Consider the following 109,870-nt stretch of genomic DNA (forward strand, 5'->3'; position numbering starts at 1 on the left):
CCAAGGGGACTGAGAGATAAATGGGAAGGAAGTGGGGCTGGAGGGAAGGTAGCTGGGAGTGCAATAGATAGATGGAGGCAGCAATTGATGGTGATAAGTCAGAGATGAGGGTGGAGCAAATAGGTGAGAAGCAAGGTGGACAGGTTTGACAGGTCAAGAGATTGGTGTCGAATTGGAAGGTTGGATCTGAGACAAGGTACGGGAGAGGAAATGAGGAAAGTGATGAAATCTACATTGATCCCATGTGGTTGGAGGTTCCGAAGGCAGAAGATGAGGTGTTTTTCCTACAAGCGTCGGGGATAAAGAGTTTGGCAGTGGAGGAGGCCCAGGACTTGAATGTCCTTGTTGGAATGGGAGGGGGAGTTTTAAGTGTTCAGCCACAGGGCGGTTGGTCGTTTCGTGTCAGTGACCCAGAGCTGTTCCCTGAAACGTTACGCTTGTTGGCATCCAGTGTCCCCAATGTGGATGAGACCATATTGCGAGCAATGGCCATTAACTTATGAATAGATTGCATAAATCTTAGCCTGCCAGAGTTATTTTCTTTCATTAAATTATAGAAAAAATTAATTAAATTGTGTGACTGCATGAAACGGTTTGATGGTCAGATTTGAATCATCACACCCAAATGAGACAATGCCATGAATATCAGTGAACTGCTCTTTTTTGTTAAAAACCACAAGTTCTTGATTTATTTTCACAACTTACTGGTATTCACACCTGCACATTCAATGTCAAACTCTGACATCAGAAATGAAATTACACCAGTAATTTTGACTTACAATATTCGAACAAACAAATTAATAGCACACAGTGAATACCAAGTCTGATTAATATGAAATTAAATTTGACCAAACAAATCTAAAATCAAGATGGGAGATAAGAAATGGAGGAAGGGCAGAAGGCAAGAAATGCAGCATCATAGAAGGTACTCCTCCAGGGAGTGTATTTTACCAACTACCACGGCTAAATCTAAACACTGATATGATCCTCCGGTTTTAATGTAAAACCATAGCCCTATACAGTAGGTACCATTTAAATGAGTAAAAAATGCAAGCCTTGAGCATATCCAGCCTCCAGCCTTACCCCCGCTTCTTGGTGCTTGGACCTTCCTCCAGTTCCGGGGGGTTGTTGAACCCCTGGGCTCCAGCTGCCACTCCTCCATTGAAGAAGCTTTTGGGAAACAGATGCAAAGGCAAGATACAGAACAGAGCACCTTTGCAAATGAAAGCAGCTTACAGAGACATCACATGATTTTTTAGCCATCGACCTCAAGGTTATCTGCCCAGCATACTCACGCAGCACTACTCTGCTTCTGTGCTCCCAGCAGCTGGATTGTGGATCAGTTTAAAGTAGATCCTATATCTCTGACAACATCGGTACACAAGGCAGTGAAGAAAGGTTTCAGCACACTGGCCTTCATCAGTTAGAGAATTGAGTATAGATGTTGGCAAGTTATGTTGCAGTTATACAGGACGTGGATGAAGCTGCACCTGGAATATTATGATCAGTTTTGGTCCCCTTGGTGTTCTGACTTCTGACTTCTTCAATTCTGCGTTTGTGTTGAACTTGATGGGATATCTGAAACTTTTCAGGAGGTGAGCTCAACAAGATTGAAAATTCCAAGTTACTTGGAGTCTATTTTAAACTTACATCAGGACCAGTAGGCAGAGACACGTACAACATGGAAACAGATCTTTCGTCCAACTTGTCCATGCTGACCTGATATCCTAAATTAACCTAGTCCGAGTGGTTGTTGGGTGTAGGGGAGGCAATTGCAGTCCAGCAGAAAACAAAAACAGCCCACCTACTCTCCCACTGCACCCAGTGTCAGAACTGCCAGAAGGTTCAGTCCTGGGAGGTGACCCAAGACAGCGTCACCGGTAGGATCTGATTGCTGGGAGCGCTGGTGCCCGCTCAGGTGCTTCTGCAAGTTGCAGGAAAACATGAATCTCTTTTCCACACTCGGGCCAACTGAAGTGCATCTCCCCAGTGTGGACACACTGATGCTTCAGCAGGGAGGAGGAATTGCTGAAGGACTTCCCTCACTCAGGGCAGCAAAATGGCCTCCTCCCTCCACCCCACCCCCATCCCCGTGTGGACCAGCTGGTGCATCAGCTGTGTGGAGGAGCGGGTAAAGCCCTTCCCATATTCGGGGCAGGAGAACAGCTTATCCCCGGTGTGGACGGACTGGTGCCTCAGCAGGGCTGAGGAATTGCTGAAGGCCTTCCTGCACTTAGGGCAACTGAACGACCTCTCCCCCATGTGGACCCAGCAATGGGCCAGCAGGTCGGAAGAAAGAGCAAAACACTTCCTGAACTTGGGGCAGAAGAAAGGCCACTCTTCAGTGTGGACCCACTGTTGTCTCAGCAGGTGGGAAGAACTGCTGAAGGCCATCTCGCACTTAGGGCCGGAGAACAGCCTTCCCCGGTGTGGAAACAACTGGTGCGTCAGCAGGGCAGAGGAATCACTGAAGGCCTTCCCACACTCAGGGCAGCAGAAGGGCCTTTTCCCCTCTGTGGACCCATTGGAGCTTCAGAACCTTTCAAATTTCACAATATCCTTCTGATAGGAGGGAGACCAGAATTGCACTCAATATTAACCCAAAGTGGTCTAACCAATGTCCTCTACAACCACAACATAACTTCCCAACTCCAATACTCAGTCAGAGGATTCCAAAAGCTTTCAAAACTCACAAAAAACAAACAGGAAAGAATGGAGGACAAACCGAATTTTTGAGAGTCAGCTTGGAAGCATCACTGAGAAATCGGCGGACTGGGTTTATTGGGTACCCATTCTCCTTAATACACTATATACGTATTTCTCTCGTGCTCTTCCTAATTTCTCTGTGCTGCAGTGTGTCATGGCTCGTTGAAATAATGTCCTGACGCAGCTTCGTTTGTGGGTGTTGGGATGATTACTTCTGTGGTTAAGTATTTGGTTTGTGTGTGTTGTTTTTCTGTAGATGCTAGTTTGAAGTTCCCCATTGACTGTTCGCTCTACTGTGACATCTAAGAATGGCACTTTGTTGTTGTTCTCCTCCTCTTCAAACCAGGAGCCCCCCTCAGGCCATAGTCTCACTACTTGGAACACCAATATACAGACCAGTCAAAGGCCTCCACTGAAGACTAAAACACCAAGTCGAAGATTCACGCCACTCCATTTACTCCACCCAAGAATTCCTGAACATCAATGATCCGAAGATAGAAGAGGATGGAATAATGATGTCGGTTGACAAAGCAGCCCGGTTCACATCCATTAACATCAACGTGGCCAAAGAAAACTGAAGAAACTATTCGAAGAACCAAAGACACAAACACAGCACCAACTTCATCAGCAAAGATAGCACTGTCAAGCGCATGGAACTGTGCCTTAACCAAACGCTTCATATTCAGTAACAAGCCCTACAAACAAATCAATGAAACACCCATGAAACCACCAGTATCAGGATTCCTAACAGAAGCAACAATGCAGAGACTCGAACAAACAACCGTTCCAACGACCCAACCCAAACTTTGGGTCAGCTACAGCGATGACACAGTCATCAAAAACTGAAACAAATTAGAGGAAACCTACAACACCATCAACAATCTCCTTACTGGCATAAAATTCACAAAATAGGAGAACAACAGCAAAGTGCCATTTCTCGATATCACAGTAGAGCGAACAGTCAACGGTAATATTCAAAACAGCGTCTACAGGAAGACAACACACGCGAACCAAGAACTTAGCTACAGGAGCAATCATCCCTAAACATAAAAACAATCCTGAATCAGGACACTATTTCAACGAGCCATACACATTGCCACAGCCAGTCACTCCGAAGACCAACAAGTAACTGTACAGCACATTTAAGGAGAATGGGTAGCCAAAAAATCTATTGAAAACTGCTTCCCTGACCGGGAATCGAACCCGGGCCGCGGCGGTGAAAGCGCTGAATGCTAACCACTAGACCACCAGGGAGATGCCGGTACTGGCTGACAGCTATACTATAAATTTCTTCCCTGCCCGGAAATCGAATCTGGGCAGCGGTATATCTAAAAGCATATTGTTAAAGTTTGAACATTGCGAGTGTTGAAATTGTGTGATTCTGAGCGAAATCACAGTTCGAAAAACGGAATGTGGGAACTTCGACGGAGTTTATACGATTTGCACGTCGGAGATATGTCTGCGGGTGCGTGATGGGAGCATAACCCAGGAGGGAAACTATCTGTCCCATTCACTCAATGTCATCTTTAGCAGCTTTCCCGTATGACGGCGCACTGTTCAGCACCTCGTCTTCTGATCTGCTTTCCAAAGATCTTCGACATAATTATTTCACCTTGATATACTGGCCCAATGTGCACAGTTGAGATGGCACACTCGTGGAGGTCTGCGGGGTCTTCTCCTTTTCTATGTATCCTATGTTGAGGAGGGCAATGCTTGTCACTGGTCACTCCGGTGTCAGAGAAAAGTTTAGAAACAAAACGGTTTAATTTTCTGCCAGTAGAGAGGGCCCGGTTCCTGGGGACGGGCAAACAGCAGCAGGAAGACAGAATGAGAAGCAGCTGTCCGGGAAAGTCTTTGCCGCTTGCAATTCTGAGAGCAATGTCAAATGTATTTCACACTGAGCAAGACTCAGCTGGTTCAAGAGGTAGGGCGGGGATGGATGGGGGTTCGATGTGTCGCTCGTTGGTCTCGGGATATGATTCTCCCTTTGGGTCTTTTTCTACACAGACTTGCGAGAGATCCAGGACGAGCCCGCGTTTCATGGCTTGTACCAAAGTGCTTTCAAAAATTTCACAAAAAGTACCTTCGTTAAACGAGATTGGGCTCCTTGGAGTACGGGTGGTGCAGAAAGCAGGGAAGTGAAATGATTGGAAATAGCGTTAAACAGGTTGACGTGAGTGGTGCGATGTTTGAGGAATGTCAGTGATAAAGCTAGATTAGAAAATGCGAACAGCTCTCCTCGGAGAACGGAAGTTTGAAATCTGGCCTGAAGGAACTTTACCAAGTCATGCGGGGTCTAGACAGAGAAAGTAATGTAGTCAAACTGCTCCCACGCCTGAAAGGATCGGCTGGGTTTTAAAGTCTTGAGGAAAAGAACTAAAAGTGACATTAGGAAGAATGCTTTCGTACAGGGAGTGGTTGGGGTCAGAAAATCCCGATCTGACATTTACACAGAGGCATAGACGCAAAAGGGAAATTGGTGGTCATGTTTAAAGTAACAATGTGTAGAATTACATGGAGAAGGCAAGAGAATGATACGAATAGACAGGCACATTTACTTACTGTTTCGAACCAGCAGAGCGAAGGTGGGCCGCATGGCCTCCGTCTGCGCTGTGACACATGTTGTGATTCAGTGTGAAATCACAGTTCGACCAACAGAATGTGGGAATTTAGTAAAAAAGTTTCTATTTGCACAGCCTCCATACGTCTGCGAAACAGCATATTACACGACAGCAGTGGAGGTCTTTGACATCAGGCTCGAACGAGCATGCCGCGTGCCAGACGAAAGGCTGAAGGGACCTGTGGAAAGTGACAGACAGAGTAGCTGCAGAGTGGCACAGCGAGAGTGTGCGGGCCCCTTAAGCCCGAGGTCGATGAATCGAAGCTGCCCTTTGTCATGGAACTTTATTTTGTATCTTGCCTTTGCATCTACTTCCTGAGGGTCTGAATGCCATGTATCATTCCGAAACTCACGCGGTTAAAGTAACATGCTTTTTGGAGGTCTGAGTGATTTTCCCTATTCTTCGTAGGTTTCCTATGAACTAAATCGCAAAACCACTTCTGTGAAATGCCAATGAGTTGATAAAGTTGAAACACATGCCTTGCAGTTTCGTCCATTCCCTGCAGTAATTCGCCACGCCTGTTTGGACGTGAATGACAAGCCGATCAGTCTGTCACAAACGGTATCACCATTCAGACATAGTCCCCCACTATTAGTACGCATTTCACGGGTTGTGAATAACCTCAAAGAGAGACAAGTGACAGAGAGTCACCATGGACTCGATCTGCTGAACGACTTCTGCCTGCGCGAGAATGGTGCTACGTGTTTATGCCGTCCCACTACCTTTATATGGGACAGAGAGGCTGAGGGAGCAACAATGGTTCATTTTTAACCGTCCCTTCCGTGTTGGACTGCCTGCAGTCCCTCAGCTCAGGGCCGTGGGGATGACTCTCAGTGAGTGAAGGTTTCACTCGGATTCTCTTCATCTGGGCCACTTGGGCTCAGATGTTAACTGCTGCGCAGTCGCAGCAAAGAAGGCGATGCCCACTTTTCAATAGACTTTCCGTCAGATTGCTGCGTGAAGACGATTTCTGAACACCAAGAAGGCTGCACAACAATGTGAATTTATCTGGGCGAAGAGTCCTCGGTGTCCATTTCTCTCTGTCCCTCAGCACAGCATCTTTCTATCTCCCCGATAATAGACCTTGGGAGCAAGTTCACAATCAAAGTTGCTGACTTCCCACGCATTAGTGTAACAGATACCTCTCACCCCAAGGAATTGAGAGATAGAGAGCAGAAGAGCGAATGAACTCTTGCCCTCCAACCCCCGCCCCCCAGAACAACGTGCAAGTAGAAACAAATTGGTTTAGTTATCCGCCAGTGGAGATCGTCCACTTCCTGGGGATGAGACAAACATCAGCGCCCCGGGAACAGAATGACAAGCAGAAATTCTGGAAACTCTTTGCTACTTGCAATACTTGGAGCAATGTGGAATCTACTTCATACTGAGCAAGTTTCGGCTGGCTCAGAGTCTCTAGTGTACACTGCTCTCTGAGTTTATATTTGCACATTGACGACATGTCTGCACAACAGCACATGACACTACAGCAGTGAAGATCTTTTAACGTCATTCTCGATCTTGCAAGTCACACGCCAGATGAAAAGCTGAATACTTCTCTGGAAAAGCTGCCGTGCAATGCAGGAGAATGGCACAGCGGGTGCATGCTGGGATGATAACCCAGAAGCGAAACCATTTCCTCCTATTCACTCAATGTCATCTTTAGCAGCTTTCCCGTATAACGGCGCTCTGCTCCCTCCCCTACCTTGCTTCCCAAAACTTCGGGTATCTGAGTTAAATATGTCACATCGATACGCAAGTCAAATTTATACAGTTGCGCTGGCACCCTGGTGGAGCTCTGAGTTGTCTTGTCCTGTTCTCTGTCGCTGTCTTCTGATCTCGTGTGAAACCTCTTCTCTCAGATGGCAATGAACCGGTGAAGTTGAAACACATGACTTGCTGCTTTAGTGCATTTGCTGCAGTAAAGAAACCAACGCCCGTGTAACAAAAGACTCTCTGCAGGATTGCTGTGTCAAGACAAATTCTGAACCCCAAGCAGGCTGCACAAAAATGCACTCATACCAATATTTCCTGAGGGAAGAGTCTCGGTGTCCATTTCTCTCTGTCCGGACAGCACAGCATCTTTCTATCTCTCCGTTAACAGGACCTTTGGAACACGTTCAAAGTTGCCCATTTCCTCCGCATGACTGTAACTGACTTCTCCTGCCTCACTTAATAGTGAGAGAGAGAGAGAGAGCAGAAGAGCGAATGGGCTCTGCCTTCCACCAGCACAGCTTGTAAGTAGAAACAAAATGGTTCAATTATCCACCAGTGGAGACAGCCCGGTCCCTAGGGAACGGGACAAACAGCAGCGTCCAGGGAGCAGGGAGGCAGATTGAGAAGCAGATGTTCTTGAAACTCGTCCCTGCTTGCAATTCTGGGAGCAATGTACAATGTATTTCGTACTGAGCAAGTCTCAGTTGCTTCAGGAGGTGGCTGCACCCATGGCTGGGGGCTCGTTAGTCTGGGATATGATTCTAGCTTTGGGTCTTCTAGTATATGCAGCCGTGTGAGAGTTCCCGGGTTCCAATCCCAGGCGAGCTCTAATTTCTTAAATTGACATGAGCAAAAATGCCCGATCAATTTTCTCAAAAAGCCGCTTCTTAAATAAGATCGGACTGCCTGAATTAGGGACGGCGCGGAGCCGCCATTGCAGAGAACACGGCGAAGGGAAACACGTGTTCAAAGTGAAAACAAGTATTGCAGATTTTTGGCCCGCGCAATCCGAGTCTGAATGAATCCTCCACCTGCATTACGCTCAATTCTGAGTGTGATACTTCAGGAAGCGGGGAAGTGAAGTGATTGCAGACAGCACTGACCAGGTTGAAGTGAATGGTGCCGTCCTGAGGAATGTCAGCAATGAAGGGAGATTGAAAAGTTTGGGGCTGCTCTCTTTGGAGAACAGAGGTCTGATAGCTGGCCTGATTGAGGTTTTCCACATCATGAGGGTTTTAGACAGAGGAAATAATGCAGTGAAAATGATCCCAGGCCTGAAAAGATCGAGAACGATTTGGCAGAGATTTAAAGTCATCAGGAAAATAAATAAAAGTGACATTAGGAAGACCGTTTTCGCACAGGGAGCGGGGCCAGTAAATCCCTGTCTAACAGTGACAAAGAGGCAGATTCAATGGACACAAAAGGAAATTCGGTGGACATGTTCAATGTAACAACGTGCAGATTTACAGAGAACAGGCGACAGAGTGGGACACGCATTTACGTATTGTTTTGAACCAGCAGAGCTAAGGTGGGCTGCATGGCCTCAGTTTGCGCTGTCACGGATTTCGTGATTCTGAGTGAAATCGGAGTTGGACCAACAGAATGGAGGAAATTTGACAACGGATATATTCTGCCCAACAGGATACTCCATCACAGCAATGAAGGTGTTTTGACATCATTCTCGAAGGTGCATGACAGAATGCAGATTCAAAACTGAGGATTCATTTGAATCACTGAGTAATTTGTTTACAGTTATTCAGTTGAGGTGAGTGGAGTTGCGCATTGGGAGCCACTCCAGTTGATCTGTCGAAGCCGTTTTCTCCTGTGTGATAGTCCCACCAGCACTCCAATTTGCTGTGCTTCCAGTCAGTAGATACAGATTACTGTCCCATACTGATACATGGGCTTGTGAAGGTCTGAGTGCTCTTCTCCTGTTCTCTGTCGGCCTCCTATGATCCGAATAATCAAACTTCTCTTCTCCGAGAGTAGGAATAAACTGATGAAGGTGAAACACATCAGTTGCGGTGTGTCCCATGTGCAGGAGGCCCGCAGTAATCCCCACGCTGTCTCACACAGCAGCATCCTCTCGGTGAATTACACTTGGCAAAAAAATCGATTGAACCAAATCAGTGTCCGCCACAGTATTTTAGTGACACCGTTTATAAAATTCAGGCTCACCGTTAATGTGGAGAGGGGGCGTCAGACTGTAGTTTCCGCTCCTTATGTTGAATAAAGATAATTTTAACTGTGTCCAGTGAGAGGAAAGAATTTGCTGTTGGTGGGAAACATTTCTATCTGAACTCGCTGTCACTCTGCTGCAACAGGAGGAGCTGGGACCTCCTGATAGATTGAAATATAAAGATGGGAGGTTATGGATTATACTGTAAAACTGTCGGTATAATGTTATTCACACCGCGCTGTCACCAACTGACCGAAGAGGCTGTGTTTCAATCCCGTGATGAACAGTTTGTGTTTTCCTACTCACATTGGGGGGAGCTGAGCATTTACCCAAACACTGGGCACACCATCTCCCTGAGACAGTGTTCACAAATCAAACTAACAGCTAAGCTTCACGTGTGATCGAAAGTTTCCACAAACGAGACTTAGCTCGGCAAATGTACGGAGGGAACACAATCCTTCCTTGAACGTGAAATGTAAGAAGCCGACTTTTAGTGAGCCTGACGTGATTTGAACACGCAACCTTCTGATCTGGAGTCAGACGCGCTACCGTTGCGCCACAAGCTCACGGGGTATTGATCGCTTCTATTCATACTTAAGGAAAGTGATCGCACTGCAATGATTTTCCGTTATGAGGAACAACGGAGATCAACAGTTCATGTCTCTTCTGTTTCTCCCCCCTCTCTTTTCTGTCTCTCGAAACAATTTCCAACTCTCTCTCAATAAAAATCTGAAAGAATTGCGGATGCTGTATAATCAGAAACAAAAAAAAACAGGAGTTGCATGTGACCCTGCCACAGAACTGATGGTGATTGGGAAAATGCCGGTTTATATGCAGGAGATATTGTGGGAGGAATCCAAGGACAATGAAAATGAAATGTCAAGGCTACATGAGAAAACAAACCAGTAAAGTTGCTGAATGACTTTAGATTAGACTTACAGTGTGGAAACAGGCCCTCCGGCCCAACAAGTCCACACCGACCCGCCGAAGCGCAACCCACCCATACCCCTACATTTACCCCTTACCTGACACTGCGGGCAATTTAGCATGGCCAATTCACCTGAGCCGCACATCTTTGGACTGTGGGAGGAAACGGAGCACCCGGAGGAAACCCACGCAGACACGGGGAGAACGTGCAAACTCCACACAGTCAGTCGCCTGAGTCGGGAATTGAACCCGGGTCTACAGGCGCTGTGAGGCAGCAGTGCTAACCACTGTGCCACCGTGCCGCCCGCCCTATTCGATTAAAAAAGATGACAAGAAATACAGAATATAACTTCAGTGCTAGATTAGAATGTGAAAAACAATAGCCACAAAGCTTTTATAACAGTGAATAATATCAAATATACACCATATGAAGCAACATATGTCTACATTTAAATCAACGGGCCAATCCGTTAGATTCTGCTCCATGCCATGAGTAATTACACTTTTAATTCTGAACATGAGGAAGGTAGCAATCTTTTTCCACAATGCAAATTGTATCCACTGTCTCCCGTCAATAAATATCTCTGAGAACATCGGAGTCAAGACACAGCGCTGTCAGATGAAGGGGAAGCTGAAATAACGCCACACGCTGCTCACGGGCACATTTTACTTTCCCCAACTCAACGCCTCAACCACTGTGGCTCCTGGGAGTGGAAAGGAAACAATCACCAAAACCCAGTCTTAGTTTTGTGAATCATCAGAAAATAAGCAAACCTTCATCCCTTCGGATTTTCTATCCTGGGCTGACAGGGATGGGTTTTGTCACTCTTTTGTCGGATATTGCAAGTGGATGTTTTGCAGAAAAGCACCACAATGCAATCTGATTAATCAGGACCTGGATGTTTTCGGTCTTTGAATGTAAGTGTTGTGCTCCAGAACTTTGTTGTTCACAGTTCATAATATTAATCTTCCCAGTCCCCTGTACCACTTCTCGAAAATGTTTAATTTGCGTCTTGTAATCCTTTCACTGTCTGCTAATTAGTGTTTTACCTAAGTTATCTTGACCTTGCATACCTCAAGCCTCAAGCTACTTTCACGAGAAACCTTCTCCAGTTCAAAAGCCTGCTGTTAGTGATGGCTCTGTTTCTTGTACCGTATCCAATTTCAGATCGATTTTGTTAATGTCCCTTTTATTCCTTCAGATCCACGTTTCGCTCACAGGGCATGAACACAACTGTCACCAAATACATTTACCAATCTACGTTCATTCTATCGATTGTATTAGCATTTTCAACATTTCTCATCAAAATAACTCGAGAGACTTTCATCACCATTTTCTGTGAACAGTTCTACATTAGCTTTGCTGAATGAACCCCAAATGTCTTGAAGTGGCTCCTTATTTTCGGCCCTGATTATTCATCTCTCTACGCACGGAAATGGATCCTTCCCACCCGCTCTGTCCCTCATCAATGTGTGTAATTCAATTCAATCTCCCATCAGCCTCCTCTGTCCTGATCAAATCCAGGGGAACAGGATACGTTGGGGCTATGGCGCGGACAGGACAAGTCCAGTACTCAACTTTCCTGTTAGAGCAATTCCATGAGAAATTTTAGATCATAACTTTGGGCGTGTAGTTGCGGCCGAATACTTAAGGTGCTGGCGTAGAGATCCTTTGGGGCTCCCCTGCCCAGGGTGGTAACCTGCTGGCTATGCTTTCTTCGCTGGCGATTTTAAATGACTTCCTGTTGTTTGCATTATCGCTCAAACTTCACAAAACCCGTCTCCATAAAGTCCCGTTTTCTCATGTCTGGGAATTGATTGCCATGCAGGAAACTCGTGTTCGGAACAAACAGCGTACCAGACTCAAAACGTCAGCTCTGTTTACCTTTCACAGATGATGCACGACCTGTTGGCTTTCTGCAGTATTCTCTGTGTTTATTAGGCACAAGTGCTGCTTTTCATTCAAGAACTTCAATTCCTGTCCTCTGGTAACTGACTCTGGTCAGTGGCAATTGGTTCTTCTGATCATTAATCTGCCCATTCCCACCGCGTCTTCTCCCATTATTACCAACAGCCCCAGGAAATCTCCAGTTAAACTTCTTTGCTCCAAAGCGAACATTCCCAACCTTGGGAATGTCTCCCCACAATGGAAATTCCTCATCTCTGGAAATGAAGCATGGCGTACACTTGGGAAGAGATTTTGGCAAAATATTGTCAGTTAGGAAATGGAAAAATGTTCATGAAGCAAAACAGAAATCCCAGTCTCCAGCTTTGTGAACCTTTAGAAACTCTTTGGGAAGCGGATTCAGATGAGAATGAAAGATGAACCGTCCGACTGAGCAGGGACAGTCCAGACACCGTCCCCTTGTTGAAGAGGCCGGGAGATTGACTCTGATGTTCTCGGGACATGAACTGATCTGAGACATTGAAAGAATTGTCGTTCGTGCACATCAGGAATTCAAACCCATTCTCGCCTCCGAGCCAATGAAGGAACTCGGGAACAGGCAAAACACTGAAAGGCTCGAAGGGCGACGGTCCCAGAGGAAGAAAACTAGTTCCTCGTGACATGGATGTGTCTGCAGAGGGTGGGATCAGACTGTCCCGGGGTCTCTACAATGAATGTCCCAGGCATTATTCAGGAAAAGTTAAAGTGATAGACGACAATTGTAACTCTAGGCGGGGCCGGCTGAATTCTGAATTCATTAACAGCCTACCCTGTCTCTGTGGCGCAATTGGTCAGCGCGTTCGGCTGTTAACCGAAAGATTGGTGGTTCGAACCCACCCAGGGGCGCTTAGTTTTTTCCTCTTCCTTGGCTTCGCGACTGTGTGCACTTTAATGGGATCAGGAAAATGTTATCCAAGCGGAAACCTTCTCCACAATGGGGTTTCTGAATTCTATTATTGTCTAACGTAAGGGACTGCGGATCCTGAGGACCCGAGACAAAAAGTGAAACTCGGCAGGTTTGACGTCACCTGTCGGAGAATACGGAATTCTGAAATGCTGTGTCTGATTCTCTTTCCATAGATGTTGCCTGACCTTCTCCGTTCCTCCTGAAGTTTCTAGATTTGTTTTTAACTGAAAGTTCATTTCATCTTTTGCTATGAAACACCTAGACTCGCCGTGTGCAGATATTTAACCCTTTCGAAGTGAATGGATTCAAACAAACTCTGCGATGATTCACTCTTTCTCAGCTCCGCAGGCAGACAGACCTGGGAAGTGAAGCTGTCAGTGTGGTTCTGTATTCGTGGGCTGAGTGGTTAATGCGATGGACTTGAAATCCATTGCGCTTTCCCCACGCAGCTGTGACCCCTGCCGACTACAAAATGAGAAATGTCGTCGAAAAGAAAGGGAGCTTGCTCCCCGGCTTCTTCTTTAAGATTCAAATCAGTGGAGGGGGAAAACTATTTCACTCACATTGGGAGTGGTGGGAATCTGCAACCCACTGCCTGTTCGGGTGGAACAAGCAGATATCCGCAGAGCGTCTTTTGAGGCTATGAGCCAAGTGTCTGCAAATGAGACGAGAACAGTGAGGGACATGAAATCGTGATCGAAATGAAGCACCAGAGGACAAGGATGCTTCCTTTGCCAGTGAAAGATACTGCTTCACAAAGTTGGGACTGTGGAAGGGAAGCAGTGACGGTGATTATCTTTGGTTGTTGAAGGGCTTTGTTTAATCTTTTGTAGGACATTGCAAGTGGATGTTTTGCAGAATAGCACCACAATGCAATCTGATTAATCAGGACCTGAATGTTTTCAGTCTTTGAATGTCTGTGTTGTACTCCAGAACACTGTCGTTCACAGTTTATAATGCTTATCTTCCCAGTCCCCTGTATCACTTGTCGAAAATGCTTAATTTGCGTCTTGTAATCCTTTCGCTTTCTGCTAATGAGGATAGCGTTTCCGTGTTTTACCTAAGTTCTCTTGACCTTGCATACCTCAAGCCTCAAGCTAATTTCACAAGAAACCTTCTCCAGTTCAAAAGTTAATGATGGCTCTGTTTCTTGTCAGCTGTTTATTGAAAGAGAGTTGGAAATTGTTTCGAGAGACAGGAGGAGATGGGGGAGAAACAGAACAGACATGAACTGTTGATCTCCGTTGTTACTCATAACATAAAATCATTGTAGTGCGATCATTTCCCTTAATCATGAACTAGAGGCTAAGCGCTTTCGGTGAGCTTGTGGCGCAACGGTAGCGCGTCTGATTCCACAGCAGACGGTTGCGTGTTCAAATCACGTCAGGCTCACTGAAGTCATCTTCAAATCAGAAAAGGAGTACGTTCACTCTGGATATCTGTTGAGTCATTTCTTTTTTTCCAGAAACTTTCGATCACACGTGAAGCTTTGCTGTCAGCTTATTTGTGAACACTGTGTCAGGGAGGTGGTGTGCCCAGTGTTTGTTTAAATGCTCAGCTCCCCCAGTGTGAGAAGTCAAACACAAACTGTTCATCACGGGATTTAAACACGCAGCCCCTTCATTCAGTTGGTGACAGCGTGGTGTGAATTAAATTATACCGATACCTTTACAACATAATCTAGAGACTCCCAGCTTGATGTTTCAATGTATCAGGAGATCCCAGCTCCTCCTGTTATAGCAGAGTGACAGCGAGTTCAGATAGAAATGTTTTCCAACAACAACGAATCATTTCCTCTCACTGGACACAGTTAAAGTGATCTTTATTCAACAGCAGGAGCGGAAACCACAGTCTGACGGCCCCTCTCCACATTTGCGGTCAGCCTGAAGTTTATAAACTATGTCAGTAAAACCCAATGGCGGATATCTATTTGGTTCAATCAGCTTTTCGCCAAGTGTAGTTGAGCGGGAGGATGAAGCTGTGTGAAACAGCGTGGGGAATTACTGCAGGGCCTCCTGCGCATAGAACACACCACAACAGATGTGTTTCACCTTCACCAGTTTATTCCCATCTCAGACAAGAGAGGTTTGATGATTCGGATCATAGGAGTCCGACAGAGAACAGGAGAAGAGCACTCAGACCTTCACAAGCCTGTCACCACAGCTGGGTCATCGTGGCCCGTGTATCAGTGTGGGACAGTAATCTGCATCTACTGACTGGAAGCACAGCAAATTGGAGTGCTGGTGGGACTATCACACAGGAGAAAACGGCTTTGACCTATCAGCGGGAGTGGCTCCCAATGCGCAACTCCACTCACCTCAACTGAATAACTGTAAACAAATTATTCAGTGATTCAAAGGAATACTCGGTTTTGAATCTGCATTGTGTCATGTACCTTCGAGAATGATGTCAAAACACCTTCATTGCTGTGATGGAGTAGCCTGTTGGGCAGAATATACCCGTTGTCAAACTTCCCACGTTCTGTTGGTCCAACTCCGATTTCACTCAGAATCACAAAATGTGTGACAGCGCAAACTGAGGCCATGCAACCCACCTTAGATCTTCTGGTTCGACACCATAATAAATAAGTGTCCCTATTTGTATCATTCCGTCACCTTCTCCCTGTAAATCTGCACATTGTTACATTGAACATGCCCACCGAATTCCCTTTTGTGTCCATTGAATCTGCCTCTTTGTCACTGTCAGACAAGGATTTACTGACCCCACTCCCTGTGCGAAAACGGTTGTCCTAATGTCACTTTTACTTATTTTCCTGATGACTTTAAATCTCTGCCAAATCGTTCTCGTTCCTTTCAGGTCTGGGAGCATTTTCATTACATTAGTTCATCTGTCTAGACCCCTCCATGACGTGGAAACTTCAATCAGGCCGGCTTTCAGCCTTCTGTTCTCCAAGGAGAACTGCCCCAACTTTCCAGTCTCCCTTCATTGCTGACATTCCTCGTTCACTTTAACCTGTTCAGTGCTGTCTCCAATCCCTTCACTTCCCCGCTTCCTGAAGTATCACCCTCAGAATTAAGCAGTAATGCAGCTGCAGGATTCACTCAGAGTCGGATTGCGCAGGCGGAAAATCTGCAATCCTTGTGTTCACTTTGAACAAATGTTTCCCTTCGCGTATTCACTGCAATTGGAGCTCTGCCCCATCCCTAATTCAGGCAGTCCGATCTTATTTAACGAAGCGGGTTTTTGAGAAAATTGTCCGGGCATTTGTGCTCAAAGTTTGCCTGGGATTGGCACCCGGGACCTCTGACACAGGCGTGGGAGCATTTTCACAACATTATTTCCGGAGTCTAGATCCTACATGACTAGGAAAACTTTCGTTCTCCGAGGAGAGCTGTCCCAAATTTCCAATCTAACTTCATTGCTGACATTTTTCAAACACGGTACCACTCACGTCAAACTGTTCAACGTGACCGCCAATGATGTCACTTCCCTGGTTTCTGCTCGGTTCGCACTCCAGGCAGCCCAACCTCGTTTGACCAAGGTGCTTTTTGAGAAAATTGACCATTCAGTTTTGGACGAGATAAGAAACGGTGGCTCATCTGAGATTTGAACGCAAGACCCCTCACAAGTCTGCGAAGGAGAAGAATCAAAGGGAAAGTTTGGCATGGAGCTAGAACACTGCTGCAAGCCTGAGACAGAGATGTTGGCCAGGGAACAGGGTGATGCGTTAAAGTGGCAGACAACCGCCAAGTCAGGGCCTTTTTCCTGCGGGCAGAACCGGGATGTTCTGCGAAGCAGTCACCCAGTTTATGCTTCATGCTACATTGGGGAAACGACACTGTGAGCAGCGAATGCAGTGGACTAGGTTGTGGCAAAAGTGCTGCTTCACCTGGGCAGGTATGTTTGAGCCCTTGGATATTCAGGAGGGGGCAGGTAAATGGGCAGGTGTTACACATTCGGCGGTTGCAGGCGAAAGCGACTTGGCACTATGGGAGGTGGGTGTGGGGTGTTGCGAGTGAAGGAAGAGTGGACCCGAAGTGTAACCCCTGGCACAACGGGTGCGTGTTGGGACCATAACCCACTCTCTCCTATTCACTCAATGTCGTCTTTAGCAGCTTTCCCTTATAACTGCGCTCTGTTCTGCACCTCGCCTTCTCATCTGCTTCCGAAAAAAAGCTTGGACATAAATATTTCACAGTGATATACTGGCCCAATGTGCACAGTCGAGTTGATACACTTGTGGAGATCTGCGTGGTCTTCTCCTGTTCTCTGTATCCCATGGTGAGGAGGGTAATGCTTGTCACTGGCCGCTCGGGTGTCATAGAAGAGTTTCAAAACAAAATGTTTGAATTGTCTGCCAGTGGAGAGAGCCCGGTTCCTGGGGACGTGACAAACAGCAGCAGGGAGACTGAATGAGAAGCAGCTGCTCGAGAAACTCTTTGCCGCTCGCAATTCTTAGAGCAATCTCAAATGTATTTCATAGTGAGCACGTCTCAGGTCACTCAAGCGGTGTGGGGCATTTATCGCGCGCCGGCTCGCTGGCTCGTTGGTCTAGGCGTATGATTCTCGCTTAGGGTGCCTTACGGTGATGAGGTGCGAGAGGTCCCGGGTTCAAATCGCGGACGAGCCCGAGGTTTTTCTAAAACTTGACTTGTGCAAAACTGCCTGATTAATTTTCTCAAAAAGCACCTTGGTGAAACGAGGTTGGGCTGTCTGGAGTACGGACAAGGCAGAAAACACGGAAGTGAAATGGTTGGAGATCGTGTTGAACAGGTTGACGTGTGAACCGAAGTGATGTGGAACCGAGAAAAAGGAAGGTAAAATGACTTTATGTCGGACGTTTTTGTGCAGAGAGTGGTTCGGGTCAGATTTACACAGTTGCGCCGGCACCCTTGTGGAGCTCTGAGTTGTCTTGTCCTCTTCTGTCGGTGTGTTCTGACCTCAAGTGTGAAACCTCTTCTCTCAGATGGTAATGAACTGGTGAAGTTGAAACACATGACTTGCTGTTTTTGTCCATTTCCTGCGGTAAAGAAACAGACGCCCGTGTAACAAAATACTTTCTGCAGGATTGCTGTGTCAAGGCAAATTCTGAACACCAAACAGGCTGCACAAGAAGGCACTCGTATCAATTTACCTGAGGGAGGACTCTCCAGTGTCCATTTCTGTCTGTCCCGATAGCACATCACCTTTCCATTTCTCCCATAACAGACCTTTGGAGCAAGTTCAAAGTTGTCCTTTGATGCATTCGTCTCCTACCCCATGTGATAGTGAGAGAGAGCAGAAGAGCGAATGGGCTCTGCCTTCCACCAGCACAGCTTGTAAGTAGAAACAAAATGGTTCAATTATCCGCTAGTGGAGAGAGCCCGGCCCCTGGGGACGGGACAAACAGCAGTGTTCTGGGAACAGGGAGACAGATTGAGAAGCAGATGTTCTTGAAACGCTTTGCTGCTTGAAATTCTGGGAGGAATGTACAATGTATTTCATACTGAGCAAGTCTCAGCTGCTTCTGGAGCTGGCTGCGCCCATGGCATGTGGCTCGTTGGTCTCAGGGTATGAACAGGTTGACGTGAATGGTGCCGTGCCTGAGGAGTGGCAGCAATGAAGGTAGGTTGGAAAGTTGGGACAGATCTCCTTGGACCTGTGGTTCTGTGGAGGAGGATCATAAGACACAGAATATAGAATAAAAGATTATAGTGTCATGTAACATAAATGATATATTGAAGAAATCTAGATTGCTGTAGAGTCTTTCATCTTTTAAAACGGGTTGTAGATTTCGATTCATTAATCTGTAAATCCCAGAACGTTTTAAAAGTCACATTCTCCAGGTAACTTAAGGTTTATAAAAGGAGGTGACACCTCAGGTCAGACAATGCATGAAAGCTGTGAGGGTACGGTCTCTCTGTATCCTAATCTTGAGTGAGACTGGTTCTATTTCCAAATATATAATCCTGCAAACGCAGATTCACCCCAAATACTTCTCTATGTGAGTACATGCATGAGAGAGAGTGGTTGAGTTTGCGTGTGCATGCTGGGTGCAGTGTGTGTATGTGTGTGAGATGGAGTATAAGCATGTGAGATGGTGTGTGCGTGGGTTTGAGTGTGGGGTTATGTTACTGTGTGTCTGAGAGAGAGAGCATGTCTATCAGAGAGGGTCTGCACGAGCGTGTGAGTGTGTAAGAGAGTGTGCTTGTGTGTGTGAGAGTGTATTGTGTAGGTGGGTCTCCTGTAGTGTGACATGAACCCAGGGTCTCGGCTGAGGCCATCCTCATGTGTTCTAAACTTGGCTATCAGCCTCTGCTCGGCCACTAGATCAAAGAGGGCTGAGGCACGAGAAAGGACGGGCGGGGGCACTGGTGGTGGTGGAGAAGGGAGAGAAATGGAGAGGGGACAGAGGTTGGGGAGTAGAGAATGACCGGGGTTCAGAGGGTTGGGGAGAGAATCGGGGTGCAGTGTGAAAAGGGGAGAAAGGGCAGGGGGGCAGTGGGTGGGGAGAAAATGGACAAGGGGCAGAATGTGAAGCGAGAGACAGCACAAATCCCACCTTCCCCAGGACAGATGTCAGTGTCCCACGAACTGGAACCCACTCGTCCCACAGCAGATTTGGGGGAATCATTTCTCAATATAAGCATGGCTAAGGCATATCATCCCTGCAGGCCATTCACACCGACCTTCCCAACAGCATCCCACCCAGACCCACTCATTTACGCTGCAGCTCTGCAGTTCCCCATGGCTATTTTCTGATGAAGGATTTTGCCGAAAACATCGATTCTCCTGCTCCTTTTCCAGCACACAGCCTCGACCCTAATCTCCAGCATCTGCCGTCCTCACTTTCGCCCTGTAAGGGGTGAATGTTATATTCCTAGTCTTTTAAATCTTTTAAAATCTTTTCCCCTCACCCTAAACCTATACCCTGTAGTTTTGGAATACCTCTATCCTGGGGAAAAGACAGAAACATTGAGCAGCCAGACAAAATGCAAAAGGAATAACATGTCAAGGCACAGGGAAAAAACATTTCGACAAAAAATTGCTTTGGTATTTTTCTCTCGTATTCGCAGTTGGACACTTAAAATTTGTCATGATGTGGACTTGCCCGTGATGGACTGGGGTGTACCAAGTTAAAAATCACACAACAGCAGGTTACAGTCCAATCGGCTTGTTTGGAAGCACTAGCTTTCGGAGTGCCGCTCCTTCATCAGGCGGGTGTGGAGTATAAGATCATAAATTCTGTGTCTTACGATCTTACACTCCACAATCACCTGGTGAAGGAGCAGCGCTCTGAAAGCTAGTGCTTCCAAATCAGTCTGTTGGACTATAACCAGGGGTTTTGTGATTTTTAACTTTAAAATCTGTAACAAATTCCTGCATACTGAGCATGCTCCGCGGTGTCAGCAAGCACTGCGCATGACCGCCGGTGTCAGCAAAACACTGCGCGTCTTCCTTGGTGCCCGCAGAAACTGCGCGTCAGCTCCTTTCCATGGACCAATGAAGAACCTTGGAGGACCGGAAAGAGACTGGTCCTCCTGCCAATCAGGGCCGCCCATTGTCGAAATGTGCAGGTTGGACCGTGAGTTCTGAAGCTGCTGCTGCTCCTTCCTCTGTGAACTTTACCCCAGACTGTAACTTCCTTCCTCTGTCTAACTTTTATTAGTACAACAGTCTGTTTATCACCACGTTATCCATTTTTTGTTTCATTCTGGGGTTCAATTGTTAATACGCAGCAACTGAAAGGAAAGAGTGAATTGAGGTGGGCGAGGTGTGTGTGTGCGACAGACTCTGGAAAAGTTGATCCAGGTCTGTGTCGCAATTTGCAAACACATGGCAAATGAAGTGACACAACCTATAGCCTTTGATGTTAAAAAAACGCAGAGAAGAGGCGCATTGTTTAAATGGTGACATGTTGAGATGTGGCGAAAGTGAGATGATGGAGATCAGAGTTGAAAAGTGTGGCGCTGGAAAAGCACAGGAGGTCAGTCAGCAACTGAGGAGGAGGAGAGTCAATGTTTTGGGCACGAACCCTTCATCAGGAATGATGTGTGGATGGACAAAGGGGCCTCAGCATCCTTCTACACCAGTCACTGCCTGTTGTCAGTCAGGAGCAGCAAGCAATCGGCAAGGCCAATGATATATTAGCAAGAGAAGTTGAGTTCACAAGTGGCGATGTCTTCCTGCAGTTAGGTCGGCCATTGAATGTATTCAACGCTGAGTTCACTTGACTTTGAAGAACAAAGAAGTGGGTGGGTATTGGGGAAGGTAAGAAACTGGTTTTAAGACCAGTATTGAAAATGTGTTGCTGGTTAAAGCACAGCAGGTCAGGCAGCACCCAAGGAACAGGAGATTCAACGTTTCGGGCAAAAGCTCTTCATCAGGAATGAGGAAAGTGTGTCCAGCAGGCTAAGATAAAAGGTAGGGAGGAGGGACTTGGAGGAGGGGCGATGGAGATGTGATAGGTAAGAGTTTCTGTGCAGAGGAGATGACCTGGGGGGTGCAGTGAGAGAAGGATTCACTGAAATCCTTGTAGAGGGAGGAAGAGAGCTTCTTCAAGGAAGGCATCCTTGCAAGATGATTCGCAGTAGGTTAAAATCTTCGAGTAAAAAGTGAGGACTGCAGATAGTTACAGTCATAAAGCACATTAAGTCCAACTAGTCCATGCTGACTGTGTTCTGAAACTAAACTAGTCCCACCTGCCAGTGTTTGGCCCAGACTCTCTGAACCTTTCCTATTACAATTGCAACATTTAAGAGGCATTTGGATGGGTATATGAATAGGAAGGGTTTGGAGGGATATCGGCCGGGTGCTGGCAGGTGGGACTAGATTGGGTTGGGATATCTTGTCGGCATGGACGGGTTGGACGGAAGGGTCTGTTTCCATGCTGTACATCTCTATGACTCTATGTACTTATCCAAATGTCTTTTAAACACTGTAACTGTACCTGCATCCACCACCTCCTCTGGACATTGATACCACATGAGAACCATTCTCTGTCTTAAAATAAAAAGGTGCCCCTCATGTCTTTTTAAAATGCCTGCCCATACTCCCAATTTCTTCGTCTCCGCCGCATCTGCTCCCAGGAGGACCAGTTCCAATACAGTAAAACCCAAATAGCCTCCTTCTTCAAAGACCGCAATTTCCCCCCAGATGTGATTGATGATACCCTCCACACCATCTCCTCCACCTCCCCACTCCTCCGCCCTTGAGCCCCGCCCCTCCGATCGCCACCAGGACAGAACCCCACTGGTCCTCACCTACCACCCCACCAACCTACACCGGACTAACCAACCCAACCCCCCGTGGCTCAACACTTCAACTCCTCCTCCCACTCCGCCAAGGACATGCAGGTCCTTGGACTCCTCCATCGCCAGACCATAGCAACACAACGGCTGGAGGAAGAGCACCTCATCTTCTTCCTAGGAACTCTCCAACCACAAGGGATGAACCTAGATTTCTCCAGTTTCCTCATTTTCCCTCCCCCCACCTTGTCCCAGTCAAATCCCTCGAACTCAGCACCGCCTTCCTAACCTGCAATCTTCTTCCTGACATCTCCACCCCCATCCCCTCTCTGGCCTATCACCCTCACCTTGACCTCCTTCCACCTATCGCATTTCCATGGCCCCTCCCCCAAGTCCCTCCTACCTACCTTTTATCTTAGCCTTCTGGACACGCTTTCCTCATTCCTGAAGAAGGGCTCATGCCAGAAACGTCGATTTTCCTGCTCTTTGGATGCTGCCTGACCTGCTGCGCTTTTCCAGCAACACATTTTCAGTTTTGCAAGGAAGTATACAAACAACTGAACAGGAACACGACAGGCAACTACCAGCTGATCAGACCAAAAAATACAACCATGAACTGACAACATTCATCAAGACTTCTGATCCAATCCTTCCAGAAGCTCAGCATCCACAGACTATTTGAATCCGTGGACGTGTCAGTATTCTACACCAGCATTCCTCACGATGATGGCATCTTGGTAACAGCCTCAGTACTCAATACCAACAACTGCCAATCTCTGAGCACTGTCCTACAACTCATCCGCTTCATTCTCAACCACAACATTTTCACCTTTAACAACCAATTCTTTATCCAGACACATGGAACAGCCATGGGGACCAAATTTGCACTCCAGTATGCCAACGCTTTCATGCACAGGTTCGAACAAGGCTTCTTTTCTGCACAGGACCTCCAATCAACACTATACAGCAGATATATTGATGACATTTCTTCCTCTGGACCCATGGTGAGGAGTCACTGAAACAACGATACTGTGATATTAACAAGTTTCATCCCACCATCACACTCGCCACACTATTTAGTATCTGTCTCATTTTTGAACACATGCAGCTCTATCAAGAATGGATGTCTCAGCACTTCTCTATACCGCAAAACCATGGATAACCTGACAGTGCTACACTTCTCTAGTGAAACATATTAAAACAGCCATCCCCTCTGGACAAGCCCTGTTCAGGTGAGGAGGAACGTGACAGACACTTGGAAGTACACAAGCATGCTCTCATAAGAACGGGGTGCAATGTTCAACTCATCAACTGCCAGTTCCAATGTGTCACAGCAAGAAACTGTAATGACTTATTTTAGGAGACAGACACGAGCTGCAACCAAAATGGTACCCTTTGTTGTCCAGTACTTCTCAGGAGCCGAAACACTACGCCACGTTCTTCGCAGCCTGCAACATATTATTGATGAGGATGAGCAGCTCGCCAAGACCTTCCCCACGCCTCCATTTCTCGCATTCAAACAACCACCAAACTTTAAACAAATAGTTGTTCGCAGAAAATCACCTGGCCTTCAGGACAACACGATACAACACTGTCACGGCAGATGATGAAAGACGTATCAGAGTGTTGACACGATTACCACCATTACACATGGGGACACCACCCACCATGAGTGTAGCAGGTACTCATGTGACTTAGCCAGCATTGTTTATCTCATATGCTGCAGGCAACGATGCCCTGAGTCTTGGTATATTGATGAGACCAAGCAGAGGCTACAGCAACAGATGAATGGACACTGCACAACAATCACCAGCCAGGCGTGTTCCCTCCCAGTCGGGGAACATTACAGGAGTCCAGGACATTCAGCCTTGGATCTTCGGGTGACCATCCTTCAAGGTAGACTTCAGGATAGGCAAAAAAGGAAAGTGTGATAGCCAAGTTCAATACCCATGGAGATGGCCTCAACCAGGACGTTGGGTTCATGTCACACTACAGGTGACCCCACTACACTATACATTCTGTCTCTCACTCACTCACTCTCACACACACACACCTTCAAGCCAACACAATCACACAGACTCTCTCATACACATGCACTCTCTCAAATGCTCTCTCTCTCTCTCACATACACCCTCTCACAGACTTAAACTGCATTATACTCTCTCACACACATATAATCACTCGGTTTCTCCTGTGCGCACACACGCACACAAGTTTGTGGGTTGAATTTGTACTTGCAGAATCGCATTTTATTTTGCACAAAAACACATACATGTAAGATTCTGTAATACCACGATAGAAATAGAACCCGTCTGACCTAACATTGCGACACAGACAGACTTTAGCTTAACACCTTCAATGCATTATCTGATTGAGATGACACCTATTGTTAAAAGCTATCTTGAGAATGTTATAGAGATCGCATCGGGAGCAATAGATACAAAAAATTAAATTTAAACTGTTAAACAAACGTAACCGCGTCTACAAACAGGCACTGCCAAACAGCCCTGTCCTGCTCCGCCGAGAGAGTGAGGATTGTTTACTCGTTTATAGCTGCAGAAACAATCATCCCAACACATGCAAACAAATCCGCATCAGGATGCTATTTCAACGAGCTGCTTCATTCTGCAGCACCCAGGAACGACGAAGATCAATAAACAACCGTACAGCGCATTTAAGACGATTGGATAGCCCGTCGACCCGCTGAAAATTGCTTCCCTGACCGGGAATCGAACCCGGGCCGCGGGGGTGAGTGCGCCAAATCCTAACCACTAGACCACCAGGGAGACGTAGATTCATTCCTGTAGCTCTGCTGAAAATTTCCTCTCTGCCCGGGAATCGTACCCGGGCTGCGGCAGTAAGAAGACTTCCACCGATCTCGAGAACATTGGGGAGACTAGAGAGTCAAGTCACATCTCCGCGACTCTCCTGCGCGCCTTTATAGGGAAAAAAGCGCGGAGCGGACCCAGAAGCTGGTGTAGCGCAAGCTTACCTGGGTAGGATTTTTTTCCCTGTAAAGGCGCGCAGGAGAGGGACCCCAGGCACTACATGGGTAGTCCTTTTTAAATCTTCTCCCTCTCATCTTAGAAATATACTCCCAAGTTTTGAACTTCCCTTCCCTTAAGGAAAAGACACTGGTTATTCACCTTATCTTTGTCCCTCATGACTTCATAAACCTCCATAATCTCCACCCTCAACCTTCTACACTCCAGTGAAAGAAAGTCCCAGCCTATGCCGTCTATACATCATTCTGGCAATATCATAGTTAAAAAAGATGAGCTTTAAGAATCGACTGAAAGGGCAGTGAAGATTCAACCAGCTGACAGTGGATCTGAAATCATAAGTAGATCAGACCAGGTTCGGACAGCAGGAAACCAGATAAGCTTTTACAACAAACCACAACGGTTTCATCATTAGACTCTTAATACCAGATTTATATTGAATTCAGATTCCAGCATCTGCCGTGGCAGGTTTTGAACACAGGTCCCCAGAACATTACCTATGTGAATAGTCTGCTGACAATAAAGTCGGCCATCGCCTCCCCTGAACACATTGGCATATTGTGTTTAGAGGCAACAAAGGAGCAAGAGGTGTCAGAAGCTGATAAGTTGTTGATATTACACAAGGGAACATCAGCACTCTCAGTAATGACACATACTGAAGTCAGTGTCCTGTATCAGAGGTAAGGGCTCGGGACGTTTCGGGCAAAAGCCTTTCATCAGGAATACAGGCAGAGTGCCTGAAGGAATACGAGCTAAATGAGAGGAGGGTGGGGGTGAGGAAAAAGGAGCATAGAGCACCCCCATAGGTGAGTGGGGGTGGGGATGAAGGAGTACAGAGGGTGGATGAGGGTGGGATGAAGATGATATGTCAGGGAGGACGAAGGAGTAGAGAGGTGAAACGGAAGATAGGCAGGTAGGACACGTCATGGAAGTTTGGACCTGGGGTGAGATGGGGGAAGGGGAAATGAGGAAACTGTTGAAGTCCAAATTGATGCCCTAGGGTTGAAGTGTTCCAAGGCGGAAGTTGAGGCGTTCTTCCTCCAGGCGTTGGGTGGGTGAGGGAGCGACGGTGAAGGAGGCCCAGGACCTCCATGTCCTCGGCAGAGTGTGAGGGAGAGTTGAAATGTTGGGTCACAGGGCGGTGTGGTTGACTGGTGCGGGTGTCCCAGTGATGCTCCTTCAAGCGCTTTGCCAGGAGGCGTCCAGTCTCCCCAATGTACAGGGGCCCGCATCGGGAGCAACAGATACAATAAATGATATTGGTGGATGTGCAGGTAAAACTTTGATGAATGTGGAAGGCTCCTCTAGGGCCTTGGATGGAGGAGAGGGAGGAGGTGTGGGCCCCGGGTTTGCAATTCCTGCCGTGGCAGGGGAAGATGCCAGTACAGGAGAGTGGATTATTGAGCGGCGTAACCATGACCAGGTAGTCACGAAGGGAATGGTCTTTGCGGAAGGCGGAAAGGGGTGGGGAGGGAAATATATCTCCGGTGGTGGGGTCCGTTTGGAGGTGGCGGAAATGTCGTCGAGTAACTTGGTTTATGTGAAGCTTGGTAGGGTGGAAGATGTGCACATGGTGGGGTTCTATTCTTGTTACGTTGGAGGGGTGGGGTCTGAGGGCGGAGGTGCGGGATGTGGACCAGACACGTTGGAGGGCATCTTTAACCACGTTGGGAGGGAAATTGCGGTCTTGAAAGAAGGAGGCCATCTGGTGTGTTCTGTATTGGAGCTGGTCCTCCTGGAAGCAGATACGGTGGAGGTGGAGGAATTGGGAATACGAGATGGCATTTTTGCAGGAGGTAAGGTGGGAAGAGGTGTAATCCAGGTAGCTATGGGAGTCGGTGGGTTTGTAAAAAATGTCGGTGTCAAGTCGGTCGACATTAATGGAGATGGAGAGGTCCAGGAAGGGGAGGGAGGTGTCAGAGATGGTCCAGGTAAATTTAAGAGAGTGGAACGTGTTGGTAAAGTTGATGAATTGCTCAATCTCCTCGCAAGAGCACGAGGTGGCGCCAATGCAGTCATCAATGAAGCGGAGGAAGACATGGGGAGTGGTGCCGGTATAATTCCGGAAGATGGACTGTTCTACCTAGCCAACAAAGAGACAGGCATAGCTGGGGCCCATACGGGTGCCCATGGCTACCCCTTTGGTCTGGAGGAAGTGGGAGGATTCGAAGGAGAAATTGGTAAGTGTGAGGACCAGTTCAGCCAAATGAATGAGAGTGTCGGTGGAAGGGTACTGTTGGGGACGTCGGGATAGGAAGAAACGGAGGGCTTGGAGGCCCTGGTCATGGGGGATGGAGGTATCGATGGACTGGATACCCATGGTGAAGATGAGGCGTTGGGGGCCGGGGAAACTGAAGTCTTGGAGGAAGTGGAGGGTATGGGTGGTGACTCGAACGTATGTGGAGTGTTCCTGGGCTGGGGGGATAGGACAGTGTCGAAGTAGGTATAGATGAGTTCAGTGGGGCAGGAGCATGCTGAGACAATGGGGCAGCCAGGCTGGTCAGGCTTGTGGATCTTGGAAAGGAGGTAGAACTGGGCAGTGCAGGGTTCCTGGGCTATGAGGTTGGAAGCTGTGGGTGGGAGATCTCCTGAGGTGATGAGGTTCTGTATGGTCTGGCCGATGATGGTTTGGTGATGGGGGGTGGGGTCATAGTCTAGGGGGCAGTAGGAGGAGGTGTCCTCGAGTTGGCCTCTGTCTTCAGCGGTGTAGAGGTCAGTGCACCAGACTACCACTGCACCCCCTTTATCTGCTGGTTTGATGGTGAGGTTGGGATTGGAGCAGGGGGAGTGGAGGGCTGTGCGTTGTGAGGATGAAAGGTTGGAGTGGGGAGGGAGTAGACAGGTTGAGGTGGTTAATGTCCTGGTGGCAGTTGGAAATGAAGAGATCGAGGGTAGGTAATAGGCCAGCACGGGGTATCCAGGTGCCAAAACGTCGATTTTACTGCTCCTCAGATGCTGCCTGAACTGCTGTGCTTTTCCAGCACCACTAATCCAGAATTTGTCTCTTTAAATCCTTCCGAGCTGATCTGTAACTCTCCATCGCCTCATCTGAACCATCTTGCCTCATCAACACAAAAGCCTCCTTCTTCTTTGTAAGAAGAGATGCAATTTCTGTTGTAAACCACGGTTCCCTTACCATATCACTGACTCCCTGCCTGACAGGGACATACCTATCAAGGACATGCAATATCTGTTCCTTAAACCAGCTCCACATTTCCACTGTCTGCACGCCCTGCATTTTGCTACTCCATTCTATGCATCCTAATTCCTGCCTAATCGCATTATAATTGCCCTTGCCCCACCGACAACTCTTGACCTGTGGCATGTACATAAACCTTTTCATCGCTAAAGTAAACGTAACTGAATTATGGTCACTCTCTACAAATTGCTCATCTACCACTATATCAAACACCTGGCCTGGTTCATTACCAAGCACCAGACCCAATGTGGCCTCTTGTCGGTCCTTCGACATACTGTGTCAGGAAACCCTCCTGTACACATTGGACAAAAACAGACCCGTTCAACGTACTAGAGTTATAGCATTTCCAGTCAAAGTTGGGAAAGTTAAAGTCCCCCATAATGGCCACCCTGTTCCATTCACTTCTACCCAGAATAATTTTGCTTATCCTCCCTTCCACCTCCCTGGAACTCTGCGGAAGCCTATAAAAAAAACTCGAAAATGAACCCCAATTATCCAAGAACCTGAAGCCCTCCCTCCTACACCATCCTTGCAGCCACATGTTCAGTTAGACCTATGCACTCTAGTTTTTGACTCCCCCCACCCCAGGTAAAGGACCTTTCATATTTACCCTATCAATGCTCCTCATGATTTTATGAAGTTCTATAAAGTCATCCCTCAGCCTCCAAAGCTCCAGGGAAAATAGCTCGTGTCTGTCCAGCCTTTTCCTTGCCCTCAAACTCTCCAACCCCGGCAGCGTCCTTGTAAATCTTTTCTGAACCCTTTCAGTATTCCTACAGCTTTGTAACCTCTGAACACGACTTTTAAAAATACTTATAATTCTGGTATTACTACAAGGAAATGAAACCAGTTGGGCATGACCTTCCCATAGCAATTTGTCTTGGCTGTCCTTCGTTAACTGGTGCTTTTCTTGTACAAAGAAATTGCGGCATATGATTGTTGCAAACATGTGCAACATTTTCTCACCGTCCCTGATGTCACTTGGACCGAGTAATTGATTACATGCGAGAAGGCAGCTGAGGGTCAACCCCACACTGTAGTAGGTCTGGAATCACATGGTCCCTGGTGCACGCACAGTGTTAAAGAATAGTAGATTTTCCTCCATAAAGGAATAATTTCACATCGATCAATAATGGTTGGTGAAACAGCACAGTTCTGGCAACATCTACAAAGAGATTAGTGTTAATGTTTTGTGTCCAATGGCCCTTCAAAACTGGCTGGATTCAAAACACTAACTGTTTTCTCTCCACAGATGCTGCCAGATCTGCTGCAATGCCCCAGCAATGTGCCTGTTGTTTCCGATGTCCAACATCTGCCGTTCATTGTTTTCATCAATAATGGTTTCCTGGTGGCCAGTACTGAGACAAACTCTCACTTCCAGATCTTTTTATTAGTTGAACATAAATTCCACGAGCTGCCATGATGGGATTTGAATTTTTGTTGTCAGAAGACCTAGATCTCTGGGTTACTCAACCATTATCACTAGATCACAATCTTCACTTCAGTGACAATTTTCTGCTGAATATTTTCCTTTATTCATTCATGGGATGTGGCACGTTATCTCCCAGAAATACCAAGGGCCATTTCAGAGGCAGTTACGAGTTAATCACATTACCGTGGATCAAGATTGACACAATCGCCAAACTGGGTAAGGACTAAAGATTTCCTTCCTTAACAAGATAGGTCCTTATATCAATTGCTAAGATCACCAAAGCAGCGATAAGCGTTATATTCCAGATATATTAATTGATTCCAAAGTGCATCGGGGACATAGCAGCATCAATTTGAATCTCCAGATGTTAAATCCAGTAACAATGCCAAAATGCCACCAACTCCGTCCAATCTCTAATTTCCAACACTGACTGGCCTGTAGTTGCCAGTTGTATCCTTTTCTCCTTTATTCTTAACTATTTAATTCAGCTCATTGAATCAATTCTGCCATTTATTCAGATCACGTTTGCTCTGGTAAACATCAACTCCACTTCCTGCTATTTCCACATAATCCTCAATTTCCTCACTAGTTAAACAAAAACTGACAGCCTTGAATGTACTTAACGACCCAAGCTCAACAACCCTCTGGAGTAACATGTTCCACAGATTTACTGCCCTCAGTAAAAATTCCTATCTGTCTTCAACATGCAATCTCTCATTTGCAGGTTATTCCCTCTGGTGCTATATTCACCCACAAAGGTAAACTTTTCCACATCAAGCCTGTCAAGTCTCCTCAGAATCGTTTATGTGAAAATAAGGTTACCTCTAAATCTTCTCACTTCTAATAAGTATAGGCCCAACCTATTCACTTCTCTTCATATGATATTCTTTTCATCCTAGTCAACCTTCTCTGGACTGCCTCCAAAGCCAGTATATCTTTCCTTGGGTAAAGGACCCACCCAGTGTTCAGTTGTGGCCTGACTGGTGCCTGACATAGGTTCACTATAACCTCCCGACCTTTACACTGTATTTAAAGGTAAACCTCCCATTTGCCTTCCCTATTTTTCACTGAACTTGGAGGAAGAGATGCATGGGTATGGGCTTCCAAATCCCTCTATTCAACAGATTTCTCCATTTAACATTCAGCACTGTTCCTCCTGGCAAAGTGCACAACCTCATTTCCCCAAATTCTATTCCATTTGCCATTTGCTTAACCTGTCTATAAACCTCTGCAGATGTTTCATGTCTTCTCACCACCTGCCTTCCCATCAACCATCTTTTTTGCAATCTTGACAATAGTGCATTCACTTTACTTATCCAAGTAAATAATTGTAAATAATACATATTGTAAATAATTTTGGCCCCAGCACTAATCTCTGTGGCACACTACTGGTTACAATTTGCTATCCTGAACATGCCCCTTATCCCAATTGTATCATTGGTTAGCCAATCCTCTATCCATGCCTCTTTGCTTATTATTTCATGAGATGTGAATATCATTGGCTCTGCCAACAACCCTTCCCAAACTGTCCTTGAAAAAGTGGCGCTGAGCTGCCTCTTAAATTGCTTCACATTATGATGTGGTCTGCAATAATGTTCAGGAGCGAGTTCCAGGTTTTTGATCAATAACAAAGAAGCAATGCGATATATTTCACAGTTGGAATGCTGTGTTCACACTTACCTGCTCTTGGTGGTTGAGGTGATGGCTTGGAAGTGCTTTTGAAGAGCCACTAATTAATCAAGCAAGACTGATAGATTGTGGCCAGAGATTCTGTTTTTTGACTTTCATCATCAATTTACATTCTTTCCAGCCAAGATTTTAGTCTCAAACTGCCACAGAATGCCTCCTGTTTTAGCTTCAATCAACTATAATAATATGACGATTCTTGGGATGATTTTTCACACCTGAGTGCAAAATAAATACAGATAATTTTTTCCAGCTTTGGTGGAACAAAAAAACAGCAAATTAGTGGATAATTACAGTTAGTGCAAACAAAGCTAGCGATCAATAAAGACTAAGCCTGTTCACTTCAATGGCCAAATTACATTTTGAAAACCAAGTACACTCAGACAACATGTCAAAGTGGTTCCTAGGAGGAGAAATGGGGCATTGAAGAGGAGTGAAATGATTACTTTTGGTAACCGCCACCATTGTCCGAAAAACAGGTTGAAAGGATTCTTAAAAGGTAGGCAAAAAAGTGGAGTTGTATAACACTTCAGACACCGCAAAGTGTAAGACCACTTTCTAGTGGAAGAAAAAGACATTTCTTATTTCTAGAAGAACGGGGGAACAAATGGGGAATAAATCTGAATTGGGAACTCTTTCTTATTAAGGATGCTCCTTCACCACAGTCTTGGTTTGCAGCATAAGTTCTTCATCAGGAATGAAGGTTGGTCCAACGGGGCTGAGAGATAATTGGGAAGGGGATGGGGATGGAGGGGAGGTAACTGTGAATGAAATAGGTCGATGGAGGTGCTGATTTATCATGAGAGGTAAGACAGGAGAGTGGAGCGAATAGGTAGGAAGCAAGATGAAAATGTAAGACAGCTCAAGAGGCCAATGCCGAGTTGGAAAGTTGGATCTGGGACAAGGCACGTGGTGTGGGAGTGAGGGTGGGGGGAAATATGGAAACTGGTGAAATCGACATTGATCCCATGTAGTTGGTGGGTCCCAAGGCGGAAGATGAAGTGTTCTTCCTACAAGCGTCAGGTAGCTAGAGCTTTGAGGGGATGCGGCACAGGACTTGCATGCCCTTGACGGAATGGGAGGGAAAGTTAAAATATTCAGCCACAGGGCGGTGGGATCGTTTAGGTTTGGAGTCCTAGAGCTGTTCCCTGAAATGTTCTGCAAGTTGGCATCCAGTCTCCCCAATGTGGCAGAGCAATGGATATATAAATAAATCTTATAAACAAATTGTGTAAATTTTAGCATGCCAGAGTTGTTATCTTCAATGAAGATAACGAAAATATTAATAAAATTGGGTGACTGTTTGAAATTGTTGGTCAGGCTCAACTCATCCCCTTGAAATGAGACAATGCCATTGATAGCGGTGAACTGCTCTTTTTGCTGTAAAATCACAAGTTCTTGATTTATTTTCACAACTTACTGGTATTCACACCTGCACATTCAATGTCACACTCTGACATCAGAAATGAAATTACACCATTAATTTTGACTGACAATATTCAAACAAACAAATTAATAGCACACAGTGAATACCAAGTCGGATAAATATGAAATCAAATTTGACCCAAAAAAAATACAATCAAGATGGGAGATAAGAAATGGGGAAAGGGCAGAAGGCAAGAAATGCAGCATCATAGAATGTGTTCCTCCAGGGAGTGTATTTTACCAACTACAACTGCTAAATATAAACAAACATTCTGACATGATCCTCCAGTTTTAAGGTGAACCAAATCCCCATACAGTAGGTTACATTTAAATAAGTTAATCGATACAAGCCTGGAGCAAATCCAGCCTCCAGTTGGGCACCCCCCACTTTGGAGCTCGGAGATTCCTCCAGGTCCAGGGGGTTGGTGAGTTCCTGGGCTCCAGCTGCCACTGTCACTCCTCTACTGAAGAAGCTTTGGGAAGCAGATGCAAAGGCATGATACAGAACAGAGTACCCTTGCAAAGGAAAGCAACTTTTGGAGACATTGAGCAATAGCATCATATGGTTTTGACCAATCGACCTCTGGGTTATGTGCCCAGCACACTCATGCTGCAGTACTCTGCTTCAGTGCTCCCAGTCGCTGGATTGTGGATCAGTTTAAAGTCGATCCTATATCTCTGATAACATCGCTACACAAGGCAGTGAAGAAAGGTTTAGGCACACTAACCTTCATCAGTTAGGGAATTGAGTATAGATGTTGGCAAGATATAGTGTAGTTGTACAGAATGTTGATGAGGCTGCACCTGGAATATTGTGATCAGTTTTGGTCCCCTCGGTATCGTGTGACTTCTGACATCTTCAACTCTGGGTTTGTGTTGAACTTGATAGGATATTTTGTCCAACTCAGCATGTTTAAACAGTATCGCTCGGAGGGAGTCATTTGAGGAGGTGATTTCAACAAGATTGAAGTATTCAAAGTTACTTGGACTCTCTTTTAAACTTACATGAGGAACAGTAGTCAGAGACACATACAACATGGAAACAGACCCTTCGGTCCAACTTTTCCATGCTGACCTGATATCCTAAATTAATCTAGTCCCATTTGACAGCACCTGACCCATATACCCTGGCAGCTCATTTCATGTATGTACCACCCTCTGCATGAAGAAGTTGTCCCTTTAATATATTTCGCCTCTCACCCTAAACCTATGCCCTCTAGTTTTGGGGTCCTCCATCCCAGGGAAAATACCTTGTCTTTTACCCTGTCCATCCCTCTCATGAATTTGTAACCTCTATTAGGTCACTCCTCTACCTCCGATGCTCCAGTGAAAACAGCCCCAGCCTATTCAGACTCTCCCTGTAGCTAAAACCCTCCAAACCCCAGCAACATTCCGTAAATCGTTTCTCATAGAGAAGTCAACTTTTCAGTCCTGAAGAAGGGTTAATACCCAAAATGCTGACTACTCCACATCCTGGTGCTGCCTGGCTTGCTGTATTCTCCCGACCTCCTGCTTGCCTACTTCAGGTTGCAATATGTAGTGCCTCAGTGGTTACCACTGCAGCCTCACAGCACCAGGGACCCAGGTTTGATTCCAGCCAGTGAGGAGTTTGCACATTCTCCCAGTGTCTGCATGTGTTTTCTCACGGTGGTCCTGTCCAAACAAATGCAGGTCTGAGGTTTGATGAAGGCCTTCCTGCACTTAGAGCAACTGAGCAACCTCTCCCCACTGTGGACCCACCAGTGGGCCAGCAAGTCAGAAGAAAGAGCAAAGCCCATTCTGCATTCGTGGCAGAAGAATGCCTCTCCTCGGTATGGACCCACTGGTGTCTCGGCAGGTGGGAAGAACTGCTGAAAGCCATCTCGCACTCAGGGCATGAGAACAGCCGTCCCGGGTGTGGACCAATTGCTGCGTCCGCATGGCAGAGGAATCACTAAAGGCCTTCCCGCACTCACGGCAGCAGAAGGGCCTCTCCTCTCTGCGGACTCATTGGTGCTTCAGAACCCTTTCAAATTTCACAATATCCTTCTGATAGGAGGGAGACCAGAATTGCACACAATATTCCAAAAGTATTCCACAATATTCCAGTGTCCTGTCCAGCCACAACGTAACTTACCAACTCCAATACTCAAGTCAGAGGATTGCGGAATTTTTAAAACTCACAAAATAAAATAGCAAAAAATGGAAGGACAAACCGAATTTTTGAAGTCAACTTGGAAGCATATTTGAGAAATCGGCGGACTGGGTTTATTAGGTACCTGTTCTCCTTAAATACACTATATACATCTTTGTCTTCTGCTCTTCACAGTTTCTCTGTGCTGCAGTGTGTCGTGGCTCGTTGAAATAATGTCCTGATGCAGCTTAATAGAACATAGAACATAGAAAATTACAGCGCAGTACAGGCCCTTTGGCCCTCGATGTTGCGCCGATCCAAGCCCACCTAACCTACACTAGCCTACTATCCTCCATATGCCTATCCAATGTCCGTTTAAATGCCCATAAAGAGGGAGAGTCCACCACTGCTACTGGCAGGGCATTCCATGAACTCATGACTCGCTGAGTCAAGAAGCTACCCCTAACATCTGTCCTATACCTACCACCCCTTAATTTAAAGCTATGCCCCCTCGTAATAGCTGACTCCTTAGGTGGAAAAAGGTTCTCATTGCCAACCCGATCTAAACCCCTAATCATCTTGTACACCTCTATCAAGTCACCCCTAAACCTTCTTGTCTCCAATGAAAAAAGCCCCAAGTGCCTCAGCGTTTCCTCATACGATCTTCCTACCATACCAGGTAACATCCTGGTAAACCTCCTCTGCACCTGTTCCAGTGCCTCCACACCCTTCCTATAGTATGGCGACCAAAACTGCACACAATACTCCAGACGCGGCCGCACCAGTGTCTTATACAACTGCAACACAACCTCAGGACTCCGGAACTCAATTTCTCTACCAATAAAAGCTAGTACGCCATATGCCTTCTTCACAGCACTTTCAGAGATCTGTGTACATGGCCACCAAGATCCCTCTGCTCATCCACACTACCAAGTATCCAACCATTAGCCCAGTAATCCATCTTCTTGTTACTCTTAACCAAAATTGAACTCCATTTGCCACCTTTCTGCCCAGCTCTGCAGCTTAACTATATCTCATTGTAACCTGCCACATCCTTCCTCACTGTCAACAACTCCACTGACATTCGTATCATCCGCAAACTTGCTCACCCAACCTTCTAGCCCCTCCTCCAGGTCATTTATAAAAATGGCAAACAGCAATGGTCCCAAAACAGATCCTTCCGGAACACCACTAGTAACTGCACTCCAAGATGAACCTTTACCATCAGCTATTACACTCTGTCTTCTTCCAGCCAGCCAATTCCTAATACAAACCTCCAACGCACTCTCAATGCCATACCTCCGTATTTTTTGCAGTAGCCAACCATGGGGAACCTTATCAAACGCCTTACTAAATTCCATATACACCACATCTACCGCTTTACCCTCGTCCACCTCCTTAGTCACCTTCTCAAAGAATTCAATAAGGTTTGTGAGACAAGACCTGCCCTTCACAAAACCATGCTGACTATCCTTGATCACATTATTCCTATCCAGATGTTCATAAATCCTATCCCTTACAATTTTCTCTAAGACTTTGCCCACAACAGAAGTGAGACTCACCGGCTATAGGAACTAGTGTTATCCCTACTCCCCTTCTTGAACAAGGGAACCACCTTTGCTATCCTCCAGTCTTCTGGCACTATTCCGGTAGACAACGAGGTTATAAAAATCAAGGCCAATGGGTCTGCAATCTCCTCCCTTGCTTCCCAGAGAATGCTAGGATATATGCCATCAGGCCCAGGGGACTTATCTATTTTCACCCTTTCCAGAATTTCCAATACCTCTTCCCTACATACCTCAAAGCCATCCATTAAAATTAATTGTGACTCAATATTCATATCGGCAACAATGTCCTGTTCCTGAGTGAATACTGATGAAAAGTATTCATTCAGTGTCTCCCCAATCTCTTCGGCCTCCATGTGCAACTTCCCACTACTATCCTTGACTGGACCTATTCCAACCTGAGTCATTCTTTTATTCCTGACATACCTATAGAAAGCCTTTGGGTTGTCCCTTATCCTACCAACCAAGGACTTTTCATGTCCCCTCCTTGCTGCTCTTAACTCTCTCTTTAGATCCTCCCTGGCTACTTTATAACTCTCAATTGCCCCAATTGAACCTTCACGCCTCATCTTTACATAGGCCGCCCTCTTCGCTTTAACAAGGGATTCCAATTCATTATTAAACCACGGCTCCCTCACACGACGTTTTCCTCCCTGCCTGACAGGTACATACTTATCAAGGACACTCAATAGTTGCTCCTTGAACAAGCTCCACATATCGATTGCACCCTTCCATTGAAGTCTACTTTTCCAAGCCACACGTCCTAAGTCATGCCTCACCGCATCATAATTTCCCTGCCCCCAGCTATAACTCTTGCCCTACAGTGCACACGTATCCCTCTCCATCACCAGAGTAAAAATCACCGAATTGTGGTTACTGTCCCCAAAGTGCCCACCTACCTCCAATTCTAATACCTGGCCTGATTCATTACCCAGAACCAAATCCAGTACGGCCTCACCTCTTGTTGGCCTGTCAACATATTGTGTCAGGTAACCCTCCTGCACACAACAGATAAACACCGACCCATCTAACGTACTCGAGCTATGGCTTTCCCAGTCAATATCTGGAAAGTTAAAGTCCCCCATAACAACCACCCTATTACTTTCCCTCTTCTCCTGAATCACCCTCTCAATCCTTTCTTCTACGTCTCTAGGACTATTAGGAGGCCTATAGAAAATCCAAACAGGGTGTCCTCCCCTTTCCTATTTCTAACTTCAGCCCAACGTACCTCAGATGGCGAGTGTTCATCCATCGTCCTTTCCACCGCTGTAATACCATCCTTGACAAGCAATGCCACACCTCCCCTTCTCTTACCCCCATGTCTGACCCTACTAAAACATTTAAACCCTGGAACCTGCAACAGCCAATCGTGTCCCTGTTCTACCCATGTCGCAGTAATAGCCACAACATCAAAATCCCAGGTACCAACCCACGCTGCAAGTTCACCTATCTTATTTCGTATACTTCTCGCATTGAAGTATACTTCAATGTCACATTGCTGTTTAGAGGCACCCTCCTTCAAGATTGATGCCAAGCTCCTAATCTCCCTACACTCAAGGTCCTGCACCCTAAATCTACAGTCTAGGTTCCCATGCGCCTGCAGAGTTAGTTTAAACCCCCTCCCCCAAAGATACCTAGCAAACGTCCCCCCAAGGATACTGGTGCCCCTCAGGTTCAGGTGTAGACTATCCTGTTTATAGAGGTCCCACCTTCCCCAGAAAGAACCCCAGTTATCCAGATACCGGAATCCCCCCCTCCTGCACCATCCCTGTAGCCACGCATTTAACTGTTCTCTCTCACTATTCCTCGACTCACCATCACGTGGCACAGGTAACAAACCAGAGACAACAACTCTGTTTGTTCTAACTTTGAGCTTCCAACCTAGCTCCCTGAAAGCCTGCCTAACATCCTCATCCTTCTTCCTACCTATGTCGTTGGTGCCAATGTGGACCACGACTTCGGGCTGCTCCGCCACCCCCTTAAGGACTCGGAAAACACGATCAGAGACGTCACTTACCCTTGCACCTGGGAGGCAACATACCAATCGTGAGTCTCTCTCGCCCCCACAAAACCGCCTATATGTGCCACAAAATATCGAGTCCCCAATAATTATTGCTCTGCTCTTCTCCAACCTTCCCTTCTGAGCAACGGGAACAGGCTCCGTGCCGGGGCCTGAACCCCATTGCTTACCCCTGGTAAGTCTTCCAACACACAAGTATCCAAATACATTGATGGATTACATTGATGGATGTACCGGTGAAAGTCTTCTTTCTGCCGCAGCCCAGGTTCGATTCACGGGCAGCGAGGAAATTTTCAGCAGAGCTACCAAGCGGCGTCGATGTCTCCCTGGTGGTCTAGTGGTTAGGATTTGGCGCTTTTACCGCCGCGACCCGGGTTCGATTCCCGGTCCGGAAAGCAGTTTTCAGCGAGTCAGAGGGCCCTCTATTCGTCTTAAACGCACTGCACAGTTGTTTATTGATCTTCGTCGTTCCTGTGTGCTGCAGTGTGAAATAGCATCCTGATGCAGATTTGCTTGCGTGCGTTGGGATGATTGCTTCTGCAGCTGCAAACGAGTGAACAATCTTCACTCTCTCGGCGGAGCAGATCAGGGCTGTTTGGCAGTGACTGTTTGTAGACGCGGTTACCTTTGTTTAACAATTTAAATTTAATTTTTTTTATGTATCCCTTGCTCCAGATGTGATGTCTATAACATTGGGGAGACTGGAGAGTCATGTCACATCTCCGGGACTCACCTGCGCGCCTTTATTGGAAAAAAGCGCGGAGCGGACCCGGAAGCTGGTGTAGCGCAAGCTAACCTGGGTAGGTTTTTTTTCCCAATAAAGGCGAGCAGGAGAGTCCCAGAGATGTGACTTGACTCTCCAGTCTCCCCAATGTTACAGAGATCGCATCGGGAGCAATGGATACATTAAAAAAATTAAATTTAAATTGTTAAACAAAGGTAACCGCGTCTACAAACAGACACTGCCAAACAGCCCTGATCTGCTCCGCCGAGAGAGTGAAGATTGTTCACTCGTTTGCAGCTGCAGAAGCAATCATCCCAACGCACGCAAGCAAATCTGCATCAGGATGCTATTTCACACTGCAGCACACAGGAACGACGAAGATCAATAAACAACTGTGCAGTGCGTTTAAGACGAATAGAGGGCCCTCTGACCCGCTGAAAACTGCTTTCCTGACCGGGAATCGAACCCGGGCCGCGGCGGTAAAAGCGCCAAATCCTAACCACTAGACCACCAGGGAGACATCGACGCCGCTTGGTAGCTCTGCTGAAAATTTCCTCGCTGCCCGTGAATCGAACCTGGGCTGCGGCAGAAAGAAGACTTTCACCGGTACATCCATCAATGTAATTTTCTTGTATCCCTTGCTCCAGATGTGATGTCTATAACATTGGGGAGACTGGAGAGTCATGTCACATCTCCGGGACTCACCTGCGCGCCTTTATTGGAAAAAAGCGCGGAGCGGACCCGGAAGCTGGTGTAGCGCAAGCTAACCTGGGTAGGTTTTTTTTCCCAATAAAGGCGAGCAGGAGAGTCCCAGAGATGTGACTTGACTCTCCAGTCTCCCCAATGTTACAGAGATCGCATCGGGAGCAATGGATACATAAAAAAAATTAAATTTAAATTGTTAAACAAAGGTAACCGCGTCTACAAACAGACACTGCCAAACAGCCCTGATCTGCTCCGCCGAGAGAGTGAAGATTGTTCACTCGTTTGCAGCTGCAGAAGCAATCATCCCAACGCACGCAAGCAAATCTGCATCAGGATGCTATTTCACACTGCAGCACACAGGAACGACGAAGATCAATAAACAACTGTGCAGTGCGTTTAAGACGAATAGAGGGCCCTCTGACCCGCTGAAAACTGCTTTCCTGACCGGGAATCGAACCCGGGCCGCGGCGGTAAAAGCGCCAAATCCTAACCACTAGACCACCAGGGAGACATCGACGCCGCTTGGTAGCTCTGCTGAAAATTTCCTCGCTGCCCGTGAATCGAACCTGGGCTGCGGCAGAAAGAAGACTTTCACCGGTACATCCATCAATGTAATTTTCTTGTATCCCTTGCTCCAGATGTGATGTCTATAACATTGGGGAGACTGGAGAGTCATGTCACATCTCCGGGACTCACCTGCGCGCCTTTATGGGAAAAAAGCGCGGAGCGGACCCGGAAGCTGGTGTAGCGCAAGCTAACCTGGGTAGGTTTTTTTTCCCAATAAAGGCGAGCAGGAGAGTCCCAGAGATGTGACTTGACTCTCCAGTCTCCCCAATGTTACAGAGATCGCATCGGGAGCAATGGATACATAAAAAAAATTAAATTTAAATTGTTAAACAAAGGTAACCGCGTCTACAAACAGACACTGCCAAACAGCCCTGATCTGCTCCGCCGAGAGAGTGAAGATTGTTCACTCGTTTGCAGCTGCAGAAGCAATCATCCCAACGCACGCAAGCAAATCTGCATCAGGATGCTATTTCACACTGCAGCACACAGGAACGACGAAGATCAATAAACAACTGTGCAGTGCGTTTAAGACGAATAGAGGGCCCTCTGACCCGCTGAAAACTGCTTTCCTGACCGGGAATCGAACCCGGGCCGCGGCGGTAAAAGCGCCAAATCCTAACCACTAGACCACCAGGGAGACATCGACGCCGCTTGGTAGCTCTGCTGAAAATTTCCTCGCTGCCCGTGAATCAAACCTGGGCTGCGGCAGAAAGAAGACTTTCACCGGTACATCCATCAATGTAATTTTCTTGTATCCCTTGCTCCAGATGTGATGTCTATAACATTGGGGAGACTGGAGAGTCATGTCACATCTCCGGGACTCACCTGCGCGCCTTTATGGGAAAAAAGCGCGGAGCGGACCCGGAAGCTGGTGTAGCGCAAGCTAACCTGGGTAGGTTTTTTTTCCCAATAAAGGCGAGCAGGAGAGTCCCAGAGATGTGACTTGACTCTCCAGTCTCCCCAATGTTACAGAGATCGCATCGGGAGCAATGGATCCATAAAAAAAATTAAATTTAAATTGTTAAACAAAGGTAACCGCGTCTACAAACAGACACTGCCAAACAGCCCTGATCTGCTCCGCCGAGAGAGTGAAGATTGTTCACTCGTTTGCAGCTGCAGAAGCAATCATCCCAACGCACGCAAGCAAATCTGCATCAGGATGCTATTTCACACTGCAGCACACAGGAACGACGAAGATCAATAAACAACTGTGCAGTGCGTTTAAGACGAATAGAGGGCCCTCTGACCCGCTGAAAACTGCTTTCCTGACCGGGAATCGAACCCGGGCCGCGGCGGTAAAAGCGCCAAATCCTAACCACTAGACCACCAGGGAGACATCGACGCCGCTTGGTAGCTCTGCTGAAAATTTCCTCGCTGCCCGTGAATCGAACCTGGGCTGCGGCAGAAAGAAGACTTTCACCGGTACATCCATCAATGTAATTTTCTTGTATCCCTTGCTCCAGATGTGATGTCTATAACATTGGGGAGACTGGAGAGTCATGTCACATCTCCGGGACTCACCTGCGCGCCTTTATGGGAAAAAAGCGCGGAGCGGACCCGGAAGCTGGTGTAGCGCAAGCTAACCTGGGTAGGTTTTTTTTCCCAATAAAGGCGAGCAGGAGAGTCCCAGAGATGTGACTTGACTCTCCAGTCTCCCCAATGTTACAGAGATCGCATCGGGAGCAATGGATACATAAAAAAAATTAAATTTAAATTGTTAAACAAAGGTAACCGCGTCTACAAACAGACACTGCCAAACAGCCCTGATCTGCTCCGCCGAGAGAGTGAAGATTGTTCACTCGTTTGCAGCTGCAGAAGCAATCATCCCAACGCACGCAAGCAAATCTGCATCAGGATGCTATTTCACACTGCAGCACACAGGAACGACGAAGATCAATAAACAACTGTGCAGTGCGTTTAAGACGAATAGAGGGCCCTCTGACCCGCTGAAAACTGCTTTCCTGACCGGGAATCGAACCCGGGCCGCGGCGGTAAAAGCGCCAAATCCTAACCACTAGACCACCAGGGAGACATCGACGCCGCTTGGTAGCTCTGCTGAAAATTTCCTCGCTGCCCGTGAATCGAACCTGGGCTGCGGCAGAAAGAAGACTTTCACCGGTACATCCATCAATGTAATTTTCTTGTATCCCTTGCTCCAGATGTGATGTCTATAACATTGGGGAGACTGGAGAGTCATGTCACATCTCCGGGACTCACCTGCGCGCCTTTATGGGAAAAAAGCGCGGAGCGGACCCGGAAGCTGGTGTAGCGCAAGCTAACCTGGGTAGGTTTTTTTTCCCAATAAAGGCGAGCAGGAGAGTCCCAGAGATGTGACTTGACTCTCCAGTCTCCCCAATGTTACAGAGATCGCATCGGGAGCAATGGATACATAAAAAAAATTAAATTTAAATTGTTAAACAAAGGTAACCGCGTCTACAAACAGACACTGCCAAACAGCCCTGATCTGCTCCGCCGAGAGAGTGAAGATTGTTCACTCGTTTGCAGCTGCAGAAGCAATCATCCCAACGCACGCAAGCAAATCTGCATCAGGATGCTATTTCACACTGCAGCACACAGGAACGACGAAGATCAATAAACAACTGTGCAGTGCGTTTAAGACGAATAGAGGGCCCTCTGACCCGCTGAAAACTGCTTTCCTGACCGGGAATCGAACCCGGGCCGCGGCGGTAAAAGCGCCAAATCCTAACCACTAGACCACCAGGGAGACATCGACGCCGCTTGGTAGCTCTGCTGAAAATTTCCTCGCTGCCCGTGAATCAAACCTGGGCTGCGGCAGAAAGAAGACTTTCACCGGTACATCCATCAATGTAATTTTCTTGTATCCCTTGCTCCAGATGTGATGTCTATAACATTGGGGAGACTGGAGAGTCATGTCACATCTCCGGGACTCACCTGCGCGCCTTTATGGGAAAAAAGCGCGGAGCGGACCCGGAAGCTGGTGTAGCGCAAGCTAACCTGGGTAGGTTTTTTTTCCCAATAAAGGCGAGCAGGAGAGTCCCAGAGATGTGACTTGACTCTCCAGTCTCCCCAATGTTACAGAGATCGCATCGGGAGCAATGGATACATAAAAAAAATTAAATTTAAATTGTTAAACAAAGGTAACCGCGTCTACAAACAGACACTGCCAAACAGCCCTGATCTGCTCCGCCGAGAGAGTGAAGATTGTTCACTCGTTTGCAGCTGCAGAAGCAATCATCCCAACGCACGCAAGCAAATCTGCATCAGGATGCTATTTCACACTGCAGCACACAGGAACGACGAAGATCAATAAACAACTGTGCAGTGCGTTTAAGACGAATAGAGGGCCCTCTGACCCGCTGAAAACTGCTTTCCTGACCGGGAATCGAACCCGGGCCGCGGCGGTAAAAGCGCCAAATCCTAACCACTAGACCACCAGGGAGACATCGACGCCGCTTGGTAGCTCTGCTGAAAATTTCCTCGCTGCCCGTGAATCAAACCTGGGCTGCGGCAGAAAGAAGACTTTCACCGGTACATCCATCAATGTAATTTTCTTGTATCCCTTGCTCCAGATGTGATGTCTATAACATTGGGGAGACTGGAGAGTCATGTCACATCTCCGGGACTCACCTGCGCGCCTTTATGGGAAAAAAGCGCGGAGCGGACCCGGAAGCTGGTGTAGCGCAAGCTAACCTGGGTAGGTTTTTTTTCCCAATAAAGGCGAGCAGGAGAGTCCCAGAGATGTGACTTGACTCTCCAGTCTCCCCAATGTTACAGAGATCGCATCGGGAGCAATGGATCCATAAAAAAAATTAAATTTAAATTGTTAAACAAAGGTAACCGCGTCTACAAACAGACACTGCCAAACAGCCCTGATCTGCTCCGCCGAGAGAGTGAAGATTGTTCACTCGTTTGCAGCTGCAGAAGCAATCATCCCAACGCACGCAAGCAAATCTGCATCAGGATGCTATTTCACACTGCAGCACACAGGAACGACGAAGATCAATAAACAACTGTGCAGTGCGTTTAAGACGAATAGAGGGCCCTCTGACCCGCTGAAAACTGCTTTCCTGACCGGGAATCGAACCCGGGCCGCGGCGGTAAAAGCGCCAAATCCTAACCACTAGACCACCAGGGAGACATCGACGCCGCTTGGTAGCTCTGCTGAAAATTTCCTCGCTGCCCGTGAATCGAACCTGGGCTGCGGCAGAAAGAAGACTTTCACCGGTACATCCATCAATGTAATTTTCTTGTATCCCTTGCTCCAGATGTGATGTCTATAACATTGGGGAGACTGGAGAGTCATGTCACATCTCCGGGACTCACCTGCGCGCCTTTATGGGAAAAAAGCGCGGAGCGGACCCGGAAGCTGGTGTAGCGCAAGCTAACCTGGGTAGGTTTTTTTTCCCAATAAAGGCGAGCAGGAGAGTCCCAGAGATGTGACTTGACTCTCCAGTCTCCCCAATGTTACAGAGATCGCATCGGGAGCAATGGATACATAAAAAAAATTAAATTTAAATTGTTAAACAAAGGTAACCGCGTCTACAAACAGACACTGCCAAACAGCCCTGATCTGCTCCGCCGAGAGAGTGAAGATTGTTCACTCGTTTGCAGCTGCAGAAGCAATCATCCCAACGCACGCAAGCAAATCTGCATCAGGATGCTATTTCACACTGCAGCACACAGGAACGACGAAGATCAATAAACAACTGTGCAGTGCGTTTAAGACGAATAGAGGGCCCTCTGACCCGCTGAAAACTGCTTTCCTGACCGGGAATCGAACCCGGGCCGCGGCGGTAAAAGCGCCAAATCCTAACCACTAGACCACCAGGGAGACATCGACGCCGCTTGGTAGCTCTGCTGAAAATTTCCTCGCTGCCCGTGAATCGAACCTGGGCTGCGGCAGAAAGAAGACTTTCACCGGTACATCCATCAATGTAATTTTCTTGTATCCCTTGCTCCAGATGTGATGTCTATAACATTGGGGAGACTGGAGAGTCATGTCACATCTCCGGGACTCACCTGCGCGCCTTTATGGGAAAAAAGCGCGGAGCGGACCCGGAAGCTGGTGTAGCGCAAGCTAACCTGGGTAGGTTTTTTTTCCCAATAAAGGCGAGCAGGAGAGTCCCAGAGATGTGACTTGACTCTCCAGTCTCCCCAATGTTACAGAGATCGCATCGGGAGCAATGGATACATAAAAAAAATTAAATTTAAATTGTTAAACAAAGGTAACCGCGTCTACAAACAGACACTGCCAAACAGCCCTGATCTGCTCCGCCGAGAGAGTGAAGATTGTTCACTCGTTTGCAGCTGCAGAAACAATCATCCCAACGCACGCAAGCAAATCTGCATCAGGATGCTATTTCACACTGCAGCACACAGGAACGACGAAGATCAATAAACAACTGTGCAGTGCGTTTAAGACGAATAGAGGGCCCTCTGACCCGCTGAAAACTGCTTTCCTGACCGGGAATCGAACCCGGGCCGCGGCGGTAAAAGCGCCAAATCCTAACCACTAGACCACCAGGGAGACATCGACGCCGCTTGGTAGCTCTGCTGAAAATTTCCTCGCTGCCCGTGAATCAAACCTGGGCTGCGGCAGAAAGAAGACTTTCACCGGTACATCCATCAATGTAATTTTCTTGTATCCCTTGCTCCAGATGTGATGTCTATAACATTGGGGAGACTGGAGAGTCATGTCACATCTCCGGGACTCACCTGCGCGCCTTTATGGGAAAAAAGCGCGGAGCGGACCCGGAAGCTGGTGTAGCGCAAGCTAACCTGGGTAGGTTTTTTTTCCCAATAAAGGCGAGCAGGAGAGTCCCAGAGATGTGACTTGACTCTCCAGTCTCCCCAATGTTACAGAGATCGCATCGGGAGCAATGGATACATAAAAAAAATTAAATTTAAATTGTTAAACAAAGGTAACCGCGTCTACAAACAGACACTGCCAAACAGCCCTGATCTGCTCCGCCGAGAGAGTGAAGATTGTTCACTCGTTTGCAGCTGCAGAAGCAATCATCCCAACGCACGCAAGCAAATCTGCATCAGGATGCTATTTCACACTGCAGCACACAGGAACGACGAAGATCAATAAACAACTGTGCAGTGCGTTTAAGACGAATAGAGGGCCCTCTGACCCGCTGAAAACTGCTTTCCTGACCGGGAATCGAACCCGGGCCGCGGCGGTAAAAGCGCCAAATCCTAACCACTAGACCACCAGGGAGACATCGACGCCGCTTGGTAGCTCTGCTGAAAATTTCCTCGCTGCCCGTGAATCGAACCTGGGCTGCGGCAGAAAGAAGACTTTCACCGGTACATCCATCAATGTAATTTTCTTGTATCCCTTGCTCCAGATGTGATGTCTATAACATTGGGGAGACTGGAGAGTCATGTCACATCTCCGGGACTCACCTGCGCGCCTTTATGGGAAAAAAGCGCGGAGCGGACCCGGAAGCTGGTGTAGCGCAAGCTAACCTGGGTAGGTTTTTTTTCCCAATAAAGGCGAGCAGGAGAGTCCCAGAGATGTGACTTGACTCTCCAGTCTCCCCAATGTTACAGAGATCGCATCGGGAGCAATGGATACATAAAAAAAATTAAATTTAAATTGTTAAACAAAGGTAACCGCGTCTACAAACAGACACTGCCAAACAGCCCTGATCTGCTCCGCCGAGAGAGTGAAGATTGTTCACTCGTTTGCAGCTGCAGAAGCAATCATCCCAACGCACGCAAGCAAATCTGCATCAGGATGCTATTTCACACTGCAGCACACAGGAACGACGAAGATCAATAAACAACTGTGCAGTGCGTTTAAGACGAATAGAGGGCCCTCTGACCCGCTGAAAACTGCTTTCCTGACCGGGAATCGAACCCGGGCCGCGGCGGTAAAAGCGCCAAATCCTAACCACTAGACCACCAGGGAGACATCGACGCCGCTTGGTAGCTCTGCTGAAAATTTCCTCGCTGCCCGTGAATCAAACCTGGGCTGCGGCAGAAAGAAGACTTTCACCGGTACATCCATCAATGTAATTTTCTTGTATCCCTTGCTCCAGATGTGATGTCTATAACATTGGGGAGACTGGAGAGTCATGTCACATCTCCGGGACTCACCTGCGCGCCTTTATGGGAAAAAAGCGCGGAGCGGACCCGGAAGCTGGTGTAGCGCAAGCTAACCTGGGTAGGTTTTTTTTCCCAATAAAGGCGAGCAGGAGAGTCCCAGAGATGTGACTTGACTCTCCAGTCTCCCCAATGTTACAGAGATCGCATCGGGAGCAATGGATACATAAAAAAAATTAAATTTAAATTGTTAAACAAAGGTAACCGCGTCTACAAACAGACACTGCCAAACAGCCCTGATCTGCTCCGCCGAGAGAGTGAAGATTGTTCACTCGTTTGCAGCTGCAGAAACAATCATCCCAACGCACGCAAGCAAATCTGCATCAGGATGCTATTTCACACTGCAGCACACAGGAACGACGAAGATCAATAAACAACTGTGCAGTGCGTTTAAGACGAATAGAGGGCCCTCTGACCCGCTGAAAACTGCTTTCCTGACCGGGAATCGAACCCGGGCCGCGGCGGTAAAAGCGCCAAATCCTAACCACTAGACCACCAGGGAGACATCGACGCCGCTTGGTAGCTCTGCTGAAAATTTCCTCGCTGCCCGTGAATCGAACCTGGGCTGCGGCAGAAAGAAGACTTTCACCGGTACATCCATCAATGTAATTTTCTTGTATCCCTTGCTCCAGATGTGATGTCTATAACATTGGGGAGACTGGAGAGTCATGTCACATCTCCGGGACTCACCTGCGCGCCTTTATGGGAAAAAAGCGCGGAGCGGACCCGGAAGCTGGTGTAGCGCAAGCTAACCTGGGTAGGTTTTTTTTCCCAATAAAGGCGAGCAGGAGAGGAACCCGAGGCACTACACGGGTAGTGCCTCCCTCCCGCCCTCCTCCTCTAACCTAATAATAAGACCCATTGTGGTAAGCAGGTAAGTGCTGCATTTTGCTTGTTCTGTTCTTCAGACCTTGTTTTTTTTTTGAAGGTTACTTTTGGAGGGATTGCAGTGAAGACAGTGTAATGTTCCTCTTGCGACAGGTTTGAGGTGAGGAATGCCATGGTCGTCCCTGCTGATTACACTTGCAGGAAGTGTACCCATCTCCAGCTCCTCCAAGACCGTGTTCAGGAACTGGAGCTGGAGTTGGATGAACTTAGAATCATTTGGGAGGCAGAGGGGGTCATAGATCGGTGCTTCAGGAAAGTTGCAACTCCAAAGATTGCAGGCAGACGGGTGACACTGAGGAGGATTTGGAGAAAGCAGCAATGCAGAGAACCCCTGCGGTCGTTCCCCTCAAGAACAAGTAACCCTTTTGAATACTTGTTGGGGGAGGACTTACCAGGGGTAAGCAGTGGGGTTCAGGCCTCTGGCACGGAGCCTGTTCCTGTTGCTCAGAAGGGAAGGGTGGAGAAGAGCAGAGCAATAGTTATTGGGTACTCGATAGTTTGGGGCACAGATAGGCGGTGTTGTGGGGGTGAGAGAGTCTCACGATTGGTATGTTGCCTCCCAGGTGCAAGGGTAAGCGACGTCTCTGATCGTGTTTTCCGGGTCCTTCAGGGGGTGGGGGAGCAGCCCGAAGTGGTCCACATTGGCACCAACGACATAGGTAGGAAGAAGGATGAGGATGTTAGGCAGGCTTTCAGGGAGCCAGGTTGGAAGTGCAGAGTTAGAACAGTCAGAGTTGTTGTCTCTGGTTTGTTACCCGTGCCACTTGATAGCGAGTCAAGGAATAGTGAGAGAGAACAGTTAAAAGCGTGGCAACAGGGATGGTGCAGGAGGGGGGGTTCCGGTATCTGGATAACTGGGATTCTTCCTGGGGAAGGTGGGACCTCTATAAACAGGAGGGTCTACACCTGAACCTGAGGGGCACCAGTATCTTTTGGGGGGACGTTTGCTAGTGCTGTTTTAGGTGGGGTTTAAACTAACTCTGCCGGGACTTGGGAACCGAGACTGTAGCTTTAGGGTGCAGGACCTTGAGTGGAGGGAGGTTAGGAACATGGCATCAATTTCACAGGAGGTTGCCTCTAAACAGGAATGTGACATGAAGTGTATATACTTCAATTTGAGAAGTATACGAAATAAGGTAGGTGAACTTGCAGCGTGAGTTGGTACCTGGGAGTTCGATGTTGTGGCTATTACGGAGACATGGGTAGAATAGGGACAGAATTGGTTGTTGCAGGTTCCAGTGTTTAAATGTTTTAGTAGGGTCAGAGGTGAGGGGAAAAGAGGGGGAGGTGTGGCATTGCTTGTCAAGGATCGTATTCCAGCGGTGGAAAGGACGATGGATGAAGACTCGCCATCTGAGGTAGTTTGGGCTGTGGTTAGAAATAGGAAAGGTGAGGTCACCCTGTTAGGAGTTTTCTACAGGCCTAATAGTCCTAGAGATGTAGAAGAAAGGATTGCGAGGGTGATTCAGAAGAAGAGTGAACGTAATAGGGTGGTTGTTATGGGAGTCTTTGACTTTCCAGATGTTTACTGGGAAAGCTATAGCTCGAGTACATTAAATGGGGCGGTGTTTGTCCAATGTGTGCGGGAGGGTTTCCTGACACAATATGTTGACATGCCAACAAGAGGTGAGGCCGTACTGGATTTGGTTCTGGGTAATGAACCAGGCCAGGTGTTAGAATTGGAGGTAGGTGAGCACTTTGGGGACAGTGACCACAATTCGGTGACTTTTACTCTGGTGATGAAGAAGGATAAATGTGCACTGCAGGGCAAGAGTTAAAGCTGGGGGCAAGGAAATTATGATGCGATGAGGCATGACTTAGGATGCGTGGCTTGGAAAAGTAGTCTTTAAGGGAAGGGCACAATCGATATGTGGAGCTTGTTCAAGGAGCAACTATTGAATGTTCTTGATAAGTATGTACCAGTCAGGCAGGGAGGAAAGGGTCGTGTGAGGGAGCCGTGGTTTAATAATGAATTGGAATCCCTTGTTAAAGTGAAAAGGGTGGCCTATGTAAAGATGAGGCATGAAATTTAATTGGGGCGATTGAGAGTTATGTTAGCCAGGGAGGATCTAAAGAGAGAGCTACGAGCAGAAAGGAGGGGACATGAAAAGTCCTTGGTTGGTAGGTTTCGGGAAAACCCAAAGGCTTTCTATAGGTATGTCAGGAATAAAAGAATGACTCGGGTAGGAATAGGTCCAGTCAAGGATAGTAGTGGGAAGTTGCGCATGGAGGCAGAAGAGATTGGGGAAACACTGAATGAATATTTTTCATCAGTATTCACTCAGGAACAGGACATTCTTGCCGATGTGAATATTGAGTCACAATCAATTAAAATTCATGGCTTTGAGGTATGTAGGGAAGAGGTATTGGAAATTCTGGAAAGGGTGAAAATAGATAAGTCCCCTGGGCCTGATGGCATTAATCCTAGGATTCTCTGGGAAGCAAGGGAGGAGATTGCAGAGCCATTGGCCTTGATTTTTTATGACCTCATTGTCTACAGGAATAGTGCCAGAAGACTGGAGGATAGCAAAGGTGGTTCCCTTGTTCAAGAAGGGGAGTAGAGATAACCCTAGTAACTATAGGCCGGTGAGTCTCACTTTTGTTGTGGGCAAAGTCTTAGAGAAAATTGTAAGGGATAGGATTTATGAACATCTGGATAGGAATAATGTGATCAAGGATACTCAGCATGGTTTTGTGAACTACGAAGAGCAGAAGATAAAGATGTATATCGTGTATTTAAGGAGAACAGGTACCTAATAAACCTAGTCCGCCGATTTCTCAATGATGCTTCCAAGTTGACTTCAAAATTCGGTTTGTCCTTCCATTTTTTTCCTATTTTATTTTGTGAGTTTTAAAAACTATCGCAATCCTCTAACTTGAGTATGGGAGTTAGGAAGTTTCGTTGTGGCTGGACAGGACACTGGAATATTGTGGAATACATTTGGAATATTGTGTGCAATTCTGGTCTCCCTCCTATCAGAAGGATATTGGGAAATTTGAAAGGGTTCTGAAGCACCAATGGGTCCACAGAGAGGAGAGGCCCTTCTGCTGCCCTGAGTGCAGCACCCCGGACGTCTGTTCTCAAGCCCTGAGTGCAAGATGGCTTTCAGCAGTTCTTCCCACCTGCTGAGACACCAGTGGGTCCACACCGAGGAGAGGCGGTTCTTCTGCCCCGAGTGCATGGAGGGCTTTGCTCTTTCTTCTGACCTGCTGGCCCACTGGTGGGTCCACATGGAGGAGAGGTTGTTCAGTTGCTCTAAGTGCAGGAAGGCCTTCATCAAACCTCAGACCTGCACGTCTTTGGACACGACCACCCAGAGAAAACACACGCAGACACTGGGAGAATATGCAAACTCCTCACAGACAGACACTCAAGGCTGGAATCAAACCTGGATCTGTGGCACAGTTAGGCTGCAGTGGTAACCACTGAGCCACTACCTATTGCAACCCGAAGTAGGCAAGCAGGAGGTCTGGAGAACACAGCAAGCCAGGCAGCATCAGGATGTGGAGTAGTCAGCATTTTGGATATTAACCCTTCTTCAGGACTGAAACGTTGACTTCTCTATGAGAAAAGATTTACGGAACGTTGCTGGGGGTTGGAGGGTTTGAGCTACAGGGAGAGTCTGAATAGGCTGGGGCTGTTTTCACTGGAGCATCGGAGGTAGAGGAGTGGCCTAATAGACGTTTAAATTCATGAGAGGGATGGACAGGGTAAAAGACAAGGTATTTTCCCTGGGCTGGAGGAGTCCAGAAATAGAGGGTATAGGTTCAGGGTGACAGGCGAAATATATTAAAGGGACAACTTCTTCATGCAGAGGGTGGCACATACATGAAATGAGCTTCCAGAGTATATGGGTCAGGTGCTGTCAAATGGGACTAGGTTAATTTAGGATATCAGGTCAGCATGGAAAAGTTGGACCGAAGGGTCTGTTTCCATGTTGTATGTGTCTCTGACTACTGGTCCTGATGTAAGTTTAAAAGAGAGTCCAAGTAACTTTGAATAGTTCAATCTTGTTGAACTCACCTCCTCAAATGTTTCAAATGACTCCCTCCGAGCGATACTGTTTAAACATGCTGAGTTGGACAAAATATCCTATCAAGTTCAACACTAACCCAGAGTTGAAGATGTCAGAAATCACACGATACCAAGGGGACCAAAACTGATCACAATACTCCAGGTGCAGCCTTATCAACGTTCTGTATAACTACACTATATCTTGCCAACATCTATACTCAATTCCCTAACTGATGAAGGTTAGTGTGCCTAAACCTTTCTTCACTGCCTTGTGCAGCGATGTTATCAGAGATAGAGGATCGAATTTAAACTGATCCACAATCCGGTGACTCGGAGCACCGAAGCAGAGTAGTGCAGCATGAGTGTGCTGGGCACATAACCCAGAGGTCGATTGGTCAAAACCATGTGATGCTATTGCTCAATGTCTCCATAAGCTGCTTTCCTTGGCAAAGGTACTCTGTTCTGTATCTTGCCTTTGCATCTGCTTCCCAAAGCTTCTTCAGTGGAGGAGTGGCAGTGGCAGCTGGATCCCAGGAGCTCAACAACCCACCGGAGCTGGAGGAAGCTCCGAGCTCCAAAAGGGGGGCCCAACTGGAGGCTGGATTGGCTCAAGGCTTGTATCTATTAACTTATTTAAATGGTACCTACTGTATGGGGCTTTGGTTCACATTAAAACCGGAGGATCATGTCAGAGTGTTTGTTTATATTTAGCAGTTGTAGTTGGTAAAATACACTCCCTGGAGGAGCACCTTCTTTGATGCTGCATTTCTTACCTTATGCACTTCCCCCATTTATTATCTCCCATCTTGATTGTATATTTTTTGGGTCAAATTTGATTTCATATTTATCAGACTTGGTATTCACTGTGTGCTATTAATTTGTTTGTTCAAATATTGTAAGTCAAAATTAATGCTGTAATTTCATTTCTGATGTCAGAGTTTGACATTGAATGTGCAGGTGTGAATACCAGTAAGTTGTGAAAATAAATCAATAACTTGTGATTTTACAGCAAAAAGAGTAGTTCACCGCTATCAATAGCATTGTCTCATTTGAAGGGGATGAGTTGAGCCTGACCGACAAACCGTATCAAACAGTCACCGAATTTTATTAATATTTTCGTTATCTTCATTAAAGATAAATACTCCGGCATGCTAAAATTTATCCAATTTGTTTATAAGATTTATTTATATGTCCATTGCTCTGACACATTGGGGAGACTGGATGCCAACTTGCAGAACATTTCAGGGAACAGCTCTAGGACTCCAAACCTAAACGACCCCATCGCCCTGTGGCTGAATACTTTAACTTCCCCTCCCACTCGGTCAAGGGCATGCAAGTCCTGTGCCGCATCCCCCTCCAAGCTCTAGCTACCTGACGCTTGTAGGAAGAATACTTCATCTTCTGCCTTGGGACCCACCAACTACAGTTTCCGTATTTCCCCTCACCCTCACTCTCACACCACGCGCCTTGTCCCAGATCCAACCTTCCAACTCGGCATTAGCCTCTTGAGCAGTCCTACATTTTCATCTTGCTTCCCACCTATTCGCTCCACCCTCCTGTCTTACCTCTCATGATAAATCTGCACCACCATCGACCTATTTCATTCACAGTTACCCCCCCCCTCCATCCCCATCCTCTTCCCAATTATCTCTCAGCCCCGTTGGACCAACCTTCATTCCTGATGAAGAACTTATGCTCTAAGTCAAGACTGTGGTGAAGGAACATCCTTAATAAGAAAGAGTTACCAATTCAGATTTATTTCCCATTTGTTCCCCCGTTCTTCTAGAAATAAGAAATGTCTTTTTCTTCCACTAGAAAGTGGTCTTACACTTTGCGGTGTCTGAAGTGTTATACCACTCCATCTTTTTGCCTACCTATAAAGAATCCTTTCAATATGTTTTTCGGACAATGGTGGCGGTGACCAAAAGCAATCATTTCACTCCTCTTCAATGTCCCATTTCTCCTCCTAGGAACCACTTTGACATGTTGTCTGTGTGTATTTGGTTTTCAAAATGTAATTTGGCCATTGAAGTGAACAGGGTTAGTCTTTATCGATCGCTAGCTTTGTTTGCACTAACTGCAATTATCCATCAATTTGCTGTTTTTTTGTTCCATCAAAGCTGGAAAAAATTATCTGTATTTATTTTGCACTCAAGTGTGAAAAGTCATCCCAAGGGTGGTCATATTATTATAGCTGATTGAAGCTATAACAGGAGTAATTGTGTGGCAGTTTGAGACTAAAATATTGGCTGGAAAGAATGTAGATTGATGATGAAAGTCAGAAAGCAGAATCTCTGGCCACAATCTATCATTCTGGCTTGATTAATTGGTGGCTCTTCAATGGCACCTTCCAAGCCATCACCTCAACTACCAAGAGCAGGTAAGTGTGAACACAGCATTCCAACTGTGAAATATATCGCATTGCTTCTTTGTTATTGATCAAAAACCTGGAACTCGCTCCTGAACATTATTGCAGACCAAATCATAATGTGAAGCAATTTAAGAGGCAGCTCAGCGCCACATTTTCAAGGACAATTTGGGAAGGGTTGTTGGCAGACCCAATGATATTCACATCACATGAAATAATAAGCAAAGAGGCATGGATAGAGGAATGGCTAACCAATGATACAATTGGGATAAGGGGCACGTTCAGGATAGCAACTTGTAACTAGTAGTGTGCCACAGGGATCAGTGCTGGGGCCAAACTTATTTACAATATGTATTATTTACAAGTATTTACTTCGATAAGTAAAGTGAATGCACTATTGCCAAGATTGCAGAAAAGATGGTTGATGGGAAGGCAGGTGGTGAGAAGACATGAAATATCTGCACAGGGATATAGACAGATTAAGTAAATGAGCAAACCTTTTGCAGATGGAATAGAATTTGGGGAAATGAGGTTGTGCACTTTGCCAGGAGGAACAGTGCTGAATGTTAAATGGAGAAAGCTGTTGAATAGAGGGATTTGGAAGCCCATACCCATGCATCTCTTCCTCCAAGTTCAGTGAAAAATAGGGAAGGCAAATGGGAGGTTTACCTTTAAATACAGTGTAAAGGTCGGGAGGTTATAGTGAACCTATGTCAGGCACCAGTCAGGCCACAACTGAACACTGGGTGGGTCCTTTACCCAAGGAAAGATATACTGGCTTTGGAGGCAGTCCAGAGAAGGTTGACTAGGATGAAAAGAATATCATATGAAGAGAAGTGAATAGGTTGGGCCTATACTTATTACAAGTGAGAAGATTTGGAGGTAACCTTATTTTCACATAAACGATTCTGGGGAGACTTGACAGGCTTGATGTGGAAAAGTTTACGTTTGTGGGTGAGTCTAGCACCAGAGGGAATAACCTGCAAATGAGAGATTGCATGTTGAAGACAGATAGGAATTTTTACTGAGGGCAGTAAATCTGTGGAACATGTTACTACAGGGGGTTGTTGAGCTTGGGTCGTTAAGTACATTCAAGGCTGTCAGTTTTTGTTTAACTAGTGAGGGAATCGAGGATTATGGCGAAATAGCAAGAAAGTGGAGTTGATGTTTACCAGAGTTAACGTGATCTGAATAAATGGCAGAATTGATTCAATGAGCTGAATTGAATAGTTAATAATAAAGGGGCCAGTACATCCTTCCTGAGATATGGGGCCCAAAATTGCGTTCAATACTCCAAATGCGGCTTGACCGGAGCCTTACAGAGCCTCAGAAGTACATCCCTGCCTTTATATTCAAGTCTGATCAAAATAAATGCCATCATTGCATTTGCCTCCCCAACTATTGATTCAACCTTCAAGTTTACCTTGAGAGAATCCTGGAATAGAACTCCATCGTCTCTTTGCACATCCGATTTCTGAATTTTCTCCCCATAATCCTTCTGTTCCAGAGTAGGAGCAGAGATTTTCTGACAAACCGATTTTATTCAGGGATACCAAGGTAGGTCTGGAATTTCCAATATCTCAGAAGGAATAGTTATTCCTGGACAATGCAGAGAGGACTATGGTGTGGTCTTGTAAACCTGAGTCAGCAATAACTCTTTCTGGATCAAGAAACAAAAGGGCCACTGAGAAACTGCAAAATCATAAGCCCTCAGAAAAAGAAATTAGGCAATTCAGCCCATTGAGTCTGCTCCACCATATAATCATTCTTAAGTATCAAGGGTTACGGGGAGAATGGGGATGAGAAATTTTCAGCCAGGATTGAATGGTGGAGCAGACTCAATGGGCTGAATGGCCTAATTTCTGCTAGCTAACTATCCCTGGGAAGAAGGATGTATAACAACAAGCTGTTTCCTGGGACAGATGAGATAAGTTTTTAATAAACTCGTGACAAAAGGACAAGTTAGTCTGTCTGTGGAAGGATGGCCTTGACACCAAGAGGTTAATTGCAGGACAGGCTGTTTCAAACAGACAGCTAAACCTCAAGGCTAAGAAGGTATGCTACACACTGGAGGTCTCTAGCAATGTGGGGAGGTGGTGTTAGAATCTAAAGAAACATCACACCACAGATTTAAAAGTGATGAATCTCCACCAGAATTTAAACCCAGAAAGATGCAGCAGCAGTACTTGGAAGAACAACACTGCAGTGAATCCCTGAACACTTCCAGAGACAGATATTGTCGGTGGAAAGTCAATTAAATTCTGCCATCAATTGGATGATCCCCAAGTTGGGAGTGAGGTTGAACTTGGTAACTTGTGGGGGGGGGGGGGGGTTATTTTTGGTTGCTACAGACAATAAAGTGCAAATCATTGTTTCAGCAGTTGATTCTCTGCGCAGTTTCTGAGTCAGGAGCCAAATTAAGGCAATTCACCCACAGCCACAGTGAGGCTAGGATTAATATTGACTCCATTGCATTCAGCACGACATCACAGCAGCATTCAAGATCTCAAACAGAAACACCCAGAGGAACATGTTGCCCTACATTAGGTAAAATTAGCCTGAAAAGTGGTGTAATCTGTTCTAGTGATAAAAATAAATCCCCAACACTTTAAAATCAATTATCAGCAATTTTTTAATCCAATCGTTACAGTTAAAAAATAAACACAACTATTAACAAACTGGTTATAGGCCAAGAGCAGACAGGTGGCATTAGTTTAGTTGGGGATCATGGACTGGTTGGTCTGAAGGGTATGTTTCTGGCCTACATGACTCCATAGCACTGAATGAATGGAGATCCATCCCAAAGATGATAAAAATTTCGAGCACCACTTTACGCAAATATGTGGACCCCCCTCCTGAGGGCAGGAGGGCACTGAGGTTCAGTAGTTCAGACAGTCAACCAGCAACTTCTCTCTGGGAGACTTGTCTCAAGAAAGGAAGCGGTTTCCTGTCACATCAGTTAGATTATCCAGTTTGGAGCAGGTCCGATATGTCCAACAAAATAGGTAGACAGGGCAGTGAAGAAGGCTTAAGCCTCACTGCCCTTCATCAGTCAGGGAATTGAGTATAGAAGTTGACAAGTTATGTTGCAGTTAATCAGGATATTGGTGAGGCCACACTTGGAGTATCGTGATTCGTTTTGATCACCTTGCGAAACAAAGATGTTATTAAACTTGAAAAGAGTGCAGAAGACATTTACAAGAAACCAGGACTCAAGGTCTGAGTAACAGGGAGAGGTTGGACAAGCTAAGACGTTTTTATTTCGAGCATAAGAGCCTCGGGGGGTTGGGGCGGGCTCATAGAGGTGAAGAGATCCTGAGAGGCATGGAGAGGGTGAATGCACTCAATCTTTTTTCCCAGGATTGGGGAATTTCGAATATCAACATGCATTGAGAATCCTCATGAATACACGCAGCCTGCGTGGGAGGGCTCAAGGACTCTAATTGCAGAGAGAAATTTAATTCTTTCGCGAAATGTGGACTAGTGTTCTCGCTGTAGACGAGCCTTTCATTGGATTGTTGAATCTGGCGGGTAACAACGACCCCTGCCCCGTGGAAACTCTATGGAAGCAAATTGATTTCCTCAAACTGACTGGAGTGTCACCAGGATTGGGCAGAAGCCAATCGGTTGCCGAGTGCTGGAGAGGGGATTCCTTGCAGCACCAGGGACCTGGGTTTGAACCCACCCTCATGGTGACAGTGTGGACTTTGCCCTTTCTTACCCCTCCCCCACTCCCTGTCTACGTGGGTTTCCTCTGGGCGCTTGGTTTTCCTCCCATGTTCCAAACATGTACTGGCTAGAATGGATTGGGCGTTCGAAATTCAGGGATAAGCTGTGGGGGTGTATGTTCTTCCGAGGGCCAGTATGGACTTGGTGGGCCAAACGGCCTGTATCCACAGTGATTCCCCCAACGTGTCTCCAGCCTGGCTTCCAGCTCCATCTCTCTGTGCCAAAGGTCCTCCAGTGTGTGTTTTCCCTAGTTTCCAGCACCCAGAACGTCCCACCTTCTGCAAATCGAAAGACAAGTCCCACCCTGCCCTCTCCCATGTGTGTTGTGTAACTGCTTAATCACTTTTAGTGGCCCAGCAAAGGCTAATAGTCAATTTGGCAAACCAGGAGGATGGCCTCAACCGCGACTTTGGGTTCATGTCACATGACAGGTAACCCCACTTCACTGTTATGCTCTCTCTCACACTTACACACTCACACGCTCGTGCAGAGCCTTTCCGGTAGACATGCTCTCTCTCAGACACACAATAATACGTCCCTACACTCACACCAATGCATACATCTTCGCACATGATTATACTCCATCACACACACACTTTACCCAGCATGCACACGCACTTACACACACTCTCTCTCTCTCATGCACGCACTCACGCATTTGGAGTGAATTTGCATTTGCAGGATTATATATTTGGAAGTAGAACCATTCTGACTCAAGATTGGGATACAGACAGACTCTAACCTCACAGCTTTCATGCGTTGTATGACGTGAGGTGCTATCTCCTTTTATAAAGCATTAAGTTTCCTGGAAAACGTGACTTAAAAGAAGTTCTGGAATGTACAGATTAATTAGCCGAAATCTGCAATCCATTTTAAAAGATGAATGATTTAACAGAAATCTAGGTTTCTTCAATTCATCACTTATGTTGCATGACACTATAATCTTTTTGCACTATATTCTGTGCCTTGTGATCCTACTCCACAGCAACCTGATGAAGGAGCAGCACTTCGAAACCTAGTGCCTCCAAATAAACCTGTTGGACGATACCCTGGTGTTTGTGAGGTTTTAAAACTTTATTTCCAGTGAATACAGCCCACACCTCCAACTGTTGCCAGTAAACTTTGCAATGCCAATGAAACAATGAACCTGTAGTCCTGAAAAATATACAATTTCTAACAAGATTAGCTACTCATTCACTGATCCTTCTGAGACATGACATTAGTGCTGGAGGCTGAAAGAAATGAGCAGCTTTAAAACAAAAACCTGTTGGACCTCGCAGAGTCTGAACCTGGCGGTATGTTCAGGTAACCTTTACTACGACCTTATTTTGTTACAGCTTCAGATTTCACCAGGAAAAGAGGCATACAATAAGTGCTTTTAAAAGAAAACACCTCCAGCTCAAAGTGCACCCAGTCCCCCCACCCCACTTTCTTTGTTGGTCAGCTGAGTTGTCCGTTTGTTACTGGATCCCTGGTACAGCCAGGTAAAGCATGCAGCTGGGATGACTGAGTGGACCCTTTCCTGCAAAGGCAGTTTCCTTCACTTAAAAGGGACAGGAGTGAATCAGATGGTGTTTTTCTCCCCCACTGCGGCTCCTGGGAGTGGAAAGGAAACAATCACCAAAACCCAGTCTGAGCTTTGTGAATCTTCAGAAAATAAGCCAACGTTCATCCCTTCAGATTTTCCATCCTGAGCTTTGTCACTCTTTTGTAGGACATTACAAGTGGAAGTTTTGCAGAAAAGTACCACAATGCAATCTGATTAATCAGGACCTGGATGTTTTCGGTCTTTGAATGTAAGTGTTGTGCTCCAGAACATTGGTGTTCACAGTTTATAATACTTATCTTCCCAGTCCCCTGTATCACTTGTCGAAAATGTTTAATTTGCGTTTTGTAATCCTTTCACTGTCTGCTAATGAGGAAAGTGTTTGCGTGTTTTACCTAAGTTATGTTGATCTTGCATACCTCGAGCCTCAAGCTAATTTCACGAGAAACCTTCACCAGTTCAAAAGCAAACTGTTAGTGATTGCTCTGTTTCTTGTCAGGTATCCAATTTCAGATCGATGTTGTTAATGTCCCTTTTATTCCTTCAGATCCACGTTTCGCTCACAGGGCATGAACAGAACTGTCTCTAAATACATTTACCAATCTACATTCATCCTATCGATTGTCCAGAGACAATCCAGACAACGTCCCTTTGTTGTAGAGGCCGGGAGGTTGACTCTGATGTTCTCGGGACATGAACTGATCTGAGACATTGAAAGAATTGTCGTTCGTGCACATCAGGAATTCAAACCCCTTCTCTCCTCCGAGCCAATGAGAGAACTCGGGAATAGGCAAAACACTGAAAGGCTCGAAGGGCGACGGCCCCGGAGCCCAAAGCTAGTTCCTCGTGACATGGATGTGTCTGCAGACTGTCCCCGGTGTCTCCACAATGAATGTCCCAGGCTTTATTATCTAAAAGTAAAACTGTTACACGACAATTGTAATTCTCGGCGGGGCCGGCTGAATTATGAACTCACTAACAGCCTCCCCTAAGCGATGGTGCAGCCCACGCTCGCACCTGCCTGTGTGGCGCAATTGGTTAGCGCGTTCGGCTGTTAACCGAAAGGTTGGTGGTTCGAGCCCACCCAGGGGCGGTGTGTTTGCTGCCCGTTCTTGGCTTTGAAGCCATCAACTTTTAATGGGGTCAGGAAAATGTTCCCCAAACAGAAATCCTTTCCCCAAAGGGGTTTCTGGTTTGAATTAATGTCTGACGTGAGGGAATGCGGATGCTGAGAAGCCGAGACAAAAAGAGAAACTCGACAGTACCTGTCGGAGAAAACGGAATTCTGAAACGTTGTCTCTGATTCTCATTCCACCGATGTTGCCTGACCTTCTCAGTTCCTCCTGCAGTTTCGAGTTTTGTTTTTAACTGAAAGTTCATTTCATCTTTTGCGATGAAACACCTAGACTCGCCGTGTGCAGATATTTAACCCTTTCGAATCACTGTGAAATGATTGGATTCAAACAAACTCTGCGATAATTCACTCTTTCTCTGCTCCACAGGCAGACAGACCTGGGAAGTGAAGCTGTCAGTGTGGTTCTGTATTCGTGGGCCGAGTGGTTAATGCGATGGACTTGAAATCCATTGCGGTTTCCCCACGCAGGTGTGAACCCTGCCGACTACAAAATGAGAAATATCGTCGAAAAGAAAGGGAGCTTGCTCCCCGGCTTCTTATTTAAGATTCAAGTCAGTGGATTGGGAAAACTATTTCACTCACATTGGGACTGGTGGGAATCTGCAACCCACTGCCTGTTCGGGTGGAACAAGCAGATATCCGCAGAGCTTCTTTTGAGGCTATGTGCCAAGTGTTTGGAAATGACACTAGAACAGTGAGGGGCTGGAAATCGTGATCGAAATGAAGCAGGCACCTGAGGACAAGGGTGTTTCCTTTGTCAGTGAAAGGTACTCGTTCACAAAGTTGGGACTGTGGAAGGGAATCAGTGATGGTGATTATCTTTGGTTGTTGACCTTGTGACTGTTCCCATTGCTGCGCATGTCCGTGTTAACGTCAGAACTCTGCAGCATGGTGGCGTAAGATACGCAAAGGGCCGGGGCGCAATGGATGACGCATCTGAGTCCACCTAACTGTTTGAAATGCAGCTCACAGCTTCTTCACACACTCCAATTAATCTTTCTCATTGTCCTGAAGCCGACATACTGTTTGAATTCCCGATCTGCGGGAATGAGAATCTTCTCATTGTCTCGCGTCAATAATTATCTCTGAGAACATCGGAGTCAAGTCACAGCGTTGTCAGATGAGAGGAAGCTGAAATAACCCCACACGCTGCTGACGGGCACATTTTACTTTCTCCAACCCTCCGCCCCAACTTTCATCACAATTTTCTGTGAACAGTTCTACATTAGCTTTGCTGAATGAACCCCAAATTTCTTGAAGTGGGTCCTTATTTTCGGCCCTGGTTATTCATCTCTCTACGCATGGAAATGGATCTTTCCCACCCGTTCTATCCCTTCATCAATGTGTGTAGTTCAATTCGATCTCCCATCAGCCCCCTCTGTCCTGATCAAATCCAGGGGAACAGGATACGTTGGGGCTATGGCGCGGACAGGACAAGCCCAGTACTCACCTATCCTGTGAGAACAATTCCATGAGAAATTTTTGACCACAACTTTGGGCGTGTAGTTGAGACCGACCATTTAAAGTGCTGGCGTAGAGATCCTTTGGTGTTACATGCCGCCTCCCCCCGCTTCACAAAGTTGGGACTGTGGAAGGGAAGCAGTGACGCTGATTATCTTTGGTTGTTGACCTTGTGAATGTTCCCATTGCTGCGCATGTCCGTGTTACCGTCAGAACTCTGCAGCATGGTGACGTTAGATACGCATAGGGCCAGGGCACAATGGATGACGCATCTGTATCCACCTACCTGTTTGAAATGCAGCTCACAGCTTCTTCACACACCCCAATTAATCTTTCTCATTGTCCTGGAGCCGGCATACGGTTTGAATTCCCGATCTGCGGGAATGAGAATCTTTTCACTGTCTCGCGTCAATAAATGTTCCTCAGAACATCGGAGTCAAGTCACAGCGGAAGCTGAAATAGCCTCACACGCTGCTCACGGGCACATTTTACTTTCCCCAACTCAACGCCTCAACCACTGTGGCTCCTGGGAGTGGAAAGGAAACAATCACCAAAACCCAGTCTTAGTTTTGTGAATCTTCAGAAAATAAGCAAACCTTCATCCCTTCGGATTTTCTATCCTGGGCTGACAGGGATAGGTTTTGTCACTCTTTTGTCGGATATTGCAAGTGGATGTTTTGCAGAAAAGCACCACAATGCAATCTGATTAATCAGGATCTGGATGTTTTCGGTCTTTGAATGTAAGTGTTGTACTCCAGAACTTTGTTGTTCACAGTTTATAATACTTTTCTTCCCAGTCCCCTGTACCACTTGTCGAAAATGCTTAATTTGCGTCTTGTAATCCTTTCACTGTCTGCTAATGAGGATAGCATTTCCGTGTTTTACCTAAATTATCTTGACCTTGCATACCTCAAGCCTTAAGCTAATTTCACGAGAAACCTTCTCCAGTTCAAAAGCCAACTGTTGATATTGGCTCTGTTTCTTGTCACGTATCCAATTTCAGATCGATATTGTTAATGTCCCTTTTATTCCTTCAGATCCAGGTTTTGCTCACAAGGCATGAACAGAACTGTCACCAAATACATTTACCAATCGTCCTTCATCCTTTCGATTGTATTAGCATCATGAACACTTCTCATCAAAATAACTCGAGAGACTTTCATCGCCATTTTCTGTGAACAGTTCTACATTAGCTTTGCTGAATGAACCCCAAATTTCTTGAAGTGGCTCCTTATTTTCGGCCCTGATTATTCATCTCTCGACGCATGGAAATGGATCCTTCCCACCCGCTCTGTCCCTCATCAATGTGTGTAGTTCAATTCGATTTCCCATCAGACTCCTCTGTCCTGATCAAATCCAGCGGAACAGGATACGTTGGGGCTATGGCGCGGACAGGACAAGTCCAGTACTCACCTTTCCTGTTAGAGCAATTCCATGAGAAATTTTAGATCATAACTTTGGGCGTGTAGTTGTGGCCGAATACTTAAGGTGCTGGCGTAGAGATCCTTTGGGGCTCCCCCGCCCAGGGTGGTAACCTGCTGACTATGCTTTCTTCGCCGGCGATTTTAAATGACTTCCTGTTGGTTGCATTATCGCTCAAACTTCACAAAACCCGTCTCAATAAAGTCACGTTTTCTCAAGTCTGGGAATTGATTGCCATGCAGGAAACTCGAGTTCGGAACAAACAACGTACCAGACTCAAAACGTCAGCTCTGTTTACCTTTCCACAGATGATGCACGACCTGTTGGCTTTCTGCAGTATTCTCTGTGTTTATTAGGCACAAGTGCTGCTTTTCATTCAAGAACTTCAATTCCTGTCCTCTGGTAACTGACTCTGGTCAGTGGCAATTGGTTCTTCTGATCATTAATCTGCCCATTCCCACCGCTTCTTCTCCCATCATTACCAACAGCCCCAGGAAATCTCCAGTTAAACTTCTTTGCTCCAAAGCGAACATTCCCAACCTTGGGAATGTCTCCCCACAATGGAAATTCCTCATCTCTGGAAATGAAGCATGGCGTACACTTGGGAAGAGATTTTGGCAAAATATTGTCAGTTAGAAATTGGAAAAATGTTCATGAAGCAAAACAGAAATCCCAGTCTCCAGCTTTGTGAACCTTTGGAAACTCTTTGGGAAGCGGATTTAGATGAGAATGAAAGATGAACCGTCCGACTGAGCAGGGACAGTCCAGACACCGTCCCCTTGTTGAAGAGGCTGGGAGATTGACTCTGATGTTCTCGGGACATGAACTGATCTGAGACATTGAAAGAATTGTCGTTCGTGCACATCAGGAATTCAAACCCCTTCTCGCCTCCGAGCCAATGAGGGAACTCGGGAACAGGCAAAACACTGAAAGGCTCGAAGGGCGACGGTCCCGGAGTAAGAAAGCTAGTTCCTCGTGACATGGATGTGTCTGCAGAGGGTGGAATCAGACTGTCCCCAGTGTCTCCACAATGAATGTCTCATGCTTTATTCAGGAAAAGTAAAACTGATAGACGACAATTGTAATTCTAGTCGGGGCAGGCTGAATTATGAATTCACTAACAGCCTCCTCTAAGCGATTGCGCAGCCCCTGCCAAAACCTGTCTCTGTGGCGCAATTGGTCAGCGCGTTCGGCTGTTAACCGAAAGGTTGTTGATTTGAACCCACCCAGGGACGCTTTGTTGGCTGCTCTTCCTTGGCTTCGAAGCTCTGTGCTTTTCATGGGGTCAGGAAAATGTTCCCCAAACGGAACCGTTCCCCACAAAGGGGTTTCTCAATTGAATTAATGTCTGACGTTAGGGACTGCGGATGCTGAGAATCCGAGACAAAAAAGAGAAACTCGGCAGGTTTGACAGCACCTGTCGGAGAAAACGGAATTCTGAAATACTGTGTCTGATTCTCGTTCCAAAAATGTTGCCTGACCTTCTCCGTTCCTCCTCCAGTTTCTAGATTTGTTTTTAACTGAAAGTTCATTTCATATTTTGGGATGAAACAGCTAGACTCGCCGTGTGCAGATATTTACCCCTTTCGAATCACTGTGAAGCGAATGGATTCAAACAAACTCTGCGATGATTCACTCTTTCTCAGCTCCACAGGCAGACAGATCTGGGAAGTGAAGCTGCCAGTGTGGTTCTGTATTCGTGGGCGGAGTGGTTTATGCGATGAACTTGAAATACATTGCGGTTTCCCCACGCAGGTGTGACCCCTGCCGACGACAAAATGAGAAATGTCTTCGAAAAGAAAGGGAGCTTGCTCCCCGGCTTCTTCTTTAAGATTCAAGTCAGTGGAGGGGGGCAAGATATTTCACTCACATTGGGACTGGTGGGAATCTACAACCCACTGCCTGTTCTGGTGGCGCAATGGGTCAGCACGTTTGTCTGTTAACGGACAGGGTGGTGGCTGGAGCCCTGGCCGGGGAGTTGTGTTCGCTGAGACTCTTTTGAGGCTTTGACGAAGTTCAATAAACAACTCTACAGCGCATTTAAGAAGAACGGATAGCCCGTAGACCTGCTGAAAACTGCTTCATTGACCAGGAATCGAACCTGGGCCGCAGTGGTGAAAGTGCCAAATCCTGACCACCAGAGAGACATAGATTCGTTCTTGTAGCTCTGCTGAAAATTGCCTCTCTGCCCGGGAATCGAACGCGGGCTGTGGCAGTAAGAAGACTTTCACCGGTACATCCATCAAACTAATTTTTTAGTATCCATTGCTCCCGATGCGATCTCTATAACATTGGGGAGACTGGAGAGCCAAGTCACATCTCCGGGACTCTCTTGCGCGCCTTTATCGGGAAGAAAACCTGCACAGGTAAGCTTGTGCAAAGCTTCATGTGTGATCCTAAATTTCCACACAGAAAATTTGGCTCAACAGATATACTGAGTAGACGGAATCCTTTCTTCATTTGAAATGTAAGGAGCTGACCTCTCGTGAGCCTGACGTGAGTTAAACACGCAACCGTTGGATCGGGAGTCAGACGCACTCCCGTGGCGCCACAAGCTCACGTGCCAGTGGCTTCCTCTATTCATATTTAAGGGAAGTGATCGCACTACAATGATTTTACGTTATGAGTAACAACGGAGATCAACAGTTCATGTCTGTTCTGTTTCTTCCCCATCTCTTTCTGTCTCTCAAAACAATTTCCAACTCTCTCTCAACAAAAATCTGAAAGAATTGCGGGTGCTGTATATCAGAAACCAAAAAACAGGAGTTGCATGTGACCCTTCCACAGAACTGATGGTGATTGGGAAAATGTCGGTTTATATGCAGGAGATATTGTGGGAAGAAGGCGGAGATCAGGACAGAGCCCAAAGCGAAGAACTGTTGGACAGAAAAAGGAGTTGATAACGATCTGCGTGGGAGGGTGAATAACTATTAATGGAGACTGTTCGTGGCTAAGGAGTGTGGAATGACAAACGATGTGATAACAAGGCTTTGGTGTGTATGGTAGGGACGAGGATACTATGGAGTTCAGGCCCTAGAATTATTGAATTCGATATTGGGACAGGAGGGATGTGTGGTCCCCAAGTGGAATATCCACTGCTCTTCCTTCTGCTGGTGCTGAGCTTCGCTGGGACAATACAGCAAACCTGAGACAGAGATGTTGGCCAGGGAATAGGGTGAGGTGTGGAATTGGCAGGCAACTGGAAGCTCAGGGTCTTTTTGCAGGCAGAACGTAGATGTTCTGTGAAGCAGTCACCCAGTTTATGCTTCGTTTTCCCCAATGGAGATGAGCCTGTACTGCGAGCAGCAAATGCAGTAGACTGGGTTATGGGTCGTGCAGGTAAATTGCTGCTTCACCTGGAAGGTAAGTTTGGCCCCTTAGATAGCGAGGAGGGAGCTGGTAAACGAGCTGGTGTCACACATTCGGCAGTTGCGGGCGAAAGTGCATCTCAACCTGCAACTTTACATTGAGAAAATCCTGGGCTTGAACTCGCAAGTCTCTTTGCATTTCGGATTTCTGCATTTTCTCCCCCTAATCCTTCTGTTCCAACAGCGACTATCTGGTGTCAGGGCAGCACCAGTGATTTCCTGACATATGGATTGTACTTGGGGATACCAAGGAATGTCAGGAACTGCGAGTATCTCAGGAGCAATCGTTATTCCTGGGGGAGGCAGAGAGGAATGTGGTGTGGTCCTGTAAACTCCAGAACTTTGATAACTTCATGAGTCAGCAATAATTCTTTCTGGACCAAGAAACTGCTCCATGGAAGTTAACAAATAACATACATTAACTCGCTGTCACTTTGCTATGACAGGAGGAGCTGGGACCTCCTGATAGATTGAAACATAAAACTGGTAATCTCTTGATTATGTTGTAAAAATATCGGTATAATGACACCGCGCTGTCATCAACTGAACTGAGCGGCTGCGTGTTTAAATCCCGTGATGTACAGCTTGTGTTTTCATTCTCGCATTGGGGGGAGCTGAGCATCCACCCAAACACTGGGCACACCACCTCCCTGACACAGTGTTCACAAATCAGACTGACAGCAAAGGTTCGCGCAAGTTTCCACAAGGAAGACTTCACTCAACAGACACGGAGTGAACATAATCCTTTCTTGATTTGAAATGTAAGAAGCTGATTTTTAGTGAGCCCGACGTGATTCGAACACGCAGCCTTCAGATCTGGAGTCAGACGCGGTACCGTTGCGCCACAAGCTCACGGGTGATGGGTACCCTCTATTCATGCTTAAGGGAAGTGATCGCACGAAAATGATTTTACGTTATGACTAACAACGGAGATCAACAGTTCATGTCTGTTATGTTTCACCCACACTCTTTCTGTCTGTCGAAACAATTTCTAACTCTCTCTCAATAAAAAATCTGAAAGAATAGCTTCATGAGTCAGCAATAACTCTTTCTGGACCAAGAAACGAAAGGGCCAATGAGAAACTGCTCCTTGGAAGTTCACAAATAACATACATTAACCATCGCTGGGAAGGAGGAGGCAAAACAATGAGCTGTTTCTTTGGACAGATGAGACAATGGTCTTTAATAACTGTGTGACAAAAGAACAATTAATTCTGCTTGTAGAAGGAAGGCCTTGACGTAAAGGGGTTAATTGCAGGACACGCTGCTTCAAACAGGTGGAGAACCCTCAAGGATAACAAGGTAAGCTACAGACCAGGGGTCTCCAGAATCGTGGGGAGGTGGTGTCAGAATCTAAAAAAATGTGGCACCACAAATTTGAAAGTGAGGGAACTCCAACAGAATTCAACTCCAGAATGATTTAGCAGCAGTACTTGGAAGAACAACACTGTATCAAACACTGGTAAACTTCCAGAGATGGGCACTGTTAAACACCTGGGTGATAGCCAAGATTGGGGGTTTGGGGATGGGGTGGGGGAGGTGTGGGTGGAGAGGCTGAACTTGCTTACTTGAGGGGTTTTGTTTTATGGTTGCTACCTACAATAAAGTGTAAAGCATTGTTTCAACAGTTGGTTGTCTGTGCAGTTTCTGCATCAGTATTCAAATTAAAGCTATTCACCCACAACCAGAGTGGGAGGCTGGGATTAATAATGACTCATTTGCATTTAGCAGGACGGCACATCAATACTGTTATAAAGTGAATGCTGAATCCCCTCCCCTCTCTGAGATCTCAAACCGAAACACCAAAAGAGGGGCGCGTTGCCCTATAATCTGTAAAATTAGTGTGAAAGGTGGTGTCAACTGCTCTAGGCTTACAAACAAAAATAAATCCCTGACACTTTAAAATGAACAAAAAGTAATTTACCAATCCAACTTGAATGGTGAACAACTGAATTAATCTATTAACAAACTGAATACATCCTTTCGAATACTGACCATTTTGGCATAAAACAGGATTCTTGTCATCTGCTGTTCCAATAAATACAAGACTCACTAATATAACAAAAAATAGAATTTAGTCTCTCTGATTACAGCCAGGTTACATGTCTTCCAGAATATTCTAAGCATCCTTCTATTGAAACTTTTGTCAAGAATGTCTCCTCCAATTCCTGCTCTTCTGCTTTTTTTTTGTAAATGATGCTCTCTCATTCACAGATGACTGTCAGGGCTGATTTCTCTCTCTCGTGCTGAGGACTCTTAGATCTAGCAATGGGGAGTTAGCACTGGGGCTGTGTCCAACTGTCCCCTTCTTTTCTACCCTTGATGCTATATTGGGTTTTTACGATAGGATTGGTCCTCTGCTGTCAGATTTAAATTTAATAGGTTTTGGAAGCCAAAGGACCTGATTTAAATTAATTGGCTAAATTGAAAAGTCATTATCTCATCCTGCTAACTGTACGACCTTTTCATAGAAATGTTTCAGCTTGTGTGCTCTCTGTTGTGATGATGTTACTCCTTTAAGAAGATTATGTTGTTCTTAATTTTTTTTCGCATCGGGGTTGTAAAAGGCAGAGGGTCTGATTGGTTTGGGCTTAGGGAATTCACTAATGGCCAACAGATATTGGCAAAGGCATCAAAGGTTTGAGATTTTTCTTTCCTAAAACGCTTCTACCGCAAAACTGGCTGTAATGTCACCCCTCAGCCTCTGACCCTTCAGGGAAAATTGCCCCAGTCTATTTTCTCTTGCAGCAGCTCAAACCCTCCAACCCTGGCAGTATCTTTGTAAGTCTTTTTAGAACCCTTTCACGTTTCACAACTTGTTACAAACACGTCGACTAATTCAGAGAAGCCTCTCAATTACAACTGTAAATGGAGAATGTGTGTTTAATAATGAGTCATGAATAAAGGCTGCATTAATCTTTTACTGTGAAGTTTTACTCCTACATCTCAAAACAGAGCATACAAACTCCTAGTCAGAAGCAGCCTATGGGACTTAAGACACTATTGGCTGTTTTCCAATGAGGACTGACTTTGCACAGAAACCATAGATATTTTAAATGAATGGGGTACCATTCGTTTTAAAGTCAGATAAACTTGCGTGGCGCCGCATTGGCTTCGAAATGAGAGATCTTTGACACACACACAGCTGAAATCATCACTGCGCCATTATTAACAAATTGGAATTCAGGCTTGGATGTTTTCCCCCTGGAGCAGCGGAGGATGAGAGAGGTGGCTGAGGAAATAGCGGAGGCATTGGTTGAGATTTTTCAAAAGTCACTGGAGTCAGGGTGATTGGAAGATCGCTATTGTAACCCCCTTGTTCAAGAAAGGATCAAGACAAAAGATGGAAAATTATAGGCCAATTAGCCTAACCTCAGTTGTTGGTAAAATTCCAGAATCCATCATTAAGGATGAGGTTTCTAAATTCTTGAAAGAGCAGAGTCAGATTAGAACAAGTCAACATGGATTTAGTGAGGGGAGGTCGTGTCTGACAAACCTGTTGGAATTCTTTGAAGAGATGACAAGTAGGTTAGACCAGGGAAACCCACTGGGTGTAGTCAATCTAGACTTCTAAAAGGCCTTTGATAAGGTGCCACACGGGAGGCTGCTGAGCAAGGTGAGGGCCCATGGTCTTCGAGGTGAGCTACTGGTATGGATTGAGGATTGGCTGTCTGACAGAAGGCAGAGAGTTGGGATAAAAGGTTCTTTTTCGGAATGGCAGCTGGTGAGAAGCGGTGTCCCGCTGGGTTCAGTGTTGGGGCCGCAGCTGTTCACATTATATATAAATGATATGGATGAAGGGACTGGGGGCATTCTAGCGATGTTTGCCGATGATACGAAGTTTTAAGTGGACAGGCAGGTAGCACTGAGGAAGTGGGGAAGCTGCAGAAGGATCTAGACAGTTTGGGAGAGTGGTCCAGGAAATGGCTGATGGAATTCAACGTGAGCAAATGCGACGTCTTGCACTTTGGCAAAAAGAATAAAAGCATAGACTACTTTCTAAACGGTAATAAAATTCGTAAAGCCAAATTACAAAGGGATCTGGGAGTGCTAGTCGAGAATTCTCTAAAGGTAAACATGCAGGTTGGGTCCATGATGAAGAAAGTGAATGCAATGTTGCCATTTATCTCAAGACGGTTGGAATATAAAAGCACCGTTGTACTACTGAGACTTTATAAAGCTCTGGTTAGGCCCCATTTGGAGTACTGTGTCCAGTTTTGGTCCCCACACCTTAGGAATGACATATTGGCACTGGAAAGTGTCCAGCGGAGATTCACACGGATGATCCCTGGAATGGTTGGTCTAACATACGAGGAACGGCTGAAGATCCTGGGTTTGTATTCATTGGAGTTTAGAAGATTGATGGGAGACTTAATAGAAACTTACAAGATAATACATGGCTTGGAAAGGGTGGACGCTAGGAAATTGTTTCCATTAGGCGAGGAGACTAGGACCCGTGGACACAGCCTTAGAATTAGAGGGGGTCAATTAGAACAGAAATGCAGATACATTTCTTCAGCCAGAGAGTGGTGGGCCTGAGGAATTCATTGCCACAGAGTGCAGTGGAGGCCGGGACGCTAAATGTCTTCAAGGCAGAGATTGATAGATTCTTGATGTCACGAGGAATTAAGGTCTACGGGGAGAATGCTGGTAAGTGGAAATGCCCATCAGCCATGATTGAATGGTGGAGTGGAGTCGGTGGGCCGAATGGCCTTACTTCCACTCCTATGTCTTATGGTCTTATGGTCTGAAGTTCATAAAACCAAGAGGGTTATAGATAGGTTTAAGGATTGTTGTCTCTTCTCAAGTATGTGGGAATTTCAAGACTGGGGACACATTTGCATGGTGAGAGCGGAGAGATTGTAAAATTTTTACCCCACATATTTTTTCAGAGTGTGGTTTGTGTATGGAATGAGCTGCCAGCGGAAGTGGTTGAGGTAGGTACATTAACAACATTTAAAATGCATTTGGTCAAATACATGGAGAGGAAAGGCTTAGAAGGATAGTGGCCAAGTGCAAGGAAATGGGGTTACTGTTGATGGATGTTTTGGTCGGCATGGACCAGTTTGAACCGATGGGCCTGTCTCCGTGCTGTTGCACTCTGACTCGTGTCTCTTTGTCTCTCCAACAGTTTTGAGTTTTCAGATGAGCATCTCACTTAATCACACTGAATAAAATCTGATCTCATTAGTCAACTCTGATGTGGACGTGCTGGTGTTGGATTGGGCTGGACAAGGGCAGAAGTCAAATGGCACCAGGTTAGCGTCCAACAGGTTTATTTGAACTCACGAGATTTCAGAGCACTGCTCCTTTGTCAGTGAAGTGACGAAGAAGCAACATTGAAGAAGGAGCAATGCTCCTAAAACTTGTGATTTCAAATAAACCTATTGGTCAGTAACCTGGTGTTGTACATAGAACATAGAAAGATACAGCGCAGTACAGGCCCTTCGGCCCTCGATGTTGCGCCGACCGAATCCTACCTAACCTACACTAGCCCAATAACTTCCAAATGCCTATCCAATGCCCGCTTAAATGACCATAAAGAAGGAGAGTTCACCACTGCTACTGGCAGGGCATTCCATGAACTCACAACCCGCCATGAACTCACAACCCGAAGTTGTGTGACTTCTGATGTCTTCAGCTGTAGGTTTGCGTCGAACTTAATGGGATATTTTGCCCAACACGGCATTTTCAAACAGTATCACTTGGAGGGATTAATTTGAACCCTTTCAAGAAGTGAGTTCAACAAGACTGAGCAATTCAAAGTTACTTGGACTCCATTTTAAAACTTACATCAGGACAGGTAGACAGAAAGATGTACAGCACGGAAACAGACCCTTCGGTCCAACTCATCGATGCTGACAAGACATCCTAAATTAATTTGGTCCCATTTGTCAGTATTTGGCCCATGTCCTTCTTAACCCTTCCTGTTCATGTCCGAAACCAGATGCCTTCTAATTGGTATAATTGTACCAGCCTCTACTTTCTCTGGCAACTCATCCCATACACGCACTACCCTCTGCATGAAAACATTGCCCCTTACGTCCCTTTTAAATCTCTCACCCAGCCAAATAGCCTCTCCCTGCAGCTCAAACCCTCCAACACCCGGCAACATCCTGGTAATTTGTTTCTGATAAACAAGTCAATGTTTTGGGAAGAGCCCTTCTTCAGTCCTGAAGGAGGGGTAATACCGGAAACGCTAACTTCACCTCCTAATGCTACCTGGCTTGCTGCATTCTCCCAGCCTCCTGCTTGCTTACTTTGGATTCCAGCAACCGCAATTTATTTGTTTCTAACAAATGGCGGCGCAGACTCAGTTGGCTGAATGGCCTAATGTCTGCTCCAGTGGTCTTACCTTTCTGCGGATCGTTTCAGTGGGAACGTGCAGTCCCAGACTCCGAGGAGTGTCGCCAACTAGAAGCAAAGTTTATGGAATCACAGAATCCCTACAGAATGTAAACAGGCCCTTTGGCCCAACAAGGCAACACCAACCCTCCATAGAGTTACCCACCCAGACCCATTCTCTTAACCCTATTACTTTACATTTATTTGGAGAAAGTGAGGACTGCATATGCTGGAGATCAGAGTCGAGAGTGGTGCTTAAAAAGTACAGCAGATCACGCAGCATCCGAAGAGCAGGAGAATCAATGTTTCAGGAATCATTCCTGATGAAGGACTCATGCCCAAAACATCGATTCTCCTGCGCCTCAGATGCTGCCTGACCTGCTGTGCTTTTCCAGCACCACACTCTTGACCAGTCTACATTTACCCCTGACGAGTGCACCACACTTACATATCCCTGAACACTATGGACAATTTAGCTCGGCTAACTCACCCTAAATTGTACATCTTTGTATTGTGGGAGCAAACTGGAACACCCTAAGGAAACCCACGCAGTCAAGGCAGGACAACGTAAAAACTCCACACAGACAGTCACGCCAAGAGTAGTATCAAACCCGGTCCATGGCTCTATGAGGAAGCTGTGCAAACCACATACCGTGGGGTTGCAATTGGGGTGCGAGGCAATGTGCAGTCCAGAAATTTTCATTTTTAAAAAGTCCACCAACTTTCCCACTGCACCCATTGTCAGACTGGGGCAGAAGGTTTAGTCCACAGTAGTGTCACTGGCGGAATCTGATTGTTGGGAGCACCGGTGCCACCGCTGGTGTGTTCACAAGTTGCTGGAATATGTGAACCTCTTGCCACACTCAGGGCAGCTGAGTGGCCTCTCCTCTGTATGGCCCCGCTGGTGGGTCAGCAGAGCACAAGAATTGCTGAAGCCCTTCATGCACTCAGGGCAATTGAACAGCCACTCTCCCGTGTGGACCCTCCGGTGGGTCAGTATGTTGGAGGAGCGGTTAAAGCGTTTCTCGCACTCTGGGCAGGAGAACGGTCTCTCCCCCGTGTGGACCCGCTGGTGGGGCCACGAGGTTGTAGGAGACAGCAAAGCCCTTCCTGCACACTAAGCAGGAGAACGGCTTCTCCCCCGGGTGGACGGGCCGGTGGGTCAGCATTTGGGAGGGCTGGGTAAAGCCCTCCCCACACTCATGGCAGGCAAATGGCCTCTCCCCAGTGTGGACCCGCTGGTGCCTCAGCAGGGCAGAGGAATCGCTAAAGGCCTTCCCGCACTCGGGGCAACTGAATGGCCTACCCCCATGTGGACCCGCTGGTGCTTCAGTCGGTCAGAGGATTTGCTGAAGGCCTTCACACAATTAAAGCAGGGGAAGGGTCTCTCCCCGGTGTGGACACGCTGGTGTGCCAGCAAGTGGGAGGAGTGGGTGAAGCTGTTCCCGCACTGGGGGCAGGAGAATGGTCTCTCCCTGGTGTGACTGCGCTGATGAATTTTCAGGGGTCTCCTGCGCACCTGTATAGGAAAAACAAACCTACCCAGGTAAGTTTGCGCTACAGCAGCTTCCGGGTCCGCTCCGCGCTTTTTAAAAAAAACTTTTAAATTTAAACCGCTAAACAAACGTGACCGTGTCTACAAACAGACACTGCAAAACAGCCCTTACCTGCTCTGCGGAGAGAGTGAGGATTGTTCACTCGTGTGTGGGTGTTGGGATGATTGCTTCTGCGGTTAAGTATTTGGTTTGCGTGTGTTGTTTTCCTGTCGACGCTCGTTTGAAGTTCCCCATTGACTGTTCGCTCTACTGTGACATCTAGGAATGGCACTTTGTTGTTGTCCTCCTCCTCTTCAAACCAGGAGCCCCCCTCAGGCCACAGTCTCACCACTTGGAACACCAATATACAGACTAGTCAAAGACCTCCACTGAAAACGAAAACACCAAGTCGAAGACTCACGCCACTCCAGTTACTCCATCCAAGAATTTTTGAACACCAAAGACAACAAGATAAAAGAGGATGGAATAATACTGTCCTTTGACATACAGCCCTGTTCACATCCATTAACATCAACGTGACCAAAGAAAACTGAAGACACTACTTGACGAACCAAAGACACAAACACCAAACAGCACCAACGTCATCAGCAAAGATAACACTGTCAAGCTCGTGGAGCTGTGCCTTAGCTCCCACTTCCTATTCAGTAACAAGACTAACAAACAAATCAACGGAGCACCCATGAAACCACCGATATCAGGATTCCTAACAGAAGGAATAATGCAGAGATAATGGAACAACTTAGAGGAAACCTACAACGCCATCAACAATCTCCTTACTGGCATAAAATTCACAAAAGAGGAGAACAACAACAAAGTGTTGTTGTTCTAGATGTCACAGTAGAGCGAACAGTCAATGGTAAATTCAAAACAGCGTCTACAGGAAAACAATACATGCGAACCAAGTCCTTAAGCTGCAGAAGCAATATCCCAACGCATACAAACAAACCTGCATCAGGATGTTATTTTAACGAGCTACTTCACACGGCAGCACCTAAGAACGACGAAGATCAATAAGCAACTGCACAGCGCATTTGAGAATAATGGATGGCCCGTAAACCCGCTGAAAACCGCTTCTCTGACCGGGAATCGAACCCGGGCCGCGGAAGTGAAAGCGGCGAATCCTAACCACTAGACGACCAGGGAGACATACATCCTTACTTTTTACTTTTACTGAAAATGGCCTCGCTGCCCGGGAATCAAATCCGGGCTGCGGTAGTAAGAAGACTTTCACCGGTACATCCATCAATGTAATTTTTTTGTATCCATTGCTCCCGATGCGATCTCTATAACATTGGGGAGACTGGAGAGTCAAGTCACATCTCTGGGACTCTCCTGCGCGCCTTTATAGGAAAAACAACCTACCCAGGTAAGTTTGCGCTACACCAGCTTCCGGGTCTGCTCCGCGCTTTTTCTAAAAAAAACCTATAATTTAAACCGTCAAACAAACGTGACCGTGTCTACAAACAGACACTGCCAAACAGCCCTTACCTGCTCCGCGGAGAGAGTGAGGATTGTTCACTCGTTTGTGGGTGTTGGGATGATTGCTTCTGCGGTTAAGTATTTGGTTTGTGTGTGTTGTTTTTCTGTAGACGCTAGTTTGAAGTTCCCCATTGACTGTTCGCTCTACTGTGACATCTAAGAATAGCACTTTGTTGCTGTTCTCCTTCTCTTCAAACCAGGAGTCCCCCTCAAGCCACAGTCTCACCACTTGGAACACCAATATACAGACTAGTCAAAGACCTCCACTGAAAACGAAAACACCAAGTTGAAGATTCCCGCCACTCCAGTTACTCCATCCAAGAATTCTTGAACACCAAAGACACCAAGATAGAAGAGAATGGAATAATGCTGTCCTTTGACATACAGCCCTGTTCACATCCATTAACATCAACGTGACCAAAGAACTCTGAAGACACTACTTGAAGAACCAAAGACACAAACACGAAACAGCACCGAAATCATCAGCAAAGATAACACTGTCAAGCTCGTGGAGCTGTGCCTTAGCTCCCACTTCCTATTCAGTAACAAGACTAACAAACAAATCAACGGAACACCCATGAAACCACCAATACCAGGATTCCTAACAGAAGCAATAATGCAGAGATAATGGAACAACTTAGAGGTAACCTACAACACCATTAAAATCTCCTTACTGGCATAAAATTCACAAAAGAGGAGAACAACAACGAAGTGCTGTTGTTCTAGATGTCACAGTAGAGCGAACAGTCAATGGTAAATTCAAAACAGCGTCTTCAGGAAAACAACACGCGCGAACCAAGTATTTAAGCTGCAGAAGCAATCATCCCAACAAATCTGCATCAGGATGCTATTTCAACGAGCCATTTCACCCTGTCCAGGACATGCAGGTCCTGGGCCTCCTCCATCGCCGCTCCCTCCCCACCCGGTTCCACCTCGGATAACTTCAACCCCTGGACATCAATGTGGACTTTACCAGTTTCCTCATGTTCCCTCCCCCCACCTTACCTCAGGTCCAACCTTACAGCTAACCTGTCCTACCTGCCAATCTCCCTGACCACCTATCCGCTCCACCCTTCTCTCTGAACTCTCACCTTCATCCCCTCCTCCATTCATCTATTGTACTCTTCGCTACCTTCGGCCCAGCACCCCCTCAATTTATTCCTCCACCCTGGAGACGTCCTGTCGCTGATGAAGTTTTATTGCCCAAAACGTCGATTTTCCTGCTCCTCGGAAGCTGTCTGAGCTGCTGTGCTTTTCCAGCACCACTCTGATCTTAACTCTGGTTTCCAGCATCTCCAGTCCTCACTTTTGCCTACACAATAAACCCAGTGTGCCGATTTCACATCAACAAACTGACACAACGTCTGCAGAAACCCTAGCCACATTACTTTACATTAAAGACATCTGGGAAATGATGTCCAGACAACTCAACCCTCTCAGCATCATGGTAGCCCACAAATCTACCAACGCACTTAAACAGCTGCTAATGAACCTGAAATACCTGATAAAAACAACCCGCAAACGCATGTTATTCCCAAAATACCATCCAAGAAAATATATGCATGAACTCTGCCGCACAGTTCTCTGTGGCAAGAAATGCTGGGATGAGATAATAAAGATTTTTTTTCAGCCAAAACGAATCGGCACTGACTGGACAGCCGTTTAAAATAAACGCTGTCAGCCCAGGATAGAAGATCCGAAGGGATGAGCAGTTTTCTTATTTTTTGAAGATTTACAAAGCTGAGACTGGGTTTTGGTGTTTGTTACCTTTCCATTCCCAGGAGCCGCAGTGGTTGGGGCGGTGAGTTGGGGAAAGTGAAATGTGCTCGTGAGCAGCGTGTGGGGCTATTTCAGCTTCCCCTCATCTGACAACGCTGTGACTTGACTGATGTTCTCAGGAACACTGACTGACGCGAGACAGTGAAAAGAGTCTTGTTCCTGCAGATCAGGAATTCAAACAGTATACCGGCTTCAGGACAATGAGAAAGATTAATTGGGGTGTGTGAAGAAGCTGTGAGCTGCATTTCAAACAGGCAGGTGGAGACAGATGCGTCAACCATTGCGCCCGGCCCTGTGCGTGCCTGACGCTGCCATGCTGCAGAATTCTGACGTTAACACGGACATGTGCAGCAATGGGAACAGTCACAAGGTCAACAACCAAAGATAATCAGCGTCACTGATTCCCTTCCACAGTCCCAACTTTGTGAAACAGTATCTTTCACTGACAAATAAAACACCCTTGTCCTCAGGTGCCTGCTTCATTTCGATCTCGATTTCCAGCCCCTCACTGTTCAAGTCTCATTTCCAAACACTTGGCACATAGCCTCAAAAGCAGCTCTGCGGGTATCTGCTTGTTCCACCCTGACAGGCAGTGGGTTGCAGATTCCCGACCAGTCCCAATGTGATTGAAATATTTCAACTCCTCCACTGATTTGTATCTTAAAAAACCGTGGAGCAATCTCCCTTTCCTTTTGACGACGTTTCTCAACTGTAGTCGGCAGGGTGCACACCTGCGTGGGGAAACCACAATGGATTTCATGTCCATCGCATTAACCACTCGGCCCACCAATACAGAACCACACTGACAGCTTCATTTCCTAGGTCTCTCTGCCTGTGGAGCTGAGAAAGAGTGAATCATTGCAGAGTTTGTTTGAAACCAATCACTTCACAGGTTTCGAAAGTGTTAAATATCTGCACATGGCGAGTCTGGATGTTTCATCCCGAAAGATGAAATGGACATTCAGTTAAAAACAACAACAGAAATTGCAGGAGCAACTCAGCAGGTCAGGCAGCATCCGTGGAAAGAGAATCAGAGACAACATTTCAGAACTTTTTTTGCCTTCCCCAGGTACAGCCAAACCCGCTGAGTTTCTCCAGCAGTTTCTGTTTCTGTCTTGGATTCTCAGCATCCGTAGTCCTTTACGTTAGAAATTCAATCAGTTCAGAAACTCCTTTGTCCTTCCTCAGTGGAGAAGATTTCCGTTTGGGAAACATTTTCCTGACACCATTAAAAACGCGAAATTCGCAGCGGTAGGAGCGAGGAACACACAACACCCTGTCCCTCGCTGGTCTGGAACCACCAGCCTTTCGATTAACAGCCGAACGCACTGATTTATTGAGCCACAGAGACAGAATTGGACGCCCCACCCCCGCAGTCTGTTTGAGGAAGCTACTGTTCAATTCATAATTCAGCCTGCCCCGCCCAGAATTACCATTGTCTTCTATTAGTTTTACTTTTCCATAATAAAGCCTTGGACATTCACTGTGGAGCCACCGGGGATAGTCTGATCCCACCACCTGCAGGCACATCCATGTCACAAGGAACTATCCCACCTACACCGGGGCCATCGCCCTCCGAGCGTTTCAGTGTTTTGCCTCTTACCGAATTTTCTCATTGACCCCCAGCTGTGAAGGGGTTTGAATTCCTGATATGCAGAGAATTCTTTCAATGTCTCAGATCAGTTCATGTCCTGAGAATATCAGAGTCAATCTCCCGGCCTCTTAAACAAGTGGACGGTGTCTGGACTGTCTCTGCTCAGTCGGACAGTTCATCCTTCATTCTCCTCTAATTCCACTTCCCAAAGAGTTTCTAAAGCTTCACAAAGCTGGAGACTGGGATTTCTCTTTTACTTCCTGAAAATTATTCCACCTGCTAACTGACAATATTCTGCCAAAATCTCCTCCCTATTGTAACACTTGCATCATGTCCAGGGATGAGGAATTTCCATTTTGTTGAGACATTCCCAATTTGGGAATGTTCTCTTTGAAACAAAGAAGGTTAACTGGAGATTTCTAGGGGCTGTTGGCAATGATGGGAGAAGAAGTGGTGGGACTGGGCAGGTTAATGATCAGAAGAACCTATTACCACTGACCAGGATCAGTTACCAGAGGACAGGGTTTGAAGTTCTTTAATGGAAAGCAACATTTGTGTAGAACAAGCACAGCGAATACTGCAGAAAGCCAACGGGTCGAGCAGCATCTGTGGAAAGGTAAACAAAGCCGATGTTTTGAGTGTGCTACGGTTTTTGTTCAGAACTCAGTGATTTGCCTCTTCCCGAATTTGGTCCAGGTCTGTTTCTCAATTGGCAAACACATGGCAAGTGCAGTGCTGCAATGTGGCTCGGGGCCAATGAGAAAATTTGGTAAGAGGCAAAACACTGAAAGGCTCGGAGGGCAATGGCCCCGATGTAGGAGAGCTAATTCCTCGTGACATGGATGTGCCTGCAGATGGTGGGATCAGACTGTCCACATGTCTCCACAATGAATGTCCAAGGCTTTATTATGGAAAAGAAAAACTGAAAGAAGACAAAGGTAATTCTGGGCGGGGCAAGTTGAATTATGAATTGAATAGTAGCTTCCTCAAAGAGACTGCGGGGCTAGTGCTGGTACCTGTCTCTGTGGCGTAATTGGTCAGCGCGTTTGGCTGTTAACCAAAAGGTTGGTTGTTCGAAACCACCCAGGGATGGAGTGTTTGGATTTTTTTAAAAACAAAATCAGTGAATTGTTTAAATGGTGATATATTGGAATGTGGAGAAAGTGAGGACAAGAGGTGAAAGTCGAAAAATGTGGCATTGGAAAAGCGCAATAGATCAGGCAGCATCTGAGGAGCAGGACAGTGAGTTTTGGGCACCAGCCCTTCACCAGGAATGATGTAAGGATGTACAAAGGGGTCTCAGAGACCCTCCAGTCAATGCCAGTTGTCGGGCAGATGCAGCAGGCAATGAGCAAGGCAAGTGATATATTACGAAGAGTAATTGAGTTCAGAAGTGGGGTCATTGAACATATTCAAGGCTAAGTTCATCTGAGTTTTGAACAACAAAGAAGTGGATGGTTTTGGGGGGAGGTAAGAAAATGGTTCTAAGGCTAGTACAGGTCAGTCACAGAGTCAGACAGCACTGAACAGACCCTTCATCCATGCTGAGTATATCCTCAAACTAAACTCCATGCTGAGTATATCCTCAAACTAAACTCGTCCCACCTACCAGTGTTTGACCCATAAACCTTCGAATTTTTCATATTCATGTACTTGTCCAAATGTCTTTTAAACGTTGTAACTGTGCATGTATAAAATCATGAAGGGCATGGATATGATAAATAGACAAAGTCTTTTCCCTGGGGTTGGGGAATCCAGAACGAGAGAGCATGGGTTTAGCGTTAGAGGGGAAAGATGCAAAAAAGATCTAAGGGGCATCTTTTTCACGCAGAGGATGGTGCGTTTTTTGAATGAACTGCCAGGGGAAGTGGTGAAGTCTAGTACGATTGCAACATTTAAAAGGCATTTGGCGAGGTATATGAATAGTAAAGATTTGGAGGGATATGGGGCCGTGTGCTGTCAGGTGGGACAAGATTGGGTTGGGATAGTTGGTCGGCATGGACAAGTTGGACCAAACAGTTTGTTTCTGTGCTGTACATCTTTATGACTCGATGACTTTCTCTGGTCATTCATTCTGCAGTCAGACCACTCTCTTAAAAAAAAACCCTTGTCCTGTCTTTATAAAATCTTTCTCTACTCACCTCAAAATATTTGCTTCCCTGATCCTGAAACCCCCAGCTGAGGGAAAGGACACCTGTTGTTCACCTCATCCGTATCCCTCATGATTTTATAATCCTCGACAAGGTCACCTCTCAATCTCCTATGTTCCAGTGAGAAAAGTTCCAGCCTATCCACCCTAGATGTAGGTATATTCATATCCAGTTATGACGTGTTCAATGCTGGTGCAGGCTGGAAAGATCATGTGGTTTACTCCTGCTCCCAATTAATCCTGGCTGTTGCATTTCTCAGCCCCATTCTCCCAATTTCTCCCCGCAACTCTCAACCTCTGATACTCCATCCCAGTGTTAAACATACTCAGTGACCTGGCCTCCACAGCTTTCTGTGACAATTAATTCCATAGATTCACCACCCTCTGGCTAAAGAAATTTCTCCTAATCCCCATTCTCCCTTTATGCTGAGGCTATGCCCATGGGTATTAGTCTCTCCTCCCAATGAAAACATCTTCCCAATGTCCACTCTGTCCAGGCTGTTCAATATTCTGTACGTTTCAGTTAGATCCCCCCGAGTGTGGGCCTATTAATCAGCATGAACCAGACCCTTCAGGATGAGGACAGCAGGGATTAGGTTCAACAAAGTGAGAATGGAGGGAGAGTGAGTAGGATGGAGATTTTCAGCTTTGAGGGAATAAGAGAGGAAAGAAAGTTTGACATAAATTGCAATTGATCAGATGAGCCGATGGGCCAAGGAGTGGCGGATGGAGTTTAATTTAGACAAATATGAGCTGTTGCATTTTGATGAAGCAAATCAGGGCAGGACCTATGTGGTTAATGGTAAATTCCTGGGGAGTGTTGATGAACAAAGAAACCTTGCAAAGCAGGTTCATAGTTCCTTGAAAGTGGAGTTGCAAGTAGATAGGATAGCAAGGAAGGCGTTGGTACGCTTTCCTTTCTTGGTCAGAACACTGAGTTATAGGAGTTTGGAGGTAACGTTGTGGATGCACAGGACACTGGAAAGGCCACTTTTGGAATACCGCGCTCAGTTCTGGTTTCCCTGCTGTCGGAAAGGTGTTATGCTGTCGGAAAGGTGTTATGAAAAGTGAAAGGGTTCGGAAAAGATTTAGGAAGTTGTTGCCAGAGTTAGAGGGTTTGAGCTACAGGGAGAGGCTGAATCGGCTGGGGCTGTATTCCCTGGAGCGTCTGTGACCATTCGAAGTTAATAAGGGGCATGTATAGGGTGAATAACGGAGATCGTTTCCCCAGGATATGGGAGTGCTAAAGTAGAGAGTATAAGTTTGAGGTGAGGGGAGGGGGGTGGAAGACTTTAAACGGACCTGAGGGGCAGCATTTTCATGCAGAGGATGATGTGTGCATGGAACGTGCTGCCAGAGGAAATGGTGGAGGCTGGTACAATTACAATATTTAAAGGCATCTGGATGGGTATATGAATAAGAAGGGTTTAGAGGGTTATGGGCCAAATGCTGGCAAATGGGACGAGATTAATTTTGGATATCTGTTTCGCACAGACGAGTTGGACGAAGGGTCTGTTTTCGTACTGCATGACTCTAATGATCTTTGGTGAAAGCAAAAATGTCGCTGTGAAGAGTGGACTTTCAGAAGCAGCTTTCAAAGATGTTTTGCCCTTACAAGGAGCATAAATCTTCATTTTTTTTTGTAAGATAGCAGCTGAGTGAGTGACATCCAGGACTTTGTTAGAAAGTGGGAATTCATTGCACTGTGGGGATGTAGTGTTTTAAGGTTTACCGGCAGTAAGTACAGTGTGCTGAGCGGGGAGCCTAGTGAAGGGTTAGGTCGGTTTTTGTTTAAACTGCTCATTTCTGTCAGGCTCCAACATTGCATTTCCAATGCTGTCAATCAGAAGGTGCAGTGAATCAGTAACTGGTATCGTTAGAAGCCTTACTATTTTCAGTACTGCAGGTATTGCATTGTTTCATCAGCACTGTAAAGGTCGCTGGCAGCAGTGGGAGGTGTGGGCTGTATTCACTAGAAATGATTAAGCATTTAGATAATACACATACAAGAGGGCAGGGTGGGATTTGTCTTTCGATTTGTGGAAGATGGGGCATTCTGGGTGCTGTGATCTGGGGCAAACATAACTGCAGTATATCATTGAATCCCTACAGTGTGGAAGCAGGCCATTCAGGCCATCGAGTCCACACGGAGCCCTCCAAAAATACACCAACGAGACACACCTCCCAACCATTCCACCATCACCATCCCATCAGGTCTTTTCTGCTGGCGGTTGAGACTGGGCTGCAAGATTAGGGGGGAGTAGAATTCGGACAGAAATGAGGAGGAGCTGGTTTTCCCAGAGGTCGGTGCATCTATGGAATTCTGTGCCCAAGGAAGCAGTAAAAGCAGCTTCATTAAGACCCTGTTGCATGGGTTTTTGCGTGGTAGGGGAATTAAGTGTAGTTGGGATAATGCAAGTAGGAGGAGCTGAGGTGATTGATAGATCAGCCATGATTTTAATGAATGGCGGAGCAGGGTCGATGGGCCAAATGGCCTACTGCTTCTATTACTTTGAAACGATAACCCTACGTTTCCCATGTCTAACCCACCTAACCTGCACAACCCTGGACACTGGGCAATTTAACATGGCGAATCCAAATCAAGGCCGGTGAGAAATGGAGTGATGTGGAAAATAAACATCAGAGAATGAGAGAAAGGGACAAGGAGAATAAATGTACTAGCAATCAAAACTGGATTCTAACCATCACAAAAATTAAAACTAAAAGCTCAGTATGTGAATGTGTGCTGCATTGTACCAAAAGCGAATTAATTGACTGCACATGTTGAAGAGAATAATTCTGATCTGAGACTCCTTACAGAGATATCGCTTCAGAATGATAAGGATTGGATCCGGAATATCGAGGTGATACGTGGCATCCAAGACGAGTGGGAAGCTCAGTAACGGTAGAGGATGGGCACTGCTAATCAAAACACTGATAACACGGTAGTCTGATGTCAGCTCGGATGTCAGGTCCTGATTTCTCTGTCAGCTGATCTCCCTGTTCCCACAGAGCTGGATGTTGTCTGTTCTCAGCTCTGCTTGATTTCTGCTGAAGCTTTGACCCACTTTTACACCTTCTGGGGCAATAAAATATTCTGAGCCTCCTGAAAATGACACCTTATCTATACCTCTCCTGATTTTAAAAACCTCTATAAAGTTATCTGTCAACTTGCTAGGCTCCGTTGGAAAAATGTCCCAGCTTCTTCTTAACTCAAACCCTCCATTCCCAGCAACATCCTGGTAAAGTAGGGAATAAGGAATTGTATCAAATCACATAAATGTACTGTCTGAAACAATCTGGCTGTGTTCTTGCCTGAGATATTGAGAGTCCCTGGTGTAAGTAATTACGAATGCAATTATTTTGGTCACAGAATTGGGCAATCATTTTGCAACAAAGTGATCTACTCTGATAAGGAGGTAGTGGTCATTTCTACGGTAAGTGAACAGTTTGTTGATCAGGGAGATGAAGTTCCAAACACTTGGGAAGAGCAAGAAATGACTGTGATAAATAAGACAAAGAACTGTGGATGCTGGAAATCTGAAACAAAAACTGAGAACACTGGAAAAACTCAGCAGGACTGGAAGCATCTGTGGAGAGAAAGCAGAGTTAAAGTTTCGAGTCCAACAACTCCTCTTCAGGATTCTGAAATAGTTTGTGAGAACCCCTTAAGTCATCTGCCCAGCTTTAAGACCATAATATACAGGAGCAGGATGAGGCCATTTGGCCCATCGAGTCTGCTCCACCTGTCGATCACGGCTGATATGTTTCTCCATCCCATTCTGCTGCCGTCTCCTCATAACCCTTGACCCCTTCCTAATCAAGAACCAATCTCTGTATTAAATGCCCTCAATGACTTGGCATCCTCAACCCTTCTCCGAGTGGAAACATCATCTCTACATCCACACTATCCAGTCATAGAGTAGCACAGCGCTGCCTGACCAACTGTGATCTCCATCATTGGTTGTTTTCAAGAAGCATTCCAGCATCTACAGCAACGCACTTCTAAAGTTTGTACCCAGTTGGTTAGCTCTCCCGAGATCCCGTGAGATTTATCCTGACTCAACAACCCACTGTGTGGTACAATTAACAAAGGTCCCAGTCCCCACCTCGTTCTGCCCACAGTAGTAGCACGATAGCTCAGTGATTAGCACTGCCTCATAGTACCAAGGACCCGTGTTCGATTCCAGGCTTGGGGCGACTGTCTGTTTGGAGTCTGCACGTTCTCCCCGCCGTGTCTGCGTGGGTTTCCTCCGGGTGCTCTGGTTTACTCCCAAAATCTAAAAATGTTCTGGTGAGTTGGCCGAACTAAACGGGCCCTCTGTGTGCATTAGTCAGGAGTAAATGTGGAATAATGGGATAGAGGAATGTGTCTGGATGGGTTACACTTTGGACAGGCAGTGTGGACTTGTTGGGCTGAATGGCGTATTTCCACATTGTAGGACTTCTACGTGGCATTTCCCCAACTCCAGAATCTCAGAGCTCTTGGCTTTTCCCATGGACAGTGTGGGGGGAGGGAAACAGTGTTTTACACGGGAGGAAGGTTTGGTGAGTGTGAAGCTACAACTAAACGTAGTGCATTACTTGAGCTGTTTCCCCGGTATACCAGAGGCTGCGGGTTGACCTTACAGACGTTAATCGAATCATGAGAGGCAAGCATAGGGTAAATAGACAAGGTCATTTCCCAGAGATGGGAGAAGTCCAGAAAAGGTGGGTAATATGTTTGGTGTAAGGGAGGCAAGTGTAAGGAATGATCTGCCGGAGGAAGTGATGGGTGTAGTTCCAATTATAACATTTAAAAGGCAGTTGGATGGGTATATGAATAGGAAGAGTTCAGAGGGATATGGGCCAAGTACTGGTAAATGAGACGAGATTAATTTAGGCTATCTGGTCGGCACAGATGAGTTAGACTGAAGGACCTGTTTTTGTGCTGTGTATCTCTATGACCCTGGCTTGCTTGTAATGTTTGCCATGCCTATATGTTCAGTTTCTGTCTGGTGTCGGTGATATCTCATTTCCTCCAGCTCCCCACTTCCACCTCCCCAGATGTTAACCATTTCGTGTCTGGTGGTTTCTCAAGAAGCTTCATTGAAGGTTCATCCTGAATTGACTTTTTTTTTGCTTCCCAAAAGCAGACTTACTCGCTCCTAGATGTCGTGAAAGATGCCAAAATTCAGAGATGCCTATCTTGATGTTTTCACTTTTCGGTCTCTGTGAGATCCTGAATCAGTACCATCGGGAGAATTAGTTTGAGCGGAGTGAGAATAGAGGGGTGAGAGAGGGTGGGATGGTGCTTTAAATGTTTTGGAAAAAGAAAAGAATCTTTAGCGGAAAGTAGAATTGCTTGTTTGGAATTTCTAACCTGGACTGACAGTGATGATTTTTGTAATCTCTTTTTACAGATTATTTGAAGATCTGAAGACAGAAGTTTCAAAATCAATAGCTGAAGGGCTTTGCCTGAAACATTGACTCTACTGCTCCTCAGATGCTGCCTGATCTGCTGTGCTTTTCCAGCATTGCACTTTGACTGTGACTCTGACTCTCCAGTCCTCAATTTCACGTCAGTGTCTGACAGTCACTGAATCCATCGGTACTATAACAATTTTCGACTCTGATTCTGTGAGAAGGAACCAAGCTTTTTGGTTCCTGTTTCAGTACGTTTTCAGCATCAGTGAGACTGGAAGAGAGACCCGACTGTTGCAACATTCTGATTGTGGAGCCAGAAAACGTTATACAGACTGGGAAGAGGAATTCACGGCAGGGAGATGCTGTACTCGCGTTTGTGTGCAGCTGAAGCTTTGGTCATGGAGAAAGCCAAGGAATCCCGTCCCTTGGAGAAGCCATGGAAGTGTGGCGACTGTGGGAAAAGCTTCTGTTTCCCTTCTGACCTGGAGATTCATGGGCGCAGTCACACCAGGGAGAGGCCGATCTCCTGCCCTGAGTGCGGGACGGGCTTCAGCAATTCCTGCCACCTGCTGGGCCGTCAGCGGGTCCACATTTGGGAGAGACCCTTCAGCTGCCCTGAGTGCGGGAAGGCCTTCAGCAATTCTTCTGTACTGCAGAGGCACCAGCGGGTCCACACGAGCAACAGGCGTTTCCCCTGCCCCGAGTGTGGAAAGAGCTTCAGCAATTCCTCCTGCCTGTTGAAGCACCAGGGGGTCCACACGGGAGAGAGGCCCATCAGATGTCCCAAGTGCTGCAAGATCTTCAGCAGTTCCTCCATTCTGCAGAGGCACCAGCGGGTCCACACAGGCGAGAGGCCATTCGCCTGCCCCGAAAGCAGGAAGGTATTCAGCTATTCTTCCGTCCTGCTGACCCACCGCCGTGTCCACATGTTGGAGAAAACCCTTCAGCTGCTCCAAGTGCGGAAAGGCCTTTAATGATACCTCTGCCCTGCTGAGGCACTAGCGGGTCCACACCGAGGATAGGCCATTCTCCTGTCTGAAGTGCGGGAAGGGTTTACCCAGGCATCCCACCTTCGGGTCCATACGGGGGGAGGCCCTTACTCTGCCCAGAGTTCGGGAAGACCTTCTGCAATTCCTCCCTCCTGCTGAGACACAGGCGGGGCCACACCGGAGAGAGGCCGTTCACCTACCCCAAGTGCAGGCGGAGGTTCTCATCATTCTGCACCTTGCAGAAGCACCAGCGGGCACCCCAGTGCTCCCAAGAATCTGATTCTGCTGGTGAAACTGCTGTGGGTCACTGCAAGGACTGACCCCCTGCCCAATCTGACAGTGCTTATAATGGGAGAGTTGGTCGGATTTTTTTAGTTTTATGCTGTCGTGCTCCCCCACCCCGCAACTTTGCTTCCAGTGGGCGTTGCTGCTCATTGAGACCAGGAGCTGTTCTCTCTAGTTTTTTTTTCTGTCCAGTTAAAGAATTATTGGCTCTGTCAGGGAACTAGCCCCAGTCTGTAAGAAATAGCTGAATGCTTCAGAGTGTCGATTCGCATTCAGCAGTGACTTTGAAATTAAATTTATGGTTATGTGCCTGTGAACAACTCATTGTCGAAGGATTGCCCAACGGCTTGGCAATCCAGTGTTGGAAACTGCTTGAATTGATAATTTTTAAAATTCTCTTCCTTAATTTATGCCTTAAGTTTCTGTCTATGAGATGGTGTGGGACTTGATCAAGGGGCTTAAATCATTGCTATTAACTGGATTATCATGTTTAATTTTGCCCTAGTAAATTTGTGGTATTCATAATTGTTTGTTTTTGTTTAAATTATAATTCTGGTGTGCAAGATCTGTTCATCAAGTGTGGTTCTCTTGATGAAACTGCTGTGGGTCACTCCCAGGACTGAGCCCCTGTGCATTCTGACAGTGTGTGTTGCAGTGGGAGAGTCAGTGATCTTTTTTGATTTATGCCCTTGCCTCGCCTTGCCCCGCCGCCAACTTTGCTTCCATTAGGCATTGCTGCTTGTTGAGTCCAGGCACTGTTCTCTCTTGATTCTACTGTCCAGTTAAAGAATTGTTGGCTCTTTCTGGGAATGAATCCCAGCCTGTAAGAAATAGCTAAATACTTTGGGGTGTCTATTCACATTCAGTAGCGGCCTTTAAATTAGATTTTCAGTTACGTATCTGTGAAAAACTCATAGTCCAAGGATTGCACGAAGGCTTGGCAATCCATTGTTGGAAACTGTTTCTTTGAATTGGTAAGTTTAAAAAAAATCTTTCTTAATTTGCCGCTTAAGTTTCTGTCTCTGAGATGGTGGGGGACTTGATCAAAGGATTTAAATCATTGCTACTAATTAGATTATCTTCTTTAAATTTGCCCTGGAAAAGTACCGTGTTTAAATTACAATGTTGGGTTTTTGTTTAAATTATTATGTTGATGTGCAAGGTCTGTTCTTCATCAAGTCTGGTTAAGAACAGTTGAGAAATGGAGGGACGTTGCATGTTTTAATTTCACTCTGTTGTGAATCTGGTGACAGTGACATTCATTTGTATTAGGTTGCTTACCCTTAGTTGTAATGTCTTCCAACCCAACTATTCACTGTGGTAGGAAGTTCCACAGTCTCACCACACTCTGAGGTTTTTCATGAAATTCTTAGTACACAATTGTAAGGGAAAAAGTTGACGAGGGCGGAATATAGGGTGTTAACTGCAAAAGCCAGGAAGACATTCGACAAAGTAAAACCATGACAATGTAGGGACAAATAAGGAACTTTGGCAGAAATGAAGAGGTCACACGTCAGAGTTCAAGATAATGGTCGTGACAAGAAGAAAAAGTACTCTGAAGATATTGGATATTGTAATTACACAAGTTTCGAGATGTTGTAGTTGGTTGAATACGATAACGTAAGAGATGAAATAACCAAAACCACGAATGTAATTGGATGTCGGTAACCATAAAGCAAGTGTACACTATTGATTGATATAGGTCAATTGCGTGCAAGTAGGCCATTCAGCACATCGAGTCAACATTGACTGACCATCCCACCCCAGACTCAGTTCGTTACCCTATCCCTGTAACCCTGCACCTCCCATGGTCAATCTACCCTCACCTGCATATCCTTTGGACTGTGGGAGGAGGCCAGAGCACCAGAGGAAACCCACGCAGACACAAGGGGAGAATGTGCAAACTCCTCACAGTCGGCCCGAGGGTGGGATCAAACCCAGGTCACTGATGCTGTGAGGCAGCAGTGCTCACCACCGTGCCACCACCACATGCTGCTCTCTAAAGAAGTGAATTTCAAAGACTCGGGAACACTTGAGAGAAAAATAAGACTCTCTTATCTGAAATGAGAGACTAGTCTCTGGGTGGAAGTGAGTGGACATTACATTTACATTAAGTCCTCTCCAGATGTTGTAAGGCTCCATAAGATCATCTGTTTCTTCTAAACTCAAACTGATACAAGCCCAGCCTGACATCCCCTTGTCCCCGATTATAAGTTGAGTAAATCAGCGACCCTCGACCTCACTGGCATGACACAGGATGCCCTCAATCTAAGTTGACCTTAACTGTCTAACCTCTTGACCCCCCACGCCACTATGTGCAACTCAGCCCTAAACGAGAGCAGGGGAACTGAACAGACAGTAGTGAGGTGGACATTGCATTCCCAGAGAATATTATTCAAGTGAATAAGTTGTTCAGCACTCATTCGGATCATTGCGGAGACAATGTTTCCTGTCATTTAAATATCTTTGATCTCAATAACAGTCTAGTTTTGTTGTACATTGTGTGTGTTTTATCTGTGTTTCACGACATGATTTTCTGTTGCTGTCATTCCCATTAGGGGGTGTGAATTCAGTTCCAGATAATATTCTCAGTTCTGAATTTTCCTTGAGGACTAGTGTAGAACGTACTCAGTGTCAGTCATAGTGGAAGACGCTCGACAGTTTATTTAACCCTTTGCTGTCATTGTCTTGGAACTATATGAATGGGGAAGTGTAGAGGAGGTTTTACTCTGTATCTAACCCAATGCTGTCTCTGTCTTGGCTGTGTTTGTTGGGGACAGTGTTGAAGTAGTTTCACTTACAAATTAAGAGTAGAGGAAGTTTTATTCTGATTGTGATCCCATGCTGTCCTTGTCCTGGGAGTTTTAGATGGCGTCTATAATTGCAATGAATGCAGACTTGGCTGTGGGAGTGAAGGGTACTTCTACCTGAGCAGACCCATCTTTGAGATTTCTGTGCTGATCAAGACAATCTCAGACACCTTCATTCACTTTTCCAACCAACCACAGGGTGGTTAAGGATGGTATAAATGCTGGCATTGCCAGCGATGCCCACACTCCATGTATGAATAAATACTTTCTGTTTAAAAGTTACATTCACGTTCCAAACCCTCTAATGTATGATTACTTACATGGAAAATTCCTGTATGGTTGGAATATCATTTTAAAACATAGGAATGTGTCAACCATGTAGAAATATAACAAGAACAACAAATTGAGAAGTTAACAAGTAATGAGCAGGACCAGAATGCTGAATCAGTCTGACCTCCATGACTGAGAGAGTTCTCCCAGATGTTGAAGTTACACTAGTGCCTTTTACTCTTGCAGCTTCCCAAACGTTTGTCCCTGATGTATGATCTTTCAATGACCCGAAGAACTAACTGTTTTTATCTCCATAGCTGCTGCCAGACTTGCTGAGTAATTCCAGCCCTTCTGCTTTTTTCTTTTATGGGATTTGAGCTTCCCTACATCAGTGTAATGAAGAACTGCAGATTCTGGAGACCTGAAACACAAAAGTGCATAAATTGCTGGAGAAACTCAATAGGAATGGCAGCACATGTGGAGAGAGAAGCAGAGTTAGCATTTGAAGTGCTGTGACCCTTCTTCACAACAGTTCTGGACGCAGGGCAGGATATTGGCTCTGTTTCTTTCTCTCTCTCTCCACCGGTATTGCCAGACTGGCTGAGTTTCTCCAGCAATTTCTGTTCTGACACTTTCACAAGGTTGATATTTGTTATCCAACCCTAATTGCAAGGTATCTTGTTTGAGCCAATTCAGAGGGCAGTTTAAGAGTCAACCACATTGCTGTGGGTCTGGAGTCACATGTAAGTCTGATCAGATAAGGATGGCAGTTTCCCCTAAAACCTCTCCGCCCCCACCCCACTCCGGCACCTCTCCGCCCCCACCCCACTCCGGCACCTCTCCGCCCCCACCCCACTCCGGCACCTCTCCGCCCCCACCCCACTCCGGCCTATCACCCTCACCTTGACCTCCTTCCACCCATCCCACCTCCATCGCCCCTCCCCCTAGTCCCTCCTCCCTACCTTTTATCTCAGCCTGCTTGGCTCTCTCTCTCTTATTCCTGATGAAGGGCTTATGCTCGAAACGTCGAATTCTCTATTCCTGAGATGCTGCCTAACCTGCTGTGCTTTGACCAGCAACACATTTGCAGCTCCCTCCTGAAAGGACATTGTGAACATGGATTTTTATGACAATTAACGTCAGTGCCATCGATACCATACTGAGACTAACTTTGTGTTCCCCATTTATGATTTGAATTATTCACATCTCATCTCTTGCTGTGGTGGGATTGTGAACGCATGTTCCCTGGATTACTCATCCTGTGACATTATGTCTAAACTGTTGCTTCCCATCCTTTGTTATTTTGTGTCTGCTCTTTACGTCTTTGTCCTCTGATGTTTGGGAAATTGAACCTGTTTAAAAGATTGCTCGAAACCTGCCCCTTTGACCAAGTCTTTGGTCACCTGTCTTAATCTGTGTTCCGGTCTTGTGATTTTTAAAGGAATTCTCATTATGTTTACGTGAAGCACATTGAGATAGTTAACTGTACCACAAGTATTATTAGAATGCAGCTTCTATCCCTATCTTAATATCTGAAAATAGAGGGTCATATTGTAAAAGTAGAAGACAAAAATGAGGATGATTTCTTTTCTTTGTGAGGGTTGTGTGTCTTCCTCAAAAGTTAAATATGTCACATCGATACACAAGTCAAATTTACACAGTTGTGCTGGCACGCTTGTGGAGCTCTGAGTTGTCTTGTCCTGTTCTCTGTCGGTGTGTCCTGATCTCGTGTGAAACATCTTCGCTCAGATGGCAATGAACCGGTGAAGTGTAACACATGACTTGCTGGTTTGCCCCATTTCCTGCAATAAAGAAACCAACGCCCGTGTAAGAAAAGACTCTCTGCAGGATTGCTGTGTCAAGACAAATTCTGAACACTAAGCAGGCTGCACAAAAATGCACTCATATCAATTTACCTGAGGGAAGAGTCTCCGGTGTCCATTTCTCTCTGTCCCGACAGCACAGTATCTTCCTATCTCTCTGTTAACAGGACCTTTGGAACACGTTCAAAGTTGCCCATTTCCTACGCATTAGTGTAACCGACTTCTCCTGCCTCACGAAACAGAGAGAGAGAGAGCAGAAGAGCGAGTGGGCTCCTTCTTCCACCAGACACAGCTTGCAAGTCGAAACAAAATGGTTCAATATCCACCAGTAGTCCTGCGAGCAGGGAGACAGATTGAGAAGCAGATGTTCTTGAAACTCTATGCTGCTTGTAATTCCCGGAGCAATGTACAATGTATTTCGTACTCAGCAAGTCTCAGTTGCTTCAGGAGCTGGGCGCGCCCATGGTTCTTGGCTAGTTGGTCTCGGAGTATGATGCTAGCTTTGGGTTTTCTAGCATATACAGACGGTGGGAGGGGCCGGGTTCCAATCTCAGGTGAACCCTCATTTCTTAAATTGACATGAGCAAAAATGCTGCGTCAGTTTTCTCAAAAAGCCGCTTTGTTAAATAAGATCGGACTGCCTGAATTAGGGACGGCGCAGAGCTGCCATTGCAGTGAACACGGCGAAGGGAAACACTTGCTCAAAGTGAAAACAAGTATTGCAGATTTTTCGCCCGTGCAATCCGAGTCTGAATGAATCCTCCACCTGTATTACGCTCAATTCTGAGGGTGATACTTCAGGAAGCGGGGAAGTGAAGTGATTGCAGATGGCGCTGAACAGGTTGAAGTGAATGGTACCGTCCTGAGGAATGTCAGCAACGAAGGGAGATTGGAAAGTTTGGGGCAGCTCTCTTTGGAGAACAGAGGGCTGAAAGCTGGTCTGATTGAAGTTTTCCACGTCATGAGGGTTTTAGACAGAGGAAATAATGCAGTGAAAATGCTCCCAGGCCTGAAAAGATCGAGAACGTTTTGGCAGAGATTTAAAGTCATCAGGAAAATAAGTAAAAGTGACATTAGGAAGACCGTTTTCAAGGGACTGGGGTCAGTAAGTCGCTGTCTGACAGTGACAAAGAGGCAGATTCAATGGACACAAAAGGGAAATCGGTGGACATGTTCAATGTAACAATGTGCAGATTTACAGGGAGAAGGCGACAGAATGAGACACGTATTTACATATTGTGTTGAGCCAGCAGAGCTAAGGTGGGCTGCATGGCCTCAGTCTGCGCTGTCAGACATTTTGTGATTCTGAGTGAAATCGGAGTTAGACCAACAGAACGTGGAAAATTTGACAACGGGTATATTCTACCCAACAGGATACTCCATCACAGAAATGAAGGTGTTTTGACATCATTCTCGAAGGTCCATGCCACTATGCAGATTCAAAACTGAGTATTCCTTTGAATCACTGAGTAATTTGTTACAGTTATTCAGTTGAGGTGAGCGGAGTTGCGCATTGGGAGCCACTCCAGTTGATAGGTCGAAGCCGTTTTCTCCTGTGTGATAGTCCCACCAGCACTCCAATTTGCTGTGCTTCCAGTCAGTAGATGCAGATTACTGTCCCATACTGATCCACGGGCCACGATGACCCAGCTGTGGTGACAAGCTTGTGAAGGTCTGAGTGCTCTTCTCCTGTTCTCTGTCGGCCTGCTATGATCCGAATCATCAAACCTCTCTTCTCCGAGATGGGGATAAACTGATGAAGGTGAAACACATCAGTTGCGGTGTGTTCCATGCGCAGGAGGCCCTGCTGTAATTCCCCACGCTGTCTCACACAGCAGCATCCTCTCGGTGAATTACGCTTGGCAAATAAAAACGATTGAACCAAATCAGTGTCCTCCATTGGATTTTACTGACACCGTTTATAAAATTCAGGCTCACCGTTAATGTGGAGAGGGGCCGTCAGACTGTAGTTTCCGCTGCTTCTGTTGAATAAAGATAATTTTAACTGTGTCCAGTGAGAGGAAAGGATTTGCTGTTGGTGGGAAACATTTCTATCTGAACTCGTTTGTCACTCTGCTATGACAGGAGGAGCTGGGACCTCCTGATAGTTTGAAACACAAAGCTGATAATCACTAGATTATGTTGTAAAAATATCGGTATAATGTTATTCACACCGCGCTGTCACCAACTGAACGAAGCGGCTGTGTGTTTAAATCCCGTGATGAACAGTTTGTCTTATTATTTCTCACACTGGGGGGAGCTGAGCATTTACCCAAACACTGGGCACACCACCTCCCTGATTCAGTGTTCACAAATCAAACTGATAGCAAAGCTTTCCTGTGATCGAAAGTTTCCGGAAAGAAGATTTGGCTCAACAGAAAAACGGAGTAAACATACTCCTTCCTTGGTTTGAAACATAAATGGTCGACTTCAGTGAGCCTGACGTGATTCGAACACGCAACCTTCTGATCTGGAGTCAGACGCGCTACCGTTGCGCCACAAGCTCACTGATGGCCGGAGGTCTCTATTCATGATTAAAGGAAATGATCGCACTTCAATGATTTTACGTTTTGAGTAGCAACGGAGATCAACAGTTCATGTCTGTTCTGTTCCTCCCCCCTCTCTTTCTGTCTCTCGAAACAATTTCCAACTCTCTCTCAATGAAAATCTGAAAGAATTGTGGATGCTGTATATCAGAAACAAAAAAAACAGGAGTAGCATGTGACCCTTCCACAGAACTGATGGTGATTGGGAAAATGTCGGTTTATATGCAGGAGATATTGTGGGAGGAAGGCGGAGATCAGGACAGAGCCCAAAGCGAAGGAAGAACTGTTGGACAGATAAAGGAGTTGATAACGATCTGCGTGGGAGGGTGAATAACTGTTAATGGAGACTGTTCGTGGCTAAGTAGTGTGGAATGACAGACGATGTGATAACAAGGCTTGGTGTGTGTGGGAGGGACGAGGATACTATGGAGTTCAGGCCCTAGAATTATTGAATTCGATATTGGGACCGGAGGGATGTATGGTCCCCAAGTGGAATATCCAGTGCTCTTCGTTCTGCTGGTGCTGAGCTTCACTGGAACAATACAGCAAACCTGAGACACAGATGTTGGCCAGGGAACAGGGTGGGGTGTGGAATTGGCAGGCAGCTGGAAGCTCAGGGTCTTTTTTGCAGGCAGAGCGCAGATGTTCTGTTCAGCAGTCACCCAGTTTATGCTTCGGTTCCCCAATATAGATGAGACCACATTGTGAGCAGCAAATGCAGTAGACTGGTTGTGGGAAGTGCAGGTAAAGTACCACTTCACCTGGAAGGTAAGTTTGGGCGCTTAGATAGTGAGGAGGGAACAGGTAAATGGGCTGGCGTCACACATTCGGCAGTTGCAGAGGAAAGTGGCGTTGGACTATTGGGGTAGGAATGGGGGTAGGGTTGATGGGAATGAATGAAGTGTGGACCCAAGGCATAACTCCTGCCCATTTACCTATCTGTCAAAAAGAGGAATATGTTAACTGTGTACAAGGAAATTTTCTAATTCACAATGTGGATGTACCTACTGGAGAGGGTGCAAAACCTAAGGCCAGCAACCCCAATTCTATTAACATTAGAATCGTGATTGAAAATAATATATCAGATCAGTGGGCGGCACGGTGGCACAGTGGTTAGCACTGCTGCCTCACAGCGCCTGTAGACCCGGGTTCAATTCCCGACTCAGGCGACTGACTGTGTGGAGTTTGCACGTTCTCCCCGTGTCTGCGTGGGTTTCCTCCGGGTGCTCCGGTTTCCTCCCACAGTCACAAAGATGTGCGGGTCAGGTGAATTGGCCAAGCTAAATTGCCCGTAGTGTTAGGTAAGCGGTAAAATGTAGGGTGGGTTGCGCTTCGGCGGGTCGGTGTGGACTTGTTGGGCCGAAGGGCCTGTTTCCACACTGTAAGTCTAAGTCTAATCTAAAAGTTGAAGTTCTAAATTGGAGGAAGATTCAGGTATTAAGCAAGATCCTACAAAAGCTGATTGGGGGCAGATGTTCGCAGGTTGCTGGAAAATGGAAAGCCTTCAGATATGAGATAACAAGAGTCCAGACAAGTATATTTCAGTTAGGGTGAAAGGAAAGGCTGGTATATGTAGGGAATGCTGGATGACTAGAAAGAATGAGATTTTGGTTAAGAAAAACAAGGAAGCATATGTCAGGTATAGACAGAGAGATCGAGTGAGAGTATGAAGGCAGTACAAGCATACTTGAGAGGGGAATCATGAGGGCAAATAGGGGGCTTGAGATAGCTTTGGCAAATAGAGTTAATGATAATCCAAAGGGTTTTTATAAATACCTTAAGGACAAAAGGAAAAAAGGGAGATAATAGGGCAACTGAAAGATCAGCAAGGCGGCCTTTGTCTGGAGCTGCAGTAGATGGGGGGGGGCGTGGAATACTGAACGGATATTGTGCATCAGTGTTTACTGTGGAGAAGGGCATGGAAGATATAGAATGTGAGAAAATAGATGCTGACATGTTGAAAAAATGTCCATATTACAGATGAGAAATTGCTGGATATCTTGAAATGCATAAAAGTGGATAAATCCCAAGGACCTGATCAGGAGTACCCTAGAACTCTGTGGGAAACTAGGGAAGTGATTGCTGGGACTCTGACTGAGATATTTGTATCATCCATAGTCATAGGTGAGGTGTCGGAAGGCTAGAGGGTGGCTAATGGGGTGCCAGTATTTAAGAAAGGTGGCAAGAAAAAGCCAGGGAACTATAGATCGGTGAGCCTAACATCCGTGATGGGCAAGTTGTTGGAGAGAATCCTGAGAGATAGGATTTACATGTATTTGGAAAGGCAAGAATTGACTAGGCATAGTCAGCATGGTTTTAAGCTTGGGAAATCATGTCTCACAAACATGATTGAGTTTTTTGAAGAAGTAACAAAGTGGATTGATAAGGGCAGAGCAATAGACGTGATCTATATGGACTTCAGGAAGGCGTTCATCAAGGGTCCTCATGGGAGACTGGTGAGCAAGGTTTAATCTCATGGAAGCTGAAAATGTGTTGCTGGAAAAGCGCAGCAGGTCAGGCAGGATCCAAGGAGCAGGAGAATCGATGTTTCAGGCATGAGCCCTTCTTCAGGAATTCATGGAATGCAGGGATAACTAACCATTTGGATACAGAATTGGCTCGAAAGCAGAAGTCAGAGGGCGGTGATGGAGGGTTGCTTTTCAGACTGAAGGCCTGTGACCAATGGTGTGTCAGAAGGATTGATGCTGGGTCAGCTACTTTTTGTGATTTATATAATGATTTGTATGCAAACGGAGGAGGTATAGTTAGTAAGTTTATAGATGACACCAAAATTGGAGGTGTAGTGGACAGCAAAGAAGGTTACCTCAGATTGCAACGGGACCTTGATCATGGGCCAATGGGCTGAGAAGTGGCTTTTGGAGGTTAATATAGATAAATATGAGGTGCTGCATTTTGAAAAAACAAATCAGAGCAGGACTTTTACACTTAATGGTACGTTCCTTGGAAGTGTTGCTGAACAAAGAGACCTGGGAGTTCAGGTTGATAGTTCCTTAAACGTAGAAACGCAGGTAGATAGGATAGTAAAGAAGGCTTTTGGTGTGCTTTCCTTTGTTGGTCAGAGCATCGAGGATAGATGTTGGGAGCTCATGTTGCCACTGTACAGAACATTGGTCAGGCCACGTTTGGAATATTGCATGTAATTTTGGTTTGCTTCCTATTGGAAAGATGTTGTGAAACTAGAAAAGGTGCAGAAAAGATTTACAAGGATGTTGCCAGTGTTGGAGGGTTGAGCTAGAGGGCGAGGTTGAATAGACTGTTTTCTCTGGAGCGTCAGAGGCTAAGGGGTGACCGTATAGAGGTTTATAAAACCATGAGGGATATGGATAGGGCAAATCGACAAGTTCTTTTACCTGAGATGGGGGAGTCCAGGACTAGAGGGCATAGGTTTAGGGAGGGGAGGGGAAAGATATAGAAGGGACATAAGGGGCAACCTTTTCACGCAGAGGGTGATGCATGTACGGCATGAGCTGCTGGAGAAAATGATGGAGGCTGGTATAATTACAGCATTTAAAATGCGTCTGGTTGTGTATATGACTAGGAAGGTTTTATGGGGATGTGGGCCAAGTGCTGTCAAATGGGACTGGATTAGGTTAGGATATCTGGGCTGCATGGACGAGTTGGACCGAAGGGTCTGTTTCCGTGCTGTACATCTGTGTCACTCTGTGAGACTCTATGGGATTATCTGCCCAAGAGAGCAGTTGAGACAGCTTCATGAAGTATATTGAAGACACAGTTGGATGGGTTTTTGCGTGGTAGGGGAATTAAGGGTGGTGGGGATAATGCAGGTTGGTGGAGCTGTGATCTTAATGAATGACGAAGCAGGCTTGACCAAATGGTCCTCTCCTCCTGCTTCTGTTAATATGAATCTGCAATACTGCGTTTCCCGCGACAGGAGTTTTCCCACGGCACAAAGGAGGTTTTCTAAAATAAATTTAAACCCATTGCTTTGCTTGAACTCAAACTGCATTGACTTGGAGGAGAGTGGGATTTGCAAAGTGCCCTCCCCTCCACACGTGCCTCAACTGCAGGGCAGCTGTCCGGCACGCCCTCCATTGTTGACGTCACAATGCGGATGCAGCCCTGTCAGCTTCAGAGTGAAACTTCCTCTCTCTGGGCAATATCTGGGAGCAAAGCAATGTCACACCCTTTCCATATACCATCCTCCAGCAGCGAGGGGGGAGGGGAGGTAGGGGTGGGTGAAACACTGTTCACTTGTAGCAACTGGAGTGAATCCAGGGAGGGGGCAGACACTCCAAAGGTGCTCAAATACTTTCTATCTCTCTTAAAGCTATTTTCCTTGTGTATTCACTCAGTTTGGCACGTGTACAGTTTGCACCCTCGAAAAGGATTGCTTCTTTACTCATGTTCACAACTAAAAGGTTAGATTCTCATGGATCTGAGCAGCATTTAAGGGATTGGCACATGTTAAAAAAATGTAGGGCACCTGGGGCATGTGGCTCGTTGGTCTAGGGGCATGATTCTCGCTTCGGGCCACTTGGTGTGTGGACGTGTGAGAGATCCCGGGTTCAAATCCCGTATGAGCCCTTGTTTCTTACATTGCCTTGTGTGGAAACGGCCAATCAATTCTCTCAAAAAGCAGCTTCGTTTAACGAGATCCGACTTCCTGAATCAGGGATGGGGCAGAGCTACCATTACAATGAACGCGGCAAGGGCAACACTTATTCAAAGCGAAAACAAGTTTTACTTCACACACAGGGTGGTGGGCGTTTGGAACGCGTTAGCAGCAGAGGTGGTAGAGGCAGGCACGGTAATTTCATTTAAGATGCGTCTGGATAAATGCATGAGTGGATGGGGAGTAGAGGGATACAAATACTTAGGAATTGACCAACAGGTTTAGACAGTACATTTGGATTGGCTCAGGCTTGAAGGGCCTGTTCCTGGGCTGTAAAATTTCTTTGTTCTTTGTTCTATATGATGTATATCTGATATTGTTGGCTGTTGTAAAAGTTTCTTTGTAATTATTATTCACCTTCTAATGTAGTAATGGAGTTACGTCCTGTTTTGTCATAATTTTTTTTATTTAATAGGCCAGCATTCAGCAATTTTACTGCCTTTCTTTTCTCAAGAAGCCTTAACATCTAATTTTCATATCCTTGATTCAGCTCCATTTCCAGCATCTTTGTAGGCAGTTTGTTCCATGTTATTGTCACTGGAATGAAGTTTTCCTCCATACATACCTAAGCCTATCTGGCTGCATGAGGGTTTTCAGGTTTCTGTGGCCTGGATAATATGTGATCAGCAGGCATCTGGCAATCTAAAGGAGTTTCCACCTATGTTATGTTCATTTAACTGTACTGACAGTGATCACTTATTTTGTGATTTTTCTTTGTAGGAAGACGTGCAGAAAGAAATCTGAAAGCAAATGATACATCAACTTCTGACAGAGCCACTTGATTCATTGGGACTTGAATGTCAGCAGCCATTCCAATCAAGAAGACCTGTTTGCTTGAAAGATTTTGGACACTGGTGTGGCAGGAAGAATACTGAGACACCCGAGAGAGGGAGATTCAGTGCGCTGACTGTGAAAAGTGCTTCAAACCATTTACTCAGCTTAGGGGAATCAAACTCTCACCCGTCACGGTGGGGATAGACTGGTAATTTCAAACCCAGAGTAACACAAGGAAAGCTCCTTCAATGGGGAAACCGTGGAAATGTGGGGACCGTGGGAAAAGATTCCCTTCCCCATCCGTGCTGGAAACTCACAGACTCATTCACACCGGGAGAGGCCATTCACCTGCTCAGTGTGCAGGAAGGGCTTCAGTCGGATCAGCCATCTGCAGACGCACGAGTGGGTCCACAAGGGAGAGAAGCCATTCGCGTGCCCCATGTGCGGGAGAGGGGTCACTCAGACAGCTGCACTGCTGACCCACCAGCGGGTCCACACCGGAGAGAGGCCATTCACCTGCTGTAAGTGCCGGAAAGGATTCACCTGCTCCTCCCACCTGCGGAGGCACCAGTGAGTTCACGCGCCATCGCAGGGGGATTGAACGAACGATGGCCGAGTGCCAAGTGCTTATGCACGAAACACGATTCTCCCGCCCCTTGGATGCTGCCTGACCTGCTGAGCTTTTCCAACACCACGCTCTCGACTCTGATCTCCAGCATCTGCAGTTTTCACTTTCTCCTCGAGGGCAAGGTTGGACTTGTGTTTTATTCACTCATTCACTCCTTACAGCCTCTCCTTTGTTGTGGCCTAACTGCACATACATCAATGCAAGTTTCAGAAAGATTTTTGCAGCTTTTGTTTTGGAAAAAATAACATTCTTCCCGACTTTAACGAAGTTTCTGAATATACGGTTTTAGTTATTCTCAATTTTAAATATCAACTATTTCCCACATGCCGTGTTTCCCAGGTAAAGTCATCACCATCCATTCTCTATCTCCCTGAGAAAGACTTCATACAGCGATCAAAGAGGGCTGAGGCACGAGAAAGGACGATTGTGGGGGTGCAGGGGATGAGGGGGTCGTTGGTGATGGTGGAGAAAGGAGGGAGATGGACAGGGGTTCAGAGCGTTGGGGGGGAGAATAGAGGGTGCAGTGTGAGGAGAGAGAATGGGCAGGGGGCAGTGAATGGGGAGAAAATGGACAGGGGGGCAGAATGTGAAGAGAGAGACGGCACAAATGCCACCTTCTCCAGGCCTGGTGTCAATGTCCAACGAACTGGAACCCACTCCTCCCACATTTCTCAATATACACGTGGCTAAGGCAATGGTACCATATCATCATTCCAGGCCATTCACACCGACCTTCCCAACAGCATCCCACTTAGACTCACTCGATTACGCTACAGCCCTGCAGTTCCCCATGGCTATTTCCTGATGAAGGGTTTTGCCCGAAACGTCAATTCTCCTGGTCCTCCGATGCTGCCTGACCGACTGTGCTTTTCCAGCTCCACACTCTCGACTCTAATCTCCAGCATCTGCAGTCCTCACTTTCGCCCAGTAAGGGGTGAATGTTCTATTCCTAGTCTTTTAGATCTCTTAAAATCTTTCTCCCACACCCTAAGCCTTTACCCTCTAGTTTTGGAATACCTCTACCCTGGGGAAAGGACAGAAACGTTGAAAAGCCAGACAAAATGCAAAAGAAATAAAATGTCGAGGCACAGCGAAAAAAATCGGCAAAATAAAATAGCGTCGGCATTTGTCTCCCGTATTCGCATTTGGACGCTTAATATTTGTTATGATCGGGAGGTGCCCGTGTTGGACTAAGGTGTACGTGTTCAACGTTGGACTGTTGTGCTGTATCAGAGTTGAATATTGTGGCGCTGGAAAACCACAGTAGGTCAGACAGCAACTGAGGAGGAGGAGGGTTGACGTTTCGGGCACGAGCACTTCATCAAGAGTGACGTGTGGATAGACAAAGAGGCCTCAGTGTCCTTCTACACCAGTCACTGCCAGTTGTCAGAAAGTGCAGCAAGCAATGAGCAAAGCAAGTGGTATATCAGCGAGAGGAATTGAGTTCAGAAATGAGGATGTCTTCCTGCAGTTAGGTCGGTTATTGAATTTATTCAAGGCTGAGTTCATGTGATTTTGAAGAACGAAGAAGTTATGGGGGGAGGCAAGAAAATGGCTTTAAGACCAGTACAGAACAGTTACAGAGTCACACAGCACAGAAACAGACCATTCAGTCGAACACGTCCATGCTGATGGTGTTCTGAAACTAAACTGGTCCCACCTACCAATGATTGGCCCATATCCCTCCGAACATTTCCTATTCATGTACTTACCCAAATGCCTTTTAAACATTGTAACTGTACCTGCATCCAGCAACTCCTCTGGACATTGATTCCTCACACGATCTACTCTTTATCTTTTAGAAAAAAAAAGGTGCCCCTCATGTCTTTTTAAAATATTTCTTTCTTCACCTTCAAAATTTGCTCCCTAATCTTGAAACACCCACACTAGGGAAAGAATACTTGCCGTTCACCTCATTTATACCTCTCATGATTTTATAATCCTCTCTAAGGTCACCTCTCAATCTCTGATGCTCCAGTGAAAAAAGTCTCAGCCTATCCATCTAGATGCAGGTATGTTTATATCCAGTTATGAACTGTTCAATGCTGGTGCCAGCTGGAAATATAAATGACCTATTCCTGCTTCCAATTCTCTCACTGTGTCCAGGACAGCAGGAGACCATACAACATAGGTGCAGAAATTAAGCCATTTAGTCCATCAGATCTGCTCCACCATTCAATCACGGCTTCTACGTTTCTCAGCTCTATTTTGAAATATGGATTTTGGAAAGGCAGATCAGGGCAGGATCTACACATTTAATGGGGAGTGTTGTTGAATAAACATACCTTGGAGTGCTGGTTCATAGTGGAGTCGCAGGTAGACAGGGTAGCAAAAAAGGTATTTGGTATATTTGCTTTTATAGGTCAGTGCATTTCAATATAGACGTTGGGAGGTCATGTTGAGGCTGTACAGGACATTGATTAGGCCACTTTTGGAATACTGCATTCGGTTCTGGTTTCGCTGCTACAGGAAAAGTGTTACGAACTTTTGCAAGGATTTGGAAAAGATTTACATGGCTATTACCAAAGTTGGAGGGTTTGATTTATCTGAAGAGGCTGAATCGGCTGGGCTGTTTTCTCTGGATCATTGGGGGCTGAGGGGTGACTTTATAGAAGCTCATAAGGAGCATGGATAGAGTGAATAGCCAAAATCTTTTCCCCAGAGTAGGGGTTTCCAAAACTAGAGGGCAAAGGTCTGAGGTGAGAGGGGAAATATTTCAAAGGAACTTTACAGGCACCTTCCTTACGCAGAGGGTGTTGTGTGTATGGAAAGAGCAGCTAGAGGAAGTGGTGGATGCTGGTATAATTAAAGCATTTTAAAAGGCATCTGGTAATAGGGAGAATTGAGAGGGATATGGGTTATGTGCTGACAAATGAGACTATGTTAATTTGGGATATCTGGTCAGCACGGACAATTTGGACTGAAGGAAAGCAGAAGTGTCATTGTGAAGACTGGACTTTCAGAGCAGCTTTCAAGGATGTTTCGTCCTTACTGGGAGCAGAAGCTACAATGAAATTTTTCATTTGTGAGACAGCAACTGAGTGAGTGAGGACATTCAGGATATTGGTGGAAAGTGGGAATTTGTTTTAATGTGGAGTTGAAGTGATTGAAGTAAAGTGTGTTGAGCAGGGAGCCTAGTGAAGGGTTAGGTGAGTTTTTGTTTTAAACTGCTCATTTCTTTCAGCCTCCAACATTGTATTTCCAATGCTGTCCATCAGTGGGAGCGGTGAATCAGTAACTGGTAGTATTAGAAGCCTTACGATTTTCAGTACTGCAGGTATTGCATTGTCTCATCAGCTTTGTAAAGGTTACTGGCAGCAGCGGGAGGTATGGGCTGGATTCACTAGAAATGATTAAGCAGTTAGATAACACACGTACAAGAGGGCAGGGTGGGACTTGTCTTTCGATTTGCAGAAGGTGGGAGTTTCTGATGCTTCGGTCCATGGCAAACACAACTGCGGTAAATCATAGAATCACTACAGCGTGGAAGCAGGCCATTCATCCCATCAAGTCCACACTGACCCATCCAACGAGCATGCCACCCAGACCCACGCTATCTGGTCGTTTCTGCCGGTGAGTGAGACTAGGTCACAAGATTAGAGAGTAGGTTTAAGACAGAGGAGAAGGAACTGCTTTTCCCGGAGAGTGGTGAATCTATGGTAATCTCTGCCCAAGGAAGCAGTAGAAGCAGCCATATTCAAGACATAGTTCGATGGGATTTTGTATAGTAGGTGAATTTAGGGTAGTCAGGATAATGCAGGTAAGAGGAGCTGAGAAGATGGATAGATGAGCCATGATCTTAATGAATGGTGGAGTAGCTCGAAAAACCAAATGGCCTACTCCTGCTTCTATTACTGCGAATGTATAAACATGCATTTCTCATGGCCAATCCGAATCAAGGCAGGTGAGCAATGTAGTGATGTGGAAAATGAACATCAGAGAATGATAGAAAGGGACACGGAAAGTAAATGTCCCAGTCCAAAGATGTGCAGGTCAGGTCAAATGACCATGCTAAATTGTCCATATTGTTAGGTTCATTAATCAGAGAGAAATGGGTCTGGGTGGGTTACTCTTCAGGGTGTCAGTGTGGACTTGTTGGGCCGAAGGTCCTGTTTCCACACTGTAGGGAATCTAATCTAATCAATCAAAACTGGATTCTACAGAACACAAAATTTGAAACTGAAGACTGTATGGCTAAATGTGTGCTGCAATGTAACAAAACTGAATGAATTGACGGCACACATTGAAGAGAATAATTATGATCTGAGACTCCTTACAGGGACATGGCTTCAGGATGACGAGGATTGGATCTGAATATTGAGGAGTACGTGGTATTCAAGTTGAATAGGAAGCGAGGTAAAGGTAGAGGGTTGGCACTGCTAATCAAAGCACTAATAACATGGTACTGTGGTGTGAGCTCGGATTCCAGGTCCTGATTTCTCTGTCCTCTTCTCCCTGTTCCCACAGAGTAAGATGTTGTCTGTTCTCGGCTCAGCTGCCTTTCTGCTGAGCCCCTTTTACACCTTCCAGAGCAATAAAACATTCAGTCAATCAAGGCCCAATCCACAATATTCTGAGCCTGACAACCATCCAGACTGAGAGAGTAATCGGAGCAGGAAATAAAACAAGAAAAATGAAACAAAATTAGACATAAATGCACATTTGGTGCTTAAAGTGTGTTCATTAGACAGTAAACCAGAATTAGGGGTCTCCCAGGATTCTTATCATCCCCTACTTGAGGAATTCTCTCTCCCTAACAATATTTACATCAACAGAAATAAAACATCTTTTATCAAATAGACATAGAGATATACAGCACGGAAATAGACTTTTTGATCCAACACATCCATGCTGATAAGATGTCCTATATAAATCTAGTATCCCATTTGCCAGCATTTGGCCCATATCCCACCAAACCTTTCCTATTCACACACCCATCCAGATGCCTTTTAAATGTTGTAATTGTACCAGCCTCCACCACTTCCTCTAGCCTATTTACCCTATCCATTGCCCCTCATGATTTTATAAATGTCCATAAGATCACCCCTCAGCCTCCGACACTCAAGGGACACTCCCCATCCTATTCAGACTCTCCTTATACCACAAACCCTCCAATCCTGGCGACATCCTTATCTATCTTTTCTGCACACTTTCAAGTTTCACAACATCATTCGTATCCTATCGTAGGGAGACCAGAATCGAATGCAATAATCCAAAAGTGGCCGAACCAATGTCCTGTACAGCTACAACATGACCTCCCAACTCCTATACCAATAGCATTCAATGAGCCAAATGGCCTATTTGTGCATTGCAGCGATTTAATGATTTGACACTCTGGAGGCAGGAAACATGTTTCCACTGATGGGTATGTCCTGAACCAGAGGACACAGCTTAAAAGTAAGGGGTAGGCCATTTAGGACAGAGATGAGAAGAAACTTCTTCACCCAGAGAGTGGTGGGTGGGTGGAATGCTCTGCCCCAGAAGGCAGTGGAGGCCCAGTGTCTGGATTCGTTTAAGAAAGAGTTGGATAGAGCTCTCAAGGATCGTGGAATCAAGGGTTATGGAGATAAGGCAGGAACAGGATGCTGATTGAGGATGATCAGCCATGATCATAATGAATGGTGATGCAGGCTCGAAGAGCAGAATGGCCTACTCCTACACCTATTGTCAATTGAGTTCACGTGCCATTGCAGGGGGATTGAAGGAGCGACGGCTGAGTGCCATTATCGACTGGACTATCAACCCAATTCCGGGGATTCCTGGGGTTTGAATCCCGCCGAGGCAGATGGTGGGATTGTAATTCGGTCAGAAATTTGGAGTTCTGAATCTAATAATGAACCCATTTTTGGGGGGAGAAACTGTCATCTAATTCACTCATGTCCCTTTTAGGAAAGGATTCACTCAGTCATCTCAACTGCATCCTTTATCCCGTCTGGCGTACACCTGACTCCAGGCCCACAGCAGCATGGTTGACTCTTGACTGCCCCCCATGTAAAATGATGGGAGTAACTTAAATGGACACAGTGTGTAGGTTGAAATTGCTGAGTGAGGCAATACTTCCTCAGCTTAAGGCTGTACCAAGGACCAATTATGAAGGGACAACTCTGTGCTGACCAACAGTAAAGGAAGTGGAGTTGGGAGGAGTGTGTGAGCTTTGAGCTGTTTTTAAAAAAAAGCTTTTTTCATACACCTTTTTTTTGCTGAGGAGATCTGAAGCTGTAACAAAGTGGGCGGCAATAAAGGTAACTTGAACTTAACCCCAGTCTCAGACTGTCAATGATAGCTGTGAGATCCAGTAGGTTTTTGTTTTAAAGCTGCGCATTTCTTTCAACCTTTTGCACTAAGTTTCCAACATCGTGTATCAGAAGGAGCAGTGAATGAATAGCTAATATCATTAGAAATTGTAAACTTTTCATCTCTACAGGTATTGCATCATTTCATCGACATTGTAAGGTTTACTGGCAGCACCTGGAGGTGTGGGATGTATTCATGAGAAACAAAGTTTTAAAATCGTACAACACCAGGTTATAGTCCAACATGTTTATTTGGAAGCACTAACTTTCGGAACACTGCTCCTTCATCAGATGTTTGTGGAGCAGGATCATAGTAAAATTTATAGCAAAAGGTCGCAGTTTCATGCAACAGAAATGATATAGAACAAACTTAGATTGTTGTGAAATCTTTCATCTTTTAGGATGGGTTGCAGGTTTTGGTTCATTAATATGTAAATCCCAGAACTTGCTTGAAGACACATTCTCGAGACAACTTAAGGTCTGTATCCAATCTTGAGTGAGACTGGTTCTATTTCCAAAGTAGGAATTTATAAAATCTCACATGGATTGACTGCCTGTAGATTGTATTTGGCTCAAAAAGCGCACAAATCACACCAAACCTGCAAATACAAAATCACACCAAAGCCTTATATGTAAGTGTGCACGCATGAGAGTATGTGTAAGTGTGTGCGTCCTGGATAAAGTATGTGAGTGATAGAGTATCAGCCTGTGAGAGGGTTGTATTTGTGTGTGTGTCTGAGAGAGGGATCTGTGTGAATGTGAGAGTGTTTGCTTTGTGTGGGTGTGAGATGAGCGTGACAGTGAAGTAAGGTTACCTGTCATGTGACAGGAATCCAAGG

The 109,870-nt window shown here is 46.1% G+C and overlaps 2 protein-coding genes and 22 non-coding genes across 24 annotated transcripts; 6 read left to right on the forward strand and 18 right to left on the reverse strand.

Moving 5' to 3' along the window:
* Positions 1-9,713: 9,713 nt before the first annotated feature.
* On the reverse strand, positions 9,714-9,785 carry trnaw-cca (transfer RNA tryptophan (anticodon CCA)). The gene has a single exon. It is a non-coding gene; the product is annotated as a tRNA-Trp (tRNA).
* A 3,078-nt stretch (positions 9,786-12,863) lies between these two features.
* Positions 12,864-12,937, forward strand: trnan-guu (transfer RNA asparagine (anticodon GUU)). Its single transcript has one exon. It is a non-coding gene; the product is annotated as a tRNA-Asn (tRNA).
* An 11,963-nt stretch (positions 12,938-24,900) lies between these two features.
* Positions 24,901-24,972, reverse strand: trnae-cuc (transfer RNA glutamic acid (anticodon CUC)). Its single transcript has one exon. It is a non-coding gene; the product is annotated as a tRNA-Glu (tRNA).
* A 13,979-nt stretch (positions 24,973-38,951) lies between these two features.
* On the forward strand, positions 38,952-39,023 carry trnak-uuu (transfer RNA lysine (anticodon UUU)). Its single transcript has one exon. It is a non-coding gene; the product is annotated as a tRNA-Lys (tRNA).
* A 774-nt stretch (positions 39,024-39,797) lies between these two features.
* On the reverse strand, positions 39,798-39,869 carry trnak-uuu (transfer RNA lysine (anticodon UUU)). Its single transcript has one exon. It is a non-coding gene; the product is annotated as a tRNA-Lys (tRNA).
* Positions 39,870-40,493: 624 nt separating this feature from the next.
* trnak-uuu (transfer RNA lysine (anticodon UUU)) lies at positions 40,494-40,565 on the reverse strand. The gene has a single exon. It is a non-coding gene; the product is annotated as a tRNA-Lys (tRNA).
* A 624-nt stretch (positions 40,566-41,189) lies between these two features.
* Positions 41,190-41,261, reverse strand: trnak-uuu (transfer RNA lysine (anticodon UUU)). Its single transcript has one exon. It is a non-coding gene; the product is annotated as a tRNA-Lys (tRNA).
* Positions 41,262-41,885: 624 nt separating this feature from the next.
* On the reverse strand, positions 41,886-41,957 carry trnak-uuu (transfer RNA lysine (anticodon UUU)). The gene has a single exon. It is a non-coding gene; the product is annotated as a tRNA-Lys (tRNA).
* A 624-nt stretch (positions 41,958-42,581) lies between these two features.
* Positions 42,582-42,653, reverse strand: trnak-uuu (transfer RNA lysine (anticodon UUU)). The gene has a single exon. It is a non-coding gene; the product is annotated as a tRNA-Lys (tRNA).
* Positions 42,654-43,277: 624 nt separating this feature from the next.
* On the reverse strand, positions 43,278-43,349 carry trnak-uuu (transfer RNA lysine (anticodon UUU)). The gene has a single exon. It is a non-coding gene; the product is annotated as a tRNA-Lys (tRNA).
* A 624-nt stretch (positions 43,350-43,973) lies between these two features.
* trnak-uuu (transfer RNA lysine (anticodon UUU)) lies at positions 43,974-44,045 on the reverse strand. The gene has a single exon. It is a non-coding gene; the product is annotated as a tRNA-Lys (tRNA).
* Positions 44,046-44,669: 624 nt separating this feature from the next.
* On the reverse strand, positions 44,670-44,741 carry trnak-uuu (transfer RNA lysine (anticodon UUU)). The gene has a single exon. It is a non-coding gene; the product is annotated as a tRNA-Lys (tRNA).
* Positions 44,742-45,365: 624 nt separating this feature from the next.
* On the reverse strand, positions 45,366-45,437 carry trnak-uuu (transfer RNA lysine (anticodon UUU)). Its single transcript has one exon. It is a non-coding gene; the product is annotated as a tRNA-Lys (tRNA).
* A 624-nt stretch (positions 45,438-46,061) lies between these two features.
* trnak-uuu (transfer RNA lysine (anticodon UUU)) lies at positions 46,062-46,133 on the reverse strand. Its single transcript has one exon. It is a non-coding gene; the product is annotated as a tRNA-Lys (tRNA).
* A 624-nt stretch (positions 46,134-46,757) lies between these two features.
* On the reverse strand, positions 46,758-46,829 carry trnak-uuu (transfer RNA lysine (anticodon UUU)). The gene has a single exon. It is a non-coding gene; the product is annotated as a tRNA-Lys (tRNA).
* A 624-nt stretch (positions 46,830-47,453) lies between these two features.
* Positions 47,454-47,525, reverse strand: trnak-uuu (transfer RNA lysine (anticodon UUU)). The gene has a single exon. It is a non-coding gene; the product is annotated as a tRNA-Lys (tRNA).
* A 624-nt stretch (positions 47,526-48,149) lies between these two features.
* On the reverse strand, positions 48,150-48,221 carry trnak-uuu (transfer RNA lysine (anticodon UUU)). Its single transcript has one exon. It is a non-coding gene; the product is annotated as a tRNA-Lys (tRNA).
* Positions 48,222-61,284: 13,063 nt separating this feature from the next.
* On the forward strand, positions 61,285-61,358 carry trnan-guu (transfer RNA asparagine (anticodon GUU)). Its single transcript has one exon. It is a non-coding gene; the product is annotated as a tRNA-Asn (tRNA).
* A 4,086-nt stretch (positions 61,359-65,444) lies between these two features.
* Positions 65,445-65,518, forward strand: trnan-guu (transfer RNA asparagine (anticodon GUU)). The gene has a single exon. It is a non-coding gene; the product is annotated as a tRNA-Asn (tRNA).
* A 2,913-nt stretch (positions 65,519-68,431) lies between these two features.
* trnaw-cca (transfer RNA tryptophan (anticodon CCA)) lies at positions 68,432-68,503 on the reverse strand. The gene has a single exon. It is a non-coding gene; the product is annotated as a tRNA-Trp (tRNA).
* A 6,319-nt stretch (positions 68,504-74,822) lies between these two features.
* LOC132807435 (zinc finger protein 664-like) lies at positions 74,823-77,936 on the reverse strand. The gene is made up of 3 exons (XM_060821608.1): positions 77,901-77,936; positions 75,315-75,515; positions 74,823-75,065 (listed from the first exon to the last, which is right to left on the reverse strand). Exons 1-3 carry the CDS (start codon positions 77,934-77,936, stop codon positions 74,823-74,825), a joined length of 480 nt encoding a protein of 159 aa, XP_060677591.1.
* Positions 77,937-81,422: 3,486 nt separating this feature from the next.
* trnan-guu (transfer RNA asparagine (anticodon GUU)) lies at positions 81,423-81,496 on the forward strand. The gene has a single exon. It is a non-coding gene; the product is annotated as a tRNA-Asn (tRNA).
* A 6,861-nt stretch (positions 81,497-88,357) lies between these two features.
* On the forward strand, positions 88,358-88,933 carry LOC132807436 (zinc finger protein 664-like). The gene has a single exon (XM_060821609.1). It carries the CDS (start codon positions 88,358-88,360, stop codon positions 88,931-88,933), a length of 576 nt encoding a protein of 191 aa, XP_060677592.1.
* Positions 88,934-96,570: 7,637 nt separating this feature from the next.
* trnaw-cca (transfer RNA tryptophan (anticodon CCA)) lies at positions 96,571-96,642 on the reverse strand. Its single transcript has one exon. It is a non-coding gene; the product is annotated as a tRNA-Trp (tRNA).
* Positions 96,643-109,870: the final 13,228 nt, after the last annotated feature.

Source organism: Hemiscyllium ocellatum (assembly GCF_020745735.1).
Source record: "Hemiscyllium ocellatum isolate sHemOce1 chromosome 27 unlocalized genomic scaffold, sHemOce1.pat.X.cur. SUPER_27_unloc_17, whole genome shotgun sequence".
Lineage (NCBI taxonomy): Eukaryota > Metazoa > Chordata > Chondrichthyes > Orectolobiformes > Hemiscylliidae > Hemiscyllium > Hemiscyllium ocellatum.

What these genes read in the sequence shown, in the direction of transcription:
- LOC132807435 (XM_060821608.1), bottom strand. Translation starts at nt 77,936, where the DNA reads ATGGAGGAGGCCCAGGACCTGCATGTCCTGGACAGG. An exon ending in ACCTGCATGTCCTGGACAGG is followed by an intron (nt 75,516 to 77,900) that starts GTGAAATGGCTC and finishes TTTCCTATACAG; the next exon opens with GTGCGCAGGAGACCCCTGAA. An exon ending in ACCGACTGAAGCACCAGCGG is followed by an intron (nt 75,066 to 75,314) that starts GTCCACATGGGG and finishes TGGCCCCACCAG; the next exon opens with CGGGTCCACACGGGGGAGAG.
- LOC132807436 (XM_060821609.1), top strand. Translation starts at nt 88,358, where the DNA reads ATGGAGAAAGCCAAGGAATCCCGTCCCTTGGAGAAGCCATGGAAGTGT.